The sequence below is a fragment of the Alosa sapidissima genome, chromosome 6 (assembly GCF_018492685.1).
Source record: "Alosa sapidissima isolate fAloSap1 chromosome 6, fAloSap1.pri, whole genome shotgun sequence".
Taxonomy (NCBI): domain Eukaryota; kingdom Metazoa; phylum Chordata; class Actinopteri; order Clupeiformes; family Clupeidae; genus Alosa; species Alosa sapidissima.
In genome coordinates this window covers 1,707,531-1,830,125 of record NC_055962.1, presented here as the reverse complement: position 1 = coordinate 1,830,125, position 122,595 = coordinate 1,707,531, and the positions used below count along the sequence as shown (strand labels likewise).

General features: G+C 40.4%; 1 protein-coding gene and 1 long non-coding RNA gene across 3 annotated transcripts; both read left to right on the top strand.

Annotated features, from left to right (window-relative positions):
• The first annotated feature begins 11,320 nt into the window (after positions 1–11,320).
• Positions 11,321–67,450, top strand: ptchd4 (patched domain containing 4). 2 transcript variants are annotated; one of them, XM_042096316.1, is made up of 3 exons: positions 11,321–11,784; positions 40,838–41,315; positions 59,691–67,450. In XM_042096316.1, exons 1-3 carry the CDS (start codon positions 11,413–11,415, stop codon positions 61,346–61,348), a joined length of 2,508 nt encoding a protein of 835 aa, XP_041952250.1. In that variant the 5' UTR covers positions 11,321–11,412; the 3' UTR covers positions 61,349–67,450. The 2 variants fall into 2 exon arrangements, with proteins under 2 accessions (XP_041952250.1, XP_041952249.1); XM_042096315.1 differs by lacking the exon at positions 11,321–11,784 and adding an exon at positions 32,293–33,089.
• A 24,890-nt stretch (positions 67,451–92,340) lies between these two features.
• On the top strand, positions 92,341–94,064 carry LOC121712293. Its single transcript, XR_006032575.1, has 2 exons — positions 92,341–93,254; positions 93,855–94,064. It is a non-coding gene; the product is annotated as an uncharacterized LOC121712293 (long non-coding RNA).
• The last annotated feature ends 28,531 nt before the right edge of the window (positions 94,065–122,595 follow it).

Sequence of the window (122,595 nt, the reverse complement as noted above, 5' to 3'; positions counted from 1 at the left end):
TAGGTTGTTGCTAGGGTACTTCAGGTGGTTGCTAGGGTGTTGCTAGAGTATTATATTGGTTACTATGCTATAAACAGTGGTTGCTAGGTTGGTTGCTAGGGTAATCATGTTGGTTGCTAAGGTGGTTGCTAGGGTGTCATTATGGAAGTGGTTGCTAGGTTGTTGCTTGGGTATGTAAGGTGGTTGCTAGGTTGTTGCTAGGGTACTTCAGGTGGTTGCTAGGGTGTTGCTAGAGTATTATATTGGTTACTATGCTATAAACAATGGTTGCTAGGTTGGTTGCTAGGGTAATCATGTTGGTTGCTAAGGTGGTTGCTAGGGTGTCATTATGGAAGTGGTTGCTAGGTTGTTGCAAGTGTACTTGAGGTGGTTCCTAAGGTGTTGCCTGGGTAATTATAGTGGTTACTATGCTATAAAAAGTGTTTGCTAGGTTGGTTGCTAAGGTAATCATGTTGGTTGCTAAGGTGGTTGCTAGGGTGTCATTATGGAAGTGGTTGTTGCTAGGGTACTTAAGGTGATTGCTAGGGTACTTAGGGTGTTGTTAGGGTAATTATAGTGGTTACTATGATATGAATAGTGGTTGCTAGGTTGGTTGCTAGGCTGTTGCTATGGTATTTATACTGATTGCTATACTATAAAAAGTGTAAATAGTAAGAAAAAGTAAAAAAAGTTCAAATTTATTGAAATTGGGAGAAATAGAGAGAGAGAAAGTGAAGAAAAAGAAGTGAAAGAAAGTGGGGATGATAAGTGAGCTATCCAGTTAAATGGAGAGAGACACAGATAAGAGGTTCCATTGAAGTTGCTGAGGCAGTCAGTGAGAGAGCACAGTGCAGTTGATTGCATTACAATTTTTTAATAGCCTATTATGATGTCATAAAGCCAATGTTAAGTCTATCATGGGGCTTGTTCGAAAAGTTCACTCGTTCACTCACTCACTCATTCACTATATAGTGTTTGCTATATAGAGGACTATATAGGGGGCTATCTAGGGAACAAGTGAACCTGTCGATTATTAATTTCGGACACTCGGGATGTTGCTGTTGCCACATATTCATGCGCCGGATTTTCGTCAATCTCGGTCGCATAAACAAACGCAAATGCAAGTTGACACACGTGTGTGAGGCCATGGACAACAACGGTGCTGTTTCTGGATGAGTATTAAGGCTGGGATTTCGCAGCTGCATTGAAATAATATTTGAATATATATGTATACATTTGATTATTGAAATAAAACAGTGTAACTGAGATCTGTGTACATCCTAACTTTATTTAGGCTAACACAACATGGGGGTTACATTAGTTACGTTGCTGAATTTGCCTACGAAAATATGGCTACACATTTGTAATCCTAAAGATATTATCAACTATATAACATGATATAACCGTTAAACGTTTTTAAAACTTCCATAGGCTCTCGTGAATGTATAGCATCTTGTCTTGACTAACGTGAGCTAACATCGATACAGTGAGTGTTTAAGAAATGGATCCGATTCAGGCCTTAGTTGTGACTCTGTTGGTTAAAGTGTTGGTGCTCAGGTTAAGAAGGCGAAATAACACGGCAAGGGTGAGACGTCTCCGTATTTTGCTCGCCAGACATAATGTCAACGAAATGGCAAGGGTAAATATCACATTTATTACTAGCGGCGTTACTGTTAATGCTAGCGCCCTTCTTGGCTGGACGATTTAATTCAATATAGCTTAATACTGCTTATTCTTTAGAAAGTCTGTCGACACCCTTTGTCAATTCTGAGTTTGATTTGTAAAAAAAAAACCCCGATAAAAACAAAACTGTTACGTTAGTATTAGGCTACGGTTACAGTAATATCTCACGAGCTAGGGATCTGTCTTGCAGTGAAGTTGGTTTAACGATAACGTTAGGCATACACCTCTTTTTAAAATATCCACAAGGTGGAGCCATAGGAACAACAGTTAGGCAAACGTGTTCGTAAAGTGTTATCCCACAACTAACAGACTTTGCCTTTCAGAAGTGAAAACAAATCTTTTATATTGCTAATATATTGCAGAATTCTCACTTATTTCTCATGATCCTCCTCTTGACGTGGGGAACCAAGTAACCTTTCACATAATTGGCTTGCAGCAAATATATTTTAAATTGCCATGCAATGAGGTGTCGACAACTTTTATATTTCAAGTGTTGTACATAAAACATTACCATCTTACTTCTTGTTTAAGTAGTTCACTATGACAACTTAAAAACTACAAAAATAAAACACACTTAGTAGTTTAGTAGTGACACTTTATTTGGTGCCCTTTACAGCCGGAGCCTGCAAGATACTGTGTCAGAAATGAACATATGCCCCTGCTACAGATGTTTTTGGACGGGACCTCTGACCTGAAGGAAGATTTTCGCCTTGGCCGTCCAACAATAATGAGGCTGATTGCGCTCTTGCGCACTGACGACTGGTGGTATTCTGGCTGGGGCCTTGAACTAGAGGTCCTAGTATTTCTGTTCTGGCTCGCCAGTCCCACCGCATACAGAGTGGTGTCACGGGCCTTTGCCATGCCACGCAGCACTATACATGATATAGTCCACAGGGTGTCAAAAATCCTTGGGCTCAAGCAAAGAATCATATCCTTCCCCCATGTCATGGAGCTGGACACCATCGGCGCTGGATTTGCGCAGCTGGCACGTTCCCCAGCCTTTTCAAAGGTTGTGGGAAGCATTGATGGCTGCCAAATTCGCATCAAGCCTCCATCACAAGACCAATCATGTTATTTAAATAGAAAACTTTTTTTTTCAGTGCAGATGCAGGTTGTATGCAACCACAAGGGGCTGTTCCTGGACATTTGTGTTGGCTACCCAGGGTCAGTCCACGATGCCCGTGTGTACAGGAACAGCCCTATTTTTGCGGACAGACTTTACCGCCACAGGGTTACCTTCTCCTTGGGGACGGCGGGTACCCCTGTACACCATCACTGATCACCCCATACCGGGAACCAGTGGTGAGACCAATAGAATGGCGGTTTAATTACCATCACGCCAAGGGCCGTTCTATAATTGAGCGGGCCTTTGGCATCTTAAAAACGCGTTGGAGGACAATATTTTACAAGGCCCTGGAGGTGAAGCCCACCTTTGCTCCAGTGGTGATAGCATCAACATCGCTATGAATTTGGACGACTTGCCCTTGGAGGAGGTGGTCATAGTGAGGGATGACAACCAGGATCAGCCTCACCAACAGCAGCTGGATCCTAGTGGGGAGGAAGTGAGGAGGCTGCAGCTGCTGTGATGGGTCAAATCCAGGCTGTTGCTCCAGAAGGGCATGATTACATCTAAATTAAAACATACATTTTTACCCCAATGTGCTTTGAGTGTATGGAACACTGTTTCTACTTTATGCAAAGCCAATGTATAAAAATCTATACTGAAAATGTAATTGAAGATAATAATTTATTAATTAAAAAATAAAACACAAAATAAATAATAGTAAAATACAAACAATATTACAGCTTTTCCACAAGCCTCTCCAGGATACTGAGGAGCCTGCCCTCCCGCTCCTCGTCCCTTCTGGCCCTCTCCTCCGCTCTCTCTGCATCCCTCTCGAGGAAGTCCAGGACAGGGTCCACCTTTCTCTTCCCTGTCCTCTTCCTCTGGGTCTCTTTCTCGCCCTCCTCTTCTTCCTCATCTCTCGGCTCAGGGGAAGCCACTGCAGACTCACTGAAGTGGTCACCCCCTGCGGATGTGATGAGGACTGGGGGGGCTGATGGAGGGTTTTCCTCCCATCGCCTCATCCATAAGGCTGTACCACTTCCAGGTGCCTGCAGTGGTTTCCCCTGACTCGGTGCTCACACCTGTGGGGGGCTTTTTGAGCTCCTGAAACAGTCAATGTGGTCACAGTTAGGGAATTGAACCTGCAACTTTGCAGGCTACTGAATGCTAGCCCTGCTCCTTAATCATTACATTACCGTCGGCATATGCATGTCTTTCTTATACAGGTTAAATGTTATTAATCAGGATAAGAAAATTATTCTTTTTTTTAAATGACTCTTAAATGAAAACCTTGGCATTGCCACAAACTACATACTTTGTATGTTTTCTTTAGGTTCTCCCACTTTTCCCCTGCCCTAGCAGGGGAGACCACTGCCTCCAGCCCCATCTCCTTCAGGATAACCCTACAACAACATTTTTACTATCATTTCACATGAATATCACTTGGTTAAATTCTTATCTTTTTGTAGTTTTAATTATGTATGTCATGTTTCTATTTACAACAACTGCGACAACTTACTCCCATCCATGCTGGGCAGCATTTCTTTTGCCAGAGAAGAGCCTCTCCTTACTCTTCCTCAGCTTGATGAGGCGGTCAACGTCCTCATCAGTCCCTGAGCACAAACACATGTATTTAAATATATATTTAAATGTAGGTTGTTATCTCCTTAACGGTTCTAACTTTGTTTACCTTGCTCTAAATGCCACTTTGTTTCAGTGATTGTGCTACAAAACTATCAATCTCTGTAGCACCAGTGCAATGACAAGCCCTTGCTATGCCTGTAAGTTAGCCTACATTGTAACATTACAAAGTTACGTGTTACGTGTTCATTCATACGTTGTCAACTAAACTCTTAATAATAACTCAAAATATAGCTAACGATAGCTTATAGGATGATAAAGTTGTTGTGACATTACAATTACATGTGGGGTTAAGACAGTATTTTCAGCTAACTTTATGCAAAAATCTTATGTCAACGTCAAACGAACTGAGGTAGTGTTACCATTAACGTTAACATACACGTCCTTTGCCTTAACGTAACGTTAACGTAATGTTAATTGAAAATATATTGCGATGACTAAATTCTGACTCAACTGATTACACGGGAATGGATTCATTATCATAACATTATATTAACCACCAACAACAAAACATCACTTACATTTGTAGATCATAGCGTCCATCTTCTCAGCTGGGCTGGCGATATCAGCTGCAGGTCAGCTGTCAGGCTACAGACGGCTGTTTTGAGTTTCGCGGGAATCGGGATGGCCCGCAATGCATTATGGTCTAGGTAGTGTACAGCCTCTGTACCCTACATTTAGGCATGTCGCGCGACGATTTTGTAGGGGACGAATGTAGTGAACTAAATTTTCAGTTGGATTTCGAACAACACTACAAAATGGCTGATTCACTATATACAGTAGTGCACTATATAGTGAACGAGTGAACTTTTCGAACAAACCCATGGAGTTTAGTTTTTATTTAATATCTCAAAAAGTAAAAGTCATAGAAATATGAAAAGTCATAGAACCAAAATTTGGTTCAAGAGCTACTGTACCTGTCGAAGTTTGAACCAAGTTTCTACGATAAGCGGTTTAAGTCAAATTAGGGCCTGGAAAAAAAATGAAGCAGTTTTTATGTCAGTTCTAGACTATGGTGATGTGATTTATAGAAATGCTACTGCTTGCTCATTTAAAGCCCTGGACTCAGTCAGACTCATTTAACGCCCCCCACCCCCACCCCAGTTTTGGTGTGCCACCCCAAGATTAGCAATGCCCTCATTTTTCTGGTGATGCCACATGATGTAACATGATGTTTTGACATTGACATTGTAAACGTTCTTTAAGAAGAGTGAAAACCAGTTTGCCGTAAAGGTAACCACAACGTTGTGTATCGCAGGAAAAAAATAGTGAGCAGCCTGATAACCTAATTAAATGCTCAGCGGACCGGATTAAAGTGCTTGGCGGGCCGTAGTTTGCCTACCCCTGCCCTACAATGTATTCAGCAGTGGCGCGGCACCGCCGCTGGATTTTGAGCGCCACTGCAAAATCTTCACTGATCAGTAATGTCATGACATTTACTTGCATACTGTAAAACCACAACAGCCAGCAATGTCATCTTGAAATTGTTGTCTTGTTGTTTTGAAAGGTACGTTTTAGGCAATTACAAGCCCAATGACAAGCCTGCAGCCCATACATTCTTAAAACCGTTCCGTTGTGTTTCGTATTGAACTGACCCCACCCCCTTCACCCCCGGGTTCCTTATTTTCATATCAGAAAGTTGCCAATCCTATTCTGATGTAGCCTTAGTAGGCTAGGCTACACCTAAGCAACACCCCATGCATTGGATAGCCAAAATATTCAGTTTACTGTGCCCCAGTAAAATCTCAAGTCCAGGTTAGCTATATATTCTCGCAGAGTTCTCGTCATACCCATATCACACAGCATATCATTTGAAAAAGTGGAATCTAAGCTTTCCAATTATATTAGCAAGTTGCTGTGATAAATCTAGTTGCTAGGTTACGGGGACGCTGGCGAGACACGCTGCTCCGTCTGGCATCATGTTTTTGTTTGTTTTTATGTAATGTTCGTAATTTTATGTAATGTCATGTTCATTTTTTGTATTGATTTGTGTAGTTAAATGTATTCTCTCTTTATTTACATTATTTTTGATAGCTTTCGTGTTATTCTTAGTCCCTTTTAACGTTACTGATGTTGTTAACGTTGGTCCATTGGGAGCTTGCTATGGCTAATGTTAGCTTTTGCCCTGGACCCATCCATCCATCCATCCATCCGTAAGCGGTGCTGCACTTCACTGTCTGGTCGAGGAGATTTCTCGGGACAGCTGGACCTATGCTACTCTGCGAAAGATCTACCGCGGCCGCCGAGCTGCTGCAGACCTGCGAGCTGCCATCTGCCTTGCCTGGAGTCTGGATTGTGCAGACTAGCTTCTAGCTGCTAACGTTTGAAACTACGTTGAAGAACTGCAATCTCTCGGAGCATCAAACTGTCGCTGTCATAAGTCCACCGAGTTGCTGATCTGCAAGATCGCCCACGACTTCAGACAGTTATGCCAGAGAGGGTTAAAGCGGAGCATCAAGGATCTTTGCTTATGCTTCCAGTGATCTAGACTGCAGTCTAACTGTTACAAGTAGGGCCTACTAACGTCACTTACTGAAGGCCTGTTAAGGTTAAATCCTCCGGGTTGGTCTGAAGACACAACTGTAGCTATGCCATATCATTGCCGTTGGACTAAGTTAACACAGACTTTTTTATTTTAATTTCTTATTTATTTATTTTATTACTTGTTAATTTTTGTTTGTTGTCTGTCTTGTATGTCTACCGTTAGGTGTCTCGGGTACGCTGGCGATTACGCCGCTCCATCAGGCATCTTTTGTCTTGTGCGTCAATTGTTATTTTATAAATTTGTTTGTTTGTCTTGATGTCACGGGAACGCTGGCGAATACGCCGCTCCGTCCGGCATCTTTTGTCTTATGCGTAAATGTCTAGTGTGTAAAGCGACCTTGGGTGCTTTGAAAGGCGCTATGTAACAAATAAAATGTATTATTATTATCATAAATCGTTCGCGAGAAAATTAATATTGAACTTAAATGAAATTGAATCATTGCATTCTGCACACAGTTCTACACACCTATAGCCTGGGTTTCCCCATGCTGCCTTACGCGCGCAATTTTATTTACGCTGCTAGGCAGCCTGGATTCGATGGACCTGATTTTCACCTCAACGAAGGAACCAATCACAGAACAGAGGGGGGACAGCAAGACGAAGCGGTTATGAACTATGTACAGGCGCATTTGATAGACATTCGTAGCGCCCAATAACCGGCTCTGGGCATTTCTAAACCACGTCTCAAATACGAGAAAATTAATGTATAGTTCCCAGACCCCATCTCAGTGAGATGAGGTCTGGTGTTAGCCAGGCTAACACACCTATTGCTCTCTGTGAAATATCACAAATTCTTCACTCAACACATGGCAAACCGTATATCGCAATAAACAGTAGACCTTACCGAATAAGAGGATATAAAAGCATGAATGTAGAATAAGCGGTTCCAGAGTAATCTGGTTTTGAAACTGCAGCAAATGTATGCATAGTCTCCAACTTTGGGCCGAACATATTTTAAAGTAAACTATTTATGTCAGTACATAGCCTACATTTTTGTAAATTGCTTTGCCATAGAGTATAGAGTATCCCACCATCATTACATATAAGTATATACACTCTTTTGATCCCGTGAGGGAAAATTGGTCTCTGCATTTATCCCACACTGTGAATTAGTGAAACACACTCAGGATACAGTGAACACACAGTGAGGTGAAGCACACACTAATCCGGACGCAGCAAGCTGCCTGCTACAGCGGTGCTCAGAAAGTGAGGAGGGGTTAGGTACTTTGCTCAAGGGCACTTCAGCCGTTCCTACAGGTTGAGGTTCGAACCGGCAACCCTCCGTTTACAAGTCCAAAGCCCTAACCAGTAGGCCGCAGCTGCCCCACATTGCCAGATTCCAGACAATATGAATATATATATTTCTACTGGCATGCTTCATAGTGACTGTAATATTCACATCGAATATAATTTCAGTTAAAAGCATTACTTATGAGATTCTATGTTGGCCAATCAATGAACGCCATGTTTGTAAGATGCGCATGCTCAGTGTGTGGTTGTAACGATTCGATGAGCAGAGACACGTTAAAATATGTTGCTCCAGGTTTAGTGAATAAAAGTAATACATTTACAGCACGTCAGTGTGTTCAACATTCTCTACATTCAGTACGAATTAAGACATGGTGTCAGAGTGAAAGAGTGAAGACAACTCGAACAGAATGGACGTCTCTGGAGTTCCTTCACCTCATATGGATTGGGATGCTATCAACCTGCCCGTAGCATGGCGCAAGTTTAAACTTGCACGTGGAATTGATGTTTACCGGTCCATATAAGAAGAAACTGTCGTGGAAAAACCGGTCCACTTCCGAATCCACTGAATAATTTATCACTTAACTACTTACTAATTAGCACTCTGGAACAAAGCGTCCGAAGGAGACAATGCAGACAGGAGATCTCTGAAGACTGTTGATCTTTATTCACCGTATTGCAGTGACAGTCCAGCCTAAACGATGTCCAGACCAGGTGTCAAGCAATAGGGTGATGTGAGATGTCATCAGCTGGCGCCCCCGATGAGATCTGACTAACAGGTGGCTGCGACCTATCTTTTATACTCCTTAACCTTGGAGTTGGGCCCTCTCGCCACCCTCGAAAGATACCTGCTGGCCTATCAGCATCCACCAAGGTTACGACTATTGTTGGAACCCATTGTCTCATCATGCATAAATTATATGCAAAACTGTCTTCTTCTGGGTTTTTTTCCCAGATTCTGTTTTTTTCCAGTTGTAACAGGGCTTCTTATCTTGCCACCTGTTACTTGGCCTTGCTGTTACCACCATTACATCATCCAATTACATCATCCTCTCGCTCTCGGCCATCTAGTTCACTGTGAACTCCTTCACCTCGACCATCTAGCCAGGTGTCACTGTGAACTCCTTCACCCCCTCGACCATCCAGCCAGGTGTCACTGTGAACTCCCTCACCCCACTCCTTGACTGCTGGTCTGGTCTGTTTAAATTGTGTACAGGCCTTGAAGTCTCATAATAATTGCAGTAATATCAAAGTTTATAAAAACCATACATGCATCCGTTAAGTCATAGAAATCCACCACAAAACCAGAAGACGAGAAGTGCAGCTATCTTCTTTTGTGGGTCGGAGAAAAAGGTAGAGATATCTATAATACATGGACATTAAACGGAGGCAGAAGCAAAAGTTTTGAAGTCATACTATGAACGTTTTGAAGCATACGTAATGCCAAAGTCCAATGTCATTTTCGCACGCTACAAACTCCATGAGAAGATACAGGGACCTAGCGAGCCTTTTGAGCAGTTTGTCAAAGAATTGAAGCTGCTTGTGAAGGACTGTGGATATGCTAACGGTGAAGAGATGATAAGGGATCGGGTAGTGTTCGGCATTCATTCGCCTAAAGTTCGTGAAAAGCTACTTAATGTCGGATCTGATTTGACACTCGATAAAGCAATAGACATTGCTAGGTCTTATGAAATAGCACAAGTGCAATTTAAGACAATAGATGGCAGCAACAGTTCACATGAACAGGCGGTTCATGCAATTGGCAAGCAGTATCACAACAAAGGTGCTTGGAGAGCACGCCAAGAGAGAACAAAAGGACAATCCGATGACGCACACAAGCCAGCCGACTTCCGTGGTCGCGCTAAAACCTGCGGCTACTGTGGAAATAAGGCACACGACGCGAACAGCTGCCCGGCAAAAGGGAAACAGTGCATGATATGTGTGGCATAGGGTGATTTGAGAAAACAGAAAAGACTGAACCCCATTTAATTTTTTTGACTTGGAACACTACCACTGATTCTGTAGACCTCTCATTGTGATATTCATCCCTGTTAAGAGTAAACTCTCCAGCAGATGGCGCTCTCTGTAATACACACAGGCAACTACTGGTAAATAGCTGACGACAGAACAAGAGTTGTCAAGTAAGTTACATGTGTAGAAGTGCGCTGATGAACTGTCACATCTTTTTGTATTCCCAACAGGTAAATACACTTAAAACAGAATCTTGAAATTAGTAAACAGTTGTAATGTTAACCCTCTACAACAATGAGTTTTCTTGTGAGTTTTAACTAGCTTCTTCTGGTACAGTGGCGCGCGGTCAATTAACGGTTATCGGCAAAGCCACTAAGTATGTTTGTTACATTATACGAAAGCTTGTCAGCTAGAGGAATAATACAGTTAAAAAATGAAGGCTGTGTATGTAATGTATGAGGTTTACTGTTATGAAAAATAGGCTAAAAGTGAATACTGTAGATATCATTTTGTGTATTAGCTCCAAGTTTGTGTCAGCGTCAGTCCCAATGAGTGAATGTATGTTAGCTAACGCTAATCACGATAGATGTTATTGCATTACTAGCTAACGCTAATCGCGATAGAGGTTATTGCATTACTATAGAGGTTATTGCTATGTTACACTCTATGTGGTTCTGAAGGAACGCATTAAGACATGACACACACACACACACATCTTCACAAAGACTTACCGGTTACATTTTACAGTCTATGAGAGAGATTGTCATTGGGTAAATAGCTGTTATATATGCTTACTGCAACATAAGTTAGACATAGTAAATACTTACCTGTTACATGGTTTCTGCTTATTAGAGAGATTGTCATTTGATGAATAGTTATATGATTACTGTTACATACACATCTGTAATACTTACCTGTTACATGTCTACTGCTTATGAGAGAGGGTATCAATGGATGAATAACTTAGATGTTAGATGATTTCTGCTACATACACATAGTATACTCACTTGTTGGTGGTATAATTGTATAATATGTTACATTATTACTGCTTATGCGAGACATGGAATTTAATTGCATATTTAAAATACAGTATATGTTACAATGTTCTTCTGAAACCCAATGTGTGATTGGGTTATACATGAACTAAAGGTTGTGATACTTAGTAATAGTAATGTGTAAATAGCTGAGGACAGAACAAGAGTTGTCAAGTAAGTTACGTGTGTAGAAGTGCGCTGATGAACTGTCACATCTTTTTGTATTCCCAACAGACTTTTAATTAAATGTGTTACACCAGACCACAGTGTCATTCTTGGACCCGTAACATATGCAACAAGTGGAACCATTTTGCAAAAGTATGTCGTTCCAAGCAAGGAAAAGGAGTCCATGCAGTGAGTGAAAATGAACCAGACGAATACACAGACGGTGAAGATTTGTTTATTGATGCAGTAACAGAGGGAAATAGTTCTCAAGGTACCGAACAGGCTTTTGCAAATTTACAAGTGGGACCAAATCAAAACATGGTCAAATTCAAATTGGACACCTGGGCCTCAGCTGATGTCATTCTCACACGTGCTTTCAAGGGATTGGGAATACAGAATATGCTACAACCCTCAATGCGCCCGCTTTATGGCTATGGTGGAGAGCAGCTTGTTGTAAGTACAACATGAAATGCCAATACAGGGACATTCAGTTGATGCTGAAGTTTTATGTTGTAGACACACATGCACCACCAGTGCTAGGATTACAAGCATGCCTGGATTTTGGATTGATCAAGCTCATTCTCTCTGTGTCCGCTGAACAAGAGGTGTCTATAATGGAGGAGTTTGCGGACGTTTTTAAAGGAATAGGACTTTTCCCTGGTGAATGTACAGTGGGTCCCAGTTAAAAATTGACACTTCATTCACGATCATGGTGAATGGTGAAATGTAAGTACAACTGCAGCCGCTTGGGGGCAGCATAGTCCGCTGTGGAGTTCCACGGTCGAACCAGACGGCGCATTCGACAGCAAGGGCTGTGATTGGCCGAGTTTTCAGTGCGTTTCTCTGTGTTTTTAGCAGCCCCTGCAACATGCTAGTCCACTGTAGCCTAAGCCTTGTACATAATGTTAAACATAGTTTTGGATTCAGTGGCAAGATTTCTTGATTGTACAGTGTCTGTCTCTCAGTAATGTTTTAAAATGAGAGCTTCGTCAGCTGGCAGTAGGCTACTTTGTCGGTAGTCATGAGAAGTTCGCTTGCTAACAGAACATAAATATGCTGCCCAGAAACCTTGTGAATAGTTCTGATTTTTTTTACTACACTAACGAGGTTGAAATATAGACTTTGCAGTATCTCCTTAACAGTAATGTTAACAAAATTACAGCATTCATATGACAAAGAAAAACGAATTCGGTCACTCAAGACTGTGCCACAGCAACCAGTGTAGGCTACAGTCCTACCCAATAGGCCTACTCGAAGCAGATAGCGTTGTCTGACGGTCGAGTGGGTTAATGCAGTGTTTCTCAAACTTTTTCAGATGGAGGACCACTTAACCAATAAAAAATGCATGGACCACCTAGCTAAAAAAAAATAGATTAGACCTACTTCAACAGTATATCAGCACAATAGGCCTACTCACTGAACCACCTTGCTTATTGTATTTTCACTTTGCTTATTGTGTCAGAGGATTCATATGATTTAAACTGGCATATCTTACATAGACAGTGTTGCAGAACTGTTTGGATTTACATACAAGTTGGTTCAATATTGCAAACAACTCATCTATATCATATTTTACCACGTCTGCTCGCGGAACACTTGGGATAGCTTGCGGACCACCAGTGGTCCCCGGACCACACTTTGAGAAACACTGGGTTAATGCACGTATTTCCAGAACAGGTCTGCAACTTTCAGGCAGTTCTGAGTTCGAATCTAGGCAGGAGCAGAGCCATATAAAGGCCTAGGCCTATTGTTATCATTTTTTGCAAGGTGTTGCTCCTGGCAATACTTGTTTATAAGACGTTTGGTGATTAATTGATAGCTGTTTTTGGGACACGTTAAACGTTCTTTATAATGAGCGCATCTGGGGAGTAAAACGACTGTTACGCGCTGTTACAACTGTAGGCTACAATGATTGCAATACAAAAATATGCGCGTGTTAGTTTAGTTAGTTTTGTGATGTTTTGCACTTTTGCCTCATGTGTTTTCAGGTTTGAGGGCTTTTTTGGCAAGATTGACCTTGGTTAGACTATGTTATTTCTCCGTATGGAAAATAAAGTCAATTTTCGACACACGTCTGTTATTAGTTCATTAACAAGTGTTGCTTGTTAAAACATGTGACTAGTGAAACTCAAATGATTTTAGAAATATTTAGCCAAAGCCAAAAAGTGTTAGAGAAGGAGAGACGCCGGTGCAGCTCAGATGTCTTCTTAATTTTCTTTATTCATTAGTAAAAGGTGCAGAACATTATTAAACTTTGACTAACGTTTCGATGTTCGTTAGTCAAAAACATCGACACATCGAAATGTTAGTCAAAGTTTAATAATGTTCTGCACCTTTTACTAAAGAATAAAGAAAATTAAGAAGACATCTGAGCTGCACCGGCGTCTCTCCTCTCTAAAATATCTGTCCTGGCCTGGTTGCAACGGATTGTGGCCAAACGACAGAAGCGCGGAGAACCCTCCTTTGTCTACCAAAAAGTGTTACTTTGTGCCCCGCGCTCCCCCACTGCTTGTGAAAGAAGGGGATGGGGGAGGGGGGCTTAACGTGAAAAGCTTAATGTCACAAAACGGCAACGAGTCGTTTTAGGCTACAGGCCTTCATAATGGTAGGCTACAGGAAGTGGGGGGAGGGTATGGGATGACCAGAGCCATCATCTATCGTCTTTCCAGGCACACAGCTCGTTATATAGCCTATCGACTGCCTTAACAGATAGGCTTTGCTCTTGGGTTTGGCCTTACAGCGAACTCAATGCTCTTGTTGCTTGCAGTTTGTTAAATAAAGCGATGCAGATTACATTATTTATTTCTGATTAATTGCGTCTTTTGATGTATTTTGCAACATTTGCTTGTTAGGCTGGGCTACTGTCAATGTCCTGTACAGGTCAATGTTCAACAATTGCTGGTGTAGGCCTAGGCTATTAATCAATTAGGGACTGTTCGTTATTTATTTAATTAAGGGGCTACCGGAGGAGTTTTGGGAGCGTTAGTCAAAAAAGACGTGACCCTCCCTCGCCAGCAAGAATTTTTCTATGACCCTCCAAAGTGATTGAGAAAAAACGCATGACCCTCCCCAGTCCCAACAATTTATTGATGCCTTAGGCTACTGGGTCAATTTGGGAGCGTGCATGCTACGACTCCTTCCTTGAAATGCCTTGAAAAGGCTGTCGTTTGCACAATTTCACAAATAATCACCGGGACCGAAACAAACCTGTCAACTTTTCCCGGGTTTATCGCGTATTTTAACTTTTTCCTCGCTGTCTTAGGAGGAGCTGCAGGGCCGTCGCAAGGGGATGCGAGGCCCTGTGCGAACTTGACAGATGCAAGGCCCTTTTCACTTACGTGCATGAAATCATGCGATAGCTTACTTTACACATAGCCAAGGCTACCGTCGGTGTATTTTAATAGTAGCCTAGTCTAATAAGCTACACCAGCTTGCCTTTAAGAGGGGAAATTCAATTGTACAGTGGGCATCGCTTTCAAATGACCACTTCATTCGCGCATTACGCGGCGTGAAGCTGCGTGAAGCTTTAGTACCACTTTCAGCCACTGTGCGTCGCTCTGCCACTGTACATCGCTCTGCCTGCCGTCCCTTACATAATTGTTGCCGAGAGTAATCCCAGCCTACGAATTCAATAACAAAATAAATCATGCATAATTAAACATTACCTCGATTTAGGCTACTTGGGTATGGCTTAAGGCTTGACTACACGAAAATCGAAATTTGCTGTCTACATTATTGTCAGTGTTGGGGTTAACGCAACTACGCAAATCAAAACAGTGGTGTGATAATTGAGCCAGTAGAGAAATAACTGTTCAGAATTAATCTGTAGCCTTGGGTAGACTTCTGCAGAAAACAATGTTGTTGCCGATTTAATACTATCTGGCGACGTTTTTAACAGGCTACGCAATAGAGGCTTAGACAACTATGACCCACGTTTTGGTTTCGTAAATTAATTTGCCCTACTTCTTGACTGCAATGTAGTCAATTGACTGCTTGACATGTCATTTTTATTTTTCTGTACAATAAACAATTACATCTGCTTTATGCCGCAGAATTACATTCATATTTGGCTGACTGCAGACGCGCCACTTCCCTCCCCATATTCCAAGATTAAGATAGTATGAAGTGCTTTTTGTAAAAAAATAGTTAAAACGAATAGCTATTTGCAATTTGACAAAACACTGGTCCTCATTTTGCGAATGCTAGGACGATATGAGCCTGTTGCATTTAGTTAGATGTCCGAGTCACGCATAATGTTTGAAAACCACTGGCTCGTAATCACAATAATTTAACACACGACAGTTGGATAACCTACTTCATCATGTCCCCATGCCTACATTTTTGTGAGTAGCATAGAGATCGTTAAAAACAAAGTATGGCTCTTCGTTTGGGACATCGAAAACTTATATTTTTAATAGACTACCGTCGAAGATGCTGACTTGCAAAAGCCTCGGGATAACACGTTATCTCCACTATCATCAGTCATGCCCCTTGATCAAAGTGGGGAATGAAATAAAAGTTTGAGAACCACTGGCTTAACAAGTTACCTACAGTCCAGAACACAGAATCTGTTGCAATATTCTGATGATCGGCGATGATATCGGCAAATGTTTGTTTTCCAAAGTAAGAATTTCACTTCACCATGCACCTTCGACAATACCTGGCCTACCTGGTATCATTACAAACATTATTCTGTGTCCTAAAACTGGCATATTTTATGGCATTGTGTCATGTAAGTTCGTTGCAAAATCTAGAGAAATGTGTGAGGTGGTCAGCGGGGGACAATTGAGACACACATTGGATTGTGTTATTACTTGAACACTCCACACTATCCACAGCTGTGGTAGGCCTATCAGGGGCAGGAGGATTACTGTCAGCGCAGGCTTTATATAAAATTCTTCAACAGAAGGCCTCGAATGTTGTCTTGTTTGTGGAGCGCTTTGCTTCGCTTCTGTAATTTCGGCTTCATTGAAAATGAGGGCTTCCCTCAATGACCCTCCGAGAATAAATAAAGGTTGAATGAATGAATGAATGCAGGCTTGCCCAAAATAAAGGCATGTGGTTTGCGCAGCCTACAGTAAATAACAGACCCGCCAGAATGTGCGTTATGATGCTTTTTTACGAGCAAGATGTTTTGGTACCCTACGCACACTGCATGTTCTTAAATAACAATGATCATCAGTAATATTCGACCATTAATTTGGGTAAATGGGCAAGCGTGACCACCTTGATTGGCTGATTGGCTGATGATTGTAACGCGGGCATGATTCCAAACACCTCCCTTACGATGATGAGTGACAGGTCTCAGAATGCGTGCGCTACACAAGGACGGAAGATGATGAATAACTGGGGCCGTAGGCTATTCACAAAGGCTTTTATCTTACTACTAGGAGTAGGCTACTCCTAAATCAAAGATTTTAGATTGGAGTTTTCTCTTAAAAGTTATTCACAAAGCCTTTCAGACAACTCCTAAACTAGGAGTGAGTCTTCGTGGCTATGGATGACGTCATTACTCATGCACGAGCTTGACTGAAGTGACCACCTTGATTGGCTGACGATTGTAACACGGGAATTCCAAACACCTCTCTTCCGATGATGACTGACAGGTGACAGGTCGGAGAATGCGTGCGCTACACAAGTAGTGCGAAGGACGGAAGATGATTAATAACTGAATAAAAAGGCCTAGCCTAAATGAATAAAGAGTAAGGCAAAACAAATAGCTTAGTAGCCTAATGAAACATAGGCCTATGGATTAAAGCAGTAGCCTACCTTTGCAACATTATTAAATGAATCTGTCACCATATCCCTAGGCTATGTTTGCAAAGAGGAGAACATTTTAATTTGATTCACAATGAAACGTTACATTTCATTTACATGTTAACAATGAGTAGTTTTGGTTGTTGTTGGTGGCGTTATTGCATCCCTTTTATGAATGCAAAATTGTTCCCTTGCGATTGGAAGCTCCTGTTGCGCATAGGCTATTTCAAAACATCGCAACGTAAAATGCCACAAAAAAGCTGTTTATGAATAGGTCTTAGTGAGTTAGGAGTCCTCTCGACTTAAGCTGTCCCAGACTTAGGTGCTACATTTAGGTCTAAAATGCTTCGTGAATTACTTTTTGTGAAAAAATTAGGAGTCCTAAAGTTAGGAGTGACACGCCCATTATTTTTAGGAGTTGCTCCTAAATTCGCCAGTTAAGAGCTACTTTTAGGCTTAAAATTCTTTGTGAATACGGCCCCTGAATAAAAAGGCCTAGCCTAAATGAATCAAGGCAAAACAAATAGCCTAGTAGCCCAATGAAACATACGGATTGATGTAGTATCTTTGTAACATTATTAAATTATTCTGTTACTATGCCTACGTTTGCAAAAGAGAACATTTTAATTTGATTCACACTAATGTTACATTTAATTTACATGTTGACAATGATTAGCCTAGTTTTGGTTGTTGTTGGCGGCGTTAATGCATGTTAGTTATGCCTACAATGCAAAATTGCTTCCTCGCGATTGGAAGCTCCTGTAGCTGCATAGGATTTCAAAACCGCAGGTTTGTGAATAGGTCTGTGAGTAAGGAGTCCTCTTGACTTCTTTTAAGCTGTCAGAGGTGGGAAGGTGTGATTTTTTTGGGGAAGGGCCGGATTAACTGGGCACAATTGTCTGATGGCCCCCCTTCCCCCCCAGCCAACGTGAATCGGGTGGTTAGTTAGGTGGTTAATAGGCCTATCGTGAAGATTTTTCCTGCCATCTAAGGCACGAGCGCATCTGTGAGGCCAAGCCTCACCAAGTAACTCGTTTGTTTACAACTAACATTCCATTTAATTAAACTGCTTTATAGGCTATGCCAAAATAGTTTTCAACATTTTGAATATTAGTGTCGGGTGAATTGAAATGTTCTCAAAGTAGCCTTATGGCTGAAAGCTGAAAGCTGAAAGCTGCTTGGGACCCCCCCCCCCCCCCGTCAAGCAATATAACCATACAAACGCGCTTCCTGCACTCATTGTTTCAAAAGGAGTAATTTTGGCTTTGTCAGAACTGAAGAGCTGTGGACGGCACGGCACGGTATGCCCAATGAAAATAAATTAACGCAACGCAACACAACACAGACCCCGCTTCTCTCGCGTCAGTCACTGACATGAACGAAACACGGAACCCGCTTCTCTCACGGCAGTCACTGACAGTAACCTAGAATAAATGCATGGGGAAAAACACTTCCCCATGACAAAGACATCGTAAAACACTGAAAGTTAATATTTTGTCACTAGCAACATTCATCTGTCCTTTGTCAAATGTATTATGTTCCAAGTACCCTATGCGTAATTCTGCTTCATAAAGTTGAACAAATACATTTGCTTATTTCACAGAAAAATATAAATAGCCAGTCTACAGTGCAGAGTTGGTAAGTTATGGTAGGCCAACCTGCAGTGAACATACAAACAGGGGAAATTATTTCTCTTGCAGCTGAGTAGCCTCAGGTGCGCACGTAGACATAAGGCCGAACATGCAAGCGCCAATGAATCGTGCTCTCACGACAATCGCGCCGTTAAACTTAAATAGGTTAACATCACTCTAAGTTCGCCTTCAAGCAAGGAAAACGATGATTTGAAGACATCTGTTTCGTTGGAAGGGCAAGGGGTAGCAACAGGGCAACACAGAGACAGGCCCGATGGCAGGGCTGTTTTGAGAGTATTAAAATATGGGATATTCTACGGGAAAACATTAAAACGGCAAGACAGCGGGGAAAGTTAAAATACGTGATAAACACGGAAAAAGTTGGCATGCATTGTTTCGGTCCCCGTGCACAGGGATTTTTTGTCATACTATTAATCACATATGATTATTTGTGAAATTGTGCAAACAGGCGCAACACATTTGAAAAGGAAGGACTGGTAGCATGCAAGCTCACGGGAAAGATTGATTTAAGAACGTTATCACAAAGTGTGTGGCTGTGGCGCGGGCGGAAGAAAATTGGCAGGGGAGGGTCATGTCTTTTTTAACAATTCTGTCGGAGGGTCATTGAACAATTTCTAGCAGACAAGAGAGGGTCATGCAACTTCCAACTGAAGCACTCAAAATTCCTCCGGTGGCCCCTTCAATAAATAACGATCAGTCCCTAGATTGCTGCTGGGCTAGGCCTATATGTCTTGGTTCTGTTAACAACTCATTGTCAAACGCATAGCCATCTCTCGGTTGCATCCATTACAAAAAACATGCAATGTGAACGTCTGGGATTGGGGAGAGCACTACATGCTCTACTGAATAAGCACGAAGTCAAACCTTTAAATGAAAAACACTCTTAAATAATCCAAAAAAATAAACCGCTAATGAAGTAAACTTGTGACCATCAAAAATCGTTTATCGCCTGTAACTCCGTGATAACAGGACGTAACAGGAAGGCATTTGGCTGAGCAACGGAGGTTAATACTCTATATTTTGTCCAAATGATGTCTGTCTATCATCGTTGCACTCGGAGAAAACCAGAATGTTTAATTTGTCCTGCGTCTCTACGGCTGCAAACGGGATTCACTCGCAGTTAACCAAATATTTCTTTATTAGGGCAGGGCAGGCATATTTCTGGCTATTACATTATTTCTAAACCAGTCTGCTAAAGTCTGTAGTGAAGTCTGTGTAGGGTTTTCCAGGCTCCATTTCTTTTTACGAGACACCCTGCTCACTTGAGCCATCTACCGGTTGTTTGGGTTGTTGCACCGTCTCACTGGAAAAATACAAATTAAAGTCGCGTGATACCGCGTGATCCCACGCGCGGACCTCGAGTGAAGCTGGCCAAGTCGAAGCACTGCCCACTGTATAGCCTATAACATTAGCTGAGTCACATATTTTGCCATATGGTGTTTATCATAGGCTACATCACGAAACCAAATAGTGTAACAAAGGCGAACACTTTAACAGGGGGAATAATTGGGCATGAATCATTGTGCTGAACGGTATTTGTCAATGAGCAGAAACACACACGACATTCAAACTATTGATAAGATGTACTGGTCTGTATCTATAGGCTAACATTGGACAAATAAATGGCACTGACTCGCCATATCCTGACTCAGGAAAAAAAAACATTTTCTTGCTTTGCCGCAAACTCAGCAATGAAATCATAGGCCAGTTTGCAGGTAGCCTAACGTCTTTTTCATAGAAGGGAGAGCCCAGTCTCTCCTGTGACACGGAGGTGCGCAAATAGTTTTTAATAGCCTGTTCAACTTCGAAAAGCTTCGTTCACCCGATGCCAGTCACTGATTGCAATTTCAAAGTTCGGAAAGCTTCATCTTTTTAAGTTTTAAGTGCAGTGGCCCCTATCTGCCCCCTTTGGAATTATATCTCGAGCCTATTATAAGGTCCAGTGCGTTATGTCCTGGGATTCGGATGTGCTCAAAAAGAAAAGAAAAAACACTTTTTTATAGATGGTTATGAGGAGCAATGTGAGAGAGAAATTTGATGATCATTGATCGTTGTTTTGGGACGTTAAGCCTTTTCCATAGGCGTCAGTGAAGGAGATTGAAGAATGACCATTTTTTTATACGAAAATATTTCTTAACTACAAAAACTCAGTGTCTAAAAACTCAGTGTCATTCAGACTCAACCCTCTTGTTGTTTTATTATCTTTTTCGTTGTCGTTTGAACGTTGGCAAGCAGGCATGTTGCGGTTGCAATTTCAGTGAAATTTCTACAGTAGGCCTACAACATGCTGTTAGGCTGGGCTACTGTCAATGTACTTGTACAGGTAAATGTTCAACAATTGCTGGTGTACAGGTTATATAATCAATTAGCTAAATCATTTGTCCAGCTGTTTAAACATTTTTTTCGTGCTACATTCAAACGCAAAAGGTGCTTTGATATATTTTTCGTTTGAACGTCGGCAAGCAGGCATGCTTTGGTTGCAATGAATGAGGATAATTGCTTTTTTTTGCATTATTTTGAATATGACTCGCTCCAGTCTCAACAGCACATACTTTTTCCACACGCTAAGTTCTAACACACATACTGTAGGCCTATCCCCTCTCGCTTTCTCTCTCTCCATCCCTGCACACGGTGCTTTCTTAAAGGAGCTGCACCATTTTACAACAATTGCATCTACATTTTCATATTAGAATGTTTTGTCAAGTGTAAGCTTAAACTACCGTGATCAAGTTAAGTTCCCGTGCCCCCGCTGCGTCATGGAAGCAGTAAGTCAGTCGCATCAAAAATAGTAGTGGCACCCAAGTGACACCTTGTGGTTGTTTGTGTCAACTGCAGTTTGTGCCATTTCTGCTGAGAAAATGGGGTGCGTGATTCATGAAGGAACCCGTCCAAACTTAACGGGGACCCACTGTACCATTCACATCGACCCCAATGCAGTGCCCGTTGTCACCGAGCCAACCGAATGGGTCAAACTCAATGGTAGCAGCAGAAAAACCACGCACAGGCAAGCTGAGGATATGCCTTGATCCCAAAGACTTGAACAAGGTAATCAAACGACCCACTACCCATTACCAACCCTCGATGACATCACATCCAGGTTAGCTGAAGCATGCTACTTTAGTGTCATGGATGCCAAGTCAGGCTACTGGGCTATAAAGCTCACAGAGGAGTCTTCCAAGCTGACAAGCTTCAACACAGTGTTCGAACGGTACAGATTCCTGCGGTTACCCTTTGGAGTAAAATCTGCCCAGGACGAGTTCCAGCGGAAGGTGAACAAGACCTATGAAGATCTACAAGGCGTCATGGCGATTGTGGACGATATTCTCATATACGGCAGGAACAAGTAGACAGGACTGACGGCTGATCACTGGCAGGAGGCAGAAAGAGAGAGAGAAAATATCTTGCACACACTCTCACACACACACACAACTCACACTGCAACCAGGTGACGACACTGGACCTGGGTCAGCTGGACCTGGGCTACTCTGCGGGAGATCTGCCGTGACCGCCGAGCTGTTGCTGACCTGCGAGCTGCCATGCCAACTGCAGACTAACTGGGCCTCTGGCATCCTTCCATCCATCCGTGAACGGTGCGCTTCGCTGTCTGGTCGATGGGATCTCTCGGGACGGCTGGACCTGGGCTGGTTACTCTGCGAGGGATCTGCCATGGCCGCCGAGCTGTTGCTGACCTGCGAGCTGCCATGCCAACTGCAGACTAGCGTTGGCCTAGCGGTGGGGAGCTGCGGTCTCATGGAGTAACAGACGGTCGCTGTTAGAAGTCCACCGAGTTGCACATCTACACGATCGCCCACTAGCCTACTTCAGACTGTGCTTCCAGTGATCTCCAGACTGTAGTCTACAAGGCCTAACGTCAACGTGATCTCCAAACTGCCAGTGAATTCACTGGGTTGATCATTTGCTATCGTTAAAGAACTTTGTTGGCATATCGGTTGTGAAGACACTCTGTGCAGTTTTCACGGATCACCATTGCCCTTGGACATTTTCAGCTGGTTTGGAAATGGGACTAATTTTAACATCACCTTCCCCTTTTTAAATAGGCTATATTTTCTTTTCTTTTTTTCACTTTTTTATTTGTTTATTTGTTTTGTTGTCTGTCTTATATGTCTTGGTGTCACGGGTACGCTGGCGACTACGCCGCTCCGTCCAGCATTTTTTGTATTTGTTATTTTTTAAATGTATTTGTCATGTCTTGATGTCATGGGCACATTGGCGACTACGCCGCTCCATCCAGCATCGTTTGTCTTGTTATGTGTCTTGTTTGTTGGAGCGCTTTGGGTTGCACTATGTGCATGTTAAATGCGCTTTAAAAATAAAACTGACTTGACTTGACTTGACTTGACACTGCAACGTCAGACACACCACGTGGAAGTAGGGAGGCTAGTGAGGAAGACCACCACCCGGAGACTGCAAACCACCAGTGTAGGCCAGCTATTCCTGTCGAGGAGGGAGAGAGAGATATCAGCTACATGCGTATAAGGGGGGAGTTGCCACCCAATAGATAATGAATTATTAATTAGCTCTGATATGAAGAGGGTACTTAGCTTGTGGCACAATGCTAGGAGAGGCCCAAAGCCCTGCTATAAGGACCAAGTCGGTTAAGACCCCAGGCGTCCTCCACCACTACAGGGTAGCAGAAGTTAGGCACATAGGACCATATGCACACACAACCACACATACACACACACACACACACACAAAATATGGAGTAATACAAAAGAAAAGAAAGCAACACAGATGATACAAAACTCTCACCAGCAGTACATAGCAATCATCGTAACAAAGCCAGCTGTAGACAAAGCAAGCTGCAAATAAGCAGCAAGCGTGAGGTAAACAACCAAGCCCTAGCAACCAAAGCTAGCAGCCCACGCTAGGATGACCAGAGTATGGAGAGATGAATCAATTGATTAAACATGTCACAAAAACAAGACAAAACAGCAGCCCCTTGTGAGAGCGGACACTCGCCTGGTGGTCAATCTCGTCTTTGCCGGTAAAACATGCAGTCTCTATAAATGTAAACGTTAGTTACTCTATGTAAATTACTATTGAATACATCAACTATGGCAGTGCTTGCGTATTACCGGCTCACAAAGTGCAGCTATCTTAGCAGTAGAGTAAGCCAAAGGATGGACCAGAGGTCATAACCACCACCTAAATACAGACTAACCGGCCGATAAACAACTATGCGTTAACTAGCAATAGTGCTATATCGCACCACAATAGCGAGCATTAGTAATGAGCTTACCTTTGACCCACACAGGATCCACGCTTGCCCTGTAGTAGCAGAACCCACGAAGACAAGGGAAAGAAACACCAGCTCCACTGCACTGGAGTAGAACCTTAGCTCAACCGTAAGCTACTCGCACCAAGCCGCAATGAGCCATACCACTTGCTTGGAATATGTTCACCGCTCAAGAGAACAAGCTAGCTCGACCAGCTTGCGTGCCACGCCACAACAGAGACCAAGCCCCCGGAAGAAGAAAGGTAGACGCGTAACCCCAGGAACTGCCACCGTCAATATACGTGCACCTAATTGTGACCCGCCCATTCATCAGGTCTAGACTTCGGAACACGTAACACTCAGTAGAGGCACAGCCTGCTACACAAGCATATCGAGGAAACGGTTGGAAAGTGCCCCACATGCCTCGAACACAGACCTTCCAACACCAAGGAGCCCATGATCAGCCAGCCGATCGGGCATGGCAGACCGTTGCTACGGATTTGTTCACCTGGAACAATGAACAATACATCATCACAGTGGACTATTACAGCAGGTATTTTGAGCTTGACAAATTGCACAGCACAACAGCCTCTGCTGTAATACACAAACTTAAAGCAGCCTTCGCTAGACATGGCATACCTGAGACTGTTGTATCAGATAACGGCCCTCAGTACAAATGCAGAGAGTTTGAAGCTTTCGCCGATGTTATACCCACATAACATCTCAGTCTCCTTGAGTATCGTAACACTCCTGTTGACTGTTTCAGATCACCTGTTCAACTGCTCATGAGTAGGCGGTTGCGTTCAGTCTTACCCAGCACCCACCAGCAGCTTCAGCCAAAGGTCGTCAGTTCGAGAGAAGTTCATGCAGGGCGGGTCCACCAGCAGCAACAGCAGAAAACGTACTACGACAGGTCAGCCAGACCTCTGTCGCCGCTGCAGGAAGGTCAACACATCCGCTTTCAAAAGCAAGGTCAGTGGAAACCTGCAGTAGTCATCAGACCGGCTGAAACTGACCGTTCCTATCCCATACGTTCAGCTGAAGGAGGACAGGAATACAGGAGAAACAGACGCCACCTCCTTTCCACTAAAGAACATCACACTCACACTGACAAGGATCCTGAGGACAACGCATCACAGACTCCACACAACAGCACAGACCACAAATGAATTTGCCCCTCTGACCACCAATTACAAGACAAAATCAGGACGTGAAATCAAGCCTAGAGCTATTTTGGACTTGTAAGACCATGTAAAAGGGTGTAGGCGGATCGCTGCCCTTCCAAAAAAAAAAAGAGAATGTGACTGTGTCATGTGATGCCTAGTTCTTTTGGCAATTTTGTGATTTCTGATAGTTTTACCAGATTGTTCATTTACCTCAGTGTATGAAAGCTCATTGAATGTTAGAGCAGTTACTTTGATGTCAGTGAACTAGTGCATATAATCTGTATTAGAACCTTACACTTCTATAAGAAGGGGGATGTAATATTCACATCGAATATGATTTCAGTTAAAAGCATTACTTATGAGATTCTATGCTGGCCAATCAATGAACGCCATGTTTGTAAGATGCACATGCTCAGTGTGTGGTTGTAACGATTTGATGAGCAGACACATTAAAATATGTTGCTCCAGGTTTAGTAAATAAAAGTAATACATTTACAGCACGTCATTGTGTTCAACATTTTCTACATTCAGTACGAATTAAGACAGTGACATGACTGCAAAAATATGAAACTTGATCTTGATATAAAACCTGACATAAGACATATGCAAATATCATCACATTATAGCCTACTTTTCCAGACAAGGGTAGCCCAGATAGTCCTGAAAAAAGAAAGATATAGATGGCCATTATATTACAGTTAGATTAACTAGCTGAACAACACAGGTGATAACTTCTGCATAATTTCACGGTGCTGAAATGTAATCTTTGACTATTTCTTCACTGTGAAACTCAGCAAATATGCTTTGTGGTTGTGAACATATTGCAGTAGCATCAACTATTCCACCTGTGTATGGATGGTTACAATTCTGAAGTGCACAATAGTTTATGCTACAGCAGAAATACTTCCATCCATAGATAAAAATAGTCAAACCTCTGAATTTCTTTTCAAAGATGCATTTAAACGTTAACATATTTAACATTTCTTTCGGGGGGCCATGCCCCCGGACCCCTGTAGCATGCCCTGCTTGCTTGACTTGCTTTTTGTTTCAGTTGTGCATTGTAGCTAGCTAGCTCGCTATATAGTGGTGTAAAGTGGCAGGTAGACCATCCTAATATTGTTTACCTGAAGTTTAAAAGCCATTTGATGATGGTCTTCCTTAGGAGGAGGGACTCGGAATAAATCAACAAGGCAGGTAAACATGGCAGATTTATTTAGTTAAACTCACATGAAATAAAATAAGTAGGCTACCAAATAGCCTGACTAGAAGTGCTGCAATTAGCCACTGGCCAAGCCAGCTGCCTCAAAACTCCCTAACAATACTGATTGGTCTAAACTTGTGCTTGGAGCAACTTTAGCCCCTAAAGAACAATATAGTACCCAAATAGTACTAATTTAATAATTGCCTAATTGAGCTTTCCCTATTTCAAAGAGTCCGCCACTGCTACTTACCATACTGTAAGTTGTCCTATGTCTCATGTAGCCTATGTGTGTGTGTGTCCGATTTGTAACACCGATTTCTGACTGTAAAAACAATCTACACAATCAGTGACATTATCGTTATTTTAAGTGGCAAACAAAAAGCAATTTGTACTCAATAATACTGACTAATAATAATGATCTGTCCTGGATATTATAAACATTTTTATAATCCAAAAAGTCTTAAAGGTCACATTCACTGACAAACCGTTTAATACTTGTTACTTTCGAAATACTATAGCTCACTCCAAGTTGCATATGCATGCTGCACGTGAAAATGATCTTCTACCCCCATTGCCCGCATTAGCCAATGAAAGAAAATACACGGAAAAACAAGCGAATCAGAAAGAGCCCTTCCCAATGACGCCGAAGGGAAACTGACTATTCATGGCCTCGCCCACCTTGGCTTGTGACCGCCTACAGGAAGACTGGAAGATTTTGCGGCTAGGGGATTGTCTCTCTGCAGCTAGTAGGAGCTAACAGCAAGTTGCCAACATGGCAGAAAAAAAAATCGTGCCTGTTTTATTTCTGGCAATAACACATCAATGTTGCATGTCTTGCCTTAGAAACATGAGTTGAGGAAGAAATGGTTTGGATTTATCGTTGGAACACCACCACCGAAGTAGTGCAACATTAGTTCTGTGTTCCAATCATTTCGACAATACTCACTGCCTTAGAAAGTGGTTTTGCATTGATGTTCTGAAAACCTGGTTCTGTACCGTCATGACGATCGACCACCAGCTCACAGGCTGTAAGTACAAACAAACTTTTCCACCTAACGTCTGTTACAAAATAGCATGTTCATATTCTTCACGTTAGCATGCATGAAAAGGGTACAAGCTAGACTTAGGCTAGCCTATATTACAGGAAGCTACACCAGGCACGTAACTGAAGTGTTCTGTTCGCGACATGTAAAATCAGAGAATGCCTAATAGGAAGGGCTCTGGTAAAATCCATTAGAGGAATGGTCTATTTTCCCGAACGTAGCCTACAGGCCACTAACACGCCAGGTGTAGCAACTTCCATTGATTAGGCCTATTGGAAGCTAATTGTTGCAGTACATAACGCGAACGGAATGCTTCAGTTACGTGCCTGGTGTAGCTACACTCAGTTACGTGCCTGGTGTAGCTACACATAAGAAACTGACCACACTACCCAGAGATTTAGCTTGTTGAACCTATAATCTTCTAACCTAAGCGTTAAACCACAAATAATAATATTAGCAACAATATTTTATGCTCAACTAAGTACGGGTATTGTTCTAGTCTAAACAGGGAAAATCAAAAACACAATACCCCTGCACTATTAGGCTAAGTTGCTATCACTAGAGCTCAGGTATTTACACTTCAGTCTAATTTATGTCTTCTTGCCATTATTACATTGACATACAATGATGTTTTGTTTGATTACTTGCTGTTTACTTAGTGTTTTGTATGTCTTCCAGAGCACATCCTCATGTCAGGCTACACAGCTTTCTAGCCTACATTAGGTCATCACGTTAGAAGCAAAGGTTTGTGATCTAACTTTTATTGTTGCGCTAGTTAGTTTCTAGAAGTCTTTTTCTAGTAGTCTAATACAGGTTCTTATGTGCTCGTCAATGTTTTGGGAAGTCAATTCATGGGTTTCTTCAGGTCACTTTCCACAGGTGTATAAAATCAAGCACCTCGATTATGAATGCAGACTGCATGGTGCTTGATTAATACACCTGTGTAAATGGACCTGATGAAACCCATGAATTGCATAACAGATAGAATTGATATTACCGAATGTCTTCTTGTGGGTGTGCTACTTAGTACATCATACACCTTACCACAGTCACTAAAATATTTTTGTTTCCATTGTGCCAGTACAGTTTTGTGAAATAGTGAATGTCCTGTGTACTATTAGTATCTTGTAACTTGACAGTAATACACATTTATTTACTTTAGGTACCCAAACAGAATACTTCATGAAAAGTATGAGTATTGATACAAGCACTTCGGATACACCATGGGCATGGGGGCCTGCTACCTCTACTGCCATCAAGCCTGTTCATCCAAGGCCAGCTAGAAGACCTCGGGTTGATCAAGAGGAGGAGGAGGATGAAAGCGACATCTCCACAATAACACCTGATGGCTCCACCTATGGCCCAGCGCAATCAAAGAGCAATGTAATAAAATCATCACAGCCAACGAATGTGTTTTGTGTGTTGTCCCTTCGGATCCCCAGGACAATACAAGCCAAAACAACAACTCAGACCTTTTTCCCTAAATAATCCCAGCACTATCTTACAAAGGATCTGTAGGCCAGATGTCTGCATCATCTGGCAAAAAGAGGACATTGTTAATTCTGTGCATAGTTTGGATGTTCTTGTTTTGTGTTTGCATTATTTTAATAGACTGCAATATTACTATTTGTCAGTGTTTCACGGACCACCTAGCAAAAAAAAAAAAAACAGTAGACCTACTTCAACAGTATATTACACAATAGGCCTTCTTACTGAACCACCTTGCTTATTGTCTTTGCACCTTGCTTATGGTGTCAGAGGATTCATATGATTTAAACTGGCATAGGTTACATCAGTGTTGCAGAACTGTTTGGATTTACATACAAGTTGGTTCAATATTGCAAACAACTCATCTATTATATTTTACCACATCTACTTGTGGAACACTTGAGAGAGCTTGCGGACCACACTTTGAGTACCACTGCTGTATGTAAATATAATAAAGTTGTTTATAGACAATTGACCTGTTTTGTATATTTGTTTTAGGAGTTTCATCAGTTTTTGTCCCTTTTAAGCTAAAGGTTTATCTTACCTTTCATATCTTCAGTCTCACAGAGGGCCATAGTTGTCATAGTCGAATGTTTAGTGCATTTTGAAGGGAGTACATTATGCTAAGGCAGACTGGTTCTAATCCTGGGTACAGGGTCATACAGACAACAGGGGTACTGGTGTTGCCCATTTTTATAACCACATGACCAATCCCCTTACGAAAAAGTAGTATAGGAATCTTATAGTATTTGGGACAAAATATTATAGTAATCTTATAGGAATAATTGGGACATACTGTAGAAGTACTACTAATAACTCTATAATATCCTGTAACCGCTATAGTTTTTCTATAGTAGTCTTATAGTACCTATAGTATGTCCAAATACTATAGTATTCCTATAAGATTACTGTAATATTTAGTCCCAAAATACTATAAGATTCCTATAGTAGGCTACTTTTTCTGTCATACGTGACAGAAAACAACTTGAGTAGGCTAACCTCTGCCAATGTCAGGCTATCAAAGCCATAGTTCTCATTACCGGAGAAGTCTTGCAGCACACATTCTCTGCTTCTGTAGGCATTCTGGTACAATTCCAGCAAAATATAGCTAGGTAGGCGTGTTTGCATTTAGATCTATCTATATATTGGGCTATGACCAAGTGGTCTTTCAATGATAGTAGCATGGAATTCAAACCATAACTATCTAGCTATTCCGATAGCATTAGCAGGCTAGGTCAGTGGCTGAACTGCATTTAGGGTGCTTACCTGTGTTGTGAAGTAAAATATCTACTAGGAAGATTGCAAAGACTTTTGACTGTGTAAAGAAATAGGTCTTTATTTTAAAACGTTTCCAACTGTTTATTACTTGAAAGCAAGATGACGATTGTCACAAACGTTTACCTCTTTTAGGAGAAATTTTAAGCTGACAGGCAATTGTTACCATTCTATTAAACCAACGTTCACAGACAAACGATCAGGAAGCAGTTCTTCTTCCTACTCGAATACTAGGATCAAACACATGAAGTTGTATCTCCGAAGACATTTTGTGCAACAGTTTTGACTCGAGTTTTAGCCAGGTTTTAGCACTGTAAAGTTGAATATGGAGCATAGCACAGGCAGAATCGGATGAGGACGCACTGGAGGAAGCGTCACAGTACTGTTAGCCAATCAGAGGTGAATTAATTAGCATGTCATTAATATTCATGACTAGAGGCGAAATCCAGTCGTTCCTCCCCGCCCACCTTCCCCACCAAACTAGAACAGCATGAAACAGACGCAGGACAGCATTTTTTTCACCAAAACCGGCTCACAGGGCATTCATCAATACTACAGACCACTGCAAAATTAATGAAAAAACGATGAGATGAGACCTTTAAAGCCCCCCTTGGTAGGATTAGCTATATTTCCCCCTCTGCTGGAGAAGTTGTGCATTATGCTATTTTCAAACTGTGGAAAAAAGTAACGATAAGCACATGGATTTGTTTACAAGCTAGTGAAACGGTTAGCATAAAGGCCCATTCACACCAAGAACGATAGCGATAACTATAAATAAATGTTGTCGTTAATATGAATGACGACATTCACACATAAACTATAACGATAATGACATGAAGAACGATATCGTTGGGGATCACTTTCAGAGCGATTTTCAGAATGATAAAATGCTAATAGCCAATCAGAACCCATCGAATTTTAACCGTCACAAGGAGAGACTTTGTTTATCGTTGTTCAGTGTGAACGCTTTTATCGTTATGGTTATGGTTATAGTTATCGTATCATTCTTGGTGTGAATGCCTTAAGCTCTGCCTTAAGTTTGTCAGAACAATGTGGATGTTACAAGGTAAGAAACACGATTTCAATCGAGTTCCTTGTTTCTCACTTCTCTTGCCGGGACGGTAGTCCCAATGTTGCAAGGTTGGTTTTCCGCCTTGAACACACAAATTATACAAATGATTAGAATTGTACAACTCTTCCCCATGTTTTTTTCATGCCCTGTCACATTTACATAAAACATCACATAAAAAGTGTCCATTTGACAAAAGTGATTGATTCGGTCACTGAGTTTTGATTGAGGTCTGTCATTGTACTGTACGATTTTTTTTTTTTTAAGTGTGACAAGCTAAAGAGTCAGATCCTGTCACACTAAAATATCCCAGAACTTATATTTTTGTGAAACAAAATACCTTGTCTAAAATTTGTACTGTGTCCTGTCACTGTACATTCAAACGGGTTTGAAGCATGTTTAAAGGCAGAAAAATTGCATTTATTATTATTATTACTTTTACTGTAAATGTATTTAATAACGATTTTAATATAAAACACATATCAAGTTTCCCTGTATAAAAAAATAAATGATAAAAAATAAAATTCTGTTACACCACCACCAGTCCTGTCACACAAAACATATGATAGAAATTAGGCTACTATTTAAGAAAATAATGAATTAATTTCTTTAACTGTGTAGAAGGTGTGGGTAGGCTACATCCACTATTAGGCCTATTAGAATGTACTGGTAGAATCACAATAATATAGTATTTTATATAGGCTATTTGATTTAACTATTAATTTCTAATGATAATGTTGGTTAATTTGTTGATATCTAATAGCCTAGTCCCTTTGGACAAAAGCATCCGCTAAATAACATCCTAAACATAAAATTCTTATTATTATTATTAGGCCTATTTAAAAACAATGCTAGAATTTGAAAGGCTACGCTATAGCCCTTGGAATTGCTTTCCAATTTGTAATAGGCCTTCCTATCGATATTGAATTAAATATGGAAATACTTAAAAAAGCTTAGGCTACTTACAAACATGAAGCATCTGATCAGAGCCTTAGCCCACATCAGCATTTTCTAGTCCTTCCTTAACGCTGCATGATATGGTCATAAATCCGACGCAAGCGTAGGAGCAGTTAGCACTACAGGCTCCTGGAAAAATATCATAGGCCTATGCCATTGCAGTATAACTAGTGAGACTTTCGTGCCTACATAGAGCAGAGGCAGGTTGAAATCAAATTAACGAGAACAAAATCCCTCGATAAATCAGTTACGAATTTTCTATTCATTGTAGCCTATTCTCATATGGACTGGGCATCGGAGCCACGTGTCACATGTGCTTCTCAGGACAAAACGGGGCATCTGCAAGCTGGATCTGGAGGAGGATGCTGCGGCAAGTGATACACAGAGGGCTCAAAGCTTCTTTCTACTGGCTTGGATTATTTGTCAGCAGGCACCCTGTCTTTTTCCTCACCGTCCCTGCAGTCTTAACTATCATATTTGGATCCACTGTACTGAGCAGATTTAAGCCAGAAAAAGACCTCGAAATCCTGGTTGCTCCAACGCACAGTCTTGCTAAAATAGAACGGAGTCTCGCTAACAGTCTTTTCCCGATCGACCAGTCCAAGAACAAGCTATATTCTGACCTACACACTCCTGGCAGATATGGCAGGATTATCCTGCATTCAAAATCTAGCGGAAACGTGCTGGAATTGGCTGACCAGGTCCTTCAAGTCCACAAGGAAGTGCTGGATTTGCGGGTTAATTATAAGGGTTTTAACTATTCTTTCGCTCATCTTTGTGTCATGAGCCATCGGGACAAGAGATGTGTTTTGGATGATGTAATTGCAATACTCGAAGATATCCGATTAGCTATTCTATCAAATAGCACATTGTCCAAGGTGTCATTGAGTTATCCAAATACAACATTAAAGGTAAGACATGCCAAGTAACCCAAGGATAGCCTAGGCTACTCATAAAACACCCTGACTAGCTACCACGGGGCAGCAGTTGGCAGATTCAGGTTTTCAGTGCTGTAGGCTATGAATGGATGGGTTGAAACATCATTTACCTCCTTTTAATTCTCACAATTAAACCTGTCATCTTAACCTGTCATTTTAAAGCGAAAACGTCTGCGAAAGTTGTCGATGAATGACAACTCGAGTTATCAACATAGCCTTGGCTACTCTCGAGTTCAGGCTAAGGTTGCTTTATTGATGTAGCTGCTCTCCTAACACAGAAACAGTGAAGTAGCCCAGGAGGCTATCGAAGCGCACAGAGGTGTAGCACAGCGGATGCTGTCAGATGCGTGCTCTATTTCGGACTGTAGACGACAGGCTGTTTTTTCAGTCTCTGTAGGCCGACGCGTTGTACAAACGCAAGTTTAGACTCCTGAATAATGAAATTGCCTGCTGAAGTGGTGCCTTAGTTAAAAAGTCTAATTAATCTTATAGTATTTTAGGACAACATATTGTAGTAGGCTAATCTTGTAGTGTTTTGGGACATAGCCTATAGGCGGACTGAACACTACAAAGGGTAGGATATTGCAGAACATATACTATAACTTGTTGGTAGTGTTGCCTATAGGCTATTAAAAAAGCATCACTAGTTTTATGTTCCCTGGACACCGTGCTTTCCATTTAAGAATGTCGATGTCACTGATGCCGTTAGTCCATCATGACATGTTGACAGTTTGTGTTTCAGCCAACCATCAACCAAACTAGGGGTGCCCAATATTTGGCTCGTGCTGTTTTTTTGGACCGCCTCGTTTGTCCAAAACGTATGTCAGCCACTGGGAATTTCTGTCGAAATGGTTTCTTAAGGGTTAGCTGCAGTTCATTAGCTGACCAAGGGGTTTAAACGGAGCAATAGGGGTGCAGGGTGGGCTGGGAAGCAGTGAATCTCTGTCAGCAGAGATCAACAGGCCCATGACACCAGTGAGTATACGTGGTCACCATGAATCTCTAAGGCAGTGCCGTACTGATAAAAATATGGTATTTAATTTCAATTTAATGTAATGTGACACAACACATTTATTTTTGACCCACCACTCAGATTCATTTTTGGCCCTTTATGGTAAGTATGTGGGCACCCCTGCTGATACCATCCTCTTAAATCTATTAAAGGAACATGGGAACTTTTTGGGAAATTACCTTATTTTCCCTCTGTGTGCAATAACTCAGTTTGACATTGTTAGCATAATTCACTGGAGGTAGGTTATGGTGCGTTCCATTTGTGCTCGCAAGTTGTTTTTCCCGATTTGTTACTCTGAGTTACAAACAAAAGGTTGCAATTGGGATGCCCTCTGCAGTCATCTTTCGACTCTTCAGCTCGTTCGAACCCCGAGTTAGAATTGCCAACACGCGCATTAACAGTGAACGAGAGCCGTATAGACTATTTTATTGCCAGCTCTGTCTGCTTTGTGCCTCATTAAATCGGTCGGAGAAACAATAGTGTCCATCCTCTATCTGTTGCTATGCTGCTACAATGTTTGTTTCTGTCATATACTGTGTAATGTGTCATTACAAACTATTGCTATATCTGGTAACAATTGCTAACAACAGACAGACAGACAACAGACAATGCAGGCAAACAGACAAAAAGTAGCATTTTGTTCTAACAACTTGTTGATAACTGCAATGCACCCAACTCTGTGTTAACATGGATGTGTACATGGACAACATTCTGAATGACTAGTAATGGACAACTGGAACACATCATTAGACCAAGTTAGCCTACAGCTATTGCTACAACCCGATTTCCAAATAAGTTGGGACGCTTTATAAAATGTGAATAAAAAATAATGCTATGATTTACAAATCATATCAACCCTATATTTAATTGATAATAGTTCATAGACATCATATCAACTGTTGGAGGAGAGAAATTTGACTATTTAATGGAAAATGTGATGGCTGGAAAAGTTGTATAATGACAAAGACAACAAAAGGAGGAACATTTCACAACTAATTAGTAAACTGGTACCATGAATGTGGATAAAAAAGAGCATCACAGAGAGGCAGAGTATTTTAGAAGTAAAGATGTAGAGGTATTCATCACTCATCAGATAGATTCATCATTACACAATCACAATTCCAAAATGAATTCCGCAGATTCATTACACTATTTCTCCATAAAGGAAGAGTTCAGGGGCTAAAATGGCCTGTCTGCAGTGCAGACCTGTCCAATTGGGTGCATCATGGAATAAAAAACATGATACTGAAGTCCCCAGACTTTTGAGCAGCTGGAATCCTATATCAGGCAGGAATTGGACCACATTTCATATTCAAAAGTATAGCAACTGGTCTCCTCACTCCAAGTGACGAGGTAAAGCGGTAAAAATTACCCCTGTTCCAACTTTTTTGAGACATGTTTCTGCCATTAAATTCAAAATGAACAGATTTAAAAAAAAAAAAACAATAACATTTCTCTCCTTCAACAGTTGATATGTTGTCTTTGAACTATTCTCAATTAAATATAGAGTTGAAATGATTTGTAATTCAAGGCATTATTTTTTATTCACATACAAAGCGTCCCAACTCGGAATTTGGGTTGTAAAAGAGAGCCATTGGCTAACTGGTCTAACCCACTTCCAGTGAATTATGCTAAGCTAGGCTAAAGGTGTCAGGCTGTGCAATTACACACAGGAAGGAGAACGGTATGTGTTCTCTTAGCCAATTCTGGGGTCTGGCTTAAGGCTCTGCTTATACATCTTACATTTACATTTATTCATTTAGCTGACCAGGTTGATGCCCCACGTCCATTGGAATGGACACAACATATTTTTGGGTCTAAACCAATTATAATCTGTGATTTCACCATTTGAATCTTGATGACCCAATCAGAATGCAGCCATGACCTGTAACTGAGAGTGCTGCAGACATCAGACAAGACAAGCATGGCTCTGAAGCTCAACAGGAACAGATGTAAACACCTTTATTCCCTATATGAATTCATGTTTTGCTAGCCCAATCAATTTGCACTCAGTATAATTCTAACCGTTGCAGGTTATTTGAATATATTATTTGCATGATATTTGAAGTTAGTTTGAATATATTTCACAACAGTGTAGTACAGGATTTTTAAAAAAGTTTAATGTCCATCCCAATGGACACCAGGTTATGGGAGATGTTAGCCAACATTCATTTTATTAGTGTCACTAAGTAAGGTTCTGACATATCCTCAAAACCCAAGAATAATTGCATTTTTTTTATTTATTTAGCCTATTTTGGAAGAATGTGAACTCATTTTACTAAAGTGTGTGGCCCACATACTTCCCATAAAGGGCCAAAAATGAATCTGAGTAGTGGGTCAAAAATAAATGTGTTTATACATTTTACATTAATTTGAAATTACTAGCTTGTGCACTGAATTTAGTAAATTGTGTGCTCAGTTTACTAAATAGTGTGCTCATTTTACTAAATTGTGGGCTCATTTAGCTAAATTGTGTGTGCATTTAGCTAAACTGCTATTTTTTGTACAATGAGTGCACATTTTAGTATAGTGAGTGCACTATTTACTAAAAAGAGTGGACGATTTAGTAAAATGAGCACATTAGTAAAACGAGTGCACAATTTAGGGTGCGTTCTTAAATTCAATCTGACACTCTAAAAAAATAGAATAACACTCTGAAGTTCGAAAAAGATGAGCATTCTAACTCCCTGTGAATTTACGAATGGTTATTTGGGGTTACAGACAGTACGGTTTACAATATGGACACCACTACAGCACTTGTGAAACAGGGTTTATGTGTCAGAACTCAGAATTCAGAACTCAACTCTACTAATGCAAGAGCTTCTTGAGAGTGATGATGAGGAACACTGTATGAGCAATCTTTTTAACCTACTAAATAATCTTTTTAAGCAACAGTTGCAACAGCTTATAATGCCAACACGAAAACATTCTAGCACTAGCCTACTACAATGTTACAATCTATTCTCGTTAGTATAACCAAAGATCCTTGATCACTAGTGTGCTCGGAGTCACATTTACAAACCCTTATTAAAAAGAGTGCATAATTCAGTAAAACGAGCGTATATTATCTTTATATACAAATACAATCTTCCAATGACATCTCCTGGGGGGTGTCATTGCAAGATTCTCTATGTACCGAGAAAACATACATTCGTTTATTAAATCATGTTTTCTCTCTACTAAATTGTGCACTCGTTATACTAGATTGTGCACACAATTTTGTGTATTGTACGCTCGTTGAATTACATAGTGTGCTTGTTTTACTAACTTGTGCTCTCGTTTTACTAAAAAGTGCACTCATTTTAGTAAATAGTACACTCATTTTATTAAATTGTGCACTCATTTTACAAACATTAAAGGGACACCAGGCAACGTTTTTGTGTTAATTACTCATCTTCGTAAATCGGTATATGGTTAAATGACTCATTACAGGGCAAATGAAGACTCTCTCGTCCGCCCATACTGCCTGTAGGAAGAATATCCCGCTTGCAAGTTCAGTGTATCCTACCCGCCGACCGAAGCAGGCTACTAAAAGCTAGAAGCGAGAAGCTGCTTGCTGTTAAAGGGAATGACAGATTTCATTCTCATTGGTTTAAATGATGTTAGGCCCAAAACACATCCATGACTGATTAAGAAACATAGGAACGCCTTATTGCGCCATCTGCCGTTTGATAACAAAACCACTCCCAATGTGGACTGGACAACCCACTAAATTTAATTAACCTATTCGCTAGTGACCATGTGTTTTAGATCGCTAAAATAGGGGCCAAAGTGTTTTTTCCCTAAGTTCTCATGTCATTTTACGCCTATTTAGTCAAGGCGTCCATTGTAATGGACATAAAAAAAAACTAATAAAGACATAATTTAGCTAAACAAAATTCCCTTTATATCTACTTTGGAAAGGAGTAAAAATCAGCTGGATAATTTTTTTTGTTCAACAGAAGAAAATCTGGTTTGAAAGGGTTAACTTTTGCTGTCTATATTATCGCTAAAAGTGTATATTGCAGGATAACCACCACACTCAATTAATGTGTAGATAAAGAGCTCAATATGTATATATTAGGGCTTTCAAACAATCTCATATTTTGAAATGAATTAATCTAGATTAATCGCAATTAAAACATATATTTTCTCCCTAAAGACTTAAACTTAAAGGGCATATTAAATACAACATAAATCCCAAAATTAATGAGTAACCACAAAGGTAAAAGGGTCATTCCACGTCAGTTCAACCAGGGCCCACGCACTTAGGTCTCAAAAAATTCTGAAAAAATTACCAGGTGTACCTATGTTACCCAGGAGACACACTGTAAAATTACTCTTATGTAAGATCAATACTTTCCAAGAAACAGCCAGTTTTACAGGGGGAGGGGGTGTCGATTTTGTTCGGGTTCTTTTTTTTGTCAAAGTTCACAAGCCCACAGCGCAAGAACTAAACCATGTAGGAGGCTCAAATTTTGCATGCTGGTACATAAATAGGAATAGTATGTAGCAAAATCGTCACGTTTGGTCTGGATAATCCTGCATGGTCATAGCTGTCCCTCAAAGTTGCTACAAATTTTATTGGAGTTTTTGGCTGGGCTCTGTTTAAGCCTTCAGAAGACATATTTGTACTCAACATAGGCTCTTGATTTATTTTCCTTACTGAGATAAGTAGAAACCATTCAGACCCTGAAGGGATTTATTTTCTGTTCATTGCTTTTTGTGAGAGTGTTTATTGTACCAGCATGCAAAATGTGAGCCTCCTACATGGTTTAGTTCTTGCGCTGTGGGCTTGTGAACTTTGACAAAAAAAAGAGCCCGAACAAAATCGACACCCCCTCCCCCTGTAAAACTGGCTGTATCTTGGAAAGTATTGATCTTACATAAGAGTCATTTTACAGTGTGTCTCCTGGGTAACATAGGTACACCTGGTAATTTTTTCAGAATTTTTTGAGACCTAAGTGCGTGGGCCCTGGTTGAATTGACGTGGAATGACCCAAAAGTAATTTTATATTATTTAAAGGATAATAATGACACAGTATTTAAAAAAATATATATATTAATTTCTTAAGAAACACTACTAATTTGATGCTGTTTAACTAATTTATAAATGGTGCACTGTCACTTAAAGCGCATTGTGTCTGCACGTTCTCATAGTGATCTTTTTTTACCAGCGCCATTCAAATATAGCCTATGGCTAGCACAATATTAACAATGATAAGCATGAGGTTAAGTTGGTATAAACAGTGAGCTTTCATTACTCTGGAAATTAAAGCATGTAATGACATGATGCTAGCTAGACATTTTCTGTTTGCAATTAAAAGTGAATTATGAGCCTGGTAGCCAGTAGCCACCTAGCTAGCTGAGTGGAATGCGTTTCAATCGGCATATCATGTGCTTCATGTAAACAAATTATTGAAGACTTCAAGACTCACCAGTCAGTCACAAAGGCAAAGACAACTTCATATGCTTGTCAATTTTCCAAATCACAGTGAGTGCAGCCTATGTCAAAGTGCCCTGGCTCTCACAGTTTATAACTGGTCAGTAGTAGAACCGGATAACTCCACAATCTCCTCTAACCTTGTCTTTGTTGCCTTCACGATTTCCTTTTATAAGTTTGTTATATTAAAAAAGGAGATATCAATTATCAACAATGACAAGCCAGCTGGAACCTGCCACTCTCTCTCTCTCTCTCTCTCTCTCTCTCTCTCTCTCTCTCTCTCTCTCTCTCTCTTGTGGACGCCCAGACGTGTTTTCAATTAAATGGAGTAGCATAACGTTCAAGTTGAATCTTAATGGAGAGGACCCAAAAAATATCTTTATGTAACATGCTGTTTGTGCATTTTGACATTGTAAACATTTTCTAACAAGAGTGAAAAGCAGTTTGCAGTAAATCTACTATCTATTGGCTAAATGTTGGTCCCTCATCTGTCCCTTGGTGCCCTACGCACAGTGTGTGATGCCTGTGGTGCTAGCAGAAGCACTGATCACTGTGCTTTTTGCATCAGGCAACTTTTTAAACTGAAACTTTTCGGCTAAAAGCTCATCACGGTTCCTCTCCATCTTTAGCATAGACAGTAAAATAAACTCTCAGGCTTGCGGCTTCAGGTTTTGCGGCTTCCGTTACGTGACATCAGCCCCCCACAAAGGAAATTGGTAAACAAAATGCGTTAATTGCGTTACTATTTTGTAACACGTTATGTATTTCAAAATTAATCACGATGATTAAAGCGTTAATTTTGAACAACCCTAATAAAAATATGAGTTTTGGGTTTACTATAGGAATAGTATGTTATGAATGGGCACTGCACTAGTTTGTATACTGTAATTGAAAAAAGTTATCTGATTTAGAGTTAAAATAGTAAAATACCTTGTATATACCTTATACCTTACTTTTTTGCTTTTTTCTTCGCTGCGTTCATTTTGCTGATTGTGCCATGCTACAAAAAAATCTTTACATTGTAGCTGTGACAGGCACAAGACATACTGCTAAATTCTCATCTTATTTAGGACCCCCTTGAAAGGTATTAGAAGTGATACCTTTACTGTCTATTAAACCTAAGTATTAGATTTGTGTCTTGCCACTAAAAAAAATCACCAAACAGTGTGTGATGCATGGGAGTTTAATGTTCAAGTACTACCCACCAGTAGTAACCAAAAATGTAGCCTAACAATTTCACAAACTTTCTTGAGTGACATTTAATTTAGTCTATTGTTTGCATTCCAGGATGGTAGGGTGTCTTTCATCGGACATCAGCTTGGTGGTGTATCAATTTCCAACAGCCGAGACCAGCAGGTGAAGTTTGCCAGAGCTATACAGATAACTTACTACCTCCGCAACAATGGGCCAACAGTACAGGATGTTATAGCTGAAAAGTGGGAAAATGAATTCTGCAAACTCATCCATCGATTGTCCACTATGAGTGAGGATCTGCACGTCCAGTCACTCACATCCTATAGCCTTTTGAGGGACTTCCAAAAAACAGGAGTACTTGCGAAGAGTGAGGTACTGGTCAGCCTTGTCCTGGTGCTTTTGGCAGCCACCATCTCTAGCTCCATGAGAGACTGCCTGAGAGGAAAACCCTTCCTAGGTCTCCTTGGAGTCTTGACTATTTGCATTGCCAATGTGACTGCAGCAGGGATTTTTTTTATTTCTGATGGAAAGTTTAATTCTACACTTATTGGGATCCCATTCTTTGCCATGGGTAAGTGTGTCTAAATTCTATAGTGCTGAATGCACCAGTATTTAACACTGATCAAAGAGGATGAGCCTTGACATTTGCATGTTTTTGTGTTAAATTACTCTGCTAAATTTCACTTACTTCTTTCATTGCATAAACTCTTGACTCAGTGTCTTTGACATCACAATATGATTACAGGGTTTGTTTACCATTTTCACTAACCTTCTCTTAGTTGTAAATAACACTCTGTCATTGTAGTGACAGTGATGTGGCTGATTGCAAAACAAGCCTCAGTCAGCTTGCCCATTGTTCTTTTAGCCTTCCCCTTCTCAGTGGTCTTACCAGCCTCCGTCCAATTTTGTCCTCTGTCCAATTTTTTCCCCAAATGAAAGAAGGGAAAAACATTTTTTTACTAATACTATTCAACTATTAATATTTTTAAAATGTTACAAAAAAGCCCACACAACATGTACATAGTATGACAATCAGGGTAAATGATTTGCTTTACAATGCCTAAAAATGAAACCTCGAAATATTATTTATGTCTTTGTTTAATCTACAACTGTTAATTTTTTTAATGGTATCTGGTCATTAACAATTGTTAGAATAGAGAAAAGAAGATAAGGCAGGGATCACATTGGAAATAACAAAGTGATTGAAGATGTTTGGAAAAATACGATATGTATTGATATATGGTTCCGCTATTTGACCACTGCCACTTTGAGATTTTAAAGGAAATAACAAAGTGGCATGGGTCAAGCGTAACGCAACAGTCAGGTCATAATAAGTTCTATCTTGTTCCTAAGTTACCTGGGGCTGGTTTCCTGAAGCCTTCTTAACGCTACGTAGTTTGTAACCTCTACCTTAAGGGAACCGTGTAAGATTGTGGCCAAAACTGGTACTGCAATCACTTTCAAATTACTGTAGAGCGGTGTATCCCCTCCCCCTCCCCCCTGACTAGCAGAACTGGCACCCTGGATGCGAAACACTACTGACTTCGTGATTAGTAGATAGGTGGAGGGTGGCGCATCAGGCCAAAACACAACATGATGACATCAACATCAGTTGAGGGCTGCAACTTCACTTTTTAAATTATAATATCCTGGCCGGACTACTGTTGTCAGTGATATAAGTATTTGAAATGAACATGATTTCTTAATGTCTAGTGACATATCAGGGCCATTTTATGATTAATAGAAATACATTTCTTACCAGGGATGGATTACTGAACGGGCCTACCGGGCCCAGGCCCAGGGGCCCAAGGGGTCAGGGGGCCCTGAAGCCCAAGCCTTTGCATGGAATCATTGCCTCAATATCAACACATCAGGATGTAGACTATGAATCTGATTGAATTTAGTATTGGCCATCCCCAAAATGCACCAGAATACAGGAAATCACATGATCAAACAAATTGGGGGAGGACCCCCAACCCCCCCCACCCCCCTTCCCCACCCCCCACATATACGACAATAAGTGGGGGGCCCTTAATACATCTGGTCCCAGGGGCCCGAAAGTTCATAATCCATTACATTACATTACATTACATTACATTTGGCTGACACTTTTTAACCAAAGCGACTAACAACATGGTAAACAGTAAGTTTTAGAACAATTCTCACAATTTTAGGACAGTTTAAAAAAAACACATTAGAGTACAGTAAGAATAAGTGCGTCGGTGAGTGCTGTATTTTAACAGTTACTTGTCAGTTTAACGGCTGGTGAGTGCTAGGATCAGTAAGACTTGTTGTAAGTGTTGCTATGAGAGTAGATGTTCTCTAAAGAGCTGGGTCTTCAGGAGTTTTTTGAACGTGGAAAAGGATGTCCCTGCCCTTGTAGGAACTGGCAGTGTGTTCCACCAACGAGGAACAACAGATGAGAAAAGTTTGGATTGGCTTGAGCGTACCGGTGGTAGAGCTAGACGTCGTTCGTCAGAGGAGCGCAGCGGTCTGGAGGTAGTGTAAGTCTGTATGAGGGCATTCAAGTAGGTGGGAGCAGAACCGGAGACTACTTTGTAGGCAAGAGTTAGAGACTTGAATTTGATGCGGGCCGCCATAGGTAGCCAGTGTAGCTGGATGAGCAGCGGGGTAACATGTGCCCTTTTGGGTTGGTTGTAGACCAGGCGCGCCGCTGCGTTCTGGATCATCTGAAGTGGTTTCACTGCGCAGGCTGGGAGACCTGTCAGGAGGGCATTGCAGTAGTCGAGTCGTGAGATGACTATTGCCTGAACCAGAAGTTGGGTAGCATCTTGAGTCAAGTAAGTCCTGATTTTCCGTATGTTGTAGAGTGCGAAACGGCATGACCGGGCGACTGAGGCAACATGATCTGAGAAGTTTAGTTGGTTGTCGAGAACAACTCCTAGATTTCTTGCAGTCCTGGTCGGTGAAACAGACAGGGAGTCAAATTTGATGTTGATGTCGTGGTGTATGGTAGGTTTAGCTGGGATGACCAGCAGTTCAGTCTTTGAGAGGTTCAGCTGGAGGTGGTGTGCCTTCATCCATGTAGCTATGTCTGAAAGGCAATCCGAGATCCGTGCTGAAACCAGGGGGTCGTCAGGTGGAAAGGACAGATAGAGCTGTGTGTCGTCTGCATAGCAGTGGTATGAGAAGCCGTGCGAACGGATAATCTGTCCCAAGGAGGTGGTGTAGATAGCAAAGAGGAGGGGGCCCAGCACTGAGCCCTGGGGGACCCCTGTGGTGAGATGGTGAGGTGCAGATAGCTGACCAAGCCATGATACGTTAAACGAGCGTCCTGTGAGGTAGGATTCAAACCAGGAGAGAGCAGCTCCGGAGATTCCCATGTCAGCGAGTAATAATCCGCCCCTGTTTCTTACATAAGGTTCCTTTAAGCTCTACCTTAACATTTTCACATATTTCCCGAAAGGTACTTTGCTACAAATATCTTTTGTATGTTGTTTGTACAAAACTCTTGTAGTTGCACTGTAGTGATGTTTCGGCTCGCGACGCTATTTGCCGTCACTGTAGCCTACAGCAAACTTTAGAAATCTCTCTTGCATGCAACTCAAAAATGGTACAATATCACTGTTTTGGTTCAATGATTTTATGTAAGTAGGCTAATTAAGAAAATAGTTTGGTCCCCGACCCCCCCCCCCGCCCCCCCCCCCACCCCCACTCCCCCTAAAAAATGAAAATGCAATATTATTCTGCTTTAATCGCCACAATCTTCAGTTGAGATGCTCATAACTGCACCAAATTTCATGTGTATGATTAACCTGACATCCTCTGGGGGTATGCCAAGTTTTGTGGACTTTCAGGTATAAAATAAATTAATTTATGTGTACATTTAGTGACTGTACACTCATCGGCCTGTAGATGGTGGTGTTGAGCGAAGGGTTGCTGATAGAGAGTGAGAAGCTAAAATGTAGGACTGTCTTACACACACTCTCTCACAAACACACACACACACACATGCACGCACATGCACACATACACACACGTACACACACTCACATTCTGATTTCCAGTATTGGCGTTACGTAGTTTGTCCACCAGATGGCGCAGCAAGACAGAGCCGTAAATGGCTCTGATGCAAGGCATATTCAGTACTCCACTTCACTTCCGAAAACCACAATGGCTTACAGGTTTCACTGCATTGTGGCTTGTGTATTCATGGTAAGATGATTTTCAGGTGAAATGTGATTCCTATTTCTTCTTGAAGCCGAAATAAACCCTGTGTGTTTATCGGACATGCTTGGTTTTTACTGCAGGTAGGCTACTAATCTTTCACCAACTTGATGTTATATCCATAGGTAAAATACTGTTAACGTTTGCATAAGTTGAGTGATGGATGGAGGCTAGTTTAATTGTTGGTGTAGTTGCGAAACATAAACGCGGTTATACCGATCAAATTGATAACAGCACTGTAATTGTCTCTTTCGACTGTCATCCCATTGTGTTCTGACCATACCGACAGGATCTAAGTTAGTTAGCCACAAGACTAATGTTTGCTAATGCGATGGTTTGCTGATGGAAGATATAGCCTAGGACAACTGAGTCGTAGGAGTGTGTAGTAGTACAGGTAACGCACATGAGTAATTTTTTACAGCAACTGCCATATTCCTTTTTCAAAATGGTACCTCTACTCTTACTCAAGTACATTTTGAGCCAGTAATGTACTCTTTACTCCGCTTAATTAGGGCCCGAGCAGCGAAGGTGCGCAGCCCTATTGTTTTTGTAAGGATTATTATTAGGGCCCGAGCGCCGAAGGGCGCAAGGCCCTATTGTTTTTGTAAGGATTATTATTATTATTATTAGGGCTCGAGCACCGAAGGTGCGCACCGAGAGGTGCGAAGCCCTATTGTTTTTGAAAGGATTATTATTAGGGCCCGAGCACCGAAGGGCGCAAGGCCCTATTGTTTTTGTAAGGATTATTATTATTATTATTATTATTCAGTATTATTGTTATTCTACTTTTTTGCTTTCCTGTTTTTGAGGTGGTTAACATGGTCGAAAACTCTTGAAATTTGGCACACACGTCAGGTGGCACGCATCGCAGTTAGGTACAAGAGCTTGACCCCGGGCGTGGCCCAGGGACTCGCTAGCGCCCCCTTAGGTGACTGATCCCGTGGTTGGCAAATATTTTGAGGTGGTTAACATAATCGAAAAGTCTTGAAATTTGGCACACACGTCAGGTGTCACACAAAGCAGCTAGGTAAAAAAGCTTGGCCCCGGGTATGGCCCAGAGACTCGCTAGCGCCCCCTTATATCACTGTGACTTGTGGTTGGCATATAGTTTTAGATACACACACCAAATTTGGGGGGTGTATGTAACTCCCAAAAACAAACAACTTTTGTATTAACATGCCATTAGCCACGCCCACAGGAAGTGAGGTAATTGAGAATTTGTGCGTTGTGGACATGATCAATTTTAACGTACTCCTCCTAGACGGTTGATCCGATTCATGTCAAAGTTGGTATACATGACGCCGAGATGTTCCTGATTCTAAATTGTGAAGCCTTTTTTTGATATGTTGTAATTTGACAAAATGGCGAAATTGTTAATTTTAATACCGTTCCACACAAACAATAAATGTGTCATAATTCACCATGCATGGCTTGAAATGTTTTAAATTTCACAGGTCATTAAAGACCATGTTAATGATAATATTCACATGCCCATAATGCATGTTTGGCATAGCGTCACCAACTGGCAACAGAAAGAATGACAATTATACTGATGTCACATGATCAATTTGAACATACTCCTCCTAGACGGTTTGTCAGATTCATTTGAAATTTGGCAAACATTATGCCAAGATGTCGCTGATGTTAAATTGTGAAGGGATTTGTGAATGTTGTAATATATTTGATATGATTTTAATATCTCACCACATAAACAGGAAATGTGTCATAAATCACAGTGCATTGAATGAATGGTCTGAAACTTCTCAGGTTAATAGATATCATGATTATGATGATATCCAGACACCCAATGGGCCTGCCTGACATAGCGCCACCACCTGGCCAAGCAGGAAATGTGCCAGAAATGGACAATGCCTTAAAGTGATTGATCTGAAACTTTATAAAATATCAGACATCATTATTGTGGTGATATTCACATTCGTAATTCACAGGCCTAGCATAGCGCCACCATCTGGCCAAGCAGGAAATGTGCCAGAAATGTTCTATGCTTTGAATGAATGGTCGGAAACTTCTCAGGTTAATAGATATATTATGATTATGATGATATCCAGACACCCAATGAGCCTGCCTGGCATAGCGCCACCACCTGGCCAAGCAGGAAAATGTGCCAGAAATTGGTAATGCCTATATTGGTTGATCTGAAACTTTGCAAAATATTGGATATCATTAGTGTGATGATATTCACATGTGTAATTCAAATGCTTAATATACCACCCCCATATGGCCAAAAAGTGTTTCAGAAATGTTCTTTGCTTAAAATGAATAATCTGAAATTTCTCAGGTTAATTTATATTATGATGATGACACACAATGGGCCTGCCTTGCATTGCGCCCCCACCTGGCCAAGCAAGTAAATGTGCCAGTAAATGTCGGTGCTTTGTTGGATTCTGAAATGTCACGGGTTGCGGCCCGCAGGTGTTCGGGCCAGCCATTGCCGCTTGCGGCTATATTTTTCAATTGCCTTTCGTTACGAGTAGGCCTACAAGTTTATTATTGGAGGAGAAAGTATCTCGAGGGAGAAAAGCGCACCTCTCCCTCGGTGTTCAACGGCCTGGGAGAAAAGGAACAGGGCTTCAGAATGCATTGCTACGTTTCCCCCGCTATTACTGTATAAAAGTAATGTCTGGCCTATGTAGCCTACTACACGGAAGTAGATGTTCCATATATCTAACCGCTCAGTTAACGCAATGACGTCCTGCCAGCTGCTGTATCTTTTGGTGAGACTGCCAGAGTAGCAACGAGACGAGAGGTATGACATGACACGGATATTCATTTCTGGCCAGCATCATTCAACAATCACATTGGACAAGGAAAGTAGGCCTACAACTTAATTTACAAGCAAAGCAAATGCACTGGAAATCGAGCACACAAGTTAGAAAAAAACTAGCAAATAAACTTCGTTTATGTAGCCTCAATATTGCAGGACATGACATGAGACGGTCGGCTGTGAAAAGCTCTGTCCGAGTGGATATGCCTAGGCTATATAGGTCTACCCATAATATATTATAGCCATTGTTTTTAGGTTACATTGTCTGCAGGGTTCTAAATTAACACCCGCCAAATGCGGGTTCAAATTAATTTTGGCGGGTGTTAATAAATTTTACTAGCCAGTTTGGCCGGTGATGCATGAGGCATTACATGCATGATACATTAGGCTCTGTTCTCGGTCGTATATCCCCCTGGCAGTACTTCCTACATTTTCCATGACCACTGTGTCATAATGCTACGTGATGACGTTACATACGCCCATTGGCTGCGCGCAGTTTGCGGTGAAACTAGCGAGAGAGATCATGGAAGCGAACGAGTGTCTACCAGAAAACACAAGGAATTAGAAGAACGAACGGAGCCAGAGCAGGGAGCATAGACTGAAAGAGGAAGGAGTTAGCCAGTTAGTAAAGTAGAAAGTACATAACACAAATACATAACGAAATATTAACGCAAAACGCATTGTATTGACCTATTTCCTTTGTGGGCTGATGTCATGTAACAGAGGCCGCAAAACCTGAAGTAGCAAGATCATTTATTTTATTGTCTATGGAGTTAGCCGAAGATGGAACGTGAGGAGCTTACAGTGTATAGGCGAAAATTTTCAGTATTTAAAACAACATTTATCCAATAAATAGTAGCTGTAGCCTACTGCAAACTGTTTTTCACTCTTGTTAGAGAAAGTATACAATGTCAACATGCACCAACAGCATGTTACATAAAGATGATACTTTTTGGGTCCTCTCTATAAAGATCCAACTTGAACGTAGGCCCTATGCTACTCCATTTAATTGAGAATGCGTCTGAGCACGGACAAGAGGGAGAGAAAACGAATGGCAGGTTCCAGCTGGCTTGTCATTGTTGATGATAATTGATATCTCCTTTTTATTAAGTTAAGATTAAACTAAATGTGGCAGTGGTTGGGACAGACATGGGGGGAAGAAGAGGAATGAAGCAGGGGATGAGGATATCGACAGAGAAATAGATAGATAGATAGATAGATAGATAGGGATACCAAACATGAAATGAAGTGTTTGCACTTTCTGTGTATATTTTGTGGTATGTATTCATAATAATAAAATGATCAAATGCATTCAGTGACACTCATCTCATAAACTCATAATTCTCTTATTTTCACCAGAAAAAAAATTAGCTAGTAGAAATTCTGATTGGCTAGTAACTTTAGAAAGTTACCAGCCACATTGGCTGGTGATCAAAAAACCCTGATGACCCAAAAAACCCTTTAGAACCCTGATAATAGCTAATGTCGGGATGAGCAGGAGACTGTCTACAGAAGCAAGTAGTCTGGTTTAGTTTATGATGGTTGTTAGTAGACAAACTGATCAGATATGATCTGATATCCAACTGTTACCAGCAGAGTGAAAGTGGGATTGTGCAGTCTAGATGGCTGTGGTTAGTGTTTTTTTTTTTTATCAATATGTTTATTAAGTGTTTTCCAAGTAGTTTAGTACAATGGAACATAAATTAGGAGTAACACATGTCTATATGGATAGAAAAGAAAAGAGAAGAAAAAACAAATAAACAAAGAAGTACAGAGCGTATTACTCAAGATAATGACATGTACTGTTGCATCACTGGTACTTTAAATCAAAACTAGGGCTGTCAATCGATAATTTTTTTTAATGGAATTAATTACATACTCTGTGATTAATTAATCTAAATTAATCGCATATATAATTTTTGCTGTGAAAGTATTTTAAATATTTAAATTCAAATACGTCATTGAATAATAAGTATTTGTGACATTAAAGTTCAAAAACTCTTATTATTTTCACTGTTCAAATAATGGCCATAATAATCTATGATATGACCTAATATGCTGAGGAAATAAATTCAAAAGTACTTCGGGAAGAAGTTTTTTTTCACATACAAGGCATTTCAGGCCACAGATATAACCTAGGGGACACAATGAAAATAAATTAACACTTCCCTCAATGTCAACACTATTTCTTTGCATTGATGTGCGACTTTAGAGTTGACGAACTCCGGTGATATGCAAATTCCTTGCTGCAGACATTGCAGAGGACTTTATTTTAATCAATACTTTATTTTTATCAACACAATCAGGCCATTTTTTAAAAGTAAATGTTCCAATCAATGATCTACTGTAGGCAGCACATTTTCTTCTCTCTCCTTCATTTTACAGTCTAATGGTTACTGACTAGAACGGCTCGGGGTCAATGGTCATACGGAATCGATTAATCTGCACTATTTTTTTTAATCAGTTATTTTTTCTCAAATTAATTAATCGAAATTAATCAGTTATTTTGACAGCCCTAATCAAAACAGAATTTATCAAAGAAGAGGTGAATGGCGTATTGTGAGTCTCAAAATTGTTCAAGATCTCCATCAAATTGAGCAAGATGGTCCAAGAATGGCTGCCAAATCTTGTAGAATTTTTTAAGACTGTCCGTCATGGCATATCGGATTTTCTCCATGTGTAATACAGAGGCAAGATCTGTTAGCCACGTCTTGAAGAGTGGCACTGCTTCTGACTTCCAAAGCCTTAAAATCAGTCTCTTTGCAATTAACATTCCATACATAATGGTGTGCTGTACAAGGGGACTGTGAGTCAATAGCTATATAAAATAAACGTATTATTATTTTATTATTAATAGAGACAGGGAGTAGCCAAACAGTGCCACCTCTGGTTCGGGCTTGAGCACACAACCATACATTTCAGAAAACCAATGGAATACTCCACACCAGAAGTCATACAATTTTGGACATGTCCAGAAGAGGTGGGTTAAGGAGCCATCAGCTGACTTACATCTATCACACAAAGGGGAAACAGTAGGGTATATTCTATGTAATTTAGTTTTTGAATAATGAAGTCTGTGCATGACCTTAAACTGGATTAAGTGATGTCTGGCATTAATAGAACAGTATTGGATTCTACCTAGACTCTCCTCCCAAACAATATCATTAATCTGGAGACCCAGTTCCTCTTCCCAAGCTTTCCTCAAAGAGTGGGTGGCATAGTTCACCTGTTCAGAAAATATCTTGACAAAATCTGAGATCAAGTGTTTTGAATCTGGAGGGCCAAGACTATAAACCCTGTTTTCCTCAGGGAGGGATTCAAAGTTAGGCAGGTTTTGGCGGACATAGTTCCTAACTTGAAGATATCTAAAGAAGTGTGTTGACGGAAAGGAAAACTTGTCTTTTAGCTGAGTAAATGAGGCAAAATGTTTGTCAATGTACAGATCTTTCAAAACTACTATGCCTTTTAGCCTCCAACTACAAAAAGTTGCACCTGAGAGTGAGGGGGGAAATGCATGGTTATGACACACTGGAGCATAGATGTGCTAGGCAACTTGCAGCACCTCTTAATTTGCTGCCATATTTTCAAACAATTAAGAACTATTCGGTTATTTACTTTAGTCTTTACAGACAGTACAGGTGTTGAGAAAAGTAGAGCTGGAAGTGAACTGCCTTTAACATCTTTCTTTTTAATGGCCACCCACGCAGGGGTGGTTGTTGAAATTTCCAGACTGTAGCCTTCACGACAATAGGCAAGAGCTCTAAGATTTGCTGCCCAATAGTAATGCTGAAAGCATGGTAACCCAAATCATCCCTTCTCTCTGGATTTTTGTAAATGAGCTTTTGATATTCTATGAGCTTTAAAACCCCAGACAAAAGGCATGACTATTGAGTCTAGTATTTTAAAAAATGATTTAGTTAGGAAAATAGGAAGGTTTTGAAAGAGATGTAAGAATTTTGCCAGTGAGACCATCTTGATAGCATTTATACGACCCACCATAGAAAGCGGGAGCGTGCGTCACTTGCCAATATCTAAGTATAAGTATATATACTCTTTTGATCCCGTGAGGGAAATTTGGTCTCTGCATTTAACCCAATCCGTGAATTAGTGAAACACACTGCACACACAGTGAGGTGAAGCACACACTAATCCCGGCGCAGTGAGCTGCCTGCAACAACAGCGGCGCTCAGGGAGCAGTGGGGAGTTAGGTGCCTTGCTCAAGGGCACTTCAGCCGTGGCCTACTGGTCGGGGTTCGAACCGGCAACCCTCCGGTTACAAGTCCGATATGCCCACACATATCTCCTTTTAATCTTCCCACCTTTTCATGAAAATTCAGTTTAAATATGAGTTTAGGATCTTTTGGTAGAGTTACTCCAAGATACTTCAACTTTATGCAGAAATTCCGCTTTATGTTTGTCCCCAAGAGGCAAAAATTCACTTTTTTGTCAGTTAATTGTGTACCCAGAAACCTCACCAAATGACTTTATAAGGTCTAACAGAATGGGGATAGACTGCTTAGGCTGTGACATAAAGATTGCAACATCATCTGCATATAAAGATAGATGGTGGTCCGCATCACCTAAACAAATTTAGGTTTGAGAGAGCTGTGTTGCCTGATACCAATAGCAAGAGGTTCAATACCAATCGCAAACAGGAGAGGGCTGAGGGGGCAGCCCTGGTGCGTACCACAATGTAATGGAAATAGAGCTGACCTCTCTTGATTTGTTAGAATGGAAGAAGAAGGATGGGCATATAGAATTTTAATCCATGAAATAAAACGGCTACCAAATCCAAAGTCCTCCAACACCCTCCACATGTATGCCCACTCAATCTGATCAAAAGCTTTCTCTGCATCTAAACAGAGGACAGACACCTTCTGATCCTTCTTATAGTCATGGTACATTATGTTCATTAGTCTTCTAACATTAAAAAAGGAAAACCTTCCAGGAATGAAACCAGTTTGGTCAGCATGGATAATGGAGGCAATATGTTTGTTTAACCTATTTGCCATCAATTTTGTGAAAATTTTCATATCAGAGTTCAGCAATGCAATCAGACGGTAAGATGAGGGCTCAGTCTCATCTCTCCCCTTTTTTGAAATTAGTGAGATGTTGGCTTCATATAAGGAGCTTGGAAACTTCTGAGTTTCAAATGAGTAATCATCCTGTGCAAGAGAGGAGTCAACTGTTCGGGGAATTTCTTATATAGCTCTATTCAAAAACCATCTGGTCCAGCACTCTTGCCATTAGGAAAGGACTTTATAGCATCTAGAATCTCTTGAATGGTGATGTCAGCATTAAGTGCTTCACACGCTGTGTCACTCAATTTAGGGAGATTCAGATTCTCCAGCCACGCAGAAGCATCCCCCCCAGCTTTAGATGTATATAATTGTTGATAATATTCCCTGAAGCACTTGTTTATATTGCTGGGGTCAGTGATAATGTCCCCAGATTTTGATTTGATTTTATGTATAGCTGTCAGCTGTCAAGCCAATAGCTTCTGGGGCTTGTCCCCTAGTTCAAATTGTTTTTGTTTCAGTCTAAACAGTTGCTCCTGTACCTGAGCAGACAAAATGTCATTATATTCATACAAGGATACAAGGATACAAGGAAGTTTATTGTCACATGCATATAGTTACTGGAAGTAAGAAATGCAGTGAAATTATGTCTGGTGTCAGCCTATTTGTGCAAAGTGGGTGGGGGGGGGGGTAAAAAGTGCAGTAGAAGAGGGGTTTAGTAGATTAAGTGACAAGGGCTGCATAAGAAAGGTGGGGGAGGATTGGAATTGGGGGGGGGGGGCACCAACAAGGAGCACCCAAGAGCAACAGGGGCAAGGAAAAACTCCCTTACCAAGGAAGAAACCTTGGGCAGATCCACGGCTCAAGGGGCTAACCCAACTGCCAGGGGTCTTGGTGTGTGTGTTGGGGGGATGACAGGGGAGATGGGATAGTGTGCTGTGTATGTGGGGAGAGGGCAGTGTGCAATATGTGTGTTGGAGAAGCTTCCTCATGAGACAATGTGCTGTGTATTGGGGGGGGGGGAGGGACAGTGTGCTGTAAGTATGTTGGGGATGTGTGTTGGAGAAGCTTCCTATAAATACTTCATACTTTTTAAGAATATTCTGTAAGGTGGTGGAGTTAGCAGAAGATTTATAGGCAGTTTCTAGTTGCGTTAGATCTTTTTCAATTTCTAAAACTCGTTTTTTCTTTTCTTTTTTCATTGAGCTTTCAAAAGAGATGATGTGCCCTCTAGTCACAGCCTTAAAAGCTTCCCATAAGTTGGAGTCTGTAACCTCTAGGTTATCGTTTGTTTCCAAAAAATCTGAGATCCTAGAAGAAATGAACTGAGTAAACGAGGAGTCAGAGAGAAGTGAGGGATGGAACCGCCAACTATATTGCTGTTTCTTATGGTTGAGTTCAAGTACCAATGATATAGGAGAGTGATCAGAAATTAAAATATTATGATATGTGGTGGAGATTACATTTGATATCAAATTGGAGTCAAGCAAAAAATAATCGATTCTAGAGAAAGATGTGTGTCTCTGTGAGAAAAAAAGAATAATCCCTATGTGTGGGGTGCTGAAGCCTCCATATGTCAACTAGACGTGTGGATAGCATTAAATTAGATAGATAGATAGATAGATAGATACTTTATTGATCCCCAAGGGGAAATTCAAGGGTCTCAGTAGCATACAGACATCATACACAACATGCACTTACAGCAGAAATGGTAAACATAAGTATAAGTATAAACATAACTAAACTCCACTGTACAATAAAGACAGTAGAAGATAAATTATTCAAGGTTGTGGAGGCACCAGAGGGCAACTGGTTTGTTTTGGGCTGATCTATCCAAAAAATTGTCAAGCACACAATTCAAGTCACCACCTATAATCACATGTGTGTCTGATAGAGTGGGCAGTAAATTAAAGACCTTACTGAAAAAATTTGGGTCATCAAAATTGGGACCATATATGTTTAAAAGTGTGACATGATATGAGTAAATGTAGCCTGTCACCAGGATATATCTGCCATTAGGATCACACACAGTGGAAATATGCCTAAATGGAATAGTCTTGCTAATCATAATATCCACTCCTCTAGCTTTACTGGAGAATGTGGACTGGAAAATTTGATTGACCCAGCTGCACCTAAGCAACTTTGCTCTTGTGGGCTTAATATGCGTTTCCTGTAGGAATATAATGTCTGCAGCTAAGGACTTCAAATGAGAGAAGACTTTTGCCCTCTTAATGGCATGTCCCAATCCATGGACATTTCAATTAGTAAAAGTAATGCCACCACCTCTTGAAGAAAGACTAGGATGCATATCTACTGTAAGTACAGTGATGCAAAAATGTGACGCCCTTAAACAACACTGATAACAGCACAGAGGAAAACAAAATAAAAAACACACAACTAAGAACTTACCCTCCCTCCCCCCGTCCCACTTTCCCAAACAAAGTGAGAACACGCTCCCCTCAAGCAGGCATAGAGGCTGCCGGACCATAGGAAAGACTAGTTTAGCTAAGCTAACAAAAAGAGCCCTATGCTCTCTCTCCAATTATGCAAAAAACACACAAGTAAATTTAAACCACGGTCATGAGAATGTCCCGACCTGCGTAATGGCAGGAAACAAAGTCACATATCAGATAATATACGCCATCCCAAGCGCATGCAATGTTCAAGACAAAGTCCCTGCAAACACCTCGGCTTCTTGTAGTGAAGAAAATACCTGCTCCGAGTTCCCCAAGGTGACCCGGAGTCGAGCTGGGTAGATGAAACCGACCCTTGCACCTGCCTCCTTGAACCTCTTTCGGACATCTTCAAAAGCCTGGCGCTGTTTAATCACCTCCACTGGCAAATCGGGGAAGAAATGGATCGCCGCCTCGTTGTATGTCGGGGAATTGTTGACGAGAAAGCTGTAGTATTTTCTCCTTGATTTGGAAGTGATGAATCCGGGCTATCATCACACACGGTCGTGCATTTTCCTCCGAGGATTGTTTCCCTAGACGGTGTGCTCGATCCACAACAACAGGGCTGGAAAAATTGCTAGCACCTAGCAGTTCAGGAATAAACTTCTCCAGAAATTCAACAGGGCTTCTTTTCTCAATCTTTTCGGGCAGGCCAACAATTTTTATATTCTGACGCCTAGAGCGAGCATCCAGGTCAATTACTTTTGAACAGAGTGCTTGGTTTTCCGCCCGCATTTTCACGCAGACTTGTTCAACTTGTGAGAGGCGGTGGTCGTAGCTGGAGTTAGCTTCTTCAATTTCTGCCATACGGTTTCCTAGACTCACCAAAGATGCTTGAGTGGATGCTAGCGTTGCCTCTAATGTGTCAAATCGATCAGTCATTGTCTTGTTCATACTTTCTATTGCCAGAAGAATGCTGCTCGACTCTGCATTAGTGTCCTTGCTAGTCTCAAGATCTGCCATGGCACGTTCTGGTGCTAGCGATAACCCCAGCGGTGCTTTTATCCTGCTGTTTTCCACACTCACGTCTTCCACGTCTTCGCTTTTCGCATCTCCTCGATTTTAGTCTTAGGTTAAATTAACAATAGGTCGGGTAAATTGGTGAATTTTAAATTAAATACCGAATTATTCTATGACATGGAGAGGAGCTCAGGAAAAACGTGTCTACTCCATTAGGTGCTCACTAGCGCCCCCCGCTGTGGTTAGTGTTGATTAGAAGTTTCATATGACCTAGAAATATGACTTTGAAGGCTAAATGTGTAGGCTGCGCATTAAAGTTTTTCTTTTTCAATGTTTTTCTTCCTTGTTCAGAAGAAAGTTTCAGTTTTCTTTGGTCTGATAACTGTGTTTTGGCTTTTGGCCTCTTAAAGAAGTGATCATAAATAGGCTATCCACTCATAATTATTCTGGAGAAAATGTCTATTTTAGCCAAGAGATTTAGGAGAAACAGCGACCTAAACATACAGTTGTTGCTGACCAGATTCCTCACGGAGATTTGCGATTAACTACAAGCTGTGCTGTGTAGTTCAGATCTTTACGGATTAAAGAATAGAGATTCTGAAGCAATTCAATCTTTGGCTACGGATTTCTTTGGAGAATGGACAACAGAGATTGACAGCAACAGCACTGGGGCAATTTTAATTCCAAAGGCCAAGAGAACTTTATCAGGATGTATATTGTTGTGATTGGTTGAGAGGAAATATACATAGTACGCTCATTTACACTTTACAAACTTTAAAGCTGATTTTCTCAAAACTTGTTTTTTTGCTGAGACTAGGATAGCTTTCACATTTTGGCCAGTATCTCTTTATTTTGTCGAACTGGATTCATTTTGTCATTGCATGCCCCATATTTCAAAATATGAGTAAATATTCAATATTGGCCACTTTCTTATATTTTCTGCATACAAGATATCCAAATATAGCCTATGTTGGGTTCCACATATACTTGCATGCATCATTGTAGCCTACTATTTAATAAATATATTGTAGCCATCTATTTAAATATAAGCTGAATCCAGCTGCATGCTGTGATTATATTTTTCCCTTGATTTTTCTGTATGGGCAGCAGTAGGCCTACATTTTTTTTGTCACAACACTTCCAGTCAGCCAGCTAACTTTGTCAGCATTAAACTCGAAGGAGGAAATGTGGGAAATAGGTTAAACCGAAACAAGAAATGTGTATAAGTGTATGAAATGTACGATGAAAATTGGCAAGCAATTTCGTCAAACAAAAACCAAGACATTTGTAGAAGTTTGTCTTCAGATTACACTTGCAAAATCCGCAATGGGACTGAGATTAAATGGCTTTGGCGACTTTTTATAGTACAAAATCGCTGTCAATCAAAAGGAAACAGACCCTCCAATCATCACGCAAAAGCCCGGAGTCCAGTTCAGCCGAGGCCAGCCCACTCCTCCATTCACCCCCAGAAACGCTTAGCGTCTGTGGGCAGGACATACTCGCAGCATTTATCCAATGACCGTCTAGTTTTGAAGCACTGAAAAAAACTGTTCAAAGCAGCCCCATTGAAGTCCATGGACGCTGGGCTTCAACAGGGAAATGCCATAGGGAAATGCACTACTACTAATAACCTACTACTATAGCTCCTACTATATGTAACTGATTCTGAACGAACTCATCATTAATGTGTTAAACACATTTTTAGTCAATAAAATGTTAACACAATATTACATATTTGACCATTAACTTTTTGACATTTTAGGGGAAGCTGAGCTTCCCTTGCAGTCTTAAAGAAATCGCCTCTGCTTAGTATCCATCTCTGCACTATTTGTTTTGGGGCAGCCGTGGCCTACTGGTTAGCGCTTCGGAGGGTTGCTGGTTCGAACCCCGACCAGTAGGCACGGCTGAAGTGCCCTTGAGCAAGGCACCTAACCCCTCACTGCTCCCTGAGCGCCGCTGTTGTTGCAGGCAGCTCACTGCGCCGGGATTAGTGTGTGCTTCACCTCACTGTGTGTTCACTGTGTGCTGAGTGTGTTTCACTAATTCACGGATTGTGATAAATGCGAGAGTATACTTATACTATACTTTTAACTATACATGATATTTCACATCACAATTTTGCATTTTCATGCACTGGTAATTCTTTGGAATTGGTTTCTAGTTATATAGACTGCGCCCTCTGTTGGATTGAAGTTAATAGCAGTAGGCTATGTTAATGTTTGCAGAAAAGAACAGTGCGGCACAGTTTGTTTGTTTGTTTGTTTTCCCCACTGTGTTAGGGATGAAAAGAGTATGACGTCCTGAACGCAGAGCTGGCAGTTTCCTCGTCTTGAACCGGCAACTGTTAAATAAAACAAACACTACTCAATAATGTCAGCTCACACATCGTTAAAACTACAACTAAGAAATTATCGTAGACGATATATATAGCTCATCCCTACCTACCTGTTTTAGTGTTGAGCCGGTTGAGCCTGGAGGCAGGCTTCGCGAAAATGGAATCAACTGTAAACAAGTAACTGTCCATGCTATCGCTGTTATAGGGCCAACGAAAGTTGTACAACAAGCTGAACTAGTGAGCTTCTTTTAAACGGAACTGTGTGTTTCCTTTGCTTTACAGTGGCAACCGGGTGATAAGCGGGATAACAACTTCGAGGTGTGTCCAGTTATCCGCTTCGCATCGGGGAGTTCTTTGCCCCTCGCCCTTGTCCATTAATTCCGTATAACAGGACACCTCGGCGGCCGTTATCCCTTACATAACAGGCTACTGCAACAAACCAAAGAGGCTACTACTAGGTTACAGATCAAATGTTAACTCTACATAGTGCAGTGGAATTTTCCATTCAGAGGAATTGATTGAATAAGAAACTGAAATGGTTGAGAGAAACTTTAATGCTGCTTCAACTGTTCACCAAAGTGCCAAACACAAAATAAATCCAAAATAGAAAATGGGAGAAATCCTCACAAGTGTGTCCATCACATATGTTACTACAGCCTGTATTGCTGAACGTGAAGCTATAATCTTGATAGGCTATACTGATGTGGAGAAACTAAAACATGTGGTACAGGCGAAAAGATCCCAGGGTTTCCACGGGTCATGGAATTTCTGGAATATCATGGACATGGACATTAGAGTCTATTCCAGGCATGGAAAGTTGATCTCTGTATGCTGGTTGTTGGTCTCAAAGGGCCATCTCAACCCAACCCATAACCACTCATTGGCGGTATAACACCACCTAGTTAAAAATAAAAAGCAAAAATGAGGCGTTGTAATTGCAGGTATCTTTGACTGACATGTTCAGAACTGCACGCAATTTGACATATAGGATCATTATGACACCCTCTGAATGCATGACGAGTTTCGTGAAATTCCGTCCATGGGCCATACAAAAAATGAATTTATGTGTACACACACACATACACACAGTACGGTCATATTTTGTACCGCTATGAGGTACATCTACATACATTTGGATTATTGGACCCATCATGCCGTAAAAGTTATTTACTCCTGGCTAAGAATTGTCTTTTTGCTTTTTTCACAGGGCATGGAACAAAGGGGGTATTTGAACTCCTGGCTGGCTGGAGAAGAACTAGAGAGAATCTGCCATTCAAGGAGAGAGTTGCTGATGCCTTTGCTGATGTTATGGTGTGCTATACCATGACAAGTTCTCTCTATATTATCACATTTGGAATGGGTGCCAGTCCTTTTACCAATATTGAGTCTGTGAAGATTTTCTGCCAGAGTATGTGTGTAGCCATTTTGGTGAACTACTTCTACGTGTTCTCCTTTTATGGGTCTTGCTTAGTGTTCGCAGGACAGTTGGAGCAGAACCGATACCACAGCGTGTTCTGCTGCAAGATACCATCAGTAGAGTACTTAGACCGACAGCCAGCGTGGTTCAAGACCATGATGAGTGATGGACACGACCTCTCCACACACCATGACAGTGTACCCTATCAGAACCATTTCATTCAGCACTTTCTGCGAGAGCACTATACAGAGTGGATAACTAATACCTATGTAAAACCATTTGTAGTCATCCTCTACCTAATTTATGCATCTTTTTCGTTTATGGGATGCTTACAAATCAGTGATGGATCTAACATTGTAAACCTTTTAGCCAGTAATTCACCAAGTGTTTCATATGCTCTTACACAGCAGAAGTATTTCAGCAATTACAGCCCAGTGATAGGATTCTACATTTATGAGCCCATAGAATACTGGAACACTACTGTTCAAGAGCACCTCAAAACCCTGGGCCATGGTTTCAATAAGATTTCATGGATTGACAATTACTTTCATTATTTGAGGGTGGTGAATGTGAGTGCATCAACCAAAAGTGATTTCATCAACATCCTTAAAAGTTCTTTTCTTAGGAGTCCAGAATATAAGCATTTCACTGATGATATCATTTTTTCTAAAAATGGGGATGAGTATGATATAATTGCCTCCAGAATGTATCTGGTGGCACGGACAACAGAAAAGACGCGGGAGGAAGTTGTGGAACTTCTGGAGAGACTGCGCCCACTCTCTCTTATCAACAGCATCAAGTTCATTGTGTTCAATCCTACATTTGTGTTTATGGACCGCTACAGCTCCTCTGTCATCTCTCCCATCTTGACATCAGGTTTTAGTGTTTTAACCATCCTCATCCTCACTTTCTTCCTGGTCATCAATCCATTGGGCAATTTTTGGTTGATTTTGACCGTCACTTCTGTCGAGTTGGGAGTGCTTGGTCTGATGACTTTATGGAATGTAGACATGGACAGCATATCTATTCTGTGCCTTATTTACACTCTCAACTTTGCAATGGATCACTGTGCGCCCCATCTTTACACTTTTGTACTTGCCACTGAGCATACAAGGACTCAGTGTATCAAGATCTCACTAGAGGAGCATGGAGCAGCCATTTTGCAAAATGCCTCTTGTTTTGTAATTGGGATGTTGCCCCTGCTGTTTGTGCCTTCAAATCTGACCTATACACTGTTCAAGTGCTCTCTGCTGACTGCTGGTTGTACAGTGCTGCATTGTTTTGTCATCTTACCTGTGTTTTTGACATTTTTTCCTCCATCAAAAAAAAGACATAAGAAAAAGAAACGTGCAAAACGAAAAGAGCGAGAACGGGAAAGGGAGAGGGAACGGGAAGAAATGGAATGCATCGAAGTCAGGGAGAACCCTGACCATGTGACTAACGTCTGAAGGTTTAGGACAGATGAATGACAGGGGCCACATTCGGTACAAGAAGATGCCTAAAGCTCCATAAGTCCATAGTTGCTAGAGCTTACTGGTCTGTAAAAGAAAGATGACACACATCATGCAAAAACAGCTATGCTGACCTGAATACAGACGTTTTCCATTGTGCACTACATTCTCCAGAGCAGACTATAATCTAGAAACAATCTAGTTCCTGTTCTGCATAGTGAATGTAATGTGCTGTACTGCTGTCCTTTTGGAACTTGTTTAAAAGCAATATTTAGTATAGTACTTAATGGTCTTAACTATTCCGAATTGTGTGTGTGAGGCAGGCATCAAATTAACCAATGTTATTGTGTCTCCTCACCCTGAAGGGTTGACAGTTGTAGTATGTAAAGAAAGTGTTGTAAAATTCCAACAATGATCGAGTCTCTAATAATATTGTAACTCTGATAGCTGAATGTCCTATACAGTTACACACTCAATCGATCAACCAATCTCTTATAAGAAAGGTTTCACTACCATACTGTAGACTTCTGAAGTTCACCTACAAGAGAGCTACCACCTTTGACCATATAAGGAGATCTGGTAATTTGAGATTTTTTCTATGGGAAAATAACGTGGGGATTTGGAATTGTCACACTTGTTAAACTCTCACGGGACCGAAGAAATCGGAAATGCAAACGTTTTGCTCAACACACTTTTGTCCTCTGCCTTCGAGTGGGTACTGTGATTACCTGTATGTGAAGGCGGCACACTTTGATTTTTGCTACCCCAGAGCTAACTTGCGATGCAACTTGCCATGCAACTGGGGTAGTAAAAATCAAAGTGTGCCACCTTCACATACTGGACATTACAGTATCCACTTAAAGGCAGAGAAAAAAAAGTCTGTTCAAGAAAAAATACTGCATTTCAGACTTTTTTGTCCCCGCGAGAGTTTAACAGGTACGATGATTCAAAATCCCCATGTTTTCCCCATGTATTAAAAACACCAGATACCAGATCTCAAAGATGGCAGCTTTTTTGTAGGCAAACTTCAGAGGTCTATTGGTCACGTTTTCCTTTAACAAGCAAGGTAATTACATAATTTCAGGTAATTGTTCAGCTTGGTTGAAGCCAAAAAGGGAAATAAAGTGTGGCCTTGCCTAGCATTGGTGATACCAGCAGGAATTCATGCATAAATAGCGTCCTGTATGAAGGCTTAATTGACTCTCATGTGCAACAATTCCTAGATTTGGCCGTTATGGCTAACAACCTGCTGACATATGTCTGTAACAGTAGGCTTACTTAATATAGCACACAGTGGGAAAGTGTGCTTATATTTCAGTGAGAGGTGACAAAGTCACATATTACATAAAACATATTGCCCTATTATTACTAGTCAAACATTTTGTGTTGGTATGTTGCTAAGTTTTCTAATACATAGTCACATTAGCAGGGGAATAGTCCCACACTGCCTCTGCATTACATCAGTCTACAGAATCATCTGGTTTTGATACTATCAAAAAAAGGAGGAGTGTCTCAACTAATCATTGCTGAAATATGAATTTGCAGCAGTTGTTTGTAGACTTGCAGCAGTTGGTAGCAAGTGATAGTTTGGTTAATAGCAGAGAAACCGGTTAAACAATGCTTATATCTCTACTAAATTCTGCTTTTGACCATTTGCTTGATTTTTTAAAACTCTGTTACAAAATAAAATCTGGTGTTGCTACTGTAGGGTCCTCAATAAGGGTGAAATTAAGGCAAACAAATGTGCAGGTCATAATAGAAAGTTTCATGGTATATAGTATTTTTGGCAGACATGTAGGTCAAGAAGGGAGTGTGATTGAATCAATTATGATAGGTACCTTTTCAAACTGAGTTAATACTTAATACACATTCTGAAGCAAATATTTTCATACTAAAAATTTTCATAATATGATACAAATGAGTAAAGGAATAGAAATTACACACATATACACAATCCAGTTCAGTGGTCCAGAACACCAAGAATAATTTGACAGGGATCCGAATGAACCTGCTTTGTGTTGTAGCTTCCCGTGCTCCTCATAACCGAGTATTAGTATTTAAATAGTACTTGCATGTGTTTGATATCACCTTTGCAGGTATTATCTTAAGATCTAAGGAGTATAGCATATTCCTTCCCATAACTGCTGGTATAACTCAAATTTAGGAGCAACATGCATAGCACTAGTAACATGTCAAAACACTGACTATGGAGCAGTGTGTACAATGGAAAATAAAAATTGCCTAATTTATAGCTTGAAGTTCTTAAAAGGTAGGACACGATGTAATACAGTAAAGGATCAATTCTACTGTGAAATATGAGCTGTAGCTATTTGGCATGATATTTGTCCTTACAGTTTTATTATGTTTATCTTATGCATATTTGCTCCTTATGTCAAAGAATTGGGTACCATTTTGTTTTACAGAGCCCTTGTTATATTGTAATTACATTGCACACTGCAAAAACTGCTTGTCTAACCAAGTGTTATTAATCTTACATTAAGATAAAAAAAAAATGTAGTTGGTATTACTTTCAGTATAAGGACACTTACCTTTCTCGTAAAATCATTTGACTTAATTTAATAAGAGTTTGACTAATTTTAACATCTTAACAAGAAAACAAGCACATTTGGCTGCTAAATCATTAAAGGAGAAATACGGCTGTTTTTCCACACTGTCTATACGGAAAAAAAGAAAACTATCGTTTTTCCTAGCTCGAGTTGCTACAGCCAACAGCTAAAGTTGCCAGGCAGCTACAACACTACACTCTGGGGTATGCCCACAGAGTGTAGCACTGTAGCTGCTTGGAAGCTCTCAGTGTTCGCTGCAGCAACTAGAGCTAGGTAAAACCGATTGTTTTCAGTTTTTTTCTTACCGACAGTACTCTGTGACCTTGTGAAATGGAGATGTATGTGAAAAATCGCCAGATTTTTCCTTAAAGCAAATTTGCCTTGATAAGTTCTACTAAAAGCAATTATCATAATATAAGATTAATAACGCTGTTTTTGCTGTGTAATAATGTAATTTAATGGTAGTTAAATAATTAAAATATACATTATTGGTATGTAACAGCTCTTACCCTAAACTTAGGATTTGTTAGATCAAAGTATCAGTGTGTCATTCATCGTTACACCATATTACACAATACAAAACTAAACTTGAGCGTGTAACTTGACCTTACTTAAATTAATTTGTCATATTTGACACATTTGGAAGATGACAAATCCGCAATCTATCCATTGGTTGAAAAAAAAAAAAAATCTAAATTCTGGTTGGTCCAATTCCTTTTTATTTCCTTCTTAGTGATTCTTAGAAATAGCTGATAGTTATGTGTGAAGCAAGATGCTCTATGTCTGGGTGTTAAAACAAATGGCATTTTAAATCTCTGTCAGAATTGAGACCATTTACTGTATTAGATAATCATTTAAAATTATGAAGAGTTTACTGCTCTCATTCTAGTGGTTCAGCTAGTCATCTATTAAAGTCTTGTAACAGACTGCTGAGAAATGGATATATGTTAGGTTCAAAAGGGTATTCTGCAATGACTGCATGTTCAGATAAAGGAAATGAAAAAAAAAAAACGATGAAAAGTAACTACTAATGTATTGGGAAATAGAGTGATCACTTATTGAATGAGGATTTTTGGTGATTGCTGTCTCGAGAAGTCATCCAAAACTGTAATTCACCTTGTGTTTATGGTGTCATAGCATGAGAAAAAGGATTGTGGGCAGTATTTTCAAGCAGTGGAATTTTATGAAAGAAAGTGAGGTACAACACCAGAGATATTTCAAGAATATTAAAATTCAGGATTTTTCAGGCTTAATGGTCAGAGTAGGTGAAAGCTTCCTATTTTATTTGTAAATAAATCAGACAAATATCATAATCTTAAGAGCAAAGAACACCTTTCATATGAAGACCTCATCCTTTTTATATAGACATTGTAGCAAAATCTGTGAGACACAATTTACGTGATGACACTTCAATTTATCCTCACAATTTGTGATGTCATTTGTGTATACAGCATGAAAGTATACTTCATTGAGAAATAAACTGCAAGATCAGATATTTTCCAAAATGACTGTTTATGCATGGCACACATTGTATGTATGCATCAAGTGAGGATTTTGGTTTTACTTTGCAGGGTTGCTTATATGATGTCTGTGCATAACTTGTATAATTTTGTTTGTTATGGCATTATAGTACGTAGAATAATTGTTCTTATTTTGTATTTATTTTTAAGGCAAAAAAAAACTTTTGTAGAAAATGTTTACTAAAAAGGCAATAAAGACCAAAAATAGTTACCAAGAACATGATTAACAAAACATAATAAAAGAGTGATACAGACTCCCAGTACACCCTCTGTATAAGTGTACATTGATATTAACCTTGTGTGTAAAGCTGCAGAGCCTTCTTACAAGAGGATTTTTTTTTCCGCACAGCATTTCTACTATGAGTCCTAAAATTTACATCCTCATGTAAACAACATGCAATGCTGTTTCTACAAAGATACCAAACAGAATTATATAATTTACTTTACAGTAAATAGCAAATTGAATAGAAACTATTCAATTTGAGCAACCTGCAATACTGTGACAGTCTGAGCCAATTGTGGTTATAATCAAATGTATAGACACCTTAAATGTATATGGTTGATTTAAGGGCATGCTCAAATATATGTAGTAATTTCACTATACCCTCTATTCAATAACATTCGATGGACAATGCTAATACAAACACTTTGGACAACTAATATGATACACATGCATACAGAAATGTATATTTAATTGCGTATTTTTCATACAACACATATTTTTCAAAATGCACAAAAGATAATATCAGCATATATTAGACACTGTATCGTATTGGCCCCCAATATGTGTATTTCATAAAAAGGGAAGCTACTTAAGTTTCCATTGTAGCAGATTTCACTTCTCCCTCATTCCGGTTGTTTGTGGGACAAATTTGTTCTTACTGGGCCAAATCAGAGAGAATCTGTTAAGCAAGTCAAAATGAGTTGGTGAATCCTCAAATTTATAAAAATTAGAACCATAAGAGAACCAGTTAGTTCAGCATGTGTGTTAGTACCTGTCACTCTAAAGAGAGGCAGGAGTACAGTAACACAAAAGTCTGACCATACTTCCAGGGCGAAAACTGGTTGGGCAAAATTCAAGAGGTGCCTCACTGTGGAGAAACCTGACCTTTAAAGCATGTAGAAATATTTGGCAGTGCAGTTCAAAAACTCATGACACCGTCCCATGACAATTTTAATTAAATTCTTGCTCATCCAATGCTGCATTTTCACTGTTTACATGAATAATATCATATCAGCATACAAATGAACCTATAGATATTGATGACATCTGATGCCCATAATGAAATTATGAATTCAGCAAAATACAAAATGCTTAGTTGCAGATATATTTATTCTACATAAGAGACAGATTTATAATGTCATCAAGAAATTTGATTTCAGATTCTGTTAACTTTATGGTTACGGTTATGGTTATGGAATTAAGCAGACACTTTTGTCCAAAGCAACTTACAAAATAAAACAGTAATATAGTTTAAAAAAAGACTTTATCTTTTTGTATTATGCATTCAGTTTGAATCACATTCTATTCAAGATCATTCGGATAAAATAACAGAAACACAATGGAAAAGGGAATCAGTATGTAAAAAGGGAAACAAATGAACAACTTTTTTGAATGAGGAGGGATTCATGTCATAGACATACCATACACCAGCATGCTTATGTTTGCTTTTTCTAGTCTTCCATGTTGCTGTGCAATAATATTATGCAATTTCAAATAGTTATGACCTCAGTGGCATTTTTTATCTCCAGACTTTCAACCATAACCCTTCTATATCAATTCTGATATCAGAATATTTTTTCCAGGTTAATCTCATCCAGTAGCCACCAGTAGGTTTGAGCTAACATTTCAATTTAAGACACAAATAAATGGTTTATCTGAAATGTTCGAACTTGCCAGTTATTGAACATGCATTTAGAAGGAACATGCTGACCATAAGAAACCACAAAGAGTCCTCTAAAAGCTAAGAAATGCCAAAGTTGTGATGTAAAATAAGATGTGCACTGAAGAGGAAATAGCTATTATGATGAATGAGGATATATTCTACCATTTTAGAGATATACAATAATAGGTAACCATCAGTTATTAGACATACACCCTGTTAAATCTGGTGTAGTTTGTGTGGATGGTTAAGTTCTTCACTTAATCACAATATTAATCTGAAAAATTGAACCAAAATATCAATCCCGTAAAAAATAGAGCACTATAATAATGCAAATACCAGATTTAATGAAATTATGTACACAAAACATAAACAATTGCTATGTATTTACTGTGAATTTCTGTTTGCACTATTGTGCTGTTACTGTAGATTTGTAAAATAAAAAATCCTGATTGAAAGAAAAAGGCTTGTGGCTTTCATTTGTATGTAATGTTCAGATATTCCCTTAAGGGGAAGGGGGTTGTCCTGTGAGGAAATTTGTTCTCTGCATTTTACCAATCCGGGTGTAATGTGAACACATTAATACACACACACTTGGAGCAGTGAGCTGGGAGCCCACGCACACTTGGGGCCCTATTGTGCACCCAGCGCAAGTTGCGCAAAGCATGACACAAGGTTTATTCTTATCTTACACTCAGTAAAGTAAGGGGTTTTTCGCCATGCGCTCCACTTTTATTAAACCTTGCACCCAGGGGCGTGATAATTAAATCTACATAAGGTGTGGTCGCATGATCCAAAAATTGTTATCTTACACCCTCTCTAAATCATTATGCCACTGACCAAGAAAAACTTGGTCTATAGCGAAAGGCACATATAGAACACAGACGAAGACACACTATCATGAGATGTAAGCAGCAACTCCTCTCCAGGATTTTTTTTTTGTAATGCTTACATGATGTTTATTTATTTTTTAAGTATACACAGCATTTGTCAATAATGCTAAAATTTTCCCTTAACCCCCCACCCACCCACCCAATCCCTTACCAACACATGGATCAGCATTAGTCAGAGACTACAGATACATGTTTGAAGCAATCATACAAAATGAACACACACACATTATAGAAAAGGATTGAAAGAAAAAAAGAAAGAAAAAAAAAAACTCAGTATTTTTATTTAGTCATTTGAAACACTATTGGGGTAAATGTTGCTTTTTCAGGCTATGTTTTCGATGGTAACCCCTTGTCATTCAATAATTCAAGTTCAAGTTTATTTATATAGCACATTATCATACAAAGATAATGTCACTCAATGTGCTTAAAAAGTAAAAATAAAAAGAAATATAGCTGCAAGCAGCAATGTGGGGGCCAAGCAGACAGTTCAGCAGGCCAGATTTGCCATGCAACTCAATGCTGTGGCATCAGGCATATATAATTAAGCAGTCACAGCAAGTTCCATGCAAAACAACCCAAGATTGGCTGAGTTACAAGGTCAAGTTTCACATCAAAACATAACTGATTTTATGGGGCTGAACCAGGGCTGACTGTCGCCGCCCCCTCACCCAGCCAACCCACCGCCGCAATCGCCCCTGCCCATCCCACCCTGCCCCACCCTTGCACGCACGCATTAGAATGAACTGGATGGAACTCACTGTCATCAGTTTCACATCAAAAATAAAAGATTGACTGAGATATGATCACACTTTGTGTGATTTAAACACAGAGGTCAGAAATTGACGTCATAGGGTATGTTGAACTCGGCTTGGCCCAAGGATTCCAATGATACCTCATTTTGACATTCGGGTCAACGAGTCAAAAGTTACGTCCGTGAACACACGTCCAACTTTGGCCTGTTGGTGGCGCTAGAGCATTGGAGGAGCCGGCATGAAACTTGGTGAAATTAATTATTGGGCTGTCCCCAATCAGTGTGCCAAATTGTATAACTTTTTACCAGACGGTCCTATGGGCTGCCATTGACTTTGATTGGTTTTAGTTCCGGAGACAAAACACCACAACTTTTGTGAGGCTTGATCTGAAGATCATGTATGTCAAGTTTGGTGTCGATCGGACAAAATTTGTGACCTGTGAAAAATTAGTTTCACTTTCGCTAAAATCCAAAATGGCGGAAAATAGGGTGCGTTGAACTCGGCTTGATCCAAGGATTCCAATGATACCTCATTTTTGACAATCGGGTCAACAGGTCAGAAGTTACGTGCGTGAACGCAAGTCCAACTTTGGCCTGTTGGTGGCGCTAGAGCGCTTAAGTTGCCGACATGAAACTGGGTGACATTAATCATGGGACTCAGCCTAATTAGTGTGCCAAATTTCACAACTTTTCACCAGACGGTTCTATGGGCTGCCATAGACTTCAATGGCAGAGGAATAATAAATATAGCTGCAAGCAGCAATGCGGGGGCCTAGCAGTGCACTATAGCAGGAATGGCGTTGCCATGGCATGAGCAAGCACTCACAGCAAGAGGCCAAATAGATAGATAGATAGATAGATAGATAGATAGATAGATACTTTATTGATCCCCAGGGGAAATTCAAGACCAAAAATTACACCAATGTCCTTGTGCATTCTCACAATCAGCTACCATGTCCCTCTACCAAGTTTGGACTTCATACACCAAAGTGTTGCTGAGATGTGAGCTCACTTTCTTTATTACAGCACCCCTAGAGGCCAAATGAGACCACTTTCCTTGCATGTCCTCACAATCATCTAATATGTCCATGTATCAAGTTTGGACTTCATACAATGAAGCGTTGCTGAGATATGAGCCAGCTTCCTGTATTACAGCGCCCCCTATAGAGGCCAAATGATGCCAATTTCCTACTGTGTCCTCACAATCAGGTACCAAGTCCCTGTACGAAATTTGGACTTCATACATCAAAGCGCTGCTAAGATAGGAGCTCACTTCCTGTATTGCAGCGCCCCCTATAGAGGCCAAATGATTCCAATTTCCTAGTGTGTCATCATAATCAGGTAACAGGTCCTTATACCAAGTTTGGACTTTGTACACCAAAGCGTTGCTGAGATACAAGCTCACTTCCTGTATTACAGCGCCCCCTATAGAGGCCACATGATGCCAATTTCCTAGTGCATCCTCACAATCAGATACCAAGTCCCTGTACCAAGTTTGGACTTCATACATTAAAGCATATCCGAGATGTTAGCCCACTTCCTGTTTGGTGGCTTCATCGCCATATTTGATTGGCTGTCACGGGCAAACAAAAATGAAATAAAAAAATCTGACAAGTATCGTTTGTGCGGCTCGGTCTGAAGATCATCTCCGACAAGTTCTGTGAAAATCGGATAAAATTTGTAACTGCTGAAACTTTTCGTAGAGTTTGGACTAAATCCAATATGGCGGAGGTCCAATATGGCGGAAAGTGATAGGATAGGGGTCGATAAACTCTGTATGGTCCAAGGATTCAGACACTACCTCAATTGTGAAAATCAGACAAAAGAGTCAAGGATCACGCGCATGAACGCATGTCCAGCATTGAACTGGTGGTGGCGCTAGAGTGTTCAATGTATATGCATAAAAATTGCTGTGAGTGATTGGGACAGTGTCCTGACTAATGGTATCGAGTTTTGTTATGTTAACTCAAAGCGTCACAGAGATGTTAGTCCACTTCCTGTTTGGCGGGTTCATCACCATATTTGATTGGCTGTCACGGGCAAACAAAAATGAAATTGAAAAATCTGACAAATATCGTTTGTGCGGCTCGGGCAGAAGATCATCTCCGCCAAGTTCCGTGAAAATCGGATGAAATTTGTGAACGCTGAAACTTTTCGTAGAGTTTGGACTAAATCCAATATGGCGGAAGTCCAATATGGCGGAAAGTGACGTAATAGGAGTCATTGAACTCAGGTCGGTCTAGGGACTCCAACAGTGCCTGATTTGTGAAAATCGGATGCACCGTTCAATGGTCACATGCATGAATGCAACCCGGTTTTGACCCATTGGTGGTGCTAGAGTGTTGGGCATAGAGTTCTGTAAATTGGTGAGAGTGATCATGGGACGGTCCTGAATCAGTGCGCCGAATTTCATAACTTTCGACCCAGCGGTTCAATTTTCGACCAAATTTTGACCCGTTGGTGGCGCTAGACGGCTGGGTTTAGAGATCCGTAAATTAGCGGGAGTGGTCAGTGAAGTGTCCCGAAACTTTCTGCCAAATTTCAGCACTTTTTAGCCAGGCGTTCTATGGGCTGCCATAGACTCCAATGGCGGAAGTATAATAATAGGAAAAGCTAGTAACTCAATGGGTGCCTTCGCAGCTTCGCTGCTAGGCCCCCAATAAGAAACAGTAGAAACACAATGGGTGCCTTCGCAGCTTCGCTGCTTGGCCCCCAATAATAAGAACAAATAGAATCACTATGGGTTGCCTCGCAGCTTCGCTGCTTGGCCCCCAATAAATATAGCTGCAAGCAGCAATGTGGGGGCCAAGCAGTTGAGCAGGAGTTGTCATGGCAACCCAATGTTGCTACATTATACACACACACAATTAACCACCCGTCCCACACACACACATATACACAGATAAACTTCCTCTCCCACACACCCCAATAACCCCCCACACATACGCATACGAGAAAGTGTTGTAAATTATAGCACCCCTAGTGGTCAAAGGTTGCTAAAATTATTGTCTGTCCTCAGGATGAGGTCCCAAGTCCATATACTAAGTTTGGTTTTAATATGTGAAAGCATTGCTGAAATATGAGCCCACTTCATGTGATTATAGCGCCACCTATAGGTCAAAAGTCATCAAATGTATTTAGCCTCCTCCTAATTGGGTCCTGAGACCCCATGACGGGCGACGGGTTTTGAATATGGCTCCAAAAAGCAATGCATTTGTGAGTCTGAAGATCATCTGCGTCAAGTTTCGTGAAAATCGGACAAACTTTGTAACCTTTGATGACTTTTAAGTGTTTTTGATGAAATACAATATGGCGGAAGATCCAACATGGTGGAAATTGACGTCATGGGGTGCGTCGAGTTCGGTCTCATCCAAGGATTCCAAATATACCTTAATGTTCAAAATGTGATGTACGGTAAATACATAGATGCAATTCAACATTTGAAACGTTGGTGGCGCTAGAGCACTCCAAGTGCAGACATCAAACTTTGTCAAATTAAACATATGACTGTACCGAATCAATGTGCCAAATTTCTCAACTTTTTACTGTATGGTTCAATGGCAAATGAGCGTTTCGTTATAATAATAATAATAAATATAGCTGCAAGCAGCAATGAGGGGGCCAAGCAGTGAGTTCAGCAGGCCAGATTAACCATGTAAGTCAATGCCGTTGCATCAGACATATAGCCTTAAGCAGTCACAGCAAGTTCCATGCCATACAACCCAAGATTGGCTGAGTTACAAGGTCAAGTTTCACATCAAAACATAACTGATTTTGTGGGGCTGAACCAGGGCTGAGTGTCGCCGCCCCCACCCCCAGCCAGCCCACCGCCGCAACCGCCTCTGCCCATCCCACCCCGTCCCACCCTTGCACGCACACATTAGAATGAACTAGATGGAACTTGCCGTCATCAGTTTCACATCAAAAATAAAAGATTGACTGAGATATGATCACACTTGCTGTGATTTAAACATAGAGGTCAACAATTGACGTCATAGGGTGTGTTGAACTCGGCTTGGCCCAAGGATTCCAATGATACCTCATTTTGGAATTCGGGTCAACAGGTCAAAAGTTACGTCCGTAAACACAAGTCCAAATTTGGCCTGTTGGTGGCGCTAGAGCGCTTGAGGTGCCGGCATGAAACTTGGTGAAATGAATTATTGGACTGTCCCCAATTAGTGTGCAAAATTGTATAACTTTTTACCAGACGGTTCTATGGGCTGCCATTGACTTCCATTGCAAAATAATGCGCATCAGCAACTACTGGCCAAAATGCATTTTTGTCAATTACGGTGCCCCCTAGAGGTCAAATGTCACCAAATTTCTTGAGCGTCCTCCCGATGGGGTGTGAGGTACATGTACTAAATTTGGTTTTGATACATGAAAGTGTTGCTGAGATATGAAATCACTTCCTGTTTGGCGGCTTCGCCGCAAATTTCGATTGGCTGGTACAGGTCAATGCTTCTGTCAATTGTTCCAGAAAGCAATGCACTCATCATGCATGGTCTGAAGATGGTCTCTGCCAATTTTGGTGAAGAACAGATGAAATTTGTGACCTGCGAAAACTTGTACGTGTTTTTGATTAAATCCAATATGGCGGCCGAATCAATTATGATGACATCACTAGTTGGCTTGGGTCGGCCTAAGGACCTCCAACAGTATTACCAGACACCACTAGTGCATTTTAATTCTAAGCACAACTGCAGCTACAGGCCAAAAAGCATGTTTCTTAATTACAGCGCCCCCTAGAGGTCAAAGGTCACCAAATTTCTTGAGCTTCCCCCTGATGGGGTCATGAGTCCATATACTGAGTTTAGTTATGATAGATTAATGGGTTGCTGAGATATGAGCTCACTTCCTGTTTGGCGGCTTCGCCGCAAATTTCGATTGGATATTACGGGTGAACAGTTATAGTTCCGAAGACAAAACACCACAACTTTTGTGAGGCTTGGTCTGAAGATCATGTATGTCAAGTTTGGTGACGATCGGACAAAATTTGTGACCTGTGAAAAATTAGTTTCACTTTCACTAAAATCCAATATGGCGGAAAATCCATCATGGCGGAAAATGACGTCATAGGGTGCGTTGAACTCGGCTTGGGCCAAGGATTCCAACGGTACCTCATTTTTCAAAATCGGATCAACAGGTCAAAAGTTACGTGCGTGAACGCACGTCCAACTTTGGCCTGTTGGTGGCGCTAGAGCGCTGGAGGTGCCGGCATGAAACTTGGTGCAATTAATTATTGGCCTGTCCCCAATCAGTGTGCCAAATTTCACAACTTTTTACCAGACGGTTCTATGGGCTGCCATAGACTCCCATGGCGGAAGAAAGATGTTAAATAATAATAATAGGAAATCATAGAAACACAATGGTTGCCTCGCAGCTTCGCTGCTTGGCCCCCAAATATAACCGCAAGCGGTGATTTACGGGGTCCGAGCAAAACGAACATGAGGTAGCATAGCTTTTTAGTTTTACATATGCTTTGATTGTTTGGGCCCAATTGTTCAAAAGAAACGTGATCGGATTTCGGTTATCGGATTTCAGTTACCGGATTTCGGCTATCGGATTGGATCAAATCTTGAAAATGGCTTGTTCAAAGGGAAACAAGGATCCTGAAATTGGATTAGATCACATAATCTATTCTTGGTTTTGATCTGGATAAAACCTTCACTTTGTGTTCTTCAAAACTTTTGAGTTGGATTGGAATAAATTTGATGCATAAAATTAGGATTATCCTGTGCTGTAACGTTATAGTGTGCTAACCTCCACAACCTAATAGTATTCTAACAATACCCTATTCTAGTGTGCTAACCTCCACAACCCAACAGTATTCTAACAGTAGTATTCTAGTGCGCTAATCTCCACAACTCAATAGTATTCTAACAATACTCTATTCTACAGGACTATGCATTTGTCATGGATAAGATGAAGGCAGTGTTTCCCACAGAATGGAATTGTATTTGTGGTGGTAGGTGAAGGGGGGTGGGTTCTGTGTTGGAGTCAATAAGATGAACAACCTATAATTATGCAGTTATACTTGCCTTGCACGACAAGTCCTGTCAAGTAGCTGTAACGTTATAGTGTGCTAACCTCCACAACCCAACAGTATTCTTAACAGTATTCTATTCTAGTATGCTAACCTCCACAACCCAGCTGAAGGAACTGTAGGGGGCGATGTGGGTCGAGGTAGAGTGAGTGTGTGGCGAGCAGGCAGAGCCTCGGTCAGAAGGCTCAATGGTATGAAGTGATGACACGGAGATGGCAGGTTTCGGTGCAACACAAGTGAACTTTATTTGAGTTTCAATTCATCTGTTCTTTTGTTCTTTACTTGTATGTGTGCTGCATCAAAGAGGAAACAAACAGAAAATGGAGTAATCAGTGAAATGGGGTAAATCAGTACAGATCCCAACTCACAAACAAACCAATTGACATTTGAACAATAAACTGAAATCATATGGCTATATAAGGTACAACTAAACAATACTTGACATCCCAAGTCAACCAACATCACCTAATCATCTCTCACATGGGACTCCAACACACCAAACCAACAAACAAAGACCTTAACTATACACATGATGGCAGAGCTACTCTACAAACTGATAAACATCACAAAAGTCATAGTGTGGGTCATTAAAGTGATGACTTACGTTAACTCAAAGACGCACACAAAGCAGGACACACTGGAGTGCTGGGTTGAGATGAACAAAAGAGTGAACTGAGGGCGCGCAAACAATTTATCCTGGTCTGAGCCCCTGCTCCGGAGCTACAGGGTTTCCCAGCAGGTAAACTGGGTGTGGTTTGGTGACAGAGCCAAACAATCCAGCAATTTCTCCACAGCACCTCCTTACACTGACAGACTTTGGAAAGATTTGCAAAGATTTGGAAAAGATTTTTGAAAGACTACAGTCTCAGACCCTCTCACATCTAAAGACAAGTAGTAGAGTTTTAAGTCACAGACTATGATTTTGCAATGACTAGGGATCTTGCAGGGTCACTATTTACAAGACTGCAACACGATTCCTTTAAATTATTACCCATCGTGCAATAGATAAACAGGAACTGAAAATGATAGCCTACTAAACTCAAAGTCGTATTTTCGTGTTTCTGCAGCATTGTTTCATGCGTGACATCCTTAACCGATACAGAGTTGTTCTGTCAAGTGGAAGAGCCGACTAAATATGTATAAGAAATGACAAATATTATAAGAATAACAAATAATTATAGGCTACAGCTGTGTCGGAGTCAATAAGAAAAACAGCCTATAATTATACAGTTACACTACAAGTCCATATTGACAAGTAGCTGTAATGTAATAGTGTGTTAACCTCCACAACCCAACAGCATTCTATTGTAGTATGCTAACATCCACAACCCAACAGTATTCTAACACTAATGCTTCAAGTGGGATTTGAACTCTCAACCTAAGGATCACCAGTACAAGGCATTATCTCACTGAGCCACTGTCAATCCTACATGTTGGCCAGTCACATTCACATGGTGAAAATGTGTATTGGTAAACACACAACAAGAAAAACTCTAAGCATACATTTGACAATAAAATGAAGGGCTTTCCTAAAAGAGTACACCTGAAAACGTTTTGAAATTCTGGGGCAATAAGACATTTGTAGAGAAGAATACTAATGGATGAAATATAAATATGATAGACTTTATGATGAAGGAAAAATAGTAAACAAAGAAGTTCCCCTGAATGTCATAGAGTGTGAATGTTGATTGGCTGATGTCATTCAGGTGCTGTTCAATGGAATCTTCAATAACCAATAGCATGTGCAGCTTGATCCTGAAGTTCTAATGGGGATTCGTAACACTCAACCTAAGAAACACCAGTACAAGGCATTATCCCACTGAGCCACTAACAATCATACACATTGGGCAGTCACATTCACATGGTGAAAATGTGTGTTGGTAAACACACAAGAAAAACTCCAAGCATACATTTGACAATAAAATGAAGGGCTTTCCTAAAAGAGTACACCTGAAATCTTTTTGAAATTCTGGGGCAATTAGACATTTGTAGAGAAGAACACTAATGGATGAAATATAAATATGATAGACTTAATGATGAAGGAAAAATAATGAACAAAGAAGTTCCCCTAAATGTCAGAGTGTCTCGGCGTTCTGATTCTTGGCAACTAATGACTGTGTATGTTGATTGCCTGATGTCATTCAGGTGCTGTTCAATGGTGTGAATCTTCAGTAACCAATAGCATGTGCAGCTTGATCCTGAAGTTCTAATGGGGATTCGAACACTCAACCTAAGAAACACCAGTACAAGGGATTATCCCACTGAGCCACTAACAATCACACACATTGGGCAGTCACATTCACATGTGAAAATGTGTGTTGGTAAACACACAAGAAAAACTCCAAGCATACATTTGACAATAAAATGAAGGGCTTTCCTAAAAGAGTACACCCGAAATCTTTTTGAAATTCTGGGGCAATTAGACATTTGTAGAGAAGAACACTAATGGATGAAATATAAATATGATAGACTTAATGATGAAGGAAAAATAATGAACAAAGAAGTTCCCCTAAATGTCAGAATGTCTCGGCGTTCTGATTCTTGGCAACTAATGACTGTGTATGTTGATTGCCTGATGTCATTCAGGTGCTGTTCAATCTTCAGTAACCAATAGCATGTGCAGCTTGATCCTGAAGTTCTAATGGGGATTCGAACACTCAACCTAAGAAACACCAGTACAAGGCATTATCCCACTGAGCCACTAACAATCATACACATTGGGCAGTCACATTCAAATGGTGAAAATGTGTGTTGGTAAACACACAAGAAAAACTCCAAGCATACATTTGACAATAAAATGAAGGGCTTTCCTAAAAGAGTACACCTGAAATCTTTTTGAAATTCTGGGGCAATTAGACATTTGTAGAGAAGAACACTAATGGATGAAATATAAATATGATAGACTTAACGATGAAGGAAAAATAATGAACAAAGAAGTTCCCCTAAATGTCAGAGTGTCTCGGCGTTCTGATTCTTGGCAACTAATGACTGTGTATGTTGATTGCCTGATGTCATTCAGGTGCTGTTCAATGGTGTGAATCTTCAATAACCAATAGCATGTGCAGCTTGATCCTGAAGTTCTAATGGGGATTCGAACACTCAACCTAAGAAACACCAGTACAAGGCATTATCCCACTGAGCCACTAACATTCATACACATTGGGCAGTCACATTCACATGTGAAAATGTGTGTTGGTAAACACACAAGAAAAACTCCAAGCATACATTTGACAATAAAATGAAGGGCTTTCCTAAAAGAGTACACCTGAAATCTTTTTGAAATTCTGGGGCAATTAGACATTTGTAGAGAAGAACACTAATGGATGAAATATAAATATGATAGACTTAATGATGAAGGAAAAATAGTGAACAAAGAAGTTCCCCTAAATGTCAGAGTGTCTCGGCATTCTGATTCTTGGCAACTAATGACTGTGTATGTTGATTGGCTGATTTCATTCAGGTGCTGTTCAATGGTGTGAATCTTCAATAACCAATAGTATTCGAGCTAGAGCCTAAAGCACTACCAGGGATTTGAACTCTCAACCTAACAAACATCAGCACTAGGCATTATCCCACTGAGCCACTGACAATCCTAGATATTTGGCAGTCACATTCACATGGTGAAAAGGTGTGTTGGCAAACACACAACATCAAGAAAATTCCTAGCATACATTTGACAATAGAATTAAGGGCTTTATAAAAAAGAGTACAGATCTGAAAATGTGCACTGTTAATGGTATCCACATAATGATGGTTGTATGGTTGTTCACCAAGGGAAAAAAAATACTCATATAGGAATATAGGTGATATAGGAGAAATGGGCTGAGTGGTCGAACTTTATTGGTCTATATCTCTGAAATGGAAAAACATATCCAAATTATTTTGATAACTTTTGTGAGGCTTTGTCTAAACATTGTCTGTGAGAATTTTGGTGAAGATTTGATAATTTTTGAAGTATGTGAAACTTTTTATGATGTTTGGCTTTTCTCTGAAATTGTGGCAAAAGTAAACATTTTTAGAGCATAAGACCAGGGTGAAAAAGATGCATCTGAATGTAGAGATTAATATCATGAAAGAATTTTGAGTCTAGGTCAATCTGGTAAGGAGAAATAAGCATTTTTGACAAGAGCGCCACCTTTGGGTGCAGTACCCCAAATTTTGGGTTATGGGTAGTGGGGGGTACTGGTAACAATACTTGAAAATGTTTAGTTTCTAGGACTTACGGTTTATAGGAATATAGGTGATCTAGGAAAAATGGCCTAAGTGGTCTAACTTTATTAGCCTATATCTCTGAAATGGAACAAAATATCAAAATTCTGATCCATAACTTTTGTGAGGCTTGGTCTAAACATTGTCTGTGAGAATTTTGGTGAAGATTTGATTATTTTTGAAGAGTGTGAAACTTTTTATAATGTTTGGCTTTTCCATGAAATTGTGTCAAAAATAAACATTTTTAGACCATAAGACCAGGGCCAAAAAGATGCATCTGAGTTTAGAGATTAATATTATGAAAGAATTTTGAGTCTAGGTCAATCTGGTAAGGAGAAATTAGCATAATTAACTTTTTTTTCCAACAGCGCCACCTTTGGGTGCAGTACCCCAAATTTTGGGTTATGGGCAGAGGGGGGTACTGGTAACCATACCTGAAAATTTGAAGAGTTTTGGAGTTACGGTTTAGGCAGCAGTATGACTTTTACAGAATTTTGGCCAAAAATGAACGGTACAGAAACAATAGGGGTCCTGCAGCTACGCTGCTCGGACCCCTAAATATAGCTGCAAGCAGCAATGTGGGGGCCAAGCAGTTGAGCAGGAGTTGTCATGGCAACCCAATGTTGCTACATTATACACACACCCAATTAACCCCCCCGTCCCACACATATACACAGATAAACTTCCTCCACCACACACCCCAATGACTCCCCACAGACACGCACACCTCAAACATCACCAAATGTATTGTGCGTCCTCAGGTTGTAGTCACGAGTCCACATATCAAGTTTGGTGTCAATACAAGAACGTTTTGATAATTATATCGCCCCTAGTGATCAAAGGTCACTAAATATATTGTGCATCTTCAGGATGTGTTCCCGAGTCCATGTACCAAGTTTGGTGTCGATATGAGAAAGTTTTGATAATTATAGCGCCCCTAGTGGTCAAAGGTCACTAAATGTATTGTCCTTATTCAGGATGTGGTCCCGAGTCCAGGTACCAAGTTTGGTGTCGATACGAGAAAGTGTTGCAAATTATAGCACCCCTAGTGGTCAAAGGTCGCTAAAATTATTGTATGTCCTCAGGATGTGCTCCCGAGTCAATGAGCCAAGTTTGGTTTCGATACGTGAAAGCATTGCAGAAATATGAGCCCACTTCCTGTGATTATAGCGCCACATAGTGGTCAAAATTTACCACATTTCTTGAGCGTCCTCCTGATTGGGTCCTGAGCCCATATACCTAGTTCGGTTTTGATATGTGAAAGCATTACCGAGATATCACTTCACTTCCTGTTTGGCGGCTCTGCCGCCAAACTTGATTGGTTGTCACAGGCTACAGGTTTCATATATGGCTCCGAAGAGCAATACATTTATGAGTCATGGTCTGACGATCATCTACGTCAAGTTTCGTGAAAATCGGATAAACTTTGTGACCTGTGAAAACTTTTAGGTGTTTTTGATTAAATCCAATATGGCAGTCAGATCAATTACATTGACGCCACAAATTCACATCTGTCGGACTTAGGACCTTCCATAGTATTAACAGACACCACTGGTAAGTTTTAATTCCAAACACATCACCTGTTACAGGCTAAAACCTAATTTTGCTAATTATAGCGCCACTTATAGGTCAAAAGTCATCAAATTTATTGAGCCTCCTCCTTATTGGGTCCTGAGACCATGTACTGAGTTTGGTGTTGATACGCGAAAGTGTTGCTGAGATCACTTCACTTCCTGTTTGGCGGCTCTGCCAATATGGCAGTCAGATCAATTACGCCAAACTTGATTGGTCACCACGGGCGACAGGTTTTCAATAAGAATTCATAGAATCACTAAGGGTTGCCTCACAGCTTCGCTGCTTGGCCCCCAATAACTAGAAAAGCATTTCCTGAAGGAAATACAGTGCATGAAAAGGCAAAAAATATGATGTAAAATATCATACAGAGTAAAAACAAACTATATTGGTTGCTACGTTTTTAGTAGGTATGCTAACTATTCTAACTAGCATGCTAACATGCTAACTATGTTAACCATGTTACTAGGCTAACCTAGCTAATCATTTTTAAAAGTTATGCTAACTATGCTAACTAGCATGCTAGCATACTAACTATGCTAACCATGTTACTTAGCTAACTTAGCTAATAATTTTTAGCAGTTTTGCTAAAAATGCTTACTAGCATGCTAACATGTTAACTATGCTAACCATGTTGCTTAGCTAACTTAGCTAATCGTTTTTAGCAATTATGCTAACTATGCTAACTAGCATGTTAACATGCTAGCATGCTAACTATGCTAACCATGCTAACTAGCTACAGTGGGTAGGAGTCATAGTTGATGACAAGTAACAGTTACAATGGCTGAACAGTTAAAAAGTTCAGTAGTTTAAAGGGTTAAATTGTTTAACAGTGAAATATTATAGTGAGGACTTTTATTTTGAAACAGTTTTTGGCAGAGGAAGCAGTTGAACAGGATGTGTAGTCTTAATAGGGCCAGTTTGTATGCTTAAAGCCTGAGACTGGCAGTTGATCCAGGTGGCCTGAACACCTGCCATAGGATTCTAATTGCTTAACGGCCGTATTGTGACGTCATAATCATAATGTTAAGTCAATGGGGAAATTTTGATTAGTTTTTAATTAATAGTTTAAAAAGTATAAAAGTTACAAAGATGAAAAATACAAAGCCCACATGTCCTAAGTAAGACCTACGCAACATAGTTTGAATGAAGTTTCTACGTTAAACGGTTTAAGCTGCATTAACTGCGTTAGAAGAAGAAGAAGAAGAAGAAGAAGAAGAACTAGAAAAGCATTTCCTGAAGGAAATACAGTGCATGAAAATGCAAAAATATGATGTAAAATATCATACAGAGTAAAAACAAACTATATTGGTTGCTAAGTAGATGAGGTTTAATATAGTTGGAATGACTGAACAGTTAAATAGGTGGATAGTTTAAATGGTTAAATTATTTAGGTAGATAGTTGACGATAACTGACAGTTGGAATGGCTCTAATGTTTGCTAGCAGTTATGCTAACTATGTTAACAAAGATAATAATGTTAACAAAGTTACTATGCTAACTAGCATGTTAGCATGCTAACTATGCTAACCATGTTACTTAGCTAACTTAGCTAATTGTTTTTAGTAGTTTTGCTAAAAATGCTAACTAGCATGCTAACATGCTAGCGCTAGCATGCTAACTATGCTAACCACGTTACTTAGTTAACATAGCTAATCATTTTTAGCAGTTTTGCTAAAATTGCTAACTAGCATGCTAACATGCTAGCATGCTAACTATGCTAACCATATGACTTAGCTAACTTAGCTAATCATTTTAAGCAGTTTTGCTAAAAATGCTAACTAGCATGCTAACATGCTAGCATGCTAACTATGCTAACCATATGACTTAGCTAACTTAGCTAATCATTTTAAGAGGTTTTGCTAAAAATGCTAACTAGCATGCTAACATGCTAGCATGCTAACTACGCTAACCATGTGACTTAGCTAACTTAGCTAATCATTTTAAGCAGTTTTGCTAAAAATGCTAACTAACATGCTAACATGCTAACTATGCTAACCATGTTACTTAGCTAACTTAGCTAACTAGCTACAGTGGGTAGGAGTCATAGTTGATGACAAGTAACAGTTACAATGGCTGAACAGTTAAAAAGTTCAGTAGTTTAAAGGGTTAAATTGTTTAACAGTAAAATATTATAGTGAGGACTTTTATTTTGAAACAGTTTTTGGCAGAGGAAGCAGTTGAACAGGATGTGTAGTCTTAATAGGGCCAGTTTGTATGCTTAAAGCCTGAGACTGGCAGTTGGTCCAGGTGGCCCGAACACCTGCCATAGGATTCTAATTGCTTAACGGCCGTATTGTGATGTCATAATCATAATGTTAAGTCAATGGGGAAATTTTGATAGTTTTTAATGAATAGTTTAAAAAGTATAAAAGTTACAAAGCTGAAAAATACATAGCACCCATGTCCTAAGTAAGACCTACGTAACATAGTTTGAATGAAGTTTCTACGTTAAACGGTTGAAGCTGCATTAAGTGCGTTAGAAGAAGAAGAATAAGAACTAGAAAAGCATTTCCTGAAGGAAATACAGTGCATGAAAATGTAAAAATATGATGTAAAATATCATACAGAGTAAAAACAAACTATATTGGTTGCTAAGTAAATGAGGTTTAATATAGTTGGAATGACTGAACAGTTAAATAGGTGGATAGTTTAAATGGTTAAATTATTTAGGTAGATAGTTGACGATAACTGACAGTTGGAATGGCTCTAATGTTTGCTAGCAGTTATGCTAACTATGTTAACAAAGATAATAATGTTAACCAAGTTACTATGCTAACTAGCATGCTAACAATGTTAAAATATTAAGTATGCTAACCATGTGACTTAGCTAACTTAGCTAATCATTTTTAGTAGTTATGCTAACTAGCATGCTAACATGCTAACTATGCTAACCATATGACTTAGCTAACTTAGCTAATCATTTTAAACAGTTTTGCTAAAAATGCTAACTAGCATGCTAACATGCTAGCATGCTAACTATGCTAACCATATGACTTAGCTAACTAAGCTAATCATTTTTAGCAGTTTTGAAAAAAATGCTAACTAGCATGCTAACATGCTAGCATGCTAACTATGCTAACCATGTGACTTAGCTAACTTAGCTAACTAGCTATAGTGGGTAGGCGTCATAGTTGATGACAAGTAACAGTTACAATGGCTGAACAGTTAAAAAGTTCAGTAGTTTAAAGGTTTGAATTGTTTAACAGTGAAATATTGTAGTGAGGACTTTTATTTTGAAACAGTTTTTGGCAGAGGAAGCAGTTGAACAGGATGTGTAGTCTTAATAGGGCCAGTTTGTATGCTTAAAGCCTGAGACTGGCAGTTGATCCAGGTGGCCCGAACACCTGCCATAGGATTCTAAGTGCTTAACGGCCGTATTGTGATGTCATAATCATAATGTTAAGTCTATGGGGAAATTTTGATTAGTTTTTAATTAATAGTTTAAAAAGTATAAAAGTTACAAAGATGAAAAATACAAAGCCCACATGTCCTAAGTAAGACCTACGCGTCAATGTTTGAATGAAGTTTCTACGTTAAACGGTTGAAGCTGCATTAGCTGCGTTAGAAGAAGAATAATAATAACTAGAAAAGCATTTCCTGAAGGAAATACAGTGCATGAAAATGCAAAAATATGATGTAAAATATCATACAGAGTAAAAACAAACTATATTGGTTGCTAAGTAGATGAGGTTTAATATAGTTGGAATGACTGAACAGTTAAATAGGTGGATAGTTTAAATGGTTAAATGGTTAAATTATTTAGGTAGATAGTTGACGATAACTGACAGTTGGAATGGCTCTAATGTTTGCTAGCAGTTATGCTAACTATGTTAACAAAGATAATAATGTTAACAAAGTTACTATGCTAACTAGCATGCTAACATGCTAGCATGCTAACCATGTTACTTAGCTAATCGTTTTTAGTAGTTTTGCTAAAAATGCTAACTAGCATGCTAACATGCTAGCGCTAGCATGCTAACTATGCTAACCACGTTACTTAGCTGACTTAGCTAATCGTTTTTAGCGGTTTTGCTAAAAATGCTAACTAGCATGCTAGCATGCTAACTATGCTAACCACGTTACTTAGCTGACTTAGCTAATCGTTTTTAGCAGTTTTGCTAAAAATGCTAACTAGCATGCTAACATGCTAACCATGTGACTTAGCTAACTTAGCTAATCATTTTAAGCAGTTTTGCTAAAAATGCTAACTAGCATGTTAACATGCTAACTATGCTAACCATGTGACTTAGCTAACTTAGCTAATCATTTTAAGCAGTTTTGCTAAAAATGCTAACTAGCATGCTAACTATGCTAACCATGTGACTTAGCTAACTTAGCTAATCATTTTAAGCAGTTTTGCTAAAAATGCTAACTAGCATGCTAACATGCTAGCATGCTAACTATGCTAACCATGTTACTTAGCTAACTTAGCTAACTAGCTACAGTGGGTAGGAGTCATAGTTGATGACAAGTAACAGTTACAATGGCTGAACAGTTAAAAAGTTCAGTAGTTTAAAGGGTTGAATTGTTTAACAGTGAAATATTGTAGTGAGGACTTTTATTTTGAAACAGTTTTTGGCAGAGGAAGCAGTTGAACAGGATGTGTAGTCTTAATAGGGCCAGTTTGTATGCTTAAAGCCTGAGACTGGCAGTTGGTCCAGGTGGCCCGAACACCTGCCATAGGATTCTAATTGCTTAACGGCCGTATTGTGATGTCATAATCATAATGTTAAGTCAATGGGGAAATTTTGCTTAGTTTTTAATTAATAGTTTAAAAAGTATAAAAGTTACAAAGTTGAAAAATACAAAGCCCACATGTCCTAAGTAAGACCTACGTAACATAGTTTGAATGAAGTTTCTACGTTAAACGGTTTAAGCTGCATTAACTGCGTTAGAAGAAGAAGAATAAGAAGAAGAAGAAAAAGCCTTGGAAGAACAGTACAGTGCATTTTCATGCACTGTAATAATAAAATGCCTTGGAATAACAGTACAGTGCATTTTCATGCACTGTAACTAGAAAAGCATTTCCTGAAGGAAATATAGTGCATGAAAATGCAAAAATATGATGTAAAATATCATACAGAGTAAAAACAAACTATATTGGTTGCTAAGTAGATGAGGTTTAATATAGTTGGAATGACTGAACAGTTAAATAGGTGGATAGTTTAAATGGTTAAATTATTTAGGTAGATAGTTGACGATAACTGACAGTTGGAATGGCTCTAATGTTTGCTAGCAGTTATGCTAACTATGTTAACAAAGATAATAATGTTAACAAAGTTACTATGCTAACTAGCATGCTAACATGCTAGCATGCTAACTATGCTAACCATGTTACTTAGCTAATCGTTTTTAGTAGTTTTGCTAAAAATGCTAACTAGCATGCTAGCATGCTAACTATGCTAACCACGTTACTTAGCTGACTTAGCTAATCGTTTTTAGCAGTTTTGCTAAAAATGCTAACTAGCATGCTAGCATGCTAACTATGCTAACCATGTGACTTAGCTAACTTAGCTAATCATTTTAAGCAGTTTTGTTAAAAATGCTAACTAGCATGTTAACATGCTAACTATGCTAACCATGTGACTTAGCTAACTTAGCTAATCATTTTAAGCAGTTTTGTTAAAAATGCTAACTAGCATGCTAACATGCTAGCATGCTAACTATGCTAACCATGTGACTTAGCTAACTTAGCTAATCATTTTAAGCAGTTTTGTTAAAAATGCTAACTAGCATGCTAGCATGCTAACTATGCTAACCATGTTACTTAGCTAACTTAGCTAACTAGCTACAGTGGGTAGGAGTCATAGTTGATGACAAGTAACAGTTACAATGGCTGAACAGTTAAAAAGTTCAGTAGTTTAAAGGGTTGAATTGTTTAACAGTGAAATATTGTAGTGAGGACTTTTATTTTGAAACAGCTTTTGGCAGAGGAAGCAGTTGAACAGGATGTGTAGTCTTAATAGGGCCAGTTTGTATGCTTAAAGCCTGAGACTGGCAGTTGGTCCAGGTGGCCCGAACACCTGCCATAGGATTCTAATTGCTTAACGGCCGTATTGTGATGTCATAATCATAATGTTAAGTCAATGGGGAAATTTTGATTAGTTTTTAATTAATAGTTTAAAAAGTATAAAAGTTACAAAGTTGAAAAATACATAGCACCCATGTCCTAAGTAAGACCTACGTAACATAGTTTGAATGAAGTTTCTACGTTAAACGGTTGAAGCTGCATTAAATGCGTTAGAAGAAGAAGAAGAATAAGAAGAAGCCTAGGAAGAACAGTACAGTGCATTTTCATGCACTGTAATAAGAAGAAGCCTAGGAAGAACAGTACAGTGCATTTTCATGCACTGTAACTAGAAAAGCATTTCCTGAAGGAAATACAGTGCATGAAAAGGCAAAAATATGATGTAAAATATCATACAGAGTAAAAACAAACTATATTGGTTGCTAGGTAGATGAGGTTTAATATAGTTGGAATGACTGAACAGTGGATAGGTGGATCATTTAAATGGTTAAATTATTTAGGTAGATAGTTGACGATAACTGACACTTGGAATGGCTCTAATGTTTGCTAGCAGTTATGCTAACTATGTTAACAAAGATAATAATGCTAACCAAGTTGCTATGCTAACTAGCATGCTAACAATGTTAAAATGCTAAGTATGCTAACCATGTGACTTAGCTAACTTAGCTAATCATTTTTAGCAGTTATGCTAACTATGCTAACTAGCATGCTAACTATGCTAACCATGTTACTTAGCTAACTTAGCTAATCATTTTTAGTACTTTTGCTAAAAATGCTAACTAGCATGTTAACATGCTAACCATGTTACTTAGCTAACTTAGTTAATCATTTTTAGCAGTTATGCTAACTATGCTAACTAGCATGCACATGCTAACTATGCTAACCATGTTACTTAACCATGTCAAAAAGTATAAAAGTTACAAAGCTGAAAAATACAAAGCCCACATGTCCTAAGTAAGACCTACGCAACATAGTTTGAATGAAGTTTCTACGTTTAACGGTTGACTGCGTTAGAATAAGAAAAATAATAATAAGAAGAAGCCTAGGAAGAACAGTACAGTGCATTTTCATGCACTGTAAAAAGCCTTGGAATAACAGTACAGTGCATTTTCATGCACTGTAATAAGAAGCCTAGGAAGAACAGTACAGTGCATTTTCATGCACTGTAATAAAATGCCTAGGAAGAACAGTACAGTGCATTTTCATGCACTGTAATAATAATAGTAAGAAATCATAGAAACACAATAGGGCTTCGCAGCTTCGCTGCTTGGCCCCCAATAATAAGAATACGTAGAATCACTATGGGTTGCCTCGCAGCTTCGCTGCTTGGCCCCCAATAATAATAATAAGAATACGTAGAATCACTATGGGTTGCCTCGCAGCTTCGCTGCTTGGCCCCCAATAAGAATACGTAGAATCACTATGGGTTGCCTCGCAGCTTCGCTGCTTGGCCCCCAAATATAACCGCAAGCGGTGATTTACGGGGTCCGAGCAAAACGAACATGAGGTAGCATAGCTTTTTAGTTTTACATATGCTTTGATTGTTTGGGCCCAATTGTTCAAAAGAAACGTGATCGGATTTCGGTTATCGGATTTCAGTTACTGGATTTCGGCTATCGGATTGGATCAAATCTTGAAAATGGCTTGTTCAAAGGGAAACAAGGATCCTGAAATTGGATTAGATCACATAATCTATTCTTGGTTTTGATCTGGATAAAACCTTCACTTTGTGTTGTTCAAACCTTTTGAGTTGGATTGGAATAAATTTAATGCATACAATTAGGATTACCCTGTGCTGTAACGTTATAGTGTGCTAACCAGGGTGTGATTTGTGTAAAAACCAGAGTGGGGGATGATTTTGAATAAGTTTGTACCCCCCCCCCCAAAAAAAAAAATAAAAAAATAAAAAAAATGAACGAACGATTCATAGCCTAGTAATGTCATGGCTAATAATAGCCTATATTAATTTTGCCACCTTTGTAACATTTTAGTTTTAGTTTACCGTGGTGTATGACTTTAAACAGCGAGTGTGTTTGGTATGATGATCAGCTCCTCTAATGCAGGGTAGGACTACGTTTTGACAAGCATACAAATTCACCTTGTTCTTGCCCCATCTGAAATTACTCCTCTACTTTTGCTGCCTCCATCCTTTCTGTATTTGTTGTGCAAAAAAACGTTGTATATGATGGCACTGAAGTCTTAAGTTAGTGAATTGGCTAACAGTGTTAGTTGCGTAGGCTACGTGCATTCTCTCTCTTGCTGATTTGCGTTCAGTAGCCAAGTGCGTAATATTGCAAAAGTGCCTACAGAAAATAAATAGCCTACTATCATACTGTCAGTTAATTGGCTACAGTGCAGTGAAGAGTTTGGAAAGTAAAGTTATAGGGCAACTTGAAGTTTTATGAAAATAATTTACGAACCAGAACATAAAGACCATGAAGCTTCTATTTCTTGTAGCTGTTAAAACACCCGCTAGATAGTTTAAATACCCACCAACATTCGTTTTTGCAGTACAGATTATTTCTGAAAGTTATTTGTCCACTGAGCCTAGCCTAGGCTACTGGCTGATTTATCAAACGAGTGCTTTCTCGTTCGTCCTCCGCAAACTACAGGTGTTTCGATAGAGAGCCATTGAATAAGCGATGCCAAGCAATTTCTGTAACACTTTTTGTGACATTAAGCAAATATCTCCTCATTTAATGTAAGTTCCTTCGGACAATAGGCCTATACGTTCTACTCTACATACAGTTGTCCTCCATCTCAGTTGCATCGGTTTTCTAATTTTGAAGGTTCTAAAATATGACTATACTGTATGCTTCACTGAATCCTTCTCGTATTTTCATTTGTCCAGCTAACTTTTCCATTGAAACTAGCCATTTATGATGGATTACACACTCGACATTCTGAAATGTCCTGCACGATCAAGGCCAAATTAAGTTATCACGCAGCCACTGTGTCAGCACAGCAGCATGAGTGCTGACGGTGACGGTGCGTTTCTGATGTCAGATTATTATGTAGGCTAGCCTACTAGACTGTTCTCACGTTGCAGCGCTTTACTTATATGAAGTAGCATTAATCAATATGCAGGGCAGAGGGGGATAAATGTTGTCCCCACTGGGGATAAAAATTATTTAGCAGAGGTAGGGATAGGAAAACCAGAGGGGGGGAAATCCTCACCATCCCCCCCTACAAATCGCACCCTGGTGCTAACCTCCACAACCTAATAGTATTCTAACAATACCCTATTCTAGTGTGCGAACCTCCACAACCCAACAGTATTCTAACAGTAGTATTCTAGTGCACTAATCTCCACAACTCAATAGTATTCTAACAATACTCTATTCTACAGGACTATGCATTTGTCATGGATAAGATGAAGGGTCTGATAATGGAAGGCAGTGTTTCCCACAGAATGGAATTGTATTTGTGGTGGTAGGTGAAGGGGGATGGGGGTGGGTTCTGTGTTGGAGTCAATAAGATGAACAGCCTATAATTATGCAGTTATACTTGCCTTGCACGACAAGTCCTGACAAGTAGCTGTAACGTTATAATGTGCTAACCTCCACAACCCAACAGTATTCTTAACAGTATTCTATTCTAGTATGCTAACCTCCACAACCCAACTGAAGGAACTGTAGGGGGCGATGTGGGTCGAGGTAGAGTGAGTGTGTGGCGAGCAGGCAGAGCCTCGGTCAGAAGGCTCAATGGTATGGAGTGATAACACGGAGATGGCAGGTTTCGGTGCAACACAAGTGAACTTTATTTGAGTTTCAATTCATCTGTTCTTTTGTTCTTTACTTGTATGTGTGCTGCATCAAAGAGGAAACAAACAGAAAATGGAGTAATCAGTGAAATGGGGTAAATCAGTACAGATCCCAACTCACAAACAAACCAATTGACATTTGAAAAATAAACTGAAATCATATGGCTATATAAGGTACAACTAAACAATACTTGACATCCCAAGTCAACCAACATCACCTAATCATCTCTCACATGGGACTCCAACACACCAAACCAACAAACAAAGACCTTAACTTCACACATGATGGCAGAGCTACTCTACAAACTGATAAACATCACAAAAGTCATTAAAGTGATGTCAGAGGGTCATTAAAGTGATGACTTACGTTAACTCAAAGACGCACACAGAGCAGGACCCACTGGAGTGCTGGGTTGAGATGAACAAAAGAGTGAACTGAGGGCGAGCAAACAATTTATCCTGGTCTTAGCCCCTGCTCCGGAGCTACAGGGTTCCCCAGCAGGTAAACTGGGTGTGGTTAGGTGGCAGAGCCAAACAATCCTGCAATTTCTCCACAGCACTTTCACCTCAAGCCCTCCTTACACTGACAGACTTTGGAAAGATTTGCAAAGATTTGGAAAAGATTTTTGAAAGACTACAGTCTTAGACCCTCTCACATCTAAAGACAAGTAGTAGAGTTTTAAGTCACAGACTATGATTTTGCAATGACTAGGGATCTTGCAGGGTCACTATTTACAAGACTGCAACACGATTCCTTGAAATCATCACCCATCGTGCAATAGATAAACAGGAACTGAAAATTATAGCCTACTAAACTCAAAGTCGTATTTTCGTGTTTCTGCAGCATTGTTTCATGCGTGACATCCTTAACCGATATAGAGTTGTTCTGTCAAGTGGAAGAGCCGACTAAATATGTATAAGAAATGACAAATATTATAAGAATAACAAATAATTATAGACTACAGCTGTGTCGGAGTCAATAAGATAAACAGCCTATAATTATACAGTTATACTTGCCTTGCACTACAAGTCCATATTGACAAGTAGCTGTAATGTTATAGTGTGCTAACCTCCACAACCGTACAGCATTCTATTGTAGTATGCTAACATCCACAACCCAACAGTATTCTAACACTAATGCTTCAAGTGGGATTTGAACCTAAGGATCACCAGTACAAGGCATTATCCCACTGAGCCACTGTCAACCCTACATGTTGGTCAGTCACATTCACATAGTAATAATGTGTATTGGTAAACACACAACAAGAAAAACTCTAAGCATACATTTGATATAAAATGAAGGGCTTCCCTAAAAGAGTACACCTGAAAACTTTTTGAAATTCTGGGGCAATTAGACATTTGTAGAGATGAACACTAATGGATGAAATATAAATATGATAGACGTAATGATGAAGGAAAAATAGTAAACAAAGAAGTTCCCCTGAATGTAATAGATAGTCCCGGCATTTTGATTCTTGGCAACTGATGAGTGTGAATGTTGATTGGCTGATGTCATTCAGGTGCTGTTCAATGGTGTGAATCTTAAATGACAAATCCTAAAGCTCTAACAGGGATTCGAACACTCAACCTAAGAAACACCAGTACAAGGCATTATCCCACTGAGCCACTAACAATCATACACATTGGGCAGTCACATTCACATGGTGAAAATGTGTGTTGGTAAACACACAAGAAAAACTCCAAGCATACATTTGACAATAAAATGAAGGGCTTTCCTAAAAGAGTACATGTCACAGGGTGGGAACTAAAATGGCATCTGGAATTCCATGGGGACTGGTTTTGGGGTGGAACACTATTAGGCCAAGATGGCAGCCCCCTTAAGCACACAGTGTTTACAAATCAGACACAGGTGTGTAGCGGGAATGGTTTTGGGTGATTGGCACTTGAGGTGTAGATTAATTAGACACAGGTGTGTAGCGGGAACGGTGGGTTCGGTGATTGGTACTTTGGGGGGGGGGACTGGGCTTTTTCTAGTGTGGCCACTCTCAGTCGTGGCGAAGTAGCCTTTGGAGAAGGACGTGACAAGCAGCGGAGCTGGAGTCCCAAAGAGAGGGCGAGCTACAGACGACACGACAGCAGCGTGTGAACGCTGAGTGTGAGCCGCGGCCAAAGACTTCACTCGCCTCCAGTTATCAAGCCTTTCGGGCAAGTCTGCCGGTCTGTCCAGGCGCTGTCCAGGCCGATGTCCGAGGGGTGGAGACGTCCACCCCTCACAGAGCTAAGTACCCGTTTTCTGTCTACCCTCTGCTTGTTGCTGTGCGGTGATTACTGCTATTGTTCCTGAGCCTACCCTCTCTTCTCCTGCATTAGAGGCGGCTTACTCGCCGGTTTCCAAGTGAGCTACGGACTACACTCGCCTCCAGTTAACAAGTGAGCTACGGACTACACGCCTCCAGTTATCAAGTGAGCTACGGACTACACGCCTCCAGTTATCAAGTGAGCTACGGTGTACACGCCTCCAGTTATCAAGTGAGCTACGGACTACACGCGACTACACGCCTCCAGTTATCAAGTGAGCTACGGACTACACGCCTCCAGTTATCAAGTGAGCTACGGACTACACGCCTCCAGTTAACAAGTGAGCTACGGACTACACGCCTCCAGTTATCAAGTGAAGCTACGGCTTACAACTCGCCTCCAGTTATCAAGTAAGCTACAGACTTCGCTCGTCCCCTGTTCAACGGCGGCCGACTGTGTTCAAGCGTCATTGGATGTCAGAGGGGTGGAAACGTCCGGCCCTCGCAGAGCTAAGTATTTGTTAATTGCCTCCTGAATGCCCATTGCTGGGCCATAGGCCTTTCTATAACTCTGGTGCTACTGCACTGCATTATTGACTGTCCCTACCTAGCAGCTCCTATCCCCTGGCCCCCTTGACTGCATTTTTGGTGCTGTTTAGAACTGTGTTGGACTGGTTGCACTCCCTGCCTAGCGCCACCCGGCTACGGCCTTTGTGTCCTTACCTCTCTGCTCCTGCTGTCTGCCCGTTGCAGCTGACTACCTCATGAACTGTAGCTAAACTCCACCCTCCCCCCCCCTTTGCCTACAGCCCGAGTCCAAGTCGTATAATAGCCGTGTGGTGTGGATTGCAGTGGTTGGATTTCTGTGCTTATGATCGGCCTTATGTAACGTGTGATGAACTGTGTGTATTTTGGTGCAGTGAATTGTGTTTTTGTTACTCGGATGGGCTGGGGTCTATAGGAGGGATTTAGCTGCGTTCACTAAGTAGCCTCTGTTCTGCCACCAAACAGCTGCCACTGGGACGCAGGTCTGCTGACGGCGGGACCTGTTCCGATCGGAGGAGCCGACCACTGGGCAAAGTTGCTTCCGCTGACTTGGCCGCCGGCTCGTTGGGGGTGCTGGACATTCGAACACTGGGAGGGGAGCTCATTTGGTCGATGGGACTTTTAGCATTTAGCACTTTTTATACGTAACTTAATAAAATACTGGTTTTTAATATATTTCTCGGACTCTTGGCATTGAGGAGTAGAGTGTTCTCCCCACTGCTAGCGATTGGGTTAAGGAGGCAATAGCGCCCTCCGCCTGTGACATACACCTGAAATCTTTTTGAAATTCTGGGGCAATTAGACATTTGTAGAGAAGAACACTAATGGATGAAATATAAATATGATCGACGTAATGATGAAGGAAAAATAGTGAACAAAGAAGTTCCCCTAAATGTCAGTGTCTCGGCATTCTGATTCTTGTCAACTAATGACTGTATGTTGATTGCCTGATGTCATTCAGGTGCTGTTCAATGGTGTGAATCTTCAATAACCAATAGTATTTGAGCTAGAGCCTAAAGCACTACCAGGGATTCGAACTCTCAACCTAACAAACACCAGCACTAGGCATTATCCCACTGAGCCACTGACAATCCTACATATTTGGCAGTCACATTCACATGGTGAAAATGTGTGTTGGCAAACACACATCAAGAACATTCCTAGCATACATTTGACAATAGAATTAAGGGCTTTATAAAAAGGAGTACAGATCTGAAATTGTGCACTGTTAATGGTATCCACATAATGGTGGTTGTATGGTTGTTCTCCAAGGAAAAAAACTCATATAGGAGAAATGGGCTGAGTGGTCGAACTTTATTGGTCTATCTCTGAAATGGAACAACATATCCAAATTCTTTTGATAACTTTTGTGAGGCTTTGTCTAAACATTGTCTGTGAATTTTGGTGAAGATTTGATAATTTTTGAAGCCTGTGAAACTTTTTATGATGTTTGGCTTTTCACTGAAATTGTGGCAAAAGTAAACATTTTTAGAGCATAAGACCAGGGTGAAAAATATGCATCTAAACGTAGAGATTAATATGAGGAAAGAATTTTGAGTCTAGGTCAATCTGGTAAGGAGAAATAAGCATTTTTGACAAGAGCGCCACCTTTGGGTGCAGTACCCAAATTTTGGGTTATGGGTAGTGGGGGGTACTGGTAACAATACTTGAAAATGTGAAGTTTCTAGGACTTACGGTTTATAGGAATATAGGTGATCTAGGAAAAATGGCCTAAGTGGTCTAACTTTATTGGCCTATATCTCTGAAATGGAACAAAATATCAAAATTCTGAACGATAACTTTTGTGAGGCTTGGTCTAAACATTGTCTGAGAATTTTGGTGAAGATTTGATTATTTTTGAAGAGCGTGAAACTTTTTATAATGTTTGGCTTTTCCATGAAATTGTGTCAGAAGTAAACATTTTTAGACCATAAGACCAGGGCCAAAAAGATGCATCTGAGTTTAGAGATTAATATTATGAAAGAATGTTGAGTCTAGGTCAATCTGATAAGGAGAAATTAGCATAATTAACTTTTTTCCCCAATAGCGCCACCTTCGGGTGCAGTACCCCAAATTTTGGGTTATGGGCAGAGGGGGGTACTGGTAACCATACCTGAAAATTTGAAGAGTTTTGGAGTTACGGTTTAGGCTGCAGTATGACTTTTACAGAATTTTGGCCAAAAATGAACGGTACAGAAACAATAGGGGTCCTGCAGCTATGCTGCTCAGACCCCTAATAATAAGAATACGTAGAATCACTATGGGTTGCCTCGCAGCTTCGCTGCTTGGCCCCCAATAATAACTAGAAATGCAATTCCAAGGAATTACCAGTGCATGAAAATGCTAAAGTTGTAATGTAAAATATCATGTATAGTTAAAACGGATAATACAGAGATGGTTACTACGGTGATGCTAGGATAGACATGGTGGTTGCATAGCTTAATAAAAGTTGATAGTTTAAAAGTAGACTGTTTAAAAGCTGAATGTAGATAGTTTAAAAGTTGTTGATCGACAGCTAGTTTAATAGATAGTTTAATGATAGTTTAAAAGTAGACCGTTTAAAAGTTGAAGGTAAATAGTTTAAAAGTTGTTGACAGACTGGAAGTTGAATGAATGTTGATATTCAAATAGTTTAATGGCTGTGTATAGGTAGATATTTGACGATAACTGAAAGTTGGAATGGCTCTAATGTTTGCTAGCAGTTATGCTAGCAGTTATGCTAAGATTTTTAACTATGCTAACCATGTTACTTAGCTAATGTTTTATAGCAGTGCTAGCAATGCTAACCTGCTAACCATTTTACTTAGCTAACGTTTTATAGCAGTTTAATGAATGTTGATATTCAAATAGTTTAATGGCTGTGTATAGGTAGACATTTGACGATAACTGAAAGTTGGAATGGCTCTAATGTTTGCTAGCAGTTATGCTAAGATTTGTAATTCTGCTAACCATGTTACTTAGCTAATGTTTTATAGTAGTGCTAGCAATGCTAACATGCTAACCATGCTACTTAGCTAACTTAACTAACATTTTCTAGCAGTTTTGCTAAACTATGCTAGCAATGCTAACATGATAACTATGTTAACCATGTGACTTAGTTAACTTATCATTTTTAGTAGTTATGCTAACTATGCTAACTAGCATGTTAACTATGTTAACCATGTTACTTAGCTAACTTAGCATAACTACTAAAAATGATTAGCTAACTAGCATGCTAACATGCTAACTTGCTAACCATGTTACTTAGCTAACCTAGCTAATCATTTTTAGCAGTTTTGTTAAAAATGCTAACTAGCATGTTAGCATGCTAACATGCTAACATGCTAACCATGTGACTTAGCTAACCTAGCTAAATATTTTTAGTAGTTTTGCTAAAAATGTTAGCAATGCTAACATGCTAACTTTGTTAACCATGCTCACTAGCTACAGTGGGTAGGAGTCACAGTTGATGAAAAGTGTTGACAGTTGATGACAAGTTAAAAGTTGTTGATAGACAGCTAGTGAATGTATATAGTTTAAAAGTTGAATGTAGATAGTTTAAAAGTTGTTGATAGACAGCTAGTTTAATAGATAGATAGTTTAAAAGTAGACCGTTTAAAAGTTGAATGTAAAAAGTTCAGTAGTTTAATGGGTTACATTGTTTAACAGTGGATTATTGTAGTGAGGACTTTTATTTTGAAACAGTTTTGGGCAGAGGAAACAGTTGAATAGGATGTGTAGTCTTAATTGACCCAGATTGTATGCTTAAAGCCTGAGGCTGCAGGTGGCCTGAACACCTGCCATAGGATTCTAATTGCTTAACGGCCGTATTATGATGTCACTATCGGCAATGTTAAGTCTATGGGGATTTTTAAAAAGTTTTTCTTTAATAGTTTAAAAATTAGAAAAGTTGAAAAGACATAGCAGCTTGGTCCGTTTGAAGACCTACGTTACAAAGTTTGAACGAAGTTTCTAAGTTAAACTGTTCAAGAGAAATTGCATACGGAAAAAGTGGTAAGCGGAAGAAGTTGTTGAAGTTGCCTAGGAAGAACAGTACAGTGCATTTTCATGCACTGTAATAAGAACAAATAGAATCACTATGGGTTGCCTCGCAGCTTCGCTGCTTGGCCCCCAATAATAAGAATACGTAGAATCACTATGGGTTGCTACGCAGCTTCGCTGCTTGGCCCCCAATAATAAGAATACGTAGAATCACTATGGGTTGCCTCGCAGCTTCGCTGCTTGGCCCCCAATAATAGGGAAGAAAACGTAGAAACACAATGGGTGCCTTCGCAGCTTGGCCCCAAAATATAGCTGCAAGCAGCAATGAGGGGGCCAAGCAGTCAGTTCAGCAGTCCAAATTTGTCATGTAACTCAATGCGGTTGCATCAGGTATATAGCATTAAGCAGTCACAACAAGTTCCATGCCAAACAACCCAAGATTGGCTGAGTTACAAGGTAATTTCCTGTTTGGCGGCTTCGCCACCAATTTCGATTGGCTGTTACGGGCGAATGCTTTTGTCAATCATTGTAGAAAATTAAACACTGATAAGGCATGGTCTGAAGATGGTCTGTGCCAATTTTAGTGAAAATCAGATGTAATTTGAGACCTGCGAAAACTTTTTAGTGTTGATTAAATCCAATATGGCGGTTAAAACAATTATGGTGATGTCAAAAGTTTGCCTGTGTTGGCCTTAAGGACCTCCGACAGTACTACCAGACACCACTAGTAAGTTTTAATTCCATCAACAGCTACAGGCCAAAATGCATTTTTGCTAATTCCAGCGCCCCCTAGGGGTCAAAGGTCACCAATTTGTTTGAGCATCCTCCGGATGGGGTAAGTAGTATATCTACTAAGATTGGTTACGATACATGAAAGGGTTGCTGAGATATGAGCTCACTTCCTGTTTGGCGGCTTCGCCACAAATTTCGATTGGCTGTCACGGGAGAACGGTTTTAGTTCCGAAGACGCAAATTGATAACTTTTGTGCGGCTTGGTCTAAAGATCATATGTACTAAGTTTTGGGAAAATCGAACTATGTGAGGCGTGAAACTTTTTAAAGGTTTTTAAAAAAATCCAAAATGGCGGAAAATCCATCATGGCGGAAATTGATGTCACAGGGTGCGTTGAACTCGGCTTGGTCCAAGGATTCCAAAGATACCTCATTTTTGAAAATCGGGCCAACGGGTCAAAAGTTACGTGCGTGAACGCACGTCCACCTTTGGCCTGTTGGTGGCGCTAGAGGGTTCGACAGGGAGGCATGAAACTTGGTGAAATAAATTATTGGAGTGTCCCTAATCAGTGTGCCAAATTTCACAACTTTTGACGAGACGGTTCTATGGGCTGCCATAGACTTCCATGGCGGAATAATAATAATAATAGGGAAGAAAACGTAGAAACACAATGGGTGCCTTCGCTGCTTGGCCCCCAATAATAGGGAAGAAAACATAGAATCACTATGGGTTGCCTCGCAGCTTCGCTGCTTGGCCCCCAATAAGAAAAGGTAGAAACACAATGGGTGCCTTCGCTGCTTGGCCCCCAATAGTAATAGGAAAACGTAGAAACACAATGAGGTCCTCGCAGCTTCGCTGCTTGGCACCCAATAATAGGAAAAGCTAGAAACACAATGGGTGCCTTCGCAGCTTCGCTGCTTGGCCCCCAATTATGGTCATTGTAGTAACAAAAATTAAACAGTGCGGTGATAACCACTATAAACATATTTTACAGGTGCTTACACTCTCCCCCCACCAAACAAACAGCATGCCCCCATGCTGGGACACATACAGTATAAGGTGAAAAGGAAAACAAAGGTAATAAACAAACAAACAAATTAATAAACAAAATCAAAGAACAAATAAACTAGTTTAAAAACCAGCTATGGGTGCGATGGCATTCTTGTACGGCATAAGAAATGGCCTGTGTGCACCTGTACTACAAAGAGCCTGTGGAGAACACCACCAGGCATGAGAAGACTGCTCTGATGCTAGACGTGATGCTACTAGCGTGTGCTTGCTATGCACTCCCAGTTTGCCATAAGTCAAATGATCAGTAGGCCTCCTTTCCCTATGTGACCTCTTCACTACAAGGGGCACTGACTCTAAGGGAGCTGCAGAGGTAGTTACAGGACCATCAGGACAGCTACCATCCTGGCCTGCAGCTGCTACGTCTTCTATTACTTCAAGGGACCTGTATGGAGAGATGGGGAGTGCAGTGTTGAGGGGAGATGCGACTAAATCATTAGGTGTGTGCACTAACCTAGGGCCTCTAAGTGGGTGGAGACACACGGCGCAGTGGACTCTGGTATAGGCTGACGGACCTTTGTGCTAGCACTCAGAGGAGCGTTTTCCACTGCATCCTCAGTAAAACAGCCATATTCCGAATCTAAATCAGAAGAGCTAAGTTGTCTAAGATCTTCGGTAGGCAACACTTCAGAGACACCAACCCTACGATTCTCCTTAACCCTTCTATGCCTCACAGCTCTTGGGCACGGAGCTGGAGAAGTATCAGCCACGGGGCCCAATCTCACCTCCTGTCCTAAAGGCAAAATGTGGTTGCGGTGCATCACCTTGATGGTTCCTTTACCATCCACGGGCCTCAACCTGTACACAGGGAGGTCAGAAAGCTGACTGTCCACTACATATGGAAAAGAACTCCACCTATCTGCCAACTTCTGCTTCCCTTTCAAACCAAGGTTCCGAATCAACACCCGATCCCCCGGGAACGAGGCGGTGATACCGGGCCTTCTGATCATAGCGCACCTTGTTACTATGATTCAGCTTGTCAGCAGATGCCTGAGCTAACTGATAAGCAGCTTGTAGCTCCTGCTTCATCTTTGCCACATATTGCAAATGTGAGGAGGACGACAGGTTATCCATTGACACACCAAAACAAACATCAACAGGGAGCCGTGCTTCCCGACCAAACATCAGAAAATAGGGCGAATACCCAGTAGTCTCATTTGGAGTGCAATTATAAGCATGAACCAGATGCGCTATGTGCTGACTCCATTTTGACTTCTGGTGGGACTCCAAAGTGCCTAACATATCTAACAAGGTTCTATTGAACCTCTCAGGCTGGGGATCCCCCTGAGGATGGTACGGGGACGTACGTGACTTCTTCACCCCCAACATGGTCAGCATCTCTTTCACCAACCGACTTTCAAAATCCCTACCCTGGTCGGAATGAATACGGGCAGGCAGCCATAATGAATGAAGTATTTTTCCCACAGAGTCTTCGCAACAGTGGCAGCTGTCTGGTCCCTGGTAGGAAAAGCTTGAGCATATCTCGTAAAGTGGTCTGTAAACACATTACCAACATTCCGAGAGTCAGGCTCAATCGAAAGGAAGTCGATACACACCAGATCCATGGGCCCTGAACTCTGGATGTGAGAAAGAGGAGCAGCCCGCTGAGGCAACGTTTTCCGCTTGATGCAGCGCTCACACGTCTTACAGTATTTCTCTGCATCAGTCTTCATACGAGGCCAGGCTTAGGCAATACCAACTGCCTCACGCGCTGGTCGGCCTGCTTTACGGTCCTATATAGTAGCCCGCCATCAATGGAAAATTTTGTCCACTCCCTTTTCCAGATTTTCAAATCGGGGTGCCTCGTCTGAATGCTACTGACAGGTGTCTTTTGTCTTACAGCATGCCAAACCTCTCCTATAACAGGATCACCTTTCTGGGCTTCTTGAAGCTCACCAGAACTGAATGTGGGCAGCTCATCAGATGCTATGGCAGATACATGACAGTACGCCTTGGGAACGGCTGACTCATGACTGCAAATCTGATCAGCCACACGTGGGAAAGAAGGGCAACCAGCTCTCTGCGTGGCCACGACCTGGCAAATAGCTCGCACCCCAGGGGCCGGAATCTCTTGCCACTCATCATCAGGGGACAGACTGATGTGAGGGCGTCGCGACAGTGTATCAGCATCCGTATTCCTCCACCCAGGCCTGTACTTCAAGCTGAAGTCGTAAGTGGACAATGCCAACAACCAGCGATGACCAGTGGCATCCAATTTGGCAGACTTAGTAATGTAAGTCAGAGGGTTGTTGTCCATCCTGACTTCAAAGGCGGCCCCATAAAGGTAGTCATGCAGCCGATCCACTTTAGCCCACTTCAAAGCTACAAACTCCAGCTTGTGAGCTGGGTAATTCTTCTCTGAAGGGGAAAGACTGCGACTGATGAACGCCACAGCACGCAACCCGTCAACATGCTCCTGGTACAGAACACCCCCCAGACCGTCCAAGCTTGCATCCACATGCAAAACATACGGCTTTTGGGAGTCTGCAAATGCTAACACTGGTGCCTGACGAAAGGGGGGATAGCCATTTTGGTGGGCACGAACACTTACTTGGTGAGGAAGCTGTTCCATTCTTGTCACGAACAGGCCGGAGATGGGTTTCTTAACACGCTGACCATACACCCTGTGATGAAAGAGGTTTTTAAGTCCATTAAGCACACAGGTGTTTCGCAGGAGGATGTGGATAAGCATGGCACAGTATGGTTCACAAGAACTAAGCCTGTTGTTTTAAGGCCTGGGCAGGAGCTGCAGCTCTCAGGACTGCCCAAGTTTCCTGGTGAGATCCATGACTCTTTGGTCCTTGTAGACCAGCCTGTTAGTGCTGATGGCGCATCAGCCCCTGAGCTCGAGGTTAGGCCTGAAGTCCATCCGTCCTCTGCGGTGTTGTGCCGTCGTATCACGGTAAATGTGAGGAATGTTTCTTCAAAGGATGTTCTTGTGAAGAGAGGTAGTCCTCTGGCTCACATTTTTCCTGTTGACATGGTGCCACAGATTCCAGCCAACACTTCTGAGAATATCAGTGAACTGTCTTCTGCTTCTTTTGACTTTGGCTCTTCTTCCATGCCAGAGGCGGCAAAGCAGCGCCTCTGTGAGGAAATGCTACAGAGGAAGGAAGTGTTTTCTTGTAGTGAGTGGGATGTAGGCTGCTCGAGAAGCACCCAGCATGAAATCCGCTTGAATGATTCACGGTCTTTTCGGGAGCGATCTCGGCGTTTAGCTCCAGCTGATCTGGAAGATGTGCGTCAGCATTTGTTGGAGCTCCAGAACCATGGCATCATTTCAGAGTCTCGGAGTCCATATGCCTCGCCCATTGTAGTGGTGCGTAAGAAGTCCGGCAAGGTCAGGATGTGTGTTGACTACAGAACGAATTGTACGTTTTTATTGTACGAATTATGTTTTTAGCTTTTTTTTTTAATTACGAAACTAGACACTCTAACACACCTTATATGTGATTTTGGGAACTCTGTGATTATTGGAAATGAAATATATGACGATCGAAAACTCATGAAAACGCACAATCTGGACATTTTATCATAACTCGGTTGCCGCTTTGGGTCGAATCAGTGACGCATGCACGTCAGGTCAAAACCAGGCCATTTTCGTGGGTCTATCACTAGGTGGCAGTCTCGCCAGGTCTCGCTGATCACTTCCCGGAAAGTTTACACAAGTAAGTAACAGGCAACAGCCATATGATTTCAGTTTATTGTTGTGAGTTGGGATCTGTACTGATTTACCCAATTTCACTGATTACTCCATTTTCTGTTTGTTTCCTCTTTGATGCAGCACACATACAAGTAAAGAACAAAAGAACAGATGAATTGAAACTCAAATAAAGTTCACTTGTGTTGCACCGAAACCTGCCATCTCCGTGTCATCACTCCATACCATTAAGCCTTCTGACCGAGGCTCTGCCTGCTCGCCACACACTCACTCTACCTCAACCCACATCGCCTCCTACAGTTCCTTCAGTTGGGTTGTGGAGGTTAGCATACTAGAATAGAATACTGTTAGAATACTGTTGGGTTGTGGGGGTTAGCACACTATAACGTTACAGCACAGGGTAATCCTAATTTTATGGATCAAATTTATTCCAATCCAACTCAAAAGTTTTGAACAACACAAAGGTTTTATCCTGATCAAAACCAAGAATAGATTATGTGATCTAATCCAATTTCAGGATCCTTGTTTCCCTTTGAACAACTTTGAACTACAATTTTCAAGATTTGAAATCCGATAGCCGAAATCCGGTGACTGAAATCCGATAACCGATATCCAATCACGTTTTTTGAACAATTGGGTCCAAAGAATCAAAACATATGTAAACTAAAAAGCTATGCTACCTCATGTTCATTTTGCGTAGCTGCAGGACCCCTATTGTTTCTGTACCGTTCATTTTTGGCCAAAATTCTGTAAAAGTCATACTGCAGCCTAAACCGTAACTCCAAAACTCTTCAAATTTTCAGGTATGGGTACCAGTAACCCCTCTGCCCATAACCCAAAATTTGGGGTACTGCACCCAAAGGTGGCGCTGTTGGAAAAACAAGTTCATTATGCTAATTTCTCCTTACCAGATTGACCTAGATTCAAAATTCTTTCATCATATTAATTTTTCACCCTGGTCTTATGCTCTAAAAATGTTTACTTTTGCCACAATTTCAGAGAAAAGCCAAACATCATAAAAAGTTTCACAGGCTTAAAAAAATTATCAAATCTTCACCAAAATTCTCACAGACAATGTTTAGACAAAGCCTCACAAAAGTTATCAAAAGAATTTGGATATGTTGTTCCATTTCAGAGATATAGACCAATAAAGTTCGACCACTCAGCCCATTTCTCCTATATCATCTATATTCCTATATGAGTATTTTTTTTCCCTTGGAGAACAACCATACAACCATCATTATGTGGATACCATTAACAGTGCACATTTTCAGATCTGTACTCCTTTTTATAAAGCCCTTAATTCTATTGTCAAATGTATGCTAGGAATTTTCTTGATGTTGTGTGTTTGCCAACACATTTTCACCATGTGAATGTGACTGCCAAATATGTAGGATTGTCAGTGGCTCAGTGGGATAATGCCTAGTGCTGGTGTTTTGTTAGGTTGAGAGTTCGAATCCCTGGTAGTGCTTTAGGCTCTAGCTCAAATACTATTGGTTATTGAAGATTCACACCATTGAACAGCACCTGAATGACATCAGGCAATCAACATACACAGTCATTAGTTGACAAGAATCAGAATGCCAAGACACTCTGACATTTAGGGGAACTTCTTTGTTCACTATTTTTCCTTCATCATTAAGTCTATCATATTTATATTTCATCCATTAGTGTTCTTCTCTACAAATGTCTAATTGCCCCAGAATTTCAAAAAGATTTCAGGTGTACTCTTTTAGGAAAGCCCTTCATTTTATTGTCAAATGTATGCTTGGAGTTTTTCTTGTGTGTTTACCAACACACATTTTCACCATGTGAATGTGACTGCCCAATGTGTATGACTGTTAGTGGCTCAGTGGGATAATGCCTTTTACTGGTGTTTCTTAGCTTGAGTGTTCGAAACCCCGTTAGAACTTTAGGATCAAGCTGCACATGCTATTGGTCATTTAAGATTCACACCATTGAACAGCACCTGAATGACATCAGCCAATCAACATTCACACTCATCAGTTGCCAAGAATCACAATGCCGAGACACTCTATGACATTCAGGGGAACTTCTTTGTTTACTATTTTTCCTTCATCATAAAGTCTATCTCATTTATATTTCATCCATTAGTATTCTTCTCTACAAATGTCTTATTGCCCCAGAATTTCAAAAAGTTTTCAGGTGTACTCTTTTAGGAAAGCCCTTCATTTTATTGTCAAATGTATGCTTGGAGTTTTTCTTGTTGTGTGTTTACCAATACACATTTTCACCATGTGAATGTGACTGGCCAACATGTAGGATTGACAGTGGCTCAGTGGGATAATGCCTTGTACTGGTGATCCTTAGGTTGAGAGTTCAAATTCCACTTGAAGCATTAGTGTTAGAATACTGTTGGGTTGTGGATGTTAGCATACTACAATAGAATGCTGTTGGGTTGTGGGGGTTAACACACTATAACATTACAGCTACTTGTTAATATGGACTTGTAGTGCAAGGCAAGTGTAACTGTATAATTATAGGCTGTTTATCTTATTGACTCCGACACAGCTGTAGCCTATAATTATTTGTTATTCTTATAATATTTGTCATTTCTTATACATATTTAGTCGGCTCTTCCACTTGACAGAACAACTCTGTATCGGTTAAGGATGTCACGCATGAAACAATGCTGCAGAAACACGAAAATACGACTGAGTTTAGTAGGCTATAATTTTCAGTTCCTGTTTATCTTTTGCACGATGGGTAATAATTTAAAGGAATCGTGTTGCAGTCTTGTAAATAGTGACCCTGCAAGATCCCTAGTCATTGCAAAATCATAGTCTGTGACTTAAAACTCTACTACTTGTCTTTAGATGTGAGAGGGTCTGAGACTGTAGTCTTTCAAAAATCTTTTCCAAATCTTTCCAAAGTCTGTCAGTGTAAGGAGGGCTTGAGGTGAAAGTGCTGTGGAGAAATTGCAGGATTGTTTGGCTCTGCCACCTAACCACACCTAGTTTACCTGCTGGGAAACCCTGTAGCTCTGGAGCAGGGGCTCAGACCAGGATAAATTGTTTGCTCGCCCTCAGTTCACTCTTTTGTTCATCTCAACCCAGCACTCCAGTGTGTCCTGCTTTGTGTGCGTCTTTGAGAGAACGTAAGTCATCACTTTAATGACCCTCACTATGACTTTTGTGATGTTTATCAGTTTGTAGAGTAGCTCTGCCATCATGTGTAAAGTTAAGGTCTTTGTTTGTTGGTTTGGTGTGTTGGAGTCCCATGTGAGCGATGATTAGGTGATGTTGGTTGACTTGGGATGTCAAGTATTGTTTAGTTGTACCTTATATAGCCATATGATTTCAGTTTATTGTTCAAATGTCAATTGGTTTGTTTGTGAGTTGGGATCTGTACTGATTTACCCCATTTCACTGATTACTCCATTTTCTTTTTGTTTGCTCTTTGATGCAGCACACATACAAGTAAAGAACATAAGAACAGATGGATTGAAACTCAAATAAAGTTCACTTGTGTTGCACCGAAACCTGCCATCTCCGTATCATCACTTCACACCATTGAGCCTTCTGACCGAGGCTCTGCCTGCTCGCCACACACTCACTCTACCTCGACCCACATCGCCCCCTACAGTTCCTTCAGTTGGGTTGTGGAGGTTAGCATACTAGAATAGAATACTGTTAAGAATACTGTTGGGTTGTGGAGGTTAGCACACTATAACGTTACAGCTACTTGTCAGGACTTGTCGTGCAAGGCAAGTATAACTGCATACTTATAGGCTGTTCATCTTATTGACTCCAACACAGAACCCACCCCCACCCCCCTTCACCTACCACCACAAATACAATTCCATTCTGTGGGAAACACTGCCTTCCATTAACAGACGACAAATGACAAATGCATAGTCCTGTAGAATAGAGTATTGTTAAAATACTATTGAGTTGGAGAGATTAGCGCACTAGAATACTATTGTTAGAATACTGCTCGGACCCCGTAAATCACCACTTGCGGTTATATTTATTATTATTCTTGTAAGCCCAATTTTTGGCCAGCTCGTGCTCCTAGACCTTTTGAGATATCACCACCGGTCCAACTCTGGAACGTCCGGCCGGAATCGGTGTAGTGTGGAAATTGAAAATGATGTCACTGACCCTTGTCATTCTTCCGCCATATTGGATTGAATAGAAAGCGAAACTAAAGTTTCACAGGTCACAAATTTAGTCCGAACTTCACGAAACTTGACGTACATGATCCTTGGACCAAGCCTCACAAAAGTTATGGAAAGGATTTTTGATTTTCAGAAGCGTTTGCCCGTCACAGCCAAACGAAATTGGTGGCGAAGCTCCGAAACAGGAAGTTGTCCATATCTCAGGAACACTGTCACATATCGATACCAAATTTTGTATATGAACTCGGGTCTCCAATGTGAGGGTGCATAAGCTAAAAAAAGAAATATTCCAAAAGTTTTGCATTGCCCAGTCAGCATTGCCCAATCATGAAATCCTTGCTCAGCCATGGGATAGTATGGACTTACGAACTGAAATGGCAAGGAGAACATTAGCTATTTATTGCTGACGTATAGTACAGTTATTGTCTCATTGACGGTATTCAAATTAAATTTTTCATTATTGTTAAATATCATGATGGGAAAGTATTATTAAAAATGTTACAAGTATGCAAATTCATATGTTTACGGCATTTAGGTTTTACTGTGTTGTTTTGTTGTAAAGACATGCAAGGCATTCTGGGCCATGTAATGAACAGTGGTCGGCAGCACTCCATACGTATTAATATGAATAGGTGTTTCTGTAAACCTAGGGACAATAACCAGCTATCTCTGTTACAAAAACGAGCTGGTAATCACTTATTGAAGAGGGAACTATGATAAAAAGATTGTTGTCCTAAAAGCATGGAGTTGACGAAAGAATAAGCAGGAAATGTCATGTTAATGTTAAATAGCCTACATCTGAACGCTAGGTGGCAACGTTGTATTACATTTCACTAAATGCGGTGGAATTAGTGTGAGCTTCACAAGTAAGGAAGGTGCAAATATTATGTAATTTATCACGGGAAATTATTGGAAATGTTATTTCTTGTTTATTCTAAGTGCAAACCACACACATCCATTCGTAATCACACGTACACTTTTAATACCGGGAAGACTCTCATTTCGTTTATTTGATGTTGCCTAGCAATGCTGGGAACAGCCTTCAGAGCAAAGATTCTAGAACAGAGCTTCAGAGAGACACGTTTTGAGTTCGTGGCCAAGTACCTAAAATATCGGTTTCCATGTGTATGTGCTGGATGGTGTGCGTCCTTTATGAAAGTAAGTGTTTTATAGAGTTACAGACATAATGAGTCATGTTGTAGTGGTCAACATAAATGTGCCCCTTCTGTTGAGAATGCTAAGCGGAGATTTAACATCATTCATTTCTTGTGTGGCTAGAAGTTAGCTAGCTATGTCATAGGGAGGAGATGCTGCTGTATGGGATTTATGTTGCTTAGTAATGCCATGGTCATTTGATATGAGATGCTTGTACTCGTAACTTCGTCACTCGTAACTTTAGGACTCCTATTTTTTTTTACTAAGAGTAATTCAGGAAGGATAGATAGATAGATAGATAGATAGATAGATTACTTTATTCATCCCCAAAGGGAAATTATGGTGTTACAGCAGCAATAAATAATATAAACATATATCACACATAAACATACATACAAGTTAAAAAATAAATACAATTGGATATAGTCTCTGTTAAAGAGGTTGTAAACTGCATTGACTCTTGGCATAAGATTTTCTCTCACGGCACAAAGGGGAGTTGTTGTAAATAGTTATGGCAGTGGGCAGGAATGATTTTCTATAACGCTCCTTGCTACAGCGCAGTTGGAGCAACCTCCAGCTGAAAACACTCTGTTGTTTGACCAGTAGTTCATTCAGTGGATGTGAGGTGTTGTCCATAATGTTAAGGAGCTTTTGCAACATCCTTCTCTCAACAACTAACTCTAGGGGTTCAAGTGTACTTCCAATTACAGAGCCAGCTCTTTTAATCAACTTCTAAGCTAACCACCTTCTCGGACACACATCCTCCCATCCATACAAACTGTGGTCTTTCCGTCAGGTAATCAACAATCCATGATTTTATGGATGTCTCCACCTGCATCCTTTGTAGCTTCTCTCTCAGCAAAACAGGTTGTATGGTGTTGAAGGCACTGGAGAAGTCGAAAAACATTATTCTCACTGCACTACCAGCTTCATCCATTGTGGGCTCGCTGAAGCAGGTAGATGATGGCATCTTCAACACCAACCTCACGTTAATAGGCAAATTGCAGTGGGTCCATTGAGGTGGTCACCTGAGGTCTGAGGTGTGCCAACATCAATCTCTCCAGCACTTTCATGCAGTGTGATGTTAATGCCACTGGTCTGTAATCATTGAGGACTGATGGAGAAGACTTCTTGGGTACTGGAACAAGGCATGATGTTTTCTACAGCACTGGAACCTTCATCTGACACAGGCTGATGTTGAATAGGCACTGTAGAATCCCACATAGCTGTTCTGCACAGGCCTTCAGGACCCTGGCCATCTGGGCCTGCAGCTTTGCTCTGACACAGTCTCTCCAGCTGCCTCTTTACCTGGCTCTTGGAAACATACAGGCTGATAGGGGAGGTAGAGGAGGGCCCTGTATTTCCTGATGCAGAGGAGGTTGCCAATGGCGCTGTGTTGCAGTCCATGGTGGTGATCGAGAGGGTCGAGGAGGTGTGAGGATGCAGCTGAAGGGGTGGTGGATTTGAGGGGGAGGGGGAAGCAGGGGGTCCTGTGCTGAACCTGTTAAAAAACACATTCAGCTCATTGGCTCTGTTCAGGTTTCCCTCAGCCTCAGCCCCTTTCGCTTTGAACCCAGTGATGGTCTTCATTCCCAACCACACATCCTTCATGTTGTTTTGCTGGAGTTTACTCTCCAGCTTCCTCCTATATGCCTCTTTGCTCTCCCTCAGCTTTATTTTCAGTTCCTTCTGCACACTCCTCAGTAGCTCTCTGTTCCCATCCCTGAAGGCCCTCTTCTTTCTGTTAAGCACCTCCTTTAGGTCCCTGGTTATCCATGGCTTGTTGTTAGGGAAGCACTGCACTGTCCTGGTAGGCACGATGTTATCCACACAGAAATTGATGTACTCAGTTATGCAATCAGTCATGGAATTGATGTCATCACCATGGGGCTCACAGAGTACATCCCAATCTGTAGCCTCAAAACACCCTTGAAGTGTTTCAGTCACTTCCTGAGACCACTCCCTAACAGTCCGTGTGGTCACAGGCTGTTCCTTAACAACAGGTGTATATGTTGGGGTAAGATAAACCAGCATTTTAGCCCTAAAAGTAGCACCTGAGTCTGGGACAGTCGCGAGGACTCCTAACTCACTAAGACCGATTCACAAACATTTTTTTGTATTGGCATTTCACGTCGCGATGTTTTGAAATGCGTCTACAGGAGCTTCTAATCGCGAGGGAACAATGTTGCATTGTAGGCAAAACTAAGGGATGCAGTAACACCACCAACAACAACCAAAACTAGCCTACTCATTGTCAACATGTACATTAAATGTAACGTTTCATTGTGAATCAAATTAAAATGTTCTCCTCTTTGCAAACGTAGGCATATGGTGACAGATTAATTTAATAATGTTGCTGCGTGAATCACGGTAAGCGCAAATGAAGTGGCCACTTCTTAATGGGACTCACTGTATGGAAGTAGGCTAAGTAAAATAGAGATGTTTCAAATAAAATAACTTAATCAGAATTCTAGGATATGCCCGCTTGACAACAGCAGAGATAGAACTGGCCTTTGGCCATAGCAACCATCCATTTAGAACGACTGGCCTTCATAGCAACCTAAGATCTTAGCTGTGATGCATGTATACATGTAATGTGATGCAAAGTATAGAAAGGGGATGAAATATACAGAGACAAGAAATATAGTGCAATGTAGACAGTAGTATACAGTTGATTTACAGAAGGTGGTTTAGAGTAATATGAAGTATTCCTTCATTCCTTTATTCTGAGATACATCTGTGTGACGGGTGCATACCCACCGTCACGGTAGCGAGGCGCTACCTTTAGTATACAAACGGACTGAGTGTCATTGTTACCTGTGTGTGTTTGTCTGACATGTCTATGTGTTCAATTCACCTCCATACTAGTTTTAAAATCCTTTGTTAACATTGTCATTCATCATACACCTCTGCCGTAATCCCGTAGCTGTTTAACTAGTCGACATACCATCAAACACTACGGTGATTTATTGCATGCTACCAACCACTATCATTACATCGCTTACTGTTTACAATCATTTACTATTCACGTCACATATTCTGTTAAAATAACCACGCAACACAAATGTCTTTGTCTTAACTGTTCCGTTTATTTTTAGCTCAATAGATACATGTGATACATCTAAATGCGGATACATCACAGCGTTATGTTTGTCTTACCGGTGTTTCGTCTTGTCTCGTCTTGTTTGTATAAAGGAATGTGTGCCGCGAATGTCCAGTTTAAATATCGTTGAAACCTCCGGGTCAACCGGAAGTGATTCATAGTTTAGTGAATTTATATTTTTTAGCTGTTTCATATACGTTTTGACTATGTCAAATGGAGCATGGTGACTAATGATATTTTATATGTATTTCTAGTGTAATAGATCGATTGGTGATGGCTGTATTAGCTTTTTCATGATGGATTACCTGGAACACCCCTGTCTTTTGGTTTAGAGTTGGTATGTGCCAATCTTAGTGGTGATTCTCAGGCCTATTTATACTGTGTCAGTCAGTTTATAGTGAGAGCAGTAAGTGACAGGACATACGTCCTATTTGCTCTCAGTGCTATGGTGACTTGTTAAGGTCAAACATTATTGCCGGCTACGATGGTTGTATTGTTTTTTTGACTATCATGTCAATGTTTTGTTTCATTTATTGAAAGTATTTTTTTTTTCTATTTTTTTTGTCTTTTGTTTATTTTTGTTGTCCTAATTGCCAAATATTGGCCTTATTTGGGAAAAATAAAAATCCCATCATCAAACTTACTCCTCTGCGTTCTCCTGAGTGTGACCAACTAGCTCAAGACAGTACTTCCACACTTTACCCTTCAACAATCTGAGATACAGATGTTCTCAAAACAATCCCAGGCTCTCAAAATAATCCCAAACAGACATAAGGTCTTTATAGAGCAAATCCATATAGATTATTTGTCAAATAAACCAGTAAAACATAATTAGGGGATGGAATATATAACATTCACACTCATAGCCCATATTTTTTTTAAATAAATCAGTGAAAAAGTATCCTGACAAACAAGCAGCATTGTAATGCCTTGGTCATATTTCATAATTTCAATTCTTCTGTAGGTTACCTAATAGCCCAGTTTGAGAGGCGCAAGACACGTGACATTATTTATTTTTGCAGCCAATCACTGCTGTCGTTTTATTTTATTGATTTGATCTTAGTCAAAGAAGCTAAATTCGAAGGCAGGCCACAGGTAAAATCCAACGAACCGCATTCACCCCGCATGTCAATAGTTGAATAGCCCTCTCCTAGAGCTTTTGAGATATTGCCACTGCTCCAACACTGAAAGGCACTGTTAGAATGCTTGGATCAAGCCAGGTTCAGCATAGCGTATGCCACTGTCTGCTCATGTTGCTGACCGGACCAGGGCAAGCACACTTTCGCAGTTCCCGCCGGAAATGCAGTCTAGTTATGTTTGCTACTGGGAGAAGGCCATTTGTGTAGCACTGCTGATACCCAGTGTGACAGCTTTTGGCCCCTTTGATTGTGTTATTCCTTTTCTTTACATCTCATTTCATTGTACCACTGACGGAGGCCCTCCATAGTGCTGCTGATCCTCAGTGTCTGCACAACATGAAGGATGTGTGGTTGGGAATGAAGACCATCACTGGGTTCAAAGCGAAAGGGGCTGAGGCTGAGGGAAACCTGAACAGACAAGAGTATTTGTATTTTGTGTTTGTCCTGTGTTCATATGACTCATCACTAGCCGGAGGCCTTTTATAGCTGTGCATCTCTAGTGCCAGGGCCATCAAGGTCCCTGGCCAGTACTGTATTTTGTGTTAACTTGTTTAGGTATGTGTGTGTGTGCGTTTCCTCTTTCCTCTGTTTCCCAGGAGCTGAGGCCCAGGGTGGAGGTGCAGCTACAACTTTTGGTGGCAGGATACCACATGTCTGTGTGCCGTGCCTTCTTTTTCACTTGTTGTGACTATATTTTCCCGCGTGTGTGAGTGATTGCGCACGTGTGAGTGGGTGACCCCCTGGAGGCTCGCTGGTCTCCCATGGTAAGCCACAGCCCTGCCTATCCTTCTCCCCTTCCAGTGTATGCGCATCCATGTGTGTTGGTGCAACGTATGTTTGTTCATTGTTAATAAAAGCTTGATTTCCTTTATGGAACCACGTCTCCAATTCCGTTCACAAACCTGAGTGCCTTATTGGGTTAAGGTTTGGGTGCAAGTCCCATCGTGGCGTAGTCAGCAAATATATCCGGGCTCAAAGCCCCTAACAACCATACCACTTGTCACACAAGCAACATTGTTCAAAATAGAACAAATCGTTAAAGTGTCAGTGCTAGTAGGTCTGTAATCTTGATTGACATATAGTAACTCCCCAAAAATGACTGAAAATAATGAGTTTACTAAAGATTACGGTGTGCTAAAATACCAGCTTATCATTATCAGCTGAAGTGAACACACACACGCATTATATTACGGCCATGCATACACAGTGTAATTACCATCAAAAATAATTTTTAAAAACGACTTATTTTTAATAACATGGATAAAATAACATGGATAACAAGTAATAATAACATAAAAAGACTAGTTTTTACCTCAGATGATCCAGTAGTTTCTCCTTTAGACGACGTCAAGATGAACGATGCATAGTGCTTCCTGCTGTTTTTCTCTAGTGGAGGGAGACTTCAACTCTTGATTTTACCTTCATGTAGTAAAAGAAATTCACGCCACAAATCCCTTAACCAATCATATCGCCAGAAAGCCTATGATGTGAAGTTTTCATTGATAAAATTGGTTGGGGTATGGTGGAGTTATTAGACTGAACGTCACCGGTACTGGGTAGGGTGACCACCGCCACGACACTGAAAATGAGGACACTAGTGCCCAAAAGTGAAGACAAAGGTCCAAAAGTGAGGACACACACGGAATCAGGGTAACATTAGTGGGAAATAACATTAAAAAAATAAACAATTTCTATAGAAGGCACCTATTTATTGATTTATTATAGTAATATCTGTGCTGTTTTTTTGTGTTTTTTTTTCACATTAGTCAACATTTTCCATTTCCAACATTCCCATACAAGGCAACTATTTATTATGACCGCCGCGCAGCGAAGCGGTATAGGTTTAGTCAGATTTTTTTTTTTTTTTCTTTTTTTTTTTTTTTTTTCTTTTTCGCATGCCCAAATTTCCGTCAATGATTCCCGGGACACTGAAAGACCGGGGTACATGAAACTTGGTGGGCATGTAACCCCACATGGATAGCATGGAACCATCGTTTTTCGTTTTGATCTGTAGCCCCCCCGCTGGACTGGACCCCCCGAAAGGAGGGTAGGGCAGACACAGTTTTCTGTGAATATCTCGAAAACCGTAGGGTTTAGGAGGACCTTTTTTTTTTTGTATGTTGATCTCAAGGGGCCATGTCAACCCATTCCATAACCACTCATTTCATGTATAGCGCCACCTAGTTAAACACAAAAAAGTAAAAATGAGGTGTTGTAATTGAAGGTATCTGTGACCTAACATAGTCAAAACTGCACGAAATTGGAAGTGTAGGATCATTATGAGACCCTCTGTATGCATGCCAAGTTTTGTGGAATTCTGTTCATGGGGGGCCACACAATAAATTAATTTATGTTACTATACACCAACTGGCCTGTAGGTGGCCGGAGACAGTTTTCTGTGAATATCTCGAGAACCGTAGGGCCTAGGAGGTCCACCTTTTTTATGTATGTTGGTCTTAAGGGGGCATGTTAACCCATCCCATTACCACTTATTTCATGTATAGCGCCACCTAGTTAAAAATTAAAAAGCAAAAAATGTGGTGTTTTCATCACAATATCTCTGGCTGACAAGGTCAAAACTGCACGCAATTAAAAGTGTAGGATCATTATGACACCCTCCGAATGCATGCCAAGTTTTGTGTACTTTCGTTCATGGGGGGCCTTACAATAAAATAATTTATGTGTACATTTAGTGACGTACACCAACAAGGATTCCCGGGACACTGAAAGACCGGGGTACACAAAACTTGGTGGGCATGTACCCCCACATGGATAGCATGGAACCGTCATTTTTCGTTTTGATCTGTAGCCCCCCCGCTGGACTGGACCCCCCGAAAGGAGGGTAGGGCAGACACAGTTCTCTGTGAATATCTTGAGAACTGTAGGGCCTAGGATGACCAATTTTTTCCGTATGTTTGCCTCCAGGGGTCATGTTAACCCATTCCATGTGCACACATGTGCATAAACAGATACACACGCATACACATACATTTACAGTAATCATACGTATGACACATACTCACACAGTAGACATATGTACGCATGCATGCACATGCACAAACACACATACGCAGGCAAACACACAAGCACGCACATACACACACACACACACACACCCACACACATAAACATAAACTTGTACATGCACACACACATGCACACAATTCAAGAATTTTTCCCGTCATCTACTTCCTGAATTTTTGGTCATTGATACCCGGGACACCGAACCACCGGGGTACATGAAATTTGGTGGGTATGTAGCCCCACTAGACTTTTACGCAAAAATTTCATTTCGTCCCCATCCCCCCGGTAAAAAATGAAAATGCAATATTATTCTGCTTTAATCGCCCCTATCTTCAGTTAAGATGTTCAGAACTGCACCAAATTTTATGTGTATGATTGACCTGGCATTCTCTGGGGGTATGCCAAGTTTCGTAGAATTTCATCCATGGGGGGGTCTAAAAAAATTAGGTTATGTGTACATTTAGTGACTGTACACTCATTGGCCTGTAAATGGCGGTGCACACATGTACACATGCACACACACAGGCACCCACATACTATCGGTATTAGAACGGCCGATACATAATTACAAATTCAGTAGGATTAAAAGAAAGCCAAAATAAATATTCATCATCATCATCATGGCTGCATTTTCAGTATTGGCGATAAGTAGTCGTTTGTCCACTAGATGGCGCATCGTTGCAGTGAGACGTAATTTTGTTGGAAGTTAAAAGTGGGTTGGAAGAACAATGGACGCTTCCTACAAGGACTGTAATTTACCGAAGCGAACATCTAATAAGGATAGGACGATGTTCACATGAAGTGTAATTCCCATTTCTTCTTGAAGCCGAAATAAATCTGAGGATGTTTATCGGACATGCTTGGTTTTTACTGCAGGTACGTTAATCTTGTAATATCAATAAGGACCTAGGTAATGTTACCGTTAGCGTTGGTTGAGTGATGGAGGCCCATTTGATTGATTGCATTTGTAGAAAACTATAAATGCGGTTATACCAAGCAAATTGATAGCAGCACTGTTTGTATCTTTCGACTGTCATTTATTGCATGTGCTACAAAATCATTCTGTGCAATGGAAGATTTACCAACGTTACACCGGTCTGATACAGTTTTGCCTATACATGCGTGAGACTGAGACGCCTGTTTATTTTGTTTTAAGTGCGTGCAGGGTGTGAGAGGGGAATCGATGTGCTTTGATTCCAGCTTGGCAGTTGTCGTCTGTGAAATTAAAAAGCACGTGTGTGTGAAGTATCCAAACAATGACACCTTCATTTCATTATGGCTGCTTTAGCAACACACCTTAAGCTACTGTGTAGTGGGTCCCATTTAGAAGTGGCTACTTCATTCGCGCTTTCCTTGACTAATGGAGCTGCGTGAATGTTATTACAACATTCGCCACGATATGGCAGTTTAAGTCCGCTTGATACTGTAAGGCGTAAGCCATTGGTTTCCAAAGGAGATTTTATTTGTGTCGCCAGCATAGCCTATTGACAATTTATGTTGTCAATAGGCCTACCTTATAATCCTACCTGTAGCTTAGGGAAGCTAACAGCTTTCTATTAGGATCTAGTTTGTTAGTTACCGTTTTGTCATAACTCCCTGATGCATTTTTGCATTTAGAATAGCCAGAGCGTGTATATCTCAATCGGAAAATTAAACAATATCGGCTGCCTATGGACTAGGCTGGGTGAACCCAGCCTGATCTGCCCGCTATTTATTTTTTGATTTCTTAAAAGATTGAGCTTGGTCTGATGAAAGCCAGACTAGCCATGGACCTCAGTTACACAATGCAAGGGAACATGAATCAGCCTATATTTGCACGAACAATAACGGACAATAGCTCTTCAACTTTGGCCCGTTAAAATGTGTATGAACTGTCTAGCGACGCATTTCATCAAGGCCCATTTGGACATGTCAGTTATTTGCACCACTGGTTAGATGTAAAACAGCATTTCGTTTCAGACGACTGTTACTTAATTTGTGCATTAACAATAACGTTTCAGACTACTGTTACTTAATTTGTGCATTGACAATAAAGTATTACATGAACTAAAGATGACTAAAATCTTATGTAGAAGAAGAAACATCCATCCATCCAAAAATGACCTTTGTTTTTGATAGCTGTTGAAAACGGCATGGAACTGACAGAGATGTTTTTGTTTATAAATACATAATAAATAAAATAAATAAATAAATAAATAAATAACATTATGCTGATACCTTAGCTTTTCCCAAATACAATGTAGCCTACAGGTGTAAGTGACCTTTCATCAATCCAGTTGCAATGGATGAACTGTGATGAACTGCCCTACTTGTGATTGCTTAGAGATTTTAAAGGTTTTATAACAATGCTACATCTTCTTTGGCTATTCTACAATCTATTCACCTTTTCAGCACCAGTAGGCTACTTTCTGTGCAGCCGCACACACACACTCAGGCATGCCAAACAAGCATACACAAAAGTTTCAAGAGTGGGGGATGGAGTAAAATATGGAGACAAATTGAAGTGTGATTTATTTTCGCGGAACGGATGTCCAGGACTGAGCGGCGGTCATATTTTGTACCGCTATGCGGTACATCTAGTTATAATAAGTCAAAGTCAAAGTCTGCTTTATTGTCAATTTCTTCACATGCCAAGACATACAAAGAGATCGAAATTACGTTTCTCACTATCCTATGGTGGAGACGAGACATCATTTTACCAATTAAGTTCACAGACAAACATAACATTCAAGTAAACAATAAAAAGTAATTAAAAAGGCACATACAATGAATAAATAAGAGCAGCAAAATTGAGTTGAAATTTTTGCAAGTGGCATAGTGGTGCAAGTTATGTAAGAGCAGCAGAAGTGTGTTGTGTTTTCAGGACAACAGGACAACAACAACAAGTTGTAAAGTGTGCAAGTGTACAAGTGGAGTAGTGCAAGGCAGCCATTGTGGGTCCAAAGTCCAGGATGTTATGTAGCTGAGGGTGGAGGGGGGAGAGAGTTCAGCATCCTAACAGCCTGGTGTATGAAGCTGTTGGTGAGTCTGGTGGTGCGTAACACCACCACCAGAATAACATAGTGACATCAGTTTTTTTGTGTTTTAATAACTTAGTGAGTTCTACAGCTGTGGTTGCTGCTGGAGCGATGCCACAGAGGATTGCCCGGCCAATCTGGCTTTCTGTTTGTGCTGGTCTGTGAGAGTGTGCCTTTTAAGACACTCTTACCCCTGGAGATGACATCAATATCGGTTTCACAGTTTACAAAATGCATGGCAATGGTATGCACCACCTGTCCCGCTTTTGGTAGCAAAGCGTGTTCAGAATACCACACAGAGTTGAAAGACATCTTTTGTTTCGGCATATGCAACTTAGCCTACTGGTATAGTGCAGCATTCATTCATTCAATCACGGGGTGAGTTGTCGCATCAGCTACTTCGCGAAGAGAAAATCGGTAGAGTTTTGTGATGTTCTGTGCTACGGTGGTGGCGGAGTGTCAGAAATGACACGTTGACACGAAACAGCGGTTGTAACAATAGGAATTGTTATCCCACTGACCTGTTAGAGTGTGACACCTGAGACAGGGCAAGAGAGGGAATGCACTGAATGTGTCTCAGAAAACTAATAAAGTATTGCCCAGTTGGGCAGAGGTAAGATATTCTGTAGCCCGAGTGAGTTTGAAGGAGCAGAATATAACAGCGTTGAGTACAGGGATCTTGGAAAGAGACGTAGCCTACAGTATGTGCTGATGAAATGCGGACAGATGGCCACTCATGCCAAATGTTCAAAAAGGAGGACACACCCTCTCTGAAAAACCGGACTGTCCGGACGAAATAACTAGCCACCCTAGTACTGGGGTACCGAAATTAGAGAGTGCGGTCTGCAAAGGGTTAAGGGGAACTTCTTTGTTAACCATTTTTCCTTTCATTAATTAACTCTGTCATATTTATATTTCTTCCATTAGTGTTCTTGACTACAAGACTTAATTTCCCCAGAATTTCAAAGATTATTCAGATGTACCGTTTTAATAAAATTCTTTTGTGACATTTGGGCTTGGACTTTTCTTGATGATGTGTGCTCAAAATACACATTTTTACCATGTGAATGTGACTTGGCATAGTTTAGGATCGTCTGTGGCTCAATGGGAAGCCTTGTACAGGTGATTCTTAGGTTGAGAGCTCGAATCCTGGTTAGCATTGTAACCAAACTGAACATAAAATTCTGCCGTTGCTCTGCAGCCCACTCACCTCAAGGCTTACACACAGCATGTCATTAAGGGGAACATCTTTCACTCATAATTATATCTCATAAAGATATATTTTCCATATATATATATATATATATATATATATATATATATATATATATATATATACATATATATCTCTATCTTGTCATATTTATATATCTTCCAAATATATGTTCTTGACTTTTCAGATTGTTCAGGTGAACTCTTTCAACAAATATCTTAATCTCATTATGAAATGTGTGCTTACAGAAAGGGCAAATGATCAATAGACTTTTTGACAGATGTGAATGTAACATTGCAAAAGGTAGGGAAGACAGTTGCTCAGTGCAATAATGCCTTGAACTTTTGAACCTTAGGTTATGGGTACAAACCCCAACCAAATCATGAACATCCTCCATGCTACTGACCATAATATTCGGACACTGCTCTGCACTTCATATTTTGGAAATTCTTAGTATTGTAAAACACGTCATCAGTTTACCAAAGTCTGAATGCTAAAGCAACCACTGTAGTACATGTTATTAAGGGGAACTTTGTTGTTAACCATTCATATTAAACTCTGTCGTCACATTAATATTTCTTCCATTATTCGTCTTGTCAGCAAATGTTTCATTTATCCACAATTTCACAGAAATGGTCTAAGAATCATGGGCCCAGTTTTTCACAAAATTTCATCTGGATCAGAATGATCCAGATTTGGAAATCCCATGTTTTGCTATCCAGGATCACCTGATCTATCTTACTTTTATGCCAGTTTTTTTAAAGGAACATTGGATTGGATCACTGTGATGCAAATGCTGAATTTCAGGATTACCAAATTCTGTTTACCCGTTTACTGGTAAAGCAAAGAAGTTACATCTAAAATACCACTTGCCACAAATTGCCATTTTTTGTTTTAATGTGAAGAAACAGAAATAAACAGAAACATTGCATTCCTAATCCAATAGCCGAAATCCGGTAACGGAAATCCGATAACCAAAATCCAGTAACTAAAACCCGATAACCGAAATCCGATCACATTTCTGTTAAAAAATTAGGCCGAAATGATCAAAGCATACGTAAACTAGAAAGCTATGCTACCTAATGTTAATTCTGCTCGGACCCCGTTAATCACTGCCATCATCAGCCTCTCAATCAAGTTAACCCCCTCGTACATCCTTAACCCGTTGAAAAGGGTCCCTCGCACTAGACATACAGTATACACGGAAAGATACTTCCTCTTTTGGTCTGTGAGAACCAGCACACACACCATCGCACACATAGAGTAGTGATCTCTACTATGTTATGGGAGCCCCGTTTCACCAGAGTGGCCACAAAACGCAATACCCACAATCATTCACCTTTTCGCTTTTACATTATACATAATGTTTCCTTTACGTGCACAAACTAGCAGAACAATTAAATGAAAAAAAGCTGCAATAAGGACTCTTCACTTAGCCTATAATGAAATAGCCTTATGATGCTCTCATTTCAGTGACTAAAATCCCTCTGCTGCACATGCAGGTTGTCTCAAATTAGTGAACCATGTAAACACAGATATCTGTTATCAGCCACTATAAAAAGTAGATGTAAACAAGCAGTCCAAAAAATCGTCTTGAAGCTATATGATGGCCATCCTTGGGATAGATCAATTAAAAAGAAGCAGAAATTTCACATACAGCTTTTAACAGAACCATGTGGAACTCTGAAGGGTTCGAGTTGTCTTGAATAGTTGCACTATTCACTGACTTGCATTGTATTAAATATAGTGCCACATGAAGCACAAAGTGGTGTTACAAAAGTCGGCTTGGTGTTTGCTGGTTTGCATGCTAATTTCAGCGGATTTCTGGAAAACACAGAACCATGGGGTTTTTGACATCCTCTCCCCATTCTGGTCATTTTTGAAAAAAAAATAAATACATATAACACATTTAAAGCAACAATTATAAGAATAATGGAAATTAACCATACAAAGTAAATGAGAGAGTAAATAAAAGTATATTTTATTTGTATAGTTTGAAAAAAATCTGTTCCCCTCCTGCAAATTTACAGTGCATACAAAGATCAATTGCAGAAATAATTCGCAGACTAAAATTTCATTAAAGTTTAGAATTAAAAAAGAATATGTTTTGCCAAGTGACAATACATGAAGAATGTTTTGACAATGTACAGATCACATTAGGTCTTGAGATGGTAACAAACACAAATGATGTTTCTTATTGCTTGAGGCTACTACTTCTAAGCTGCAGACAAGGCTCATTCCAAAGTGCAAAGTCCTCATACACATGCGGACACTCTTGTGAGGTACCTGATCTGGAATTCTTTATGCTTCAAACTCTCCTCAGAGGTATGAGAAGTACACATATTAGCGTACTTTAAAAGAGTGATTTTCTTGGAGGTTAATAAGACATTAGTAAATTCTGAGTAGCTTGTGAAAGAACAAGGCAGATTGCAAAAAGTCACAAAAGGCCTACTGGAATACTCGAGGGCTACCCTGTGAGGACCAGTCAATTGTAGGACCTGTGCTGTAGAACAGTAGCATTAGGGTAAACTGCATTGTGCATATCGTAATAATTTGTGGATTGACACAAAAGTCAATCATCCATGTAAAATTTTAAGAACACACTTAATGTCCCCATTTATTCCTGACATCTCCCAGTATCCCAAACATGATTTTCAAATAAACATTAGGGTTACTTCTTATGGCCATGTAAACCTGTAGAAAATCCTGTCACTCTATACATATGAACAAGGACTCACTACTTGTTCCACAGCCACCATAGCATGACTGAGGAGCTGTGCACAAATTCTCTTGCATAAAGGCTGTTTTCTTTAGTGAACACCACACATTCATATTTGAATAATTGTTCTGTATTCCAGTCACCAAACCCTCCCATGTTCTGGTCTAAACCAAATAAGACTTAAATGTATAACATATTTAAAAAGTAAAACACTTGGTAAAATATATGCTTATCCTTTCAGATAGAACCTCTG

Excerpts from the sequence above, each read along its gene's own strand:
- ptchd4 (XM_042096315.1), top strand. The coding sequence starts at position 32,490 with ATGTGCTTCTCAGGACAAAACGGGGCATCTGCAAGCTGGATCTGGAGG. Across the intron at positions 33,090-40,837 it reads ATCCAAATACAACATTAAAG|GATGGTAGGGTGTCTTTCAT; the intron begins GTAAGACATGCC and ends TTTGCATTCCAG. Across the intron at positions 41,316-59,690 it reads GATCCCATTCTTTGCCATGG|GGCATGGAACAAAGGGGGTA; the intron begins GTAAGTGTGTCT and ends CTTTTTTCACAG.